Source organism: Mytilus galloprovincialis, chromosome 11 (assembly GCF_965363235.1).
Source record: "Mytilus galloprovincialis chromosome 11, xbMytGall1.hap1.1, whole genome shotgun sequence".
NCBI classification, from domain to species: domain Eukaryota; kingdom Metazoa; phylum Mollusca; class Bivalvia; order Mytilida; family Mytilidae; genus Mytilus; species Mytilus galloprovincialis.
Window position 1 is genome coordinate 39,021,456 of NC_134848.1, and position 125,763 is coordinate 39,147,218.

General features: G+C 33.3%; 2 protein-coding genes and 1 long non-coding RNA gene across 3 annotated transcripts; all 3 read right to left on the reverse strand.

The window, feature by feature from the left end:
• Positions 1-20,221: 20,221 nt before the first annotated feature.
• Positions 20,222-41,221, reverse strand: LOC143050752 (uncharacterized). The gene is made up of 12 exons (XM_076223871.1): positions 41,215-41,221; positions 41,144-41,157; positions 40,950-41,079; positions 39,707-39,829; positions 39,009-39,128; positions 37,599-37,718; positions 37,058-37,177; positions 32,076-32,180; positions 31,762-31,877; positions 26,963-27,059; positions 23,179-23,343; positions 20,222-20,565 (listed from the first exon to the last, which is right to left on the reverse strand). Exons 1-12 carry the CDS (start codon positions 41,219-41,221, stop codon positions 20,318-20,320), a joined length of 1,365 nt encoding a protein of 454 aa, XP_076079986.1. The 3' UTR covers positions 20,222-20,317.
• Positions 41,222-41,262: 41 nt separating this feature from the next.
• Positions 41,263-46,954, reverse strand: LOC143051131 (uncharacterized). Its single transcript, XM_076224143.1, has 7 exons — positions 46,868-46,954; positions 45,550-45,597; positions 45,077-45,159; positions 44,378-44,449; positions 42,359-42,488; positions 41,734-41,816; positions 41,263-41,365 (listed from the first exon to the last, which is right to left on the reverse strand). The coding sequence occupies exons 1-7, from the start codon at positions 46,875-46,877 to the stop codon at positions 41,270-41,272; spliced, it is 522 nt and encodes a 173-aa protein (XP_076080258.1). The 5' UTR covers positions 46,878-46,954; the 3' UTR covers positions 41,263-41,269.
• A 5,875-nt stretch (positions 46,955-52,829) lies between these two features.
• On the reverse strand, positions 52,830-57,030 carry LOC143051132 (uncharacterized). Its single transcript, XR_012970612.1, has 3 exons — positions 56,672-57,030; positions 53,852-54,019; positions 52,830-52,963 (listed from the first exon to the last, which is right to left on the reverse strand). It is a non-coding gene; the product is annotated as an uncharacterized LOC143051132 (long non-coding RNA).
• Between the last annotated feature and the right edge of the window lie 68,733 nt (positions 57,031-125,763).

Sequence of the window (125,763 nt, forward strand, 5' to 3'; positions counted from 1 at the left end):
TGTTGCGAAACACTTATCCTACCTCCATAACAAATATGTTGTTGTCCCCGCAGATATAGCCCCAAAACAACATCGTTTTTGTTTGTAGAACTAATTACATTAACTGCTTGATAAACGAATTAGGTATTGACAAATCTCTTGGAAACTCAACATATACCATCACGACACTTACCAAAGAGGAAATCCTGGATAATCATATTGATTGATTGATTGTCGGTTGCTTGACGTCCAGTGGCAAATATTTCATGCATATTCAGGACGAGAACAAGTTAACAATAAATACAATAGGTAGGTTGATATAATCGAGGCCATCTAGGATGATGGTCGAGGAAATTTGGACTGCCACTAGAAAATGAGGGATTTATTGTATAGGAACAGAAATTTTGCCTTGCAACAGGCCACCTACGAACCCCTCAAAGAGTTGTTGCAAGGGTTCTTAACCTGCAAAGAGCGTGGCACTCTCTTAACACGAGTCATCGGATTTAACGTCCCCCTTCTGACCGGACGTGACTGCGAACTTGATACATCCCGCACACCCAACTTCGGCAAGCGTGTTACTGCCGGTCGGGAAAAGACCAAGTGACCATATTTCTATACCCCAGTCACCCTTGGGGTCTGGATAATCCTAGGTCTGTGCTATGTTCCTTTGTAATTTCAACCAAAGATGAATAACTGGATCTTCCATCACTGTATTGGATACCTAAACTACATAAGTGTCATTACAAACAACGGTATATTGCTGGTTCCTCAAAGTGCTCCACGAAACCTCTTTCTAAATTATTAACATCTATTTTATCAGCAATCAAAGACGGGCTTCAAAGTTACTATTCTAGAGGTGGCGTGAATCAGATGTGGATACTTAAAAGTTCCAAAGATCTTTTAGAATACATACAATTTAACTCTCTTTCATCTTGTAATAGTATTAAATCATTTGACTTTTCTACACTTTTCACAAGTTTTCCCAATTCCAACCTAAAAGACAAATTGAAAGAGTTTGTATTGCTTTGTTTCTTTAAAAAAGAATGGCCAACATAGATGCAAGTATCTTGTCTTAGGTAGGGATAAATCCTACTTTGTAAAGGATCACTCTGATTCAAACAAAAAGTTCTCTGAAACTGACATTGACAACATATTTGTTACGTTCGGAGGACGTGTTCTTCAACAGACTGTCGGCATTCCAATGGGAACAAATTGTGCCCCTCTCCTTGCCGACTTGTTTCTTTATTATCATGAGGCTGACCTCATACAGGAACTTTTTAGGAAGAAAGATGAGAAGTTGGCAATATCCTTTAAATCTACTTTCCGTTATATAAATGATGCTCTTTCACTAAATAATTCAAAATTTTGTGACTATGTTGAACGCATCTATCCAATCGAACTAGAGATACTACAGATACAGTTAAGTCGGCCTTATATCTTGACTGACATTGAGAAATTGGCAATGAAGGTCGGTTGAAAGCAAAAATTTACGACAAAAGAGATGATTTAAGCTTTCCAATTGTGAACTTTCCATTTCTAAATAGCAACATTCCAGCAGCACCTGCATACGGGGTATATATCTCCCGATTGATACGATTCCCCGTACTTGCATTTCCTACCATAATTTTCTTGTTAGAGGGTTGCTGCTCACAAGGAAGCTATTAGACCAATAGTTCCAAATGGTGAAGTTGAAATCATCCCTTCGTAAATTTTACGGACGCCATTACGAGTTGGTCGACCGTTATGGAATAACCGTTTCACAAATGATATCTGATATGTTCTTTACGTCGTCACTACAATCCCCTCCTCTTTCATGAATGTGACCTATCGAATAAGACTATCTACCGGATTTGTTATCACATAAGCAACACGACGGGTGCCACATGTGGAGCAGGATCTGCTTACCTTTCCGGAGCACCTGAAATCACCCTTAGGTTTTGGTGGGGTTCAAATAAGAAGATATTTTCTTTCAAATTCTTCTTAATTGACCTATTGATACTATTTTAAAACTTTTTTAATTTTTAATGTTAACTTATATCTGGTCTATATACCAGCTATGATAAATATGTAATATTGCTATAAATGTTCACTTCTTCGTACTATGAACACCAATACATCACACTTCCGGCACTTGTACATGAAGAACACGAAGTTGTATCGCACACCAATTGATAGATTTATTGTTGATATTTTACCCACATGAACCAAGTCTTTGAATAGTTGGTGACTATGTTGAACTATATTACTTTTTAATCCCAAATTAATTTGTTGGGTTTTGATGCGTTGTTTGTTTTTGTCATCGGATTTTGTCAAATGTCTTAACATTTGCAGTTGTTAATCGTATTTTTTATAACTACTCATCCAGTTTATTTGGTAGATTTAATATTGGATCAACGAAATTTATACTATATATCTGGTTTGCAGTTTGATCATAAGAAACACGGACAAAGCTAGATAGTACAATAATTATCTAATTACTACAACAATTTAATATTAATTAGTATTATGATTTTCACTGTTATTAATATAAGTTGGATAAGTCTCGCATTTCATCCAAATTCTTTCTTAATTTTCGGAACACGTTTTAGAAATTTGAAAAACTAAGTATTATTCTTGATAATAATGATGTTTCTGTCCCAGGCAGATAACCCTGGCCTCACATCTTTTTGGAACTTTGGTCCTCCGCGATCTTCAACTTTGTAGTTGTTATGGCTTTCAAACTTTTTTTTACATCTGAGCATAGTTTTGTGTGGACGTAGAACGTCTGGCGTATAAAACTATTTTTTAAACTGTTACCTTTTGATGGCTATTATTCGTTTGTTTCTCTGTCCTATATTTTCTCCCATTTATCTGTTTATTTATTGTAACCCTGTCAAGTAATGTTGTCATTTTATTTTTATTATGAACACTGCCATTAAAGCGGGAGGTTTGGCATGCCACAAAACAAGGTTCAACCCACCATTTTTTCATAAAATGCCCAGTACAAAGTCAGGAAAATGGCTATTGTTACATTATAGTTCGTTTCTGTATGTTTTACGTTTCGGTGTTGTGTCTCTGTTGTGTCGTAGTTCTCTTATTTATATGTTTCCCTCAGTTTCAGCTTGTAACCCGGATTTGTTTTTTTCTCTATCGATTTATGTATTTGGAACAGCGGTATACTACTGTTGCCTTTATTTATTGATTTACAAGAAAGGAGCAGGTCCGGTAAGGGCCGATTTCGGCTTCAATTTTCAAGTTCATCTAACGAAAGATTTTAGACACTTTCTTAACACTTAAGTGTCTATTTCAATTGATTCAATTAGTTAATGTGGAAGATTTTAACTTAATAAGTCAGTTAAAACCCCCGATTCAAGCTTAAATATGAAAAATCGATCAAATATGCCAAAAATCGTCACTTTTCAGATGGTTTTGTCAAAAATGAAAGTGGCCGCATCCGTGTTCATCCTCAACCTTTATATATATTATGTATTATCATCAAATACAACTTACATTTCAATATTATGAATGAACACGAATGCGGCCACTTTCATTTCAGACGGAAACCGTCTAAAATTTAACTAAAATGCTACAATTGTGAAGATTTCAGTAATTTAGCATGACTTAATGATGCTAGTACCCGATATATGTGCATTATTTTGTCAAAACAGCCCATATTTATGTAGTACAAGCATTCTACTTTGCAATAGATATCTAAACGATTACATTTTCACAATTTTCTAAAACTGCTATATTTTGAGGCCAAAAAGGGGTCTTACGGAACCTACTCCTTTCCTGGTGTTCCAAAACGAAAGTTTAAACAGACAGAAGAAGTATACTAAACAACAAAGTTATTTACATTTACATGTGTATTATTTTGATATTGCAAAGGGCGTAACTTTTTTCAAAGCTGATGTTTTTCTGAAATTGATTAGCATTTCACATCGGTATAATACATTTGCTTTAATTATTCATTCCGTGTTGAAGACCGTACATTGACCTATAATGATTTACCTTTATAAATTGTGATGTGGATAGAGAGTTGTCTCATTGGCACTCATACCACATCTTCTTATATCTATGATAAGTTTGTCAGTGAGAAAATTCTTCACTAGATACCAAACGACATAAAGTCAGTAATTATACGTCACCGTACAGAGATTAGCATTGCACAAAACACTTACCGCAGAGGACGCCGTAGACAGATATAACATGACAGGATGATATACAATTAAAACTAGAAAAGTAACGACCTAATGTACGTTAAAATAACAGATGATAACCATTTACGATAAACAGCAGCATTTAACAACATTTAATACATACATAGTGTGACAGTTTAAACATGTCACCGGGCGCCTGAAACTTCCTTTAACATAGGACAGATGTTCAACAACTAACATACGACAAGAACAAACTATGTACAAAACAATAAACACAACTAGTAATAAACAACTGATCAACTATACAGGCTACTGACTTGTGGTCGGTACAAATAGAAAACATTTCAAGAAAAATTGAAGGAAAGATACAACATGTCAGACGAACAGCATACACTTTACAATACATACACAAATGAGAAGAGTAAATGAATAAAGGCGTTCCAATGATTCTGCTGATGCAGTGGAATGAATGTTTTTACAAATGCATAATAGCATAAAAATGTTTTTATTTGATTTTTCATCGATGAGCTGTCTGCGGGATAACGCAATGCAAAAGTATTCAAGTATTCAAGTTCAATGAAAATAGCGAGGTCAAATGCAACACATAACAAGACTTTTTCTGTCATTTTTTGTTCATAAATTAGGCCGTTAGTTTTCTCGTTTTAAATATTTTACCTTGTCATTTCGGAGCCTTTTATAGCTTACTATGCGTTATGGGCTTTGATCATTATAGAAGTCCGTACGGTGACCTAGTTGTTAATGTCTATGTCCTGTATAGAGGTTGTCTCATTGGTAATCACACCACATCTTCTTTTTCCATATTTAGTGACTGTGTACATTATTTCTAACTGTGTATTTACCGTCATTCTAGTTGTGTGCTGTTGCTGAAATTCAAAATTGTCTTACGTAGTTCGGCAGAGGAGTATATAAGCGGCAAGTGTATAGATTCGACACTTTTATTTCATATGGTCATTCTGACATTCATTGGGTTTTGAATTTTGAAAATCTGCAAAGCTTAAAAGTTAGGCCATAGACTATGGAACGGTAAGCAGATCCTGCTCCACATGTGACTGCCATCGTGTATGTTATTACAAATCCGGGAAATAGTCTAATTCGGTAGGTTACAATCGTGAAAATAGGGTTTTGAAAAGCATTTATTATGTGCACATTTTAGGTGTTAAATTAATCAAGAGTTGAATTATTTCTTGTAAATAGGGATGCCAAAGTGTTGAATCTTTTATATTCAATGATAATACACCTCAATAAAGTTTAAAATTAAGAAATAATTGATGCATGCCATACATTTGTTTTTGCCTGAGCGATAGTGAGGACTAAAATAATATCAAATATGTCAATTTCGAATTGCAACACATTACAGTCAAATAAATGAATGTATGCCAATTTGATAAAATTCATTATTCTGCAGTAGTCAATATACGCATGTGCAAACAAATTTAATTGGATTTAGAACATGGGTTTATTCACAAATCGAATGAAGCACGTCATATTAGAATGAACATTATATTATGGATTCTTTAATTTTGTTACTTTATTAGACACACACATTGGTTGTATAATGGCTGTTACAACTGTGAAATCTGTAAACAAATGCAAATATTTCAATTGTATTTTTCTAGGTCATTCTGATTTGGTGTTATAGGTTAAAATCTAGGTTAATCAGATAATCGAATGGTTTATTCTTGCTCCACTTTCAGTGCTGATATTAATTTCCTTTTAACACGTCTAATTCATGCGTCACCCACCTCATGCGAAGGAACAAATAAAAGTTCACATGAATATGGATTCAATGAGGTCGAATTATTCACTTGTAAGTTAATAATTCATCAGCGATGATTCTAAGCTTCTTTTCACAAAGTTGAAGCAAACTGATTTCTAAGAACTAACTTTTTTTCCAATATACAACTTTTATAAATGATTGAATAAAAAAAATATATTTCAATGTTGGTATATCTCATAGCTAATGCGATTTTCATTTATATTGATGAATAAACGTTGGACATGTAATTATGAAAACTACAATCATTTACTCAATAAGTGTTTCGTCTAAAACGGATTAAAATTCATAACCCAATAAACGTAAGTAATAATCCCTTTCTTTGTTTAAAAATACGACAGTTTCTTTTCCCCTTCAAAGATGATCATTACTAGAACGTGGTAATTTCTCCTCAACATATGCTTAAACCACATATAAAAAAGTATCCCTCTGTTGACTAGTCTTTCATTTAGGAACACAAAGTTGATTGTATCTATTATGTTTTTAAATAACCCGTTGATCCAGTAATCAGACGAATAGCAATCCGTGGTATTTTAATGACGTGTACATGCTTTCAAAAAGGAAAAAAATGTACCTAAATTGATCAGATTACAAAACAAATTAATGCTCTGAACAGATCTGCAAGATTTAAAGTGATGTGTTAGTCGATAACACTGCGAGGGTCTTTGTCTTCTTCGTTATTGTTCTACCCCTCTTCAGGATTAATAGATAACCCTTACTTTAAAACATACATACAACTTACATACGTATCATGTTTTTACTTGAATACACTTATTATGCCTATACAACTATTTATACATTATAAATCTCGCTGTGTAAAGTAGTTCAGTGGAATGTTTTAATAACATTGAAGTCTATGAGGATAATTTGGAAGTCAGAAATAAATAAGAAATTGTAACAATGGCATTTGATAGCACTGTTGCGTTTTTCTTCGTATTCTTTTCTATGATGTCGATAGGTAAGGTTGATTGATTAAAATTATATAGTTGATAACGATAGAAAAAGAAACGAATACGATGTATAAATAAATAATTTAACAAAACCATTATCAAAGGAAAATTATAAGTTATTTTTTATTAGTTGTATTGCTTAATATCTGTGAATTTTATATACATGATTTCTCTTTAAGTTAAAGTTATAGTAAATATAAATATAGGTGTGTCTGATCTTAAAAAAAACTGTCTTCTGTAAAAAATATTTGAACTCGCTCTTGACGCGATATTTCTTCTTTTTTATTGAGCTGATTCGGTGTAAAGAAATCCCAATCGATCAATCATTCAAACAAGGAATAAGGATGACTTTTTAATTACAAAGTTATTTGTATGCGGGGTTCAGTGAGACAAAAAACTCAAACCTTAGAATAAACTAAAGCGAGCTCCTTTTACCGGTTTAAACAGAGATCGTTATCTATAATTTTAGATCGTTTCATTACGCTAACATATTCGAAGAAGTATCAGACTCTAATTGATATATACGCTAATTCACATCCTTGTCGAGATTATACTTTGGAACAACGTAAACAAAATCAATCGAATTTCAGTGGAAAATAACGTCAAATGCTGATTTATTAATTTGCCATAATGGCAGATATTTGTCTGACTCTTTAACATTGAAATCAAATCCCTGTTAGGAGCTAGAGCTGAATATTGTGTATAGACGTGTCGATGGTTGTATATGTCATTGACAGCTGGAATGCTGTTTCGTTGAATGTCACGAACCTGAAAGTACGTTAGTACAAATTTCTTTTATAAACGTTTCGAATAAAGCCAACAATAATGTTCTGGATTTCAAAAGTCATAAATCGCGTGAAAGAAAATAGACCCGGTTAGAAACTAGAACTGAGAGAAACACATCAACTATAACAGAAAAACAAAGTAAAAACAGGAACACTGAAGTGCAACAACAAAAATCGGGAACAACATTATGAACAAACTATATGATAACAAGTGTCATATTGCTTTTTTAATACAGAACATTTTTAGCAAAAATTGTCTGTTGATCTTTGTTCAATGGCTAGTCGAACCTCCAGTTTTATGACAATGTTAAAATATTTGGCTGAAATGACAAAACTAGGTGACAGAAAAATAACACAAACGCACGCTAAAATATTTATAGAGAAACGCACAAACAATTATGTTATAATAGTTGACACAACATGTAAGTGCAGAAAAAACCCCCAAACACATTCAAATAATTTAATGGATTAGAAGTCGTTCATTTAAAATAGCGTCAGATTTGGTATGTATTTTTTTTTAAATCAATCTTCATGTCTTCAAATGAAAATAAACTATTTGTCAATAAAAAAATAATTATTCAAGGCGTAGCTCTAGCTAAAACAATCACTGGTGTTTACAAATGTGACGTCGTGTTGAGGAGAATAACATATTTACATGATTTGGTAATATTTGATGTTTTAACAGAAAACAAAGAATTTAATCCCGATAGAAAACCAACATAACCATAGATTTCAAATACCAAAAATAATTCTCCTCATATGCTCACGGTGTAAACAGATGCAAAATCAGAATAAATCAGGATTAGTTTCATCATCAAATTTGATCTAGAAGGATATATTATTATTTAGTATTTTTTATAATGAGTAAAAGAAACATATTGAAATTGTTAAGTAAGAACACGTGGAAAATACGTTGTTTATCAAAATCTACATATATTAAACTGTTGGAGTTTTTCAAATTATATCACATAATATATATAAAAAATAATAATATATTGTTTAATTCTGCAGGATACAGTCTAAGACGAAGAAACACATATACTGAGAACCCTAACATTACTGATCATGAAACTGATGGTAAAATATAACATAAAGATGTAGATATAATCAGCAACAGTAAATGTTATCCCTTTTTTTTGATTTTCTGATTTTGTCGAACGGTATTATCTTACACTTGCACAATTGACAACTTTGGTTTGATGTAGTGACTTGATTAGTCTGAGAAATGCATGCGCTTCTTTTTAAGCTAGACATGTTGATTACGACAATAGCAAGATACTCAAATTAATGCAACATGAGTACTGGATTCATAAATTTATTACATATGTCGATATGTTTCAAATTACATTAAGTATTAAGTTACTTCTATATTAAACGACTTTTTTTGCCATTACTGGGCTGGTGATACCTTCGGGGACTAACAATACGACAGTTTCCTTTCCCCTTCAAAGATTATCATTACCAGAACGTGGTAAATTCTTCTCAATATATGATTCAACCAGATATATAAAAAAGTAGCCCTCTGTTCACTACTCTTTAATAGAAGGACGCAAAGTTGATTGTATCTATTATGTTTTTAAATAATCCGTTGATCCAGTTATCAGACGAATAACAATCCTTGGTATTTTAATGTCATATACATGATCCCACAGGTAGTAAGTGCACCAAAATTAATCAGATTACAGAACAAATGCATTGAACAGATCTTTACAATTTAAAGCAATGTGATAGTCGATAATACTGTACGAGGGTCTTTGTCTACTTCGTTATTTTTCTACCCCTCTTCAGGATTAACAGATAAACATTCAACTATTTATAGATAGATTATACATCTCGCTTTGGTAAGCAGTTCAGAGGACTGTTTTATTAACATTAAACTCTATAAGGATATTTTGCAAATTAGAAATAAATGAGGTATTGTTACAATGACGTTTGAACGCTCTCTAGGTTTCTTCTTCGTTTTCTGTTCGATGATGTCGATAGGTAAGGTTGATTAATAAAAGTTATATAGCTGATAGCGATAAGATAGGATAGAAAAAGAAACGCAAACGGTGTATAAGTTAACGCGCGTCTGGCGTACTTAATTACAATCCTGGTACCTTTGATAACTATTAACAACTAAGGGACGACATCAAAATATCAATGAAGGATAACAAAATTTAATTCAAATAGTTTGGGGGTGGGGGGTTAAACTTGCTTCAAGTTTTGTTTATCCTACATCGATTTTATATATATCCATATGAGTCAATCAATTTTTCCCAAATTAAGTTATGAGGGGATAGGGGGTCAGTAAAAAAACTATCTGAATTAAGTTTTTTTATCCTACATTGAACTTTTGATGTCGTCCCTTAATAAAACTATTATCAAAAGGAAAAAATAATAAGTAAATATGTTTTTTTATTTGTTTAACTTGATCTTTTCTGTGAATTTTATAGAAATTACATCTCTTTAAGCTAAAGTTTTAGTAAATTAAAATATATTTTTATCTGAACTGAAAAAACTGTCTTTTGTAATAAATATTTGAACTTACTCTTGACAAGATATTCCCTTTTTAATTGAGCTGATTCGGTGTAAAGAAATCACCAATCGATCAATCAATCAAAATAAGAACAAAGCTGACTTTTTAACTACAAAGTTATGTGTATGCTGCCCGAGACAAAAAAAGCAAAACTTAGTTTAAACTAAAGCGAGTTCCTTTTTCAGGTTTAAACATAATTCGTTATCACCAATACTGTTAGATCTGTTCATTAACGCTCACATATGCAAAGAAGTATCATGCGTTAATTCACATTGGCAAATGTACACATCCTTGTCGAGATTATGCTTTAGAACAACGTAAAAAAAATCAATCGAATTTCAGTGGAAAATTACGTGAAATGCTTATTTATTAATTTGCCATAATGGCAGATATTTGTCTGACTCTTTAACATTGAAATCAAATCCCTGTTAGGAGCTAGAGCTGAATATTGTGTATAGACGTGTCGATGGTTGTATATGTCATTGACAGCTGGAATGCTGTTTCGTTGAATGTCACGAACCTGAAAGTACGTTAGTACAAATTTCTTTTATAAACGTTTCGAATAAAGCCAACAATAATGTTCTGGATTTCAAAAGTCATAAATCGCGTGAAAGAAAATAGACCCGGTTAGAAACTAGAACTGAGAGAAACACATCAACTATAACAGAAAAACAAAGAAAAAACATGAATTCTGAAGTGCAACAACAAAAATCGATAACTATCATATGAACAAACTATATGATAACAACTGCCATATTGCTTTCTCGGTACAGGACATTTTAAGCAAAAATTGTCGGTTAAACTTAGTTCAATGGCTAGCCAAACCTCCCGTTTGATGACAATGCTAAAATAGTAGGCCGAAATGACAACACGAGGTGGCAGACATACAGCACAATCACACGCTAGAGCATTCGGCACAGTGAAATGCACAAACAAATGAAATATTAGTCAACAAACCATGCAAACTTCAGAAAAAATCCGATCAAATTCAAATACTTTAAGGCTGAGACGTCGTTCATTTAAAATAACCGCAGATTTGGTAGGTACATTTTTTAAATCAATCGTTATGTCTTTAACAGAATATAAGCTATTTGTCTACAACAAAAAATAATTATTCAAGGCGTAGATCTAGCTAAGACAATCATTGGTGTTTACAAATGTGATGTCATGTAAAAGGGTGCTGAGAAGACTCAATATATACAGGATTTGGTAATCTTTGATGTTTAAAAAGAAAACAAATATAATTGAATGCCGATAAAAAAAAACCTACATAACCAAGGTTTTAAAATACAAAACAAGGTCATCCTAATATGCTCACTGTGTAACTAGATGCATACTTGGAATATATCAGAATTATTTTCATCAGAGAATTCGATCTAGAAAAATATATTATCATATAATAATTTCTTAAAATGAGTTTAAGAAACATATTGAAATTGCCAAGGAAGCACACGTGGATTATTCGTTGTTAATCAATATCTAAATAATATATATATATGTATACAAAAAATAATACATTGTTTTATTTTGCAGGCTACAGTTTAACATGGACAAACAAGTATATCGAGAATCCTACTGCTCGTAAATTTGGTAAAATATAACATAAGGACATAGTTATAATCAACAACAGTAAATTTGATTCCACTTTTTGATTAATATATGATTTTGTCGATAGGTATTATCTTAGACTTACACAATTGACAACTTTGGTTCGATGTAGTGTCTCGATTGGTTTAATAAATGCCATTCTTTGTACTTTTAAAGCTAGATAAGTTGATCACGGCATAACGAGATAATAAAATTAATGCAACATGAGTACTTGATTTATAAATCTATTACGTAGTTCACAGATATTTTTCAAAGTACATTAAGTATTAAGTCACTTCTATATTAAACGTCTTCATTTTGCCATAAAGACTTTCGGAAACTTAAATTTAGAGAGGAGTTAACATTAAGGTGGTACCTAACACTTTTTCTAAAATTAATTTAATTCGTTTAATTTTCATAAAACTTCGACAATTTATTTACCTTGACCCTTTAACAAAAATATAACAATTTCAAAAATTTTGACCCAACCGTTTTGTCAGAAAAATTACACTGGTTATATAGCAGTTTGACAAACACTAATTTTGATCATTGAGAAAGAAGCTGAATATTCCCTTTACAACACAACGTAATTAAAACGTTTAGCTGACTCTACAGAGTTATCTCCCTGTAGTGTTAGGTTCCACCTTAAGGGAATAAGTAAAAACCATCAAATAGCATTTAGGTTTGTGATAACAATCACCATAATATTGGCGAGGCCTATTTTTTTATTGAAATACAAATGCATACTCTATGAAATATCACGAACCTCTGGATTTATTTATAGGAGGTTCTTTGTATTGGAAAACGACACCTTTGGCGGTTAACTGTAAACATCCTTACTTGGTGAATGTTTTGGTTCACAACGATTCGTAACAGTCGGATCAATCGCAACTATCAGTAGTGATGTTCCTATATTAAAATCTGCATTACAGTTAAAATACTTTGCAACCCCCGCTAATGTTTTCAACCCTTTTCAGCTAACCTGGCCCAAAGGGCCAAGTGAGCTTTTCCTATCACTTGGCGTCCGGCGTCCGTCGTCGTTAACTTTTACAAAAATCTTCTCCACTGAAAATACTGGGCCAAATTTAACCAAACGTGGCCACAATCATCATTGGGGTATATACAATGTAGTAAAAAAATGTGTCCGGTGACCCGACCAACCAACCAAGATGGCCGCCATGGCTAAAAATAGAACATTGGGGTAAAATGCAGTTTTTGGCTTATAACTCAAAAACCAAAGCATTTAGAGGAAATCTGACATTGTGAAATTGTTTATCAGGTCAAGATCTATCTGTCCTGGAATTTTCAAATAGCATTTAGGTTTGTGATAACAATCACCATAATATTGGCGAGGCCTATTTTTCATTGAAATACAAATGCATACTCTATGAAATATCACGAACCTCTGGATTTATTTATAGGAGGTTCTTTGTATTGGAAAACGACACCTTTGGCGGTTAACTGTAAACATCCTTACTTGGTGAATGTTTTGGTTCACAACGATTCGTAACAGTCGGATCAATCGCAACTATCAGTAGTGATGTTCCTATATTAAAATCTGCATTACAGTTAAAATACTTTGCAACCCCCGCTAATGTTTTCAACCCTTTTCAGCTAACCTGGCCCAAAGGGCCAAGTGAGCTTTTCCTATCACTTGGCGTCCGGCGTCCGTCGTCGTTAACTTTTACAAAAATCTTCTCCACTGAAAATACTGGGCCAAATTTAACCAAACGTGGCCACAATCATCATTGGGGTATATACAATGTAGTAAAAAAATGTGTCCGGTGACCCGACCAACCAACCAAGATGGCCGCCATGGCTAAAAATAGAACATTGGGGTAAAATGCAGTTTTTGGCTTATAACTCAAAAACCAAAGCATTTAGAGGAAATCTGACATTGTGAAATTGTTTATCAGGTCAAGATCTATCTGTCCTGGAATTTTCGGATGAATTGGATAACTAATTGTTAGGTTGCTGCCCTGAATTGGTAATTTTAAGGAAATTTTGCCGTTTTTTGTTGTTATCTTGAATATTATTATAAATAGAGATAAACTGTAAACAGCAATAATGTACAGCAAAGTAAGACCTAAAAATAAGTAAGCATGACCAAAACGGTCAATCGACCCCCTAAGGAGTTATTGCCCTTTATAGTCAATTCTTAACAATTTTCATAAAATTTGTAAATTTTCACTAACATTTTCCACTGAAACTACTATGCCAAGTTCATTATAGATATAGAAAATTGTAAGCAGGAAGAATTTTCAGTAAAGTAAGATCTACAAACACATCACCATCACCAAAACACAATTTTGTCATGAATCCATCTGTGTCCTTTGTTTAATATTCACATAGACCAAGGTGAGCGACACAGGCTCTTTAGAGCCTCTAGTTTGGGACTGCCACTAAAATTAAGGTATATTGGATAGGGACAGACATTTTGCCTTGTAACAGGCCACCTACGGAACTCTCAAAAGATTGTTTCAAGGTTTTTTTACGTGCAAAGAGCGTGGCACTCTCTTAATTTGAGGCATCGGATTACTCGTCCCCATTCTCACAGAACGTGGCTGCAAACTTGATACATCTCGCACAGCCAAACTGACCCACTTTGGCAAGTGTTTTACTGCCGGTCGGAAGAAGACCAAATGACCGTATTTCTATTCCACAGTCCCTTTAGGGGGAACTTATTGCAGATTGAATGTATGCAATTTCCTAATCAGAGAAAAAGTCCTTTTCTCCTTTGAGATGAACATGTTCTATTGAAAGGTCGCCAATGAAATAATAACTAGGTTAAGTTCTCAATGTAATTTATAGGAAGTCAAAAGGAAAACGCATCACTGTTCTTTTCAAATAAACCCTTATAATAAAGACAATTTCAGATTTACACGAAATCAAGTTAATTATCAATATGATGTTATGAGTATTCAATTTGTATTTTTCTTAATATGAGATTGTCTCATAAACAAAGTATTGACAAAAATCCTCAAAAACACATACACTTTTGCTCAATTACTAATGAGAACTGTATCAAATCGAATTTTGAAGAAAAATCAAATGCATTTTCTTTTCTTTTTTAGGCAACCTGACTTTTTTTACTGAGTGTACTAGTAGTATTATTGAGGAAAAATATTTTCAAGAAACTGCGAAAACCATTATACCTTATTATATGTGTGAATTCTGTCAGAGCCATTGTGTTAACTATACCTATATGCAGTTTCAATATGTTTTAAAGCCGCACATTGAAAAAAAAAACCAAAACACGCTTGTCCCTATTCACATAATATTACAATGCTCAGTCTGGAGGTACATCATCGAAGATACAAAATGGCTTATAAATCTGCCTGAAGACATTCATTCATTATTTTTTGAAAACACAACTATTTTAAGATGCCGTTTTGAAAAACATGTCTTTCAGAAATGTCTTGAAACGATAGCCTTATCTGCATTTAATACGTCCTCCATAACATGTTTAAGTGAGGGTTTCAATGTTCAATCTTATCTCGTTTTCAAGTCTCAATGCACCAAACATTTAAGTTACAATATTGAATATTCTCAGTTTATATATCCATTGATTTCACTCATATTTTTTATTGTGATTATTATTTGTATTTGCAAACGATCAAAAGCATGTCATGAATTTAATAGATTTTTTAATAGAAATAACAATTTTAGTAATGTAAACATATACCATTTCGATGCTTTTATCTCATATAGTCATCACGATGTAGAATGGGTTCTTAAATTTTACAAAAGGTTAGAAGAAATGGAGCTGAAAATATGTTTAGACGCTAAAGATTTTGAACCCGGAGCTTTTATATTTGCAAATATTGAAAATGCCTTCAACGAAAGTCGCAATGCTATTTTCATAATGACAGAAAATTTTCTTGCGAGTGAGTGGGGATCGTATGAACTAAAAACTGCACATACATACATGCAGAAAAAGAAACTACAAGATATTATAATTGTTTTAAATTTAAGGAATGATATAAGATTTTATGAATTACCAAATGTTTTAGAGCAGGTATTGACTTATGCATCATGCATTAAATGGTTGCAATCAGAAGAGAGGTCGAATAATTGTCAAGAGAGCGATTGCTACAAAAAAATATACAAAGTACTTTCTAAAAACAAAATAACTGTAGTTTGATCGCAATAAAAATGAAAAAAAAAACATATTTTTTGTTTCTGAAATGTTATTTACAATGTTGCTATTATACGTGAAAGACTATTCACTGAGTAGCTATGGATTTTAATGACTGTTTAATTTTAAAATATACAAAACATTAAGTTATATGTTTGATACTAAAACATTCCAATGGTATTATCTAACAGGCATCAGACACGAACATAGATTCAATTCTCGAAACTTGATTTTTGCATGATCATTATAAGAATTTTTCAGATGTTGATTGTCAGGGTTACAAAAAACATATACATTGTACATAAATCATTTAGTTATTCACATTAATGTAATAAAGATTTTGATATTAAAAACATCTTTCTTATTTGAAAAAAACAACAACTTTAGTTCAAACAATGTCGTTTAGCCTTTTCAATTAATAGATTGGTGATTCTCAATTTTTTTTTATATTTCAAAAGAAAGAGACTTTTTTTTTTAAATTTGTTTACTATTTAAACATCATTTATATGTTTGAAATCATCTTACCATAATCCATAATATACAATATATATATATTTTAGCATTCATATAATTCATTAACTCATATTTTCACGAAAACACACATGTTATGCTTCAACAGTAATAGGCAATATTGATTTTATATATTTTATGTATCCTTATTTTAAATGTAAATTATAACATTTTTTGAACATGGGGCTTTAAATGGAATTACAAATTTACCATGCTAATGTGATTGATGAATGGTTTCATTGATTTAAAACAGTTGCTTTGTGTTTGCTTCAAGTCCAGTTCTAACATTTGTAGTTAACCTAAAATTGAATATCATAGATGTTCTTAATGTATTTTGTTTCATTTAAAAAATGAATCAGTAGAACAAATAACTAGGAAAATATTTTTTACTGGATTTACTAATTCCATGTACAATAAAACTCTTTAAAATAAAAGAACATTGCTTCGATAAGGACAATGAATGAACTATTATGCTCAAATGCCCACAAGGTACTTTGTCGGATGCAATTGGCTTCAGATTTGACGTAAATAAAAATTTCTCTCTCAAAAATTTGGACGTAGTTTTTAAGCCTTCAAACCAACATTACAATAGTTGCATCGAATAATTCGGAAGTATAAACTACCATGACATAATTTTTCCCTTAGTTTTGGATTTAATTACCTTTTATTTTGATTTTTATTGTCATTGTAATTTAGAAAGCTTCATTTGTATCGTTATCTCTGTGAATCGTATATATTGTTCTTTAAAATCGGTTAAGTGTAGAGTTTGTTATATATTCTATTGTGTGTTTCTTAATTAAAAGGTTTAACACCAGTTTGCAATATGCTATTTATTTTGTACTTTTTGACATATTTGAGCAACAACTTCTTATAGTATAAAATAGTTTAGAATAATATCGTATTGTGGCTGACATTTACGCATCAATATAAAAATAAGGAGATGCGGTATGATTTCCAAAAAGAAAACTATGAACCAAAGTAAAACAAATAGACAACCATAAGGCCTTCAACCGTGAGAAAAATCCATACCGTTTAGCCGGCTATTGAAGACTGATACATGAAAAGTATGAAACAATTAAACTGAGAAAACTAACGGCCTAATTGATCTGAGATCAGCCCCAGTTTTTGGTAGGGTTCGTGTTGCCTAGTCTTAAGTTGTCTATGTTGTGATGTGTTTACTATTATTTGTCTGTTCGTCTTTTTCTTATTTAGCCATGGCGTTGTCAGACTATTTTCAATCTATGAGATTGATTGTCCATCTGGTGTCTTTCACCCCTCCTTTATAACAAAACTATTTACGAAAAACAAACATGAAAAACATGAACATTTCTAACCTTATTTGGGTTTTAAATAGCCAATACTGAATTTTATCACTTTTTGATTGAAACATGAACCGGTTGTTTACTTTACAGTACCGTACACAATTAAGCTGTGTTCTTAAAAGCCTGTCAACAAAACATTCTTGAATGTTGTCAGATAGTATTGCATTGCTTAATATCAAATATACGAATTGAATAATTTGACCAACATGTACAGAGCATGATTCCATGGGGATCATAAAGATATTGTCCAAAATGTAAAAAGAAAAGTGTTTTTTAACCCTCCCTTTCTTTCCTTAAACCACTCCTTCAATTTCTGCACCTCTTCGACAATCCATTATACAAATAGGGATTTTTTTTTAGAATTGATTAAACTGAAAGTATTTTTTTTTCAATTGCAGCAGATATTCTCATATTTTAGTTCCTGTGATTGTGACAACGCCAAATGCGACTAATTGTATAGTTTCTATAACACCTTATTTTCCAGAGTTCTACCACGGTTTCACATTTGGAGAAGTACATTCCGTCTCTGTGTTAATGAAGTATGTGTTTCAAAGTATTACTTTTACTTGATAATGTTTTGTATATGTTTGACAGCATTTAGATGAATAAATACACATCCACGTTTATTTTCTATGTAGTGCTTTTTTATCCATATATTTTATATGAAACATATTTCTTATAAGGTTAATTTACAATTGTTCTACTGCCTTTTGAGACCTTTTTTGACATTGTATAAGTTATGACTTCGTTTACTGTCCATTGTGTTAAAATTTAGATCCATGGGATGTGTTTCAATTAATTAGAATTTCTGAAGAACGATCTTTTTTAAATTTTAATTATTTTGGCTTTTGACTAGTTTGCAGTAATTCCAAGTTCTCTCAAATTGTTCTTCCGTGGCCGTGTTCACATTCACCTAAATGTAACTCACACATAAACTACACATAATTACGTTCCCATTGATAAAACTCAATGTTTACATGTAGTTTAAATCATGTTTTGTCTACATGTAATCGATAGTCGATGTAGGCTCTGTGTACGTTAAGTGTACGCAAAACTAGGCATTCATGATTCAGAACTTTATTTCCCCCCATGTATATTTAATAAAGAAACGACTTCTATATGAAATTGATACTAATAACACTTATCAATAAAGTTCTTCCCAGAGACATTTGTCTAAACCTGATATATTTATTTGTTATAAAAACACTTTACGTAGCTCTATTAACCCCGTATCAACATGATCAAGACTCATCCATCATCATTGCCGAACACATAATTCATATGAAAAAGTCTTTCCGAATCGAATGGACGTACACACTGACGGAAATATTTGCCACTGGTCTTCACTCAAACAACGATTCACTCTTAAATTCTTTACTGAAAAAGGATGCGGTTAATTGTTTGTTTGTGTAGTATCTCAGATCCGTTAAAATACAATTAGAAAAAAAAAAAAAAAAAAAAACATCACCCCTCCCTTTTCCAAATCCTCCTTGGGAAAAAAATACCATTTGAAACAAACAGATAAGATAGAAATGTAGTGATCCTTAACATTGTTATACTTTTTCTTCGTCTTTAAGCACGCTGATGCAGCCTACGTTTTTAATGCGTAATCGATACATCTTTAAACTACTGCAAATCAGCCAAAATAAATTTCTTAAAGGACTTTAGGGGGGGGGGGTTCTGAGTCAGAATTTTTCCTCGCGCGAATGATCACAAAAAATACATAAACATACTGACAATTTCAACTTTGATTTTTTGTTTATTGCGTTTACTCTAATTTGATTGTTTTTTGCGTTTACTCCAATATCGTAGATACTCGATAGGATAGACGTTTATTTAGCGTTTGAAAAATCTTTCAAAAACTAATTTTATATCGACGATATTTGGTTAATGCGGTTTTGGTGGTTGTACGGATTTCTTAATCATCAGTCAATCACACAATGATCAAAAACAATTTATAGTAAATGTTATATGCTTGCATCTAAGAATCTAGCAAAGATATGTGTGAATTATAATTGTAGGATTTTAAAGATTCGGTTGGTTTATTTGTAATATTACAGCAAAAACAACGTTTGTAAATGAACTCATAAACTATGATGGTTTACTTTTACAAATCGTGACTTGGATAGAGAGTTGTGTCATTGGCACTCAAACCACATCTTCTTATATTTAATCAAGAAGGATTATGCATGTAAGTTTTTACAAGCTAATGAGAGAACACTTTCCACACTCAAAGGTATATCTATTTAAGTTTTATCTTTGTGTTTTTCTATAGATCCGTTCTTTAATTTGTATAAAAGATAATGAAAAAGATGTAACGACAGGTAACAAATCCTATGAGCTTCGATTAAGTATAACCGTCAAAAGTGGGTATTACAAAACTAAGTATTTAAGTCCTATCACGATAATTGTGACACAAAATCCTGCATTAATACTATGTTTATCGTTTCTTGCACTTTGACATGCCTAAAACCTTTTGTTATGTCAAAATAACGATGTTATGTAGATTGGGATATATGGTTTAATCTGAATAAGATTTCACATAATAATTATATTCTAAACAGACAATATCTTTCTAAACAGACAACTTTTTTTTAATATTTCGTTAACAACATCATACTTTTCTTGACCCTGTTTCCTAAATTCAATGCCCAGGCCAAAATAGGTTTGGTTGCGTTTAAACTTGCCCTACCATTTAGGTTTGACATGTAGCAATTAACGTACCACCAGCCTCCAAAATATTGTTTAGCACACTCATGTCTATCGTTGTTTCTGTCTTTTGTTGAAAACACTGCACCATTAGCTTGACCATTAGAATTACCAACGTTTTCCATACTGTCGCCTGTTTTGAGGTGAAATACAATAAAAAAAAATTAGTTTATGAGTTTTTGTTGTACTGTGAAAATAAGAAATCAATGTTGAATACGTGGCATATGTTGTTACTTAATGTAAGATTCATGAGGAACATAAACTTAGAGCATATTAATAGTCCAATATGTTCGATAAAAACGCATGTAATGACGATCACAAAGAGAAGACACTTCAACACTAAGAAATAAGTTCGTTGACGGAAAGGAAAAGTAGATTGTTCACAGAGAGTATTTTAACTATGTTTTGAAAAACTTAACATTTGCAAAGTTCTTGAAAAATAATTTTACTGGAATTTAGAATTGTGTCGTCAACAAGTCGTATGTATGTATGGTGCATTTTTTTGTTTCTAATTATTTAAGAGGTTAAGCTTAATAGAATGAGTTGCATGTAGCTTAAAGTTTTATTCATGCAAATAATGTTTACAACTATATTTCTTTATAAAGTTATATTCTTGCAAAGAATGTTTACAAATATATTTCTTTATAAAGTTGTATTCATGCAAATAATGTTTACAAATATATTTCTTTATTTATATTCACATACGCATTGCACTTCCTCCGTTAAGCGAAAACAATATAAAACAGAGAGCAATTGTTAAAAAGTAAGAGAATACAAATTATAGAAACGAGGACATGTTGTCGTTTTGCCGTATATCAATAACTTACTATCGAGCACAAATGAATAAATTTAATATTGATAAAAAAACCTTTTTTTGAATCCACATAAACTTTTTATGAAAACTTTAAAATATTTACTATTAACAAACCTAATCATATAACTTCCAGGAAACAATTGGAAGGTCCAAGTTTGAGCTGATTACTATGTTTCCCTTATACATTTAGGAATAAGTTTTACTTGCATTTGTTGATGTTTCATTGTTTCAATTTTTGTGTCTTCCTTGCTAGCTATTTTGTTAACTTAGTTTTATGTTTTAAATAGTCAAATTATGTTTTTCGGTTATTTTAGATATTGAGATCCGACAAAACTACAAACTTTTGACATTTGACGTTTCGAATTAGATTAGAAATAAACCTGTCAATATAATTCCGAAACATCCCAATTTAATAGACAAAGGCGGAGATTGATTTCTGAAGGTAAATTTGATTATATTTCTATTATTTTTGGTTTGAAATCCAACAACATCAATTACACCTTCATTTGAAAGTTCATCACACAGTTCTTTTACCGTACGGTCACCTAGATATTCACTTTTGTTTGAAAAGATTCCTTTACAACTGTTCAAACTATTGTAGGGAGCGGAACAAACAATAAAGTTGATAATTGTTTTCATTGTCAGCAAATTCATTGATTGGCTTTTGCTGGAACATTCAACAAACAAATTTCCTAATCACACCTTTGAAGTATGTTTGGATCCCTTCAGTCTGGCCTCTACCCTTCGACCTATACAGCAGTGATACACAATCCTCTGAACACGGCAAGGATAGCGATCCACCGAGGGGGACGGGTATCATATGGTGGTTTGAACTTATCAGCAGTAGTATACCGTCTATCCGATCATATGGCGTTTACATAACTTATTTACTACACAACACTAGAGCATGTTGACACTTTAACGACTTCTAATCTGACAGCTTCCTGTCAAATGATCTCAGAAGAGTTATTGTATGTGTTATTTTTCACAATTTTCGACAAAGTAGTAAAAGTATCGTTACTCCTGTAAAAATTATACTATTATGAATATGATAAAGTCGGAATATATGATAAAATACAAATGATGGCAAATAAACATAACATATATGAGAGCTTTATGTTTCACAGACGCAAACAAGTCATTTGTTCCAATACTTTATAAGTCCAATAGCGTCCGCTACAATTTGCATACCTCAGACTGGTCAAGACAACAATATGTCGACAGTTTTGTTTTCAATTCGATCAGGTAGGTCCTATATTATTGATCATCCAGGGTGAAGGTCGGAGAAATTTGGAATACCTAGGTGAAATTAGGGTATATTAGATATGGACAGAAATGTAGCCTTGCAACAGGCCACATCAAACCCCTAAAAGATTTGATGCAAGGATTCTTAACTGGCAATGCATGGAATTTTTTTTACACGAGGCATCATATTTAAGGTAGATGGGATGTCTAAATTATAATCCATAGATAATGTTTACACGCTTTTTAAAAAAATAAGAATAAAAAGAATGGGTGACGTGGCTTATTTTCACGCTACACGGTGTTCACAATTGACAGATTTTGGTTAGATTATGCATGGGAAACCCAATTTTCTGAAAAAAGCTTAAACTACACCATAGAATTTTGAGATAACATACGAGAAGATAGCTTTAATAGTATGCTTTCAGTTAAGTAAAAGAAAAAAAAAGTGATCATATTATAATTTGTCCTTAGTTCACAGTTTTCCTCAGGAAATCAATAAAAAGTGTGATCACAAGAAAATGAATGAAATATTATCATTTGATGCACACACAGAATCAGATAAGTTGTAGCACTACTTATTGAGAGTTCGTTCAGGAAGGACACCAGAAGGTAGAACATTGCAAAATGTGCAATTTGTGTAAAATGTCAAATAATGTTATTTCACCTATATAAAAATGTAATTTTCACCTGCAGTTCCGGAGTATCCTGTCACATGGAGTAAATAGTTACTATGTTCGTCCTCGAGACGAAAGGTTGAATATTCTGCATAATACTTTCCATTAGACTTTTCCTCTAAATTTACACGTAATTTATGTCGACCGTTTGTTGATATTGAGTGGATAACATCGTTACCTGTAAAAGAGAGGCGAAAGATATAAAAGGGTCATTCAACTCACGTCATAAGCCGACCCTCAACGTCAATTTCAAGATGTAATTTATTAATTTGATTTAACTGTTTTCTGGTCTGGTTGTTATCTTTTTTACCAACTCCCCATTCTCGGTTTTAACTGTATCTGTTATTTACTTTATCAGTTGGAACTCAGTTGAAATAGATAAAAGACTTGAAACTCTTTGCTAGAGACGCTAAACAAGGCGAAGTTATTAAATTTGAATTGTTTAATTCTGTTTCTATCAGCTTTAAAATTTAATGGATATGCCCAATTTCAGATTTTTATGCATTTTATGGGTGTGTTTTACTTGAAATATTAAATAAACCATCGAAATATTTGTAAACCCTCAAATTATAATCATGTTAACACAAAACAGGCGATTGTGGTAGGTAAACTTTTTCGCGAATTCTGTTTTTTTACATTTAAAATTGAGAATGGAAATGGGGAATGTGTCAAAGACACAACAACCCGACCAAAGAGCAGACAACAGCCGAAGGCCACAATGGGTATTCAATGCAGCGTGAAACTTCTGCACCCGGTGGCGTGCCCCTAAAACATGTATAATAATTCAGTGATAATGTACGTCATACTAAACTCCGAAATATACACAAAAAACTAAAATTAAAAATCATACTAATAAAGACTAACAAAGGCCAGAGGCTCCTGACTTGGGACAGACGCAAAATTTCATTAATTCAACGAACAGAGAATGTTGAGTACACCTTTTTAGTTTCAGGCGTGTCTAATTTGACTATTCTATCGCTTCTGATTGTAATATTTTTATCTATTCCGGCTGAAGTTTGGTACAAATTATTGAAAATTTACAGTACTAAAAGATGAAATATTTAGGTCAAATGAAATACCTTTCTAATGAGACATATTCAAAGAGTAGGCTTGTTGGAATAACAGTGTTTCACTAAAAAATACTTGACTACAAAACTTTCTGGTGGATGTTAAAAATGCATAGCTGCCAAAAAATCTCATTGTTTGTGCGTGTTATCTAGGATGATTTGAGTTCAACCTCTCAAAATATTTAGTCTTCCCTTTTACGCAACAGAATTAAAAAAAATAGTCTATTACTTTCGAAAATTTCACCTGACAACTGAACAAAAGAGGAGATCCGGTAAGGGCCCATTTTGGCCTCAAATTTCAGATTCATCTGAATAAAAATGTTGTACAGTTTTTGAACACTTGAGTGTCTACTTCAGTCGATTCAATTAGTTTGTGTGAAATATTTGAACTAATTTAGTCATTTCAGACGCTCATATTTCAAAAATGAAAGTGTCCGCATCCGTGTTCACCCTCAACCTTTATATATGTTATGTATTATCATCAAATACAACTTACATTGAAATACTAAAAATGAACACGAATGCGGCCACTTCCATTAAAGACGATTACCGTCTAAAATTTAACTCAAATGCGTATATTGTGAAGATATCAGTAATTAATCATGACTTATTGATGCTAGTACCCGATATATGTGCATTCTATTGTCAAAAACAGCCCATATTTATGTAGCAGAAGTATTCCACTTTCCAATAAATAGCTTAAAGATTACATCATAACAATTTTGTAAAACTGGTATATTTTTGGGCCAAAAAGGGGTCTTTGTGAACCTTCTCCTTTTGTCGATACATTAGTATAAACAGCTGAAAAATTGCTGGATTTTGTTTCAGAATAACCTTAGCTGAATCAAAAGAGGATTTGTTTCAGTCTTAATGTTTTAACGGCGACCAGATATAATTTTTAGTTTTATGAACTTCTCATGGGGCACTTACAAGTCTGAACTGGATGCACACGAAGACACTTATTATGCATTGCAACTAAAATTTCTATATATGTCTTTCTTTTAGAGCCATACACTATGGATCCATAATCTAATTTATACAGAACCAGTTATCTATGTTCATTTCATAAAATGTTGCGATCAATACAATTATCAGCGTAAGCCACAACCTGTGAAAATATCTTTAGCTTTTAGACGTTTTCATTTTGACATTTTAATATGGGGAAAAAATATTAACTTTCTTTCAAAAATAAGACGAAGAAAAGTGTTATCAGCATTTTTATCTGGTTTCCATGAAGCCCAGGATCAAGATGCAATTTCTGTTTTTTTGGAGATATGATTCCCGACAAAGTTTTTGAGATAAAAGTTTAAAACTTTTTTTAGAAGCCAATTTTTCAATTATATCAAGACACAATTGTAATGACCATTTTTATATTACTCATATACATGCGTAAGGACTGAATTACAGCTTTCAAATAATTCACCAAAAAAAAAAGCATGAACCTCGCGGAAACTTTACGAAATGACAAAATGATCAAATCTAGATTAATCGTTGTCAGAAACAGTAATTTAAGAATTTCAGATCTGCATTTAAATCATGAGTTCCATAAGTTAATAATATGTCATCCATGCATAACAGACATATAATATGTTTCATACTCTACAAAAGCTGTTGAAATGACTTTAGTATGTCGAATTTTTCAGTTTTTTGTTGAGACGACCATTCGAGTATAACAAGTAACACCCTTACATACGTTTAAAAAATGCAATTATTTGTACTAGTTAAATATTTATCATAGCCGCAAAATATATACCGGTCTACATTGTTTTATGCAATAAACACACAGAAACAGCATTTATCAATTCAATGTTATTCAACTGTGCATCTTATTTTCAATGCATTATTGAAACCAATTCAACTTTGATATTAGGTAAAAAATCTAAGATAAGGTTGTATGATTCGCAAATCATTGTATAGATAACATTAAACAAGTGTGTAGAGTCCTTAATTTTTGGACAAATATTCTTTAAGATTCAAAGTGGAATAGCCATTAAACAAATGGAAGCATTAAGAAGCCTAAGGACAATACAAGAACGCGGTTAATATAAATGTACAGAACATGTGTACGAATCAAGAAAAGTAATTGCTTAAGTAGTCGTAGACAAATGTACATGTCTCAGGCAATGGATAACCATGAACCATAAATGAAACTTAAAATCATAACAAGCGTTTTCATAGCGCTTTTCCTGTTTTGCATTTGATGCTAAATAAACTCTTCATAAATTTTATATTTGCGTCATAGACGCATTTCGTCTACAAAAGACTCATCAGTGACGCTCGAATAAAAAAATGTTAAAAAGGCAAAATAAAGTACAAAGTTAACGAGCATACAGGACCAAACATTTCAAAAAGTTTTGCCAAATACAGCTATGGTAATCTATTCCTGAGGTGAAAAAGCCTTAATATTTCAAACATTCAAAGTTTTGTAAACAGTTAAAACACACAACAGCACTTCGAGTTGGAAAACCTATACTCTTGCACAATCGATATCAAATTAAAAAAAAACCAAATAAATAAAAACAAGTGAAACTGCAAGATACTGCTCACTGACGATACCCCCGCCCAAATACTTAATAGTAAACAAGAAGTTTTTAAGTGATGAATCTACAGGGGTAAACAGTATACCTCCACTTTTTGTTAAAGCGGGGACATACCAAAACTCATTCTAGAATGTGTAAGAAAGCTGTTTGGAATCTAGAACCGATTTTTATCTTTTTTAATACAGTTTACCTAACCAATATTCGCCAAGTACATTCCCAAAGCCTTCTTTGTATTCTTGCCAGTTACGGTTAAAATCAACTGAACCATTTGTTCGTCTTTGAATGACCTACAAGATATTTTTAGACATTTGTTATTGTAACGACATACTGAAGCAAGAAAAAAGTATAAATTTTGCATTTCTGAACGTTTCGGGTCGTAGGTTGTAAAATATGTATTTTGTATTAAATGTACGGAACACATGATAAATAATTGCAAGTGATACTCGTAGTGAAACTCACAATAATCTTTCATTGGGACAACCTGTAAGCGTCTGAGTAAAGATTTCGGTGCTCAGTGGTATGGTTTACTAGACGACGTTGTCAACACGTAATGACTGGTATGACATTCTTGTATACCTTACTTTATTCCTCACAACATAAAAGTTAAAAGATTATTTTAAATATTCGGTTAATTATTTTCAAATTAGTGGGATCCTTCGAAATGATTTAAACGGCAAAAGTAGAGTGTTAAAATCTTTTTCTTGACCAATCTCTTTTCATTTATTTGGTACACTATTTCCACCCAACAATGGTGAACAAAATTGTGATTTCAGTCTTTGGTTCTGCCTTTGCCTCCGGAAATATTATACTCATTTAGGCTGTCAACATCCATTTTTAATCTGCTCAAACTTGAATGCACGGGTGGTTACGATGTATCATTGCATGCCGTCTATAAGTTCTCTTTCAAGGGGGGGGAATTGTTTTCCCAAAAATTATGGTACCAAGTTGGAAACAGTCCCCCTCTCCTAACACATGACTGTCTTTCAGGCAATTGGTTATTTTGCTGTAGTAGAAATGAAGAGCGTAGCCTTTTTATGATCGGTATATTTGGAACAACTTTTGTAAAAGAGGACCCTCTTATTTTTAACATCAAAGAAGATTGAAATCCAAGAATATGCCAACATTCACGTACAAGCTGCAATAAGTCTAAATGAATTACAACCCACAAAAAGCTAGTCATAATTAAATATATAGTTTCAATGTGTTAGAATTAAAATAAAATCAACGGTACCAATTTTCTTGCACCAGATGCGCATTTCGACAATACATGTCTCTTCAGTGGCCAAAATATTTGAAATCTAAACCTTATATAAAAGATGAAGAGCTATAATCCAAAAGGTCCAAAAAGTATAGCCAAATCCTTGAAAGGAATCAGAGCTTTGCATGAGGGAGATACATTCCTTAATTTTATAATAATTTCTTATATTTTGTAACAGCAAATTTTAATAACACACAAATCCGTATTTTCATGCCAGTACCGAAGTACTGGCTACTGGGCTGGTGATACCCTCGGGGACTAATAGTCCACCAGCAGAGGCATCGACCCAGTGGTAGTAATAAAATCAACGGTACTAATTTTCTTGAGAACTGTTATTATATGAGATAAAATTGTGCAAATATTAAAGTTTTAGAACTAAAAGAGGGACGAAAGATACCAAAGGGACAGTCAAACTCATAAATCTAAAACAAACTGACAACGCCATGGCTAAAAATGAAAAAGACAAATAGAAAAGCAATAGTACACATGACACAACATAGAAAACTAAAGAATAAACAACACGAACCCCACCAAAAACTAGGGGTGATCTCAGGTGCTCCGGAAGGGTAAGCAGATCCTGCTCCACATATGGCACCCGTCGTGTTGCTTATGTGATTACAAATCCGGTAAATAGTCTAATTCGGTAGGTCACATTCATGAAAGGGAAGGGGATTGTAGTTACGACGTAAGGAACATATCCGATATCATTTGTGAAACAGTTATTCCATAACGGTCAACCAACTCGTGATGGCGTCCGTAAAATTTACGAAGGGATGATTTCAACTTCACCATTTGGAACTCTTGGTTTAATAGCTTCCTTGTAAGCAGCAACCCTCTATCAAGAAAATTATGATAGGAAATGTAAGCACGGGAATATCGTATCAATTGGGAGATATATACCCGTATACAGGTGCTGCTGGAATGTTGCTACTTGGAAATGGAAAGTTCACAATTGGAAAGCTGAAATCATCTCTTTTGTCGTAAAGTTTTGTTTTCAACCGACCCTCATTGTCAATTTCTAGATGTAAGTCAAGATATGAAGCCGACTTAACTGTATCTGTAGTATCCTTTATCTCTAGTTCAATGGGATAGATGCGTTCTACATAGTCACCAAATTTTGAATTGTTTAGTGAAAGAACATCATCTATATAGCGGAAAGTAGAGTTAAAGGATATTGCTAACTTCTTATCTTTTCTCCTAAGAAGTTCCTGCATGAAGTCAGCCTCATAATAATAAAGAAATAAGTCGGCAAGTAGAGGTGCACAGTTTGTTCCCATTGGAATGCCGACAGTCTGTTGAAAAACACGTCCTCCGAACATTACAAATATGTTGTCAATCAAGAAATGAAGCATCTTGATGATATCAGTTTCAGAGAATTTTTTGTTTGAATCAGAGTGATTCTTTACAAAGTAGGATTTATCCCTCCCTAGACAAGATACTTGTATCTACGTTGGCCATTCTTTTTTATGAAGCAAAGTAAAACAACTCTTTCAATTTTTCTTTTAGTTTGGAATGTGGTATACTAGTGTAAAGAGTAGAAAAGTCAAATGTTTTAATACTGTTACAAGATGAAAGAGAGTTAGATTGTATGTACTCTAAAAGATCTTTGGAATTTTTAAGTATCCACATCTGATTCACGCCACCTCTAGAATAGGCAGTTTCACAATAACTTTGAAGCCCGTCTTTGATTGCTGATAAAATAGATGTTAATAATGTAGAAAAAGGTTTCGTGGAGCACTTGGAAGACCCAGCAATATACCGTTGTTTGTAAGGACACTTATGTAGTTTAGGTGTATCCAATACAGTGACGGAAGATCCAGTTCTTCATCTTTGGTTGAAATTCCAAAGGAACATAGAACAGACCTATGATTATCCAGGATTTCCTCTTTGGTAAGTGTCGTGAGGGTATATGTTGGTGTTTCCAAGTGAATTGTCAATACCTAATTCGTTTATCAAGCAGTCAATGTAATGACTTTTACACACAAAAACGATGTTATTTGGGGCTTTATCAGCGGGGACAACAACATATTTGTCATGGAGGTCGGATAGGTCTTTTGCAACATTTGAGTCTTTAAAGATTGACGTAGCATGGGCATTGATGGACCCATTCAGTTTCATAATTCTGATTTGTATCAACGACATCACTGCCTTAATCCATTCGGAAAGAGTGTCTACGTCTTCCTTCTCGCGCTTAGCCCATTGCCTGGCATAATCCTCGACTGAATCCATCAAAATTTTAAAGTTGTATTTCCAATTGATGGATTTAGGCTCACGATATTTTGGACCTTTCGATAACACATTTCGTAAAGAAGTGTTATTAACAATGTTAAGGTCACCGGTAATAACGTGGCCAGCAGTATTATATGTGAATTGGGAACTAGCACAAGTGCAATCAGGAGGTTTAGACTTGAAGTCGTCAATATCGAGATCCTGCAAAACACGTTTATAATTGAAAATTTTAGTTGCAAAAGGTTTGGTATAGGTATAAGAAATTATTTGTACAGACTGGTCTTTGAAATAAGGAGGTATTTTCGATTGAACTAATTTATGATGAAGGATATTGCCTAGGTTGACGCCATCGAGACCTTTGTTGGCAAAGGAAAGATTTAGAAAAGATCTTTTCTCTTTCTCATCTTTTCCAATGCGAACTGGCTTGAAAAGTCTGTGACTTGCAATATCCGAAATTATAGCTTGAAGTTTGTATTGGTTTGAATGAGGGTTGGTAACAGTGGATTCCAAACATAAATTGAACAGAGAATGAAGTTTTGAAAGAGGTAACGAATAAAGTTTCGTGCGAATGTGATGAATACCTAACGGCTTTTGTATGAATGGCAGCAAGTCATTAATAGAGACATCATGCAGAGAAGATGATGTATAATGACGATGACAATGACTGCGTCTACGTCGAGGAGTCGAGTTGAAAATATTCATCACATTCACCGAGTTACACGAAGGACTAGATAGAATATCTATACCATCAATTTTGTCATTGCAGCCATAAGGTGTTGCAGTTCCCAATTGTCTAATCCAGTAGTCTTCTTTTTGTCTACGGAGAGTCGTTGAAAGATTAGGATTGTTAGAGCTATGGTATATGTCGACATGCCAAAAACAAAAATCAATAATCTTTTCCGATCACTTATGGTCACTCTTGGTTTTTGATTGAGTTTGCATTGCACAGTATTTATCTTTCTATGTAGGTTTATGTGCGGACTTCGAGTACAAATATAGGTAAAACGTGCACTAAGTTACACCTTTGTTTATAAATATCTGGTATACGTTTGTACGGTACAAAAAATGTATCTTATATGTATATGTACTTTCATTTAATATAGAATATATTTTCTATGATTTTGTACACGATAATGTGCTAGGTCAAAAGGTATCCGTCTGTAAAAAGATATGTCATCGTGTCCGTATCATTATTCTAATTTTGAGCCGAGCTTTTGTTTTTACTCAAAAATGCAGCGTGTTCAACGACGAAACGGCAAATATTAATGTTTATTTCTTTAGTTTTTTTAACCCATGGCCTTCTACACTTAAAGCAAGCACGCACCACGAGGACACTGGAGCGTAAACAACTTATTAAGAAATCTGTTTTTAGAAATATTTGATACCATAGCCTCAATGAAATAGAATTCATAGCATATTTTTGAACAGCTTATCAGACCATCAATATAACGAACTTTCGTTCATGATGATTAGAATGTGATTCTGTTTTCTTAAATACAAACCGTCCATTTGATGCCAGCCTCTATTACACAGTACGCCAACATTGGATGTTGAACAACTTTGGGATGAATATAAAATACATCGTTGTGCACAAATGGTATATCTGCACATTCGTTGGCTGCAAATCGAGAAAGAATCGTATAGCTTAAAAGTTATGTGGTTCTTGAATTTGTTCGGTTGTATGGATCGATTTTTCTTTAAATATTCGCTGTTATTGTAAATTCAAAGATTCGGAAAATTGTATCATTCCTATTTATTATTTTTTTAAAAGCATCATTGTAAGAAGTTTTATTCATGTTTTCGAAATTATACGTACCTGCTGCGCAAACCGTTTTATTAACATCATGAGGATCGGTACTTAAGCAATATAAAAATCTGCTACATTCGTTTGAGGAAGAACATGACTGGCCTTCTGTTTTGCCTGTCAGAAACGAAAAAAAGAACCTTTCTAATAGAAAAAATTTGGAAAATAGAAGAAATATTAAAAAAATCAATAGTTATATATATTTCTACTTTTCTCGTTTTGTACCATTGCAGAGTGGAGTGTTGGAACTCTGCTTTTCTATAGATCTTGTGATCTCAACAGTACTAGTGCTACGATAAACGGTTTAATCTTATTACACCTGTCTGATCTAAAAGAGCGTATGTTGCCCTCTACATGTGTATTTTTTTGTAGTTGATTTTACTGACCGATATAGCATTTACATCTACAATGATAATTTATCCTGTGTTTGAAACAATTGACTTTACACAAAATACCTATTTGTGTTTTATAACTATGTAATTGACATAAAATGGATAAGTCCCAAATATGAATCCGATTATTTCAAATGGTTAAGCATAATGAATCATATTTCAAACAATGACTAGACAAAACAATACATATTTAAAACAAAAATAATTTGTCAGTGTCTTATGTATGACGTTACACGTCGTAGTATTCATCTCCATCATATGAATTAAGGCAATTTAGATTGATTTACAAGACCAACAACACAAATTGGATCGGTCGGCAAAAGAGTCTTGCAACATATATGTTGTTTTATAAAATAAACATATAAGACTAGAATGTTTAACGAACCATGTGCACCAGGCGTCCTAGTCCTATATCTGGTTTGAACCAAAATGATAAAATTTAAGTCATATCTTATTATTTTGAACCTCATGTGTGCAAATGGTAACGTTTAGAACAACAGATATTATTAGTTACATTTAATTTGTGTAATAAGTATTGACTAGTGTTAAATTCAAACACCATGAGGCGCATCTGAAATGTGTATGCATTTTTCAAAACTGGTGTAAATTCCGTTAATCCCTGACTTCACCATATATCAAATATTTTTCATACGATGCGTTCCTTGACGCCGATAATGAAATGAATAGCTAATGGTTATGAGCACCGATGTTGCTGTTCATTATTAAATACTGTGTTTTCATGAAAGTTTTTTGTGCCTTTTTTATATATTGTCGCCAAACAAACAAAAATCGGCAATGTTTTGTATTTTATTGTTTAATTACTTTTTTTTGGCATTTTTTATTTGATGTTCTTGTGCGCTCAATCCTCCACCTAAACTGGGACAGTGAATACGCATTCTCATCTAGAGAATTAGCTAATTTTTGGAGTTCTTTGTTGTGTTTTATATAAAATTTTGATAAATTGTGTGTGTTTTATGCCCCACCTAGGTACATTAAATTTTTCGATCTGTGCGTTCGTTCGTCCGTCTGTCATAGGTTTTTTGTCAAAGTGTTTTTTTGATGAAGTCCAATCAACCTGAAACTTAGTACACATGTTCCGTATGATATAATATTTCTTGTTGAAATGCCAAATTATTTTTTTACACATCATTCACTTTTTAATTTGCCGGGTAAAATTTATTTAATATGCACGTCGGAAATGTTCAAGTTACTAATGTTATTATTTACACATGACGTACGCTCTGTTTGTATGAAATTTAGGGTGGAATATAATTTACAGCTATGAATTTACAATTGCCTCTGAGGGAAATGTCACAAATGTTATTGCCATGTAAGACCCTCATGTAATAGAATTCCCTAATTGGCTTTTTATTTCAGGGATTCAAAGAAGCACGAACAAATGGGTACAGTCTCAACATAGCATGGAAGGCAAATTTGTAAATATAATGGACACGTCTTTACTAGTTCATCTATTTATTGACAATATCAATAATTATTGTGATTGTATCAATTATTTATTCGTTTAGTAGATATTTAAAAGTAACAGTAAACTTTTGATCTTCGTGTTCAGTTTTCATTAAACTATTCTCCATTGCATCGTATACGCAAACGTTTTCTCCCTTATAAAATGTATTCTGACTTTTACTCATTCAACAAATAGGGATACTGTTGTCATCAATGTAAAAGGTTTCGTTAATGTTGCGAAGGCTGGTGTTATATGTTTTTTTATAATTGTATTCCGTATGAAAGGTGAAATCTAGCCATCAAAGAAGATAAGATTGGTTCAATTGTTTTTTAAATCTTCTGAAGAATGAAACAAACTGAAAAAATATATTTCTATAAAATTCAGTGGATGTCGTCGGTTGCTTATATTGCACATATTGTTCTATTAGTTTATAACTTTTATTATTATATTTATGTTATATAAGTCAAGATACAAAACTCTACTAATAAAGTAAGCAACTGTGTCTTTTCAATAGTCACTGTCCAAACAGGAACATGATTCATTTAAGGTAGCACAATACAAAGATTTTTTTACTTCCAATCGTAAACCTGTAAAACGTGATTTCAATTGATTACATAATTGTTGTATAATAATAACATTGTATTCATTTAAAACAGTAATCTGTCGGCTATCCATAAATACCACTTTTATAAAGGAGTAGGTCCGGTAAGGGCCGGTTTTGGCCTCAATTTTCAAGTTCATCTAATGAAATATTTTAGACACTTTTTAAACACTTAAGTGTCTATGTCAATTGATTCAATTAGTTTCTGTGAAAGATTTTAACTGATTAAGTCATTAAAAACTCGCCGATTCAAGCTTAAATATGAAAAATCTATCAAATATGCCAAAAATCGTCACTTTTCAGATGGTTTTTGTCAAAAATGAAAGTGGCCGCATCCGTGTTCATCCTCAACCTTTATATATATTATGTATTATCATCAAATACAACTTACATTTCATTATTATGAATGAACACGAATGCGGCCACTTTCATTTAAGACGGAACCGTCCTACATTTAACTAAAATGCTAAAATTGTGAAGATTTCAGTGATTTGGCATGACTTTATGATGCTAGTACCCGATATATGTGCATTGTATTGTCAAAAACAGCCCATTTCTATGTAGCAGAATCATTCTACTTTCCTATAAATAGCTAAACGATTACATTTTCACAATTTTGTAAAACTGCTATATTTTGGGGCCAAAAAGAGGTCTTACTGAACCTACTCCTTTTCAAGTTTTATAAAAGAAGTTACAGTAAATTCAAACTTTGGAATTGGAGGTCTAAAATCTGTGTAATGTGCTACCTTAAGCAATATGAAACATCCTTTATCATGTTTATACACTCGTCGATTATATTGCAGGTTGAATGGATATTTTTTTCTAGTCAAACTTCCATAAATGGCAAGTTAGCAATTTTATTTTTCGATAAATTACGCTACATTATTTTAATTGCAGGTTTTTTTGTTTTAAAATGAGAACATTTTTCGAATTGTCAAGGAAGTTAGTAACAAGGGGGCGTTTTGGAGACACCATACCTTATAAGTTTGAATGTAACTAAGGATGATCAAAATGAGTACTTGTACAGTAGTAGGACATTTTTTTATGAGAAAACAATTAAATAATTTCAAATTCTAATAATTTTATTTTATCAGTTACCCTAATTATCGTAGAACATCATTAACCTAACTGATGTTATTTATTAATAAAAAAAAAAGAGGCATATTTAAAAATAAGAAATAGCTGTTAAAGGAAAGATAACCATGATAACCAAGTGGGCGGTTCGGAGACACCATAAATTATAAATTTGAATGAAACAAGGGAATAATCAAAATGAGTCCTGTTACAGTGGTATAAAATGTTCATGAGAAAAAAAAATACCGGCTTTGTACTAAAATGAGAAACACGACAAGAGCTACAAGTAGAGCAGCATGATCTGTTTACTCTTCCGTATATTTGGTTGGGTTCGTGTTGCTCTGTCTTGAGCATGTTAAGTTTTCTGTTTTGCTTTGTGTACTATAATTTGTCTATTGGTCCTTTTCTTTTGTAGCCATGACGTTATCAGTTTTTCAGTTCATTTTCGACTAATGAGTTTAAATGTTCTTCTGGTATCTTTCTCGTCTCTTTAATTATACTTCTTTTAAGGTCTCCTCATCAGTAATCATGGTAACTAAGTAGGTGGTTCGGAGACAACATACATAATAGATTGAATGAAAAAAAAGGATAATCAAAATAAGTCCTGGTACAGTATTATGAAATTATCATATGAAAAAATTCAAATAATTTCAAATCCTTATGATTTATGTTATGAATAAATAGCATAATTGTCGTAGAACGGCATTAAACTATCTGCGTATATCTTAAATGGGTTTGCAGCATATATACTATGTCCATGTGTTGTTTACCATCCATACTAAGTTTTTTTTTTATATTTGTTTTGGTAAATTATTAGCCCTTTACTGTTTTTTAATATCGTTTTGACGTGCATACCATTAATGTGTTGTTGTGCTGTGGTCATTGCATGTATTTTTTTTTGCTCTATTTTTTACCAATCAAAATATATGAAAAAGAAGATATGGTATGATTGCCAATGAGACAACTCTTCACAAGAGACTAAATGACACATACATCACAACTATAGGACATCGCACGGCCTTCAACAATGAGCAAAGCCCTTACCGCAAGGTCAGCTATAATAGGCCACGATATGACAAATGTAAGACAATACAAACGAGACAACTAACAGCATAATATATGTACAAACATATGAACGAAAAACAAATATGTAACACATCACCCAATGAAAACCACCGAATGACTTACGACAGGCATATACATACAGAATGAGGTGGGGTTAAACATATTAGCAAGATCCCTTTTCACAACGTTCAAATGTCATTCATCGTATTCATTTTAGTAAATGAATGCATATATAGCTCTTATAGGGACGTGATATACTTAACATTCATGCATGGTCTTTACATCTGGTTCTATTAATTCATAACTATAATGTTCTATTTGCAAAGTATCAATACATTACTCTATTAATTTTCTTAGAAAAAGGATTATGAAATTTGTATCTACACTAGTCACTAACTTGGTAAGCAAACTGTGCCTTTCCAGTAGTCACTGGCCAAACAGGAACATGATCCATTTAAGCAGTACAAAAAATCATTACACTCTTCATTAATTTTGCAGGATGCAGTAATGTTTTTTCCTAGTCAAAAGTCAGTAAATTAAAATTAGAGATTATATTCAAGTATTTTACACATGTTTTTTGTCCAAAGCTGATACGATACTCATATTATCTAACAGACTAAATCACATCCTCATGAAGTTGTTTAATTAAACTTTTTAATAAGGTAAATATCAAACGTAAATTAAATGTAGTTGTTAAACGTCCAGTGATTCGTACGTAATGCATGTCCATGAATTTATCCGCAATATTGCCCGTTGTCATAAATTTTGGCTACTCAGTAAAGAAGAGGCAAATGCTAGTAATAAAGTTCGGTTTGAACCAGTCGGTTGTCAATCTCAGGACAAAGTGTACCGAGTTGAGAAACGGCTTCATTACAAAAAAAATCGGTCTAAAAACAAAGTAAAATTGAATGGAAATAAATTGCATTTTAATAACTCACTTGTGGAACAATTATGACCTGTCCAGTAATCAATCCTGTCACACTTGCATACCCCATGTATACAAAAAAGAGTATCCAAACACTCATCTGATGTTTTACAAATTGAGTTAAGCTGTCTTTCTAAAAAAACCAAAAAACAATTATTTGGTGACATATAGGCATCTTCTGCAAAATATGAAGACACAAGTAAACTGGTTATTGTTTTCAATCAAGTGTACATGGTGTATGCAACATAGAAAATACTACTTAAAGCGCTTATTGCTTTTTGTGTCGATTTACTTAATACCATTACATATTTATTTGTATCTGCATCTTTTTTTAAATTGCCAGTTTGTTTTATAAGAAAATTGAAATTGTTTAATTAAGAAAAAAGAATGCACTTAATGCACTAATATCTCGGACGTTTGTCTAACGTTATACAATCTATCTCCTCATTCTATACTGTGATTCCTCTTTTAATTATTTTTATCACATCGTTTATTAATTTATGCAACGATGGTCATATTTCGTAAATCAATTAGGAAAAGACAATTCAAAGCAAAAACCAACAACTTAGGTTAACGTCTCTTTTTATGCATCTTTTAAACGCAATGCGGTTTCAAATTGTCGCAATCGGTTCAAATACATTTTTTTCGGATAGACGCAAGTGCGCTTACAAACCGACATATCGTTTACGGCCACCAATTTGTAATGGTAACCGCAAATCTTTAGTAGAATCTAATCCAGTCGTTTGTCTTCGTTAATACTTTTGGGATTACTTAGTTCAGTCGTTTGTCTTCGTTAATTTATTTTGGGACAAACTATGTGAGAGGTACACCCATATTAATGAAGTCTATAATCATCTACAGTATAATATATCCGAGCGAAAATATAAAAAAATAGAATCATAATATTTATCCTCAATTCCGGTCTAAAGTTGTCCGGATTGACCCTTCCATCCACTTCAATTGAACTTCTATTGATAGTCTTTGCATTGGCAAGCATACTCCATCTCATTTTTTACATGAATATAATAACTTAATTTAAACTTTGTATTGCATTCTGAATAAGGTATGCACTTTCCCATTAAATGCACAAAATGTTTGCTGACCGACATCATATTAAATTCAGAGAGAACAACTTAAATAACAAAAAAGTTGCAAAAAGTACATGAAGACACTAATGTTTGATATTTAACGTCCATAGCAGGACGAACACAGATTAATGTGATATGAATAAAAATCTGGCTTTCTAATAGACCGACACGCCAGATTTTTATTTACTATGTTATAAAAAAAATGTTGATCGTGGAAACAATATCCAGTTCAGTGTGAATGGCATGTGCATACTTTCGACATGTATGGTAACATTTCAATTATTTGAAAACTCTACGAAAATGTTTTTTTTAACAATTTGTAAAAAAAATATTACTTGGCCTGCAATGCGATCCGTCCCAGTACTCATCTTTTGGGCATTTACATACATTATCCAGACATATTAATGGTTCCCTGCATTCATACGACGACACACACGCGGTGTCTACATTTCTATCTATAGTATAACAAATCTGCTTAAATTTGAAATATAAATAAGATCTTCTTAACAATGTTAGATAGGAAAACCTAGATAAATATAACAAACACTTGATCTTTTTTGGGAATAGATAAAAAAAAAACCCAAGAAACTAGTGTCACTATGTTTTGAAAGAAGCATAAAGAGGTACGCCATATTGTGAAATAAAATTTATAAGTTACTCTCATATTAAATAATGTTTTTCATCATTACTACCCACTTGCACTCTAGACATTATCACTTATAAGGGTTAAATAAGTACCAATTAAAAAACAAACGTGTCATTCATTGTCCTGTTCTATACAATGGTGTAGTTATGATGATGAACGATTACTGTTAGGCACGTTGTAATTAAAATTGCAATTTTTTTGGACATTGTTTTTTTGTGTATATGTTTTATTCATTATTATTTACTTAAACAGTCGCAATAGTCATGATAGTCAGAAGAATTAATGCTAAGTTTAATGTCAATCTTGATGAGTGTTGATGTAGATTCGTGTAGAATAAACGTAGTTAATCAAATCGCTAAAATTTGATTACATGTTACCTAGACTTACATATTTCACATCGATCTGTTGACCAGTAATAATCATCAGTAGGGCATTGGCATTTTCCAGATAAACACAGCAAATTGCTTTGGCAGCCATTTGTTGATGTACAGGACGCATTGACATTTGATTCTACAGAATAAAGGGTTTTACATTTTTGATTTTTGCTATCATTGTCGTCGCCATTGAATATACGAAACTTTTGCCTTACTTTTGCGGTACAACAATTTGTACTTTTGCAATACGCTCAACAAATATATATTTAAAAAACAATCTTTGTATATACATACATTTATCTTATAAAAGTTTTTTTGGCATGCAATTTAAAAAAAATACTATTTTGTTTTATTTAAACGAACTTTATACAAAAAGTCATCATAGATACCAGGATTAAAATTTTATATTTACACCAGACACGCGTTTCGTCTTCAAAAGACTCATCAGTGACGCTCGAATTGAAAACTGTTTAAAAGGCCAAATAAATTACGTTGAAGAGCATTGGAGACCAAAAATTGGAGACATGTTATAGTGAACACATGCACATTGATTCAGTTCTTTTAAGTTGCTTATCATGTAAAGCTGAATTTGTTTTTATCACTAATCTATAGAACACCGCTGTTACACAGCAAAACCAAAACAAGTTGCATTGGTTGCATTGGTTAAACAATCACATTCCACCTGAACGCATATTGGTATTGATCATATCTCGCACTTTATCACTCCACAAGGATCGCTTTGTGTGAGAGAAATGAGAGAGCTTGATATACCTGAATCGTTCTTGGATATCATTCAATTATCAAACCTAAAGAAAATCAATGTGTGAACATATGACGAAATGCTCTAACAAACAAACCGTTTGGGGGATTACAATTTTAATCAACAAGATGTTAAAAGTAGGTGTCGCTAGTTTTTGTCTCTAGGTACGATTACTAACCGGTTAAGTTGTAGAATGACGTTGTTATTTAGATTAATAGAGCGTTGAAGATATTTTGATTTCCAAAAGTAGCATATTTTAGAGGCAATGAAGGAACATATCCAACCTTTCCATCTTTAGGACAGAAACAGAGAAAACAGAAAATATGACCACTACGACATCCAAATGCTTACAGAAATAGTGGTCAACTTAGAATCAACACGATCACTCACTCTACAGTTTGGGAACAGCTTATTAGGGAAAATTCGTTGCAATGTGATGTCGACAGCTTACTTGAATCTAATTTAATTTTTAAAACTTTTAAAATCAAATACATACGATTATGATGGCTGCACACCAAGTCACTATTACAGAAAGCACTTCCGCCACAACAGGATTCACACAACAGGTGTTTTTCATTATTTAATCGGCGCCCGAATGTGTTTGAATAATATCCATTAAGGCATATCTAGTTTACAGAAATGTAGACAGAAGAATTATTGTGTGTAGTTTAAATCAATGATAATACAAACAAAACTTAAAATTTCTGAACATTATTTTTTGTAGTTTTATGTTATTTTGTTATACGATTGAAATAATTTACCGTACATTGATTTCACAAGTCGGTAAGTAGTCACATAGAAAAATTGATTTTTTTTTTAAAGAAAACTGAAAGTACTTGCCGTAGACCGTTTACATCCAAGGTCATATTTTACTTGATTCATCGGTGTCCTATATTTTTGAATAAAGCAGACCTAACAAAAAACATAATGCATAAAAACATAGGAACACATTTGTACAGCAATGTTTACTATTAAACAAATGAAGATCAGTATACTTTTTTTTGATTTACTTAAATCTTACATGATTTCACACTTACAATTTTATTTGCTTAGTTTGGATAACGTTTGAATAAGATTTGATATTTCAAACTTGTTTTAAACACATTAAAATTGGTACTGGTTTAAAAAATGTTGATCATATAAATAAATTTATGATATAAGTCCAAACGTGTGTATATTTGAAAGCTCAACTTATTAGTCTGATTACACGAATATTGCTTTAGAATAACCTAATGTCGGGTAATTGTGCAACCGGAAATATCATTTAAAAATTCTCTTACTTCGTCATTTGTGCAAGTAATGGTGGAGTTACATTTTCCAATCATGTCTATTCCACTACAATACATACAACTTAATGTAGGGGCTGTTGAAAGAGAAGGTTTACATATCATGTTTTGAATCCAATGAGCAGTTGTTTATAATAGTATGCGACATGTGATATTATATATTTTAAACCCGTAACGTCCAATGATAGGCTTAAACCACAATTTTTACAACAATCAGTGTGTTCTGATGATGAATTAATATTTACGGTATTTTTGGAGAAGCGTTCTAAACATAAATTTTGCTCGGCAAACTTAGTGTTCGCCTCTATCTATACTTTTTTTATGTGCATTCAATAGTTCAGTAACTAGAAAACATATAAAGTTAAATATTTCTATTAAAAGATTCTCAATATATAATAAATATATGCAGTTAGACGTTCACAATGCCGTGTTCCTCTTATAATAAAAGTTATACATATAGCAGGTGGTAAGGCATCATACAATAGTAGTTAGTGACTCTTCTCTAACCCTTACTCATTTACAAAGTCGTAAACCATAAATAATATCTTCATACTAATTGATCACACGTGTAAAGTGAAAATTTTATCTTAATATCATTCAAAATACTAGTAATACTTACCCTTGAAATTGTCAGTACACGTGAAAGCAGAGTTACATACATTTTCCGTACAGCAATGATGACATAAAACATGACCGAGTCCAGCTGCTCGTTTTCCAAAGATAGTTCCCATGCTATTTTTGCGACAAAGCTTAAAGTAAAGTGAACTATTAATGATATTCTAATTTGTTAAATAATGTAATGAACTAAATAAAAGTTAAAAAAAAAATGCTGTACAATCGATGTATTTTCCATGATCTACTTAGTGTAACTATAACAATGGTGATCGTTACAATATTTAAATAAAGGTAGATTTGGTTATTCGGAATCCCCTTTCCAGAAGTATTCCCCAAAACATGCAAAATGTGTTTATTCAAGTAAAACTCTTCTCTTCTATGTCATATTAAATCGAAAAACCGTGTCAATATTAGCAAATTATTTGTTGTGGAAAGCAGCATTTGGAATGCTGATAAACTTCAGTCATCTGTAAATAAGATTTCTCAGCAGGAACATACTCTCTGCTCCATCAATTGTGTTTATTACATATCTCAGTTAATCGGTAATTGCCGCTATACGGACTTCATATACAGGAATAATGCGGAGGAAAGATTATTATTTGTAAATTTTATGGACATCATCACGAATAGTTTGATTTATACGATGTGTTCGTTTCTAAACTAACTTACAACGACGTCTTAGATTGTGGTTTACCATCTACGTCGTCACGTCTGCTTCGTACAGAACGTGATCTATTCCCGAATATGACTGTTTTACCAAGTGTTAATTCGCATTGATATAAGACATGTCTCGGTTTTTATGCATCTAACAATCATATATTTGTTATGATGTTTAATAAGTAAGTCTGGTAAGATATTGTGTAATGTATTATCGTTTGTGTTTTAAATTCTATTTTTTGGTTCAATATGTACGTTTGATTTAAAATTGATTTATTAGCTAGTTCATTTATATGATTTTAGTGTAAGGAAACTACATTGCATATGCACAGAAATAATTTGTTTTTACAAGTATTTGGTATAGAATAAAAACCCACATGGTTAGAAAATACAAATAAACACACCATTACCTACATCATTTTATATTAATATTCTCGTAATGGTTAGAAAATAATTAAAATATCCCAATTGTATATTCTATTTTCAGAAGTTTACCTGTGACGTCACTTTTGGTTGCATTGATACATTCGTGTGACGCACATCTCGTAATGTTATTATGGCGTACTGACAAAATGAATGGGAAGTGTCCTTTGTTATTCTGTATTTCTGTCACGTAATGTTTTCATTTTTGTGATATTTTTAACATTACCGTTATCGTACAAAGCGGGAGGTCGGGCTAGCCATAAAACTAGGTTCAACCCACCTTTTTTAAAAGAAAAATCTACAAAATCAGGTATATGACTGTTGTTATTCAATATTTTGTTTCGATGTACGTTGGCGTTTGTATTTTGTGGCAGTTCCCTGTGTCGTTTGTTTCGTTGTTTTTCTCTTATATGTGATGTACTTCCCTCGGTTTTTAGTTTCAGACTCGCAATTAGTGTTGCCTGATCGATTTATGACTTTTGAGCAGGAGTATATTTCTGTTGTCTTTATTATGACGACCAACTATATAAATAAAACCCACGAGCACTCCACAAATCACTCGGAATGAACACTTTTTTATTTGATTATTAGTCCCATGTTTGCGGATATGCGAGTATTTTGCCTTATCCAGTTGTTGTTTGTGCCACAAATAAGATGTTTGTTCAACATAGTTTTCTTTAGTCCTATGTTAATAGTTATCAAAGGTACCAGGATTATAATTTAGTACGCCATACGCGCGTTTCGTCTACATAAGACTCATCAGTGACGCTCAAATCAAAAATATTTATAAACCCAAACAAGTACAAAGTTGAAGAGCATTGAGGTTAAATGTACATACTATGAACACGTCTGAAAACAAAAATTTCTACCGATTTCCCTTCATCTTCTTATTTCAACAATGCGTATAGGCATTAAGAAAAGAATCATTAAATTATATTCATACCTCTGGATATGAACATCCAACATCAAATCTTGTCTTGTTATCCTCAGTTTGGTACTTCTGAGTGAAACAAACCTGAAGAGAACCGTTTTTAATAAACTGTATAATTCAATATAAGTTATAAATCGCATAGCAATAAAAAATGTCCGCCATCATTCGTTAAAAATAGGTAAATTAAGAATTTAAAGCTTAGTTGACTTCAGTTTTTTTTTGTTGGGTGTGTGTATAAAAGATGTTAAACTAACTCAAATATCCCGGATATGTTTTCATTGAAGGTCACATGCTTGTGACCTTTTTTGTCATCACTTACGCATTTTGCTGGTTGTTGTCTTTATTGCATCTAACCGAATGTATATTCCGACTTATCAAGTGAATGTTAATGTAAAATTGAGAATGGAAATGGGGAATGTGTCAAAGAGACAACCACCCGACCGTAGAAAAAACTACAGCAGAAGGTCACCAACAGGTCTTCAATGTAGCGAGAAATTCCCGCACCCGGAGGCGTCCTTCAGCTGGCCCCTAAACAAATATATACTAGTTCAGTGATAATGAACGCCATACTAATTTCCAAATTGTACACAAGAAACTAAAATTAAAATAATACAAGACTAACAAAGGCCAGAGGCTCCTGACTTGTGTCAACATGTAGTACTGTGTTAGTGTTTTTGCATTAATGTATAGTTTAACATGTTGTAATTATACCTCGTCATCTTGACAGGTTGCAACATTGTGACAGCTATCATTTTCAGCCATTCCGGTACAAGAATAGCATACACTACCACAATCTATTAAAAATACGGAATATGTTTTTTTATTGACTTAATTTTGAAATGTTGTTTACTTAAGTTAAACCATCGTTTTTTTCTTATATTAAATTGACCTTTCGGTATTTAAAGTTTGGTTTCTGTTTTATTTGCAATGTTCGGGTCGACCGATGGGCGATGGAAAACCACATGTTGGACAAAAGAGACAATGAACTTTAGTGAGAATGTAAGATTTGTAACCCCATCTATTTCATACCATTAAACATTGAATATACCATTTATTAAGCTTGAATTCGTGTACTAAAGTACACCGATTCTTCACATATTCCCGAAAAAAATATATGTCAGATACAGATATTTTCAGTGACTGACAGTTATTGAAAATGTATTTACTAATATTAATTAACTTACCAATTTGTGACAGTAGATTGGCAAACAGCAACAACACTATGAGTGAATCTACAATATAAAGTGTTAGTGGTACAAATACATACGTGAAATGTTGCTACATGATAGTGTTGTAAGTGTCACTGCTTGTACTTACACACATATCAACTGAGAAGAAATAAACTAATATATTGAAAGAGCAATGAAGTAAATGAACTTTGAGGTTAGTTAAATACCTAAATGTAACAAAGGAAACACAGTTCCATAAAATCATGTGTATTACATTTATTGTTCCGTAATAATAAAGATAAGTATACAACTGCACTTTATTTAAGGGTGATTAAGTGTAAATATTATACATATATTCTAAAGAATTCTATTGGGTGAAACGTTATCACGTGACATGGAATAATTCAGTTATTTTCATTCAATTGCAAGGAAGGACGAATAACCCTTAAAACTTACACCAGCGGTGTATAACCCTATTATTCACCGGTGAATAACCTTTTGAGTTTGTTGATTTGTACTTGCGTTATCTCTCATGAAAATAAAGTCACAGACGTAAATAAACAAAATGTAAGCGTTCACGTTACACTGGAAGCCAATCGAGAGAAAGTAAATCATTTGACATCAATAGAGCTGAGTGTGCGCCCTCAATGAAATAACCTTCTCGTGTTGACAATTTTGGATATTCACCTCGTCAACGGGCCATAACTGTATATTGTTAATGTGACTTGTTGGTTATTTTGCATTCCCGTTTTTTTTTATAACACAGCATTGACTTTACCTCTTGTGTTGTAGCCTTTGGTGGGGTTTGAACTCATTGGGAATCATTCCACTTTGGAATTGGTGTTTTTTGATAGGGAATGTAAATTTGATAAACATTAACGGCTTCATATTAAGCTAAACTCTTAAATTATATCAAAGGAAATGGCTCTGAGTGGATACCTTTGATTAAAAGTATTTATAATTACGTTGAAATTCAAAGTAACTGTACTGAATATTTTACTTTAAATACGTTATGCAAACGTTTTACTGTCGCACATTTGGTTAGCCTTATGAAGCGCAGCAGAGCAAAGTGTAGCGACATTTGTGACAGTTATACCACGGATTACATAACAAGCAGTTAGTTTAACATAGTTAATTGTAACGGAACGATTACATCATTACATCATAATAATTAAAGAAAGGGTTCAAAAATACGAATAACGTAAACATTCAATGTTAATATAAACATTTTTAATAAAATTCTTTTTATAGATTTTTAAAAATAAAATTCAAAACATTCTGATTTGATAAATTTCTTAATTCTTTTGAGCATAGTGTATCATAAATTACTTACTAATTGTCATGTTGTACTCTGAGATTTCAGCATACGAGCTGACCGCTTTGAGATAAGATCATGTGTATGTCTTATCATTTTACCTTATATGTGTGTGATCCGTTAACCTTTTGTCTATATTATCTATTTCATATAGTCAAATAAAGTATTGTTTGCTGTAAATGAAAATTCTAGTTGTATACACATTATTATAAGCATAAATATTGAAAAACAAATAATTATAAATTATTGATCATGTATCCTTACATTTTTAGTTTGAGAGTAAAACTTTTCTCCAACACGGACAATACTCATCTGATGTGAATGTACATTCAAATGTACCAATTGCTGATATTTATTGTTTCTGTTTGATTCGCAATCATATTTTGTCACATACGTGTAGATTTAGAAGTTGACACATACTTAACTCACTAATGCAATGTTCAATAAAACCAGGATCACTGAATCCAACGTTAATCTTCCATAATGAGCTGTCACTTGACGTTTATATTATTGTACCGACATGCAATACTATCAATAGCGCGTTCCCCTGTATCCTCTGTAGTTGTAAATGTCCACATTGTAATTACCCCCAGTATTTCTATCGATTGTTTTATTGTGTTACTTTTATGTCTGTCTGGCAGGGTTCGTCTGACCTTGGCCTAATATTCATGGTTAACTAGTCAATGTTTATTGATTTTATGGTATATTTTTTATACGTGCTTTATATCGAACGCATATTTGATTTTTTGGTTGATTGTAAGGTGTACATTATATTCCAGTTCAAGTTTGTCCGACCTTGTCCGAAGCTTAATGGATTATACTTAAGTTTTTTCTCCAAAATTGACTGGGAAAAGGAGTATGGTAACTTCAGGTCTTGAACGGCAGTAACACTTTTATGAAAGGCCGTGGATGCTGTATCAAATCAGCCACGTCTAGTCAGAATTTATACGTTTAATTCGATGTAGAATGTCTCGCTATTTGAGTGACGAACTCTTGCAAAAACTCTTACTTGATGGTTGTCCAGGTGGCCTCTTTGAATGCTTAATTCATGTCCCTATCCAATTTTGAATGTATTCCATATTTTCTAGACCTGCAACCTAGTTGACCTCTATTACCGGACCTACCTTTTGTATCAACCAATCATGTTAACTCAATGTGATTGTTATAGTAAAGCTTTGTTTCTAGGATTATCATATATTATTTATAGTAGGAATATAAGGCTAGACATGTCAGCGTGTACACTCTTGTTTACATCTTTCCCTAATTACACTATTATTAATTCCTTTGGTGTTGTTGCTTAAATGTAGTTAATTATATTTTAACGTTCTTTGTTTTCTTTTTTAACTATAATTAAAAATGCATCTCACTAGTTTTTATATTTTATATCATAAGTTACGGTAAACTAGATGTGAATTTTACATAGTATAAAGAAAATTGAATATGCATCTTTATACATTATGATGTTGCTCTTTTCGTTCTGTAATCGATAATATTTATTAAAATATACATTTGTATAAAAGAGGGACGGAAGATACCAAAGGGACAGTCAAACTCATAAATCTAAAACAAACTGACAACGCCATGGCTAAAAATGAAAAAGACAAACAGAAAAACAGTAGTACACATGACACAACATAGAAAACTAAAGAATAAACAACACGAACCCCTCCAAAAACTAGGGGTGATCTCAGGTGCTCCGGAAGGGTAAGCAGATCCTGCTCCACATGTGGCACCCGTCGTGTTGCTTATGTGATTACAAATCCGTTAAATAGTCTAATTCGGTAGGTCACATTCATGAAAGGGAAGGGGATTGTAGTTACGACGTAAGGAACATATCCGATATCATTTGTGAAATGGTTATTCCATAACGGTCAACCAACTCGTGACGGCGTCCGTAAAATTTACGAAGGGATGATTTCAACTTCACCATTTGGAACTCTTGGTTTAATAGCTTCCTTGTAAGCAGCAACCCTCTATCAAGAAAATCATGATAGGAAATGCAAGCACGGGAATGTCGTATCAATAGGGAGATATATACCCCGTATGCAGGTGCTGCTGGAATGTTGCTACTTAGAAATGGAAAGTTCACAATTGGAAAGCTGAAATCATCTCTTTTGTCGTAAAGTTTTGTTTTCAACCGACACTCATTGTCAATTTCTAGATGTAAGTCAAGATATGAAGCCGACTTAACTGTATCTGTAGTATCCTTTATCTATAAGATGTGACATGAGTGGCAATATGACAACTCGGCATCGAAGTCACCATTTGTAACAGAAAACCTGTATATGTTAAAGTACCGTCTCTAACTCGGAGCCCCACCATGACTAGTGTAAAACCATTTACAGGAAAACAAACGGTCTTATCTATATAAACAAAGAGAAACACTTATGAACCACACCAACAAACGACATCCACTGAAAACAGTACACCAGGTATCATCAGTTAATTATTGTTTGAATGCGAGAATAATTTACTGCTTTCTTATTGTAGATATAGGAAAATCTGGCATGAGTGCCAATGAGAAAAATCTCTATCCAAGTTGTTATTTGTCAAAGAAAACCATTATAGGTGAAGGTTCACAACGAACAACACCCTAGAACGGAAACCAATAACGACTAGTGTAAAACCATTCACACAGGAAAACAAACCGTCTAATCATTAAAAAAACGACAAGAAATTATGAACCATATGGACAAACACTGTGAACACCAGATTTCTGACTTACGACAGATGTAAACAATTGCAGCTGGTTTAAACGATTTGAAAGGTGCCATTCTTCAACATTTATGTGAATATTGTAACATCATAACATACATAAAGACTGATACACTATAAAATATCAATTGAAATGGCTTAACTCATTCAAAAGACATATAAACAACAAACAAGTGGACATACACTGAAAGAATACAGAGTTCACGATTAAATACTACTGATCATTGCTTCTGCTAATTGTGCCAATATGTTTTTCTGTCCTATATGTTCTCCTATTTATTTGAATTGTAGTCTTGTCATGTAATGTTGTCATTTTAGTGTTATATTTAACATTGCCATAAAAGCGGGAGGTTTAGTATGCCACAAAAACAGGTTTAATCCACAATATTTTTTCTTACAATGTCCTGTACTAAGTCAGGGAAACGGCCATTGTTATGTTATAGTTCGTTTCTGTGTGTGTAACATTTTAATGTTGTTTTTTGTTGTGTCGTTGTTCTCTTATATTTGATGTGTTTCCCTCGGTTTTAGTTTGTTACCCGGATTTTCGCCCTATTGATTTATGAATTTCTAACACCGGTTTACTACTGCTACCTTTTTTTTTTGGCAAATTTTGGTGGTCAAAACCATCGAACCACGGAATATCTGCGAATATGTACATTACATCCATGTTTTTTTCCGTAATCGATCTGATTTGAATAAAACAAAAGTTTGTAAATTAAATATTTATTGTGATATAAACTTTGAACAATAAGTTTGTGACAAATAATAGAAACATATACAAAACGAATTTCACAACATAGCCATATGAAAACATTAGTCATAAAATAAAAATGAAAATGATCTATCTATATAATATATTAATAAATCAAGAGTCCCCTGTCCTCAGTTCTAATTCCTATTTAAAAAAGGACCCCATGTTTTCTACTTCTTTTGAGATTGATGGGCAAAGAAGATATTCAATTTTATCATTTTGTTGCCAGGACATAAAATCTGGCATATGTTTAACTACATCTCCTATAAAGTTATCTCTTAGTTAAGATTTTATTGTACAATATAGAATAAAATGAGCTTCATCCTCCAATATTTTACAGGATTCGCATATTCTTTTTTCTCTGGGTATTTTTAAATGTCTTCCCTTTTCTATAATTAAATTATGGTCGCTAATTCTCATTTTTGTTATGTAAATTCTCTTTTCAAAAGATTTACAGTTTAAGTAATTTTTCATTTCTAAATTTTGCTTTAAACTTTTATATAAATACAATTTAGTTTTATGATCTATTTTTTGTTCAAATATATTTTTGTCGAAGTTTAAGAATTAGTGTTTTAAGTTTTTTTAACAACTTTGAGTAATTTTGTCTTTCGTTTCCCTCAAGAATGGATACATCCATAATTACCTCTTTCAAAATATTTTTAACATTTGTAAACCAGGTATAGCAACCTGAATCATCTAAATTTTTAGAAAGTAAAAATGATTCAAATAGTATTGGATTAATTTTAGAATTTAGTAATCCTGATAAGTAAAGTATACTTTGAGTTTTTATATGCATCTCTAGTGGGTATCTTCCAGCTCTGTTCTTGTAGCTTAGTGTGATGACGATTTTCTTGTTCCGAGGATATACTTACAGAAAGACGAGTGCAATTTTTCTAAACATGATTTATCAATACATTTCCAAGTTGATTTTACAAGAATTCCAAGTAATAAATACTCCGAGACATTTAACAAATTTTCATTTTTATATTTTGTAAAAGATGTTTCCACTTTTTTACTATTTTGCTGCAGAATCATTGTTTTAGTTTTATTAATATGTTAAGTCAATTGCTACCTTTCACAATATTTTTCTAAGTTGTTCAGACTATTTCTCTACTTTCAGATAATATTAAAAGATCATCAGCAAATTGTTAGGATCCTACTTTAGTGTCAATCAGTTCCAATGGACAGCTATTTTCATTTGAAAACTCTGCATCTTAATTATTCATGAATACATTAAATAAATTAGGACTTAATGAATCAATTGTGTGACCTCAAAATATTCTGCACTCATTATGCTTAAAAACAGATTGTGTTTCCTCATACTGTCCTTTAATAATATAAAATATGTTTTCCCTGCTCCTGCATTATAGAGTTTATATTTTAATGATTACATGTGTTTGTTTTCTTTTATTTGAATATGGCATTGTCAGTTTATTTTAGATTTATGAGTTTGACTGTCCCTTTGGTATCGTTCGCCCCTCTTTTATCAGTTAAACACTGAAGTACACAGTAAACACACGGTAATTCATATTCAGTCGTATTCATATGGTAGAGTTAGTGTTTCGTCTTTATTTTTTTCTATTTTCGGTTATTTGAAATTTTTTATTGTTAGCAGCTTAAATTAGTCACGCGAATGTGTCTTCCAATCGATTTTTCCTCCTTCAGTAGTGAAATATATAAAGTATCTGAAGAGAATGGTTCTAGCTTCAAAGCAAGTCGGTCCTTGTTAAAGTTTGTTATACCATCTCGTTACATTTATTTATCTATTTATGAAATGCACATTTATACCCCTACGGGTTTAATGCATATACAAACAATACAATACAAATACATGTATATACACAATGGAAAAATTAAAATATCAAACTTTATATATGAAGTGGTAAAACAGTAATATTTTTGCAGATGTTGTGTCCACTCCGCTCAGTGCAAATGACTTTAATGAACGGAACAGTAAGTTGCATAATATCAAATTAAGATATAATTAATTGTAATCTATCTGCTTCAGACAATTTAAAGTATTCTGGACATATATTATTTATATCTTTTTCAAGCTGATTACATAGACTTATTATTTTTGCAGTTTAAGAAAAAGTGGTTTTCATCTTCCACCTCATTTATATTACAATGTTTACATATTCTATTTTCTCTTTGAATAACAACTCATTGTCTAAGCTCCTCTCAATCTTTTCATTTCATATGAAAATATGACATGGAATCTTATGTTATACGAATAAGCGCATCAAGTATAACTAGATATCTCCTCACAGTTAGAAGAGGGAAACAGGATACTATACAATTGTTTTAAGATTTCAGGTTTAGTAGAAACTAATGTAAAAACATCTAAAACATGCTAAATAAATAACAACACATTGTGATTTAATTTCGTGCTACATTTTTTTAAGCAATTACTTAAGCGAAACTTTAAATAACTTGTATTTCACAAACAAATTTCTTGAATTGAGAACAAGGGTCATTTCGTAACATTTTATGTTCATCAAGGCCTTTGAAACGCAAGCGACCGCATGACGCATCACTAGTGACGTTAACGTCGAGAAGATTATTTGGTATTCCGAGTGCATTCTTGAAAGGTTCGCCAGTCATCCATACTGAGTTGTTCAAGCCAATCCAATGACCACCCGGGAAAGCTGTAATTATTAAATTGGAAATACATCAAACGTATCGATGACAACTGAAATGCGAAAACTATATACGATGGTTCATTTTATAACAGTACCAGGAAAAATATTGAAGTGATGCCTTTTGTGCTTATTATGAGTTCACGGTAGCTTGTTATACATTTTATATGTTTTTATTTAGTGTTTTGGTAATCATTATGCTCTTAAATTGGCATTATCACGGCATTTATATAGTCAACAAGTGTTTCTCGTCTTTTAATAGACAAACAAATGTTATAATATCGCAAGCATTGATTCGAGTTTTAACAAATAATATATGGAAGCTTTAGCGGACATTTTTTATATTCCAAACTAAGTACATATACAGCAAATAGTTTAAGACATTAAACAATTATTGCGTTTATTTAGGAATTTCTTTTGTCGTATGTCGTTGCTTAAAACATATACTGTTTACAGTAATTTTTGCTTTAGATAATATAATATTTAGTTTCACCTTAAAAAGTCTATGTTGCCTTGGTATAATACAATTACGGGAAAGTAAATAATCTCATGATCATTTCGCCGAAGAAAGAAAGAAAAGAAAATCGAAAAGAAATTGACAACGCCATGGCTAAAAATGAAAAAGACAAACAACAGTACCCATGACACAACATAGAAAACAAATGAAATAGCAACACGAACTCTAAAAACTATAGAAACTCCGCATAAATTTAAAAAAGGGGAAGTGACATACACACTTATTGCTTTCAACAAACGGTGATGTTTCTCGCTGCATTGCAGACTTATTAATTGCCTTTGCCTGTTGTGTGCTTTAAGGTCGTGATAGTTTTGTTTTTACACATTCCTCTTTTTTATTCTCAAGTTTATTAAAATCAAAGTATGTGAAACACATAATACCTTCTAAATAGTTGAAAACAAATCGCCATTTCTCTAGAGAAGGAATGGAAATAAGATCACCACCGTCTTGTTTACATCTTGCACGTGCATTCAGCCATGTCGTACTATCCCCGAACTCATTTATACACAATTTGGTGTGTCTATCAAAGTCGTAGCCAGCGATACAATCTAAAACATAACAAAAGACAGGATAAGAAAAAAAAAGACAATCTAAATTTGGTCTTAACAAAAAGTGATGCTTACCCGTACACCTTATCACCGTAACTGTATTTCAAAATGTGTTTCCCGAAGATGTGAACGTAAAATAAGTTTATGACATCACTAACAGAAAATTGACTGATTAGTAGTTGATAGTTCAGTGTCACAAAATGTCATGTTAGTTTGTCAGATTCCAAAATCACCATATCACTGTAAATTTTGAGCTTTGAAAGACAGTGAAACCTGGCTAGACCGAATCCTGCATAAATCGAAAAGCTGTATAAACCAAACATGTTCTTACAGGTTGCATTTCTGTAAATATTGACAATGCAATTTCCCATAGGAACTCCTTTTACGGCTAAAACTGTACCACTTTTACGATGAAGTTTTGAAAATAAATCATATCCTAAAATTGAAAGTTCATATTTACTGGTAACATTCCCAAGTTATGTATCTGTGAGATTGAAGACAGAGAGCATAACTGGGAACCAGTATGTAAACAAAATTAATTTTCTATTAATATTCAAGATCTCCCCAAAGAGGCGTGTTTTGAGAATAAGCTGTATTTACAAAGTGCAACCTACATACAGTCATATCAAATTGTATGCAATGTGAATCTTATAAAACCGAACAAAATTTTAAATCCCGAAGAGGTTCAGTTTAAACAAGTTTCACTGTATTTGGTTGTCAGCTATTCTGATGACGTTCAAACAAGAATATCGCATCGGACGCCTGAACTTTAAGTAATGTTATATTATTTTGTAAAAAAATAACAGTGATGTTAATAGTTTGTTAGATATATCATGGTAAAAATGTAATACGGGTAGCTTTGACTTTATTTAAAATTTATATAATGCGTTTTTATTTAATTTCTAAAAATAACTAACAGGGCAAATGTAATACGGTGATTTTAATTACTTGTTCTTGTGATCATTAGAAGTTTATTGTATCTAAAAGCAGAAAACAAAATTGTGACATATTTCTATAATTGCTGATCAAAGTTTTTCATTTGTAAAAAAGTAGAACACGCCCTTTATCTATTTATGAAATTAAGTTAATAACTTTTCCATCTGCCTTACCGATTGTTGGCAGTCAGATGTGGAAAAGTACAGTATAACATTTTGATCAAATAATGTTGCACTGATAAAATCAGCCAAAACAAGTTCCCGAGTGGTTCATTTGATGAAATCTAACATCGGTATGTAATAAAACAAAATAATATTTGCATGACTCTTTAGAGATTCTTGGATAATAATTCGGTACGTCATACAGTTCAAAAAAGATCATTGAACATCGCAATATCTGTATAGTTTTGCAAAATACTATCAAGTAACCATTTAACTTCAAGGAAAGGATTAATTTCGTCTACGTCTGACTTTATTTAACTTTTCGGCGCTATCAATCAAACTATCTATTATACTAAAATAACGAGGTCCAATTTGTCAGCCGTCATGGGGTAAAAACGACAAATCAAAGAATTCAACTTTATGTATAGCATATATAGGACAATGGTGTTGAAAAAAATTACACCACTCCGGACCATTTTGTTTTCCCCAGAATTAATATTGCCAATAATTAACCAGTTTCGAGTCGAATCCGATACCAATAGTATATTCACATGTTACCTATACCTTATTTGTACGTTCCGCATCTGACAGGAGCACCACCAAACGGTGTATTTAGGATTTGCTATATACACAGGTCATAATCACAGGGATGACTTTACTATATTCTATCATTGTCACATTGTTTCCTATTGTAGTATTTTAATCAGTATGACTTTGACTTTGATGAGATGACAATACAAATACTAAAAATCTAGGCTTAAATAAGGCGTATAGGTAGTTTCCAATTTGTTATCAGGCATGAAGCAAATCAGAAAAACCAAGTATTCAACTTCATTTATAACTAATATTGGACAGTGCTGTTGATAAAAAATTACTCCATTCCAGGTCCTATTGTTATTCAAATAATTCATATTACCAAAAATTTATAAGTTCTAGGTCGACGGTTTCAAACAGAAAGATTTTGAAAGAAGAGAAAACTGTGCCTCCTATAATCAGCATGACTTTATCAGATGACAATATCAATACTAAATATCCAGGCTAAAATAAGGCTTACACGAAGTTATATACTTTAATTCAGTCACGGACCAGCGATTTCACGGGTGTGCTATAGTATTTTCAAAATTTAAAACTATCAAGTATGGAAAAATATTGATTTAGACTAGATCAAAATATATTTTGTCATTTGCTTGAAAACACTACTTATTCATCAACTTTGAGATAGGTACATATTTTTAGAACCTCTTTTTTTAAATTTAAACGTTCGTTCCTTAAACAACGCTAGTTTAATATAAGAGACAACGAATCACTTAACCGATAAAATACATAATGATTTGTAATGGGACGACGTCAAAAGTTCAATGTAGAATAAAAGAACTGAATACATATAGTTTTTTCATTGACCCCCTAAAAAATGATTGCTCAATTAGGATATATATAAAATCGATGTCAATTAAAAATAAATTGCAACAATTTTACCCCACCCCCAAACTATTTTAATTAAGTTTTTCATCCTTCATTGATTTTTTTATGTCGTCCCTAGTGTGTGTGTGCTTACCAACATGTGCTTCAAAAAACATAATTGCTTGTGCTGTATCGATGGTTGTCGTTGGAACATCAGACGAGATATAATCCGACTGTAACATACACCTCTGTGTATCAGACTCGAATACAAATCTGGAGCAGTTATTATACTCATCAAGTAAACATTGCATGGTACAATCAGACAGTGAGGAATGATCTATCACACTATACACGCATTGTTCTAGTAAATAACTTATTGTCCCTGCTATAAATGTAAATTCGCCATTTCCTAATGTACAGCCATACAACATTGCCAATTGCCAGACTTTAAATGTTCTGATAAATACTTTTAATAACATGTTTAAAGCTTTTTCTTTGATTCAAAATTTTCAATTCATGCTGTTATATCTTACACAGTTATTTATTATAGCGTATTGAACTATTTTGTCTGAATGACAGTTGCGCATACATTGACCGTTTCGGAATCTAAAGGAATAATTGGGAATTTCATTGTTCGTACCCAGAATGAACATAACGTCACGCCATTGGTTGAATTTCTTTTGTTTATGACATTTTTAATCAATCACGACGCTCTGGTGTACACTTTTGAAATTATTATGCATTAAATTCTGAAACGGATAATTGTCCAAATGAGTTTTTGCTTTTAGTTATATTTGTTTACATGATACAACTACTCTAAGTGTTTTAACTTTTTCAGAGACAATTTAATACATTTTAAATACTTCTAAACGTCAAATATAATAAGCAAACATGCATTACAGTGTTTTTAAAAACTATTGACCTACAAGTTTCAGTGAAAAGGGTGTAACTGTTACAGCCATACATATAACCGGAAAGTTTTACTATTGACAGACATTAACGTTAAATGAACTTGGGTTAACCAAATATTGTATATGTTTTAAGTCATGTTTAAATAATATATCTACTATTAAACTGCATTAACATTTTTATAAAAGTAATCGTTAACTATTATTTATTCTCCATTTAGTTTGAACTGTTATTGAATTTGTGTTCATTTTTTTCATTTTCAAAGTGTTATACTAATAAAATCTCACCAACAAGATTACATTATAAAACTGTTAAATGACTTTAAAATAACAAAGCAAATTCATATTTTGGAATATATATCAATTGCTTTTAAAAAGATAAAATTAAGTACATAATGATTGTTTTAAAACATATATCGAAGAACTTTTGTTTGAAATATGTTACTAAATAAATAAATATATCAATAAGCCATTAGACTGTTAAATAGAGAACTCTTTATGGGTGTTCTAGAACAGTTATCACGAGATATGCTGACAGGCTTCAATCGTGGATATAACAAATCAAAATGTATCATCTGCAAAAATTAAAAATATTACAAAATGTTTTTTTTTGTATTGCATTTTAATATGTAACTTTATGAACGATGTAAAATAATTGTTATATTATGTATACTCTAAAAAAGAATAAAATCAACAATTTTTTTTGTCTTTTCTTGTTACGTCTACCATAAGGATTTTTTCATTAAGGCCGATTCATTAATGATACTGTTTCTATTCATATTGAATAGTTGTTGAATGTTCTGGGCCTGAAAATGTATAAAACGATGCTTCTGTCAAAAAACGATATTATAAGAAATGGAATAAATTATCTTATTTTCGCCTCAAAGATCAGGTTAATCTGATGAAAGATTTCGGCCAAAATACTAATTTCCGAGTTTGAAATTGGACGAAAAGAGCGTCTGGAATCAATAATTTTGAATGTTACATGTGTTACGGACATCGATATTTCAAGGCCTATATCACGTGTTTCCTCTTTTAATACCAATTTGATAGCTTGTCTGTCTTCATCAGACTTGAGGCGTTGTGTTTCCACCAAAACCGTACCCTTTTAAAAATCCACAGGGCCTGTTTATGAAATTATGTAGTTGAAGTCGAACTTATACTTCAGTGATCATATAACTTAGTCAATTTCTTTCTGATCCAAAATCACTGTTTCGCCTAGCTGCGGAATCGTATCTCTTATGTCTATATGTTATTTTGTTTTACTATTAGCGTACCATAAAGCTACAGATTTGTCCTTCTTCAAAACGTTCCACATTGCGACCCGAGTTCAGGTAGCACTTTCCCCCCAAAAAAAATGTGTGTTGTTCATGCAAAGAACCTTGACATCGGGTTTTTGATTTTGTGATTTTTTATTGTCCATTTGTAAATGAATATTTAACGACAAGACACTTCTTTTTTAAGATTATTAAAACTCGAGCATTTGTATTTGTTATTTAAAAAAATACAGTACTAAAGCTCATATTTACATTTGACTTGACCTTTTTCTTTTGGATTTTTCTAGTATGGAAATGTATCGATTTCCTGCGGTGTCTAGAAGACCAGTGAATCGTCGATCGAGACAGTCTGCAATGAACAAAGCCAATGCCTGTTTAGAAGAAAAATGAGATCTGACGTGAATTTGGATGACTAGGTTATGGATATACGTACTGTAGCACCATTGAGTGGTACCTCAAATAGTACACAGATTAATGCAGATAACCATAGTTCTTTTAAATTTTAGTTTTGTTTATTGAAAAAATGCACATTTACACCCCAATGGGATTGAAGGCATACATAATAAATAATACAACACATCATAAAAAAATTAAAAAAAACCCCACAGTTTAAACGTATGTAAAATATACAAAATATGTCAACAACCATTTTGTTCGGAATTCTGTCTTCAACAACTTTTATGTTCCATAGAGATTATAAGTGAATTTTGAATTTTGAATTTTATTTTAAAGTTTTATCAAAGTAGTGCACCTTATTAAAATGTGTGTGGAAAATAACATCCTTGTTCAAATGTTTATAAATGAAGTTTCTCCCTACATTGAAGACCCATTGGTGGCCTCGGCTGTTGTTTGCTCTATGGTCGAGTTGTTGTCGCTTTGACCCATTCCCCATTTCCTTTCTCAATTTTATTATTCATGTTATTAAATAAATACCAGGGAATAATGTTGTTTGCATTTTAACAGTAACTTCTTGAATATGTTTGCACTTTTGATTACTTTAATCATAAATATTATGTTACACATTTCATTTAATATATATAAATATTATATTTGTATTTTCATATTTCAGCAATGATGACCTGCATCGAGACAGCAGTAGAAAATTACTTATTCATAACTCATCATGACCATTTAATACGGAAAATCTGATTAAAATTTGTTTAGAAATTCACCAAATATGTCAATTAAAAGAAATTGTTTCAAGATCCAATTGAATTGGAGTTAAGTGTTTTAATGCTGTGGGACAGAGGAATATTAAGTGGACAATTTAGCTTCTTTTTCATCATCGTGTATCATTAAAGTTGATGTTTACCATCGGAGAGAGCTTTTACCTCAGTTAAAATGAATTCTAAATACAGGCAGTTTGGAGAGTTGTGAATTTTCTTACAGTTTGAGTTACAAAAAAGGATTACATTTATAAAAATAAATGTGTTTCAAAAGTTTCATGGATTTAATTTGTGGTCTCTTTCGTGAAATATTTGAAAAAATCTGCAATATCTAACCAAGTAGTTTATAAGAGATCTACAGATAAACATATGACATGTATGATATTCAGTTGAATCGGAAAGAAGGAAGTATATTCATTTATAAGACTTTAATATGAGTGTTTTGTTATTTTTGGCAATTACAGGCATGACACAGAGTAATTAAAAGATGATTTGATTTAAACATACATCTTACCTACAGATATATACATGCGATATACATATGCATGTAGGAATAAAATTCACTGATGCACCACTAATTTGAGTTACATGTACATGTACAAGTAGTTATAAAAGTAAGAATATGACGTATGAAAAAACAAATTGATTGCCAATGAAACAACTCTCCATCATTGTCCACCTGCAGAGACATGAGAGAACAAGAAAATCATATTTTATCATAACTTATAATTTTTCAATCTCATTTCATATAAACACTGAATACAGGTGTACAAAAAGTTCAAAAGCATAAAACAGATTTAATCATGCAGTTGTTGTTCATCTAAGTCATATTGATTTTGGGCTTCAATAATGAGCAAAACCTCTGTATAACAGCCACATAATGTTTGAACAAAATAATTATGGGTATTTTCTTTGCCATTTTGTACATTTATGTATATAAGTTGTACATGTAGATGTGTATCTCATGTCATGCATGTACAATATACATGATGTAGTTTGTATATACTTGGAAATCGGAAAATTTTGCAATGTTTTCATTTCTTCATGTTCTTGTCTAAATTAAAATTGGTTATATATATAATCATGATAATTGTAAATGTTTGGCATCAAAAAATATAAATTTGTTAAAAGATGGCAATACAAGGCATTATTTGTATCCATGATTTTCTGTAACTGCAATTATAAATCTCACATTTATCATGCTTATTGTCCTGGCATTGTTTAATAATTATAATTATCTTTGGAATAAATTTACTCACACATTTTGAGTCTATTTGAAGGATATACATTATAATTATATAAACTTGAAAACTTGTGAAGGAATATTCACAGTATTAGTAATTCATGTAATTAGACTTAAGATTCTTATACATGTATATAGTATGTTAAGCATAAGATGTGATGTATGGCAATGAGACAGCATGACCCCAACACAGACAGAAATTGCTTTCTTCTTACTTTGAAATTCCATACATATTTTTGTAATACATCTATAGCTAGAATTAGATTTCAAGATAACAGCATGTGATAAAATTGTCAATGAAGTTTTGATTAACAATTAAGTAATTTTACTTTTTGTCATGTTTGTGATTGGGTCACGTAAAGATTAACCACGGATTGTACCCTTGTCAATATTTGGTACATGTAGGCATGGTAGGTAGTAGTTTTGTAAGCATTCATACATGTATGTCATTTTAATTTACATGCTGACTATTTTGTCCTGTCCCCTATGTCATGATTCATTCACCTGAAACTTTTGTAAGAACTGTGATAATAATTTAGTCATTTCTGTTTATGTGTATATTATATATACATGTACATAAAAAAGAAGATGTGGTATGATTGCCAATGAGACAACTCTCCACAAGAGACCAAAATGACACAGAAATTAATAACTTTAGGTAATCGTATGGCCTTCAACAATGATACATTATATATATATATGTCGTGTACAAGTTGCGATTTTGTACAGGTTATAACATGTACAAAAATATTGTACATGTTATAACTTGTATAATGCAAAAATACAAGTTATAACATGTACAAAAGTACCTCATACATGTTATAACCTGTACAAAATATTGCTTAAAAATGGTTTTAACTTGTACAAAGTTTAAAATAAATCTTCATGAAGTAAAATATACATTTAAATTCACCAATGGATAAAGAACAACAATAAATAGGCCAGAACGTGTCTTTTTCTGTAGAGGACAATGATCACAAAGTTTCAGAAATATATGTTTCATGACTTGTGTTGGCAAAATGTGTTTTCATGTAATTGTATGTTTTATGCAGTCCATCATGGCTTAACTAAGTGTGAAACTATTTACTGAAAGCTTGCATTCCTCAATGACAATTACATTAGATACTAGTAACTAAGTTCTTCCAAAAAATTTAAGAACGATTCCTAATTATTTTTGAAAATACTCCTCCCTCTCGTTTTTATACGACCTCAAAAATTGAAAATTTTTTGGTCGTATATTGGTATCACGTTGGCGTCGTCGTCCGAATACTTTTAGTTTTCGCACTCTAACTTTAGTAAAAGTGAAGAGAAATCTATGAAATTTTAACACAAGGTTTATGACCACAAAAGGAAGGTTGGGATTGATTTTGGAAGTTTTGGTCCCAACATTTTAGGAATAAGGGGCCAAAAAGGGCCCAAATAAGCATTTTCTTGGTTTTCGCACTATAACTTTAGTTCAAGTAAATAGAAATCTATGAAATTTTGACACAAGGTGTATGACCACAAAAGAAAAGTTGGGATTGATTTTATCAGTTTTGGTTTCAACGGTTTAGGAATTAGGGGCCAAAAAAAGACCCAAATAAGCATTATTCTTTGTTTTCGCACAATAATTTTAGTGTTAGTAAATAGAAATCTATGAAATTTCAACACAAGGTTTATGACCACAAAAGGAAGGTTGTGATTGATTTTTGGAGTTGAGGTCCGAACAGTTTAGGGATTAAGGGCCAAAAAGGGGTCCAAATAAGCATTTTTCTTGGTTTTCGCGCCATAACTTTAGTATAAGTAAATAGAAATCTATGAAATTTAAACACTAGGCTTATGACCATAAAAGGAAGGTTGATTGATTCTGGAAGTTTTAGTCCCAACAGTTTAGGAATAAGGGGCCCAAAGGGTCAAAAATTAAACTTTGTTTGATTTCATGAAAAATTGAATAATTGGGGTTCTTTGATATGCCAAATCTAACTGTGTATGTAGATTCTTAATTTTTGGTCCCGTTTTCAAATTGGTCTACATTAAAGTCCAAAGGGTCCAAAATTAAACTAAGTTTGATTTTAACAAAAATTGAATTATTGGGCTTCTTTGATATGCTGAATCTTAACATGTACTTAGATTTTTGATTATGGGCCTAGTTTTCAAGTTGGTCCAAATCAGGATCCAAAATTATTATATTAAGTATTGTGCAATAGCAAGAAATTTTCAATTGCACAGTTTCAGCAAAAGCAAGAAATCTTCAATTGCACAGTATTGTGCAATAGTAAGAAATTTTCAATTGCACAGTATTGCGCAATAGCAAGAAATCTTCAATTGCACAGTATTGTGCAATAGCAAATATTTTCAATTGCACAGTATTGCGCAATAGCAAGAAATATCTAATTGCACCATATTGTGCAATAGCAAGAAATTTTCAATTGATTGGAGTTATCTTTCTTTGTCCAGAATAGTAGTTGAATCAACTTAAATCATTGTTTTATACAATATACAATGTATATTCACTTTTACTACCAATTGATAAATTAAAACAATCTTTACCATTCAGTGATAACAAGCAATTTTTTTACATTTTAATATGTATTTCAATGAGTACTTATTGTTGCTAACTCCATTAGAAATTTGAATTGAGATCAGTTTTGGAATAAGGGAAAGGGGGATGTGAAAGGAAAATTGGGGGGGGGGGGTCAATTTTTTTCATTTCAGATTTCATAAATAAAAAGAAAATTTCTTCAAACATTTTTTTGAGAGGATTAATATTCAACAGCATAGTGAATTGCTCAAAGGCAAAAAAAAAAGTTTTAAGTTCATTAGACCACATCATTCTGTGTCAGAAACATATGCTGTGTCAACTATTTAATCACAATCCGAATTTAGAGCTGACCCCAGCTTGAATGTTGTGTCCATATTTGCCCCAACCGTTCAGGGTTCAACCTCTGCGGTCGTATAAAGCTGCGCCCTGCGGAGCATCTGGTTATAGCATGCAAAGACTAAAACAATGTCTTATATGCCTACTCAGTAAAAGCAAGAGAGAGCTGAAATAGTTTGCATTGGTCCACGCTTCATTATCAATATCTTTGGATCTACTCTTCAACATTTTTGGCCTTCAGCATGACTTATGTAAATTTATAACTCAATTTTTGTTAATAAATTATAAGATCATTGCATGAAGCGAATGTCATTTTGATGTTTTAATATATATCCTCTACTTTGAAAGCATGTATTTGTGGCCTTTGATGTTGTCTGCTCCATGTCTTTTAGACACATACCCCATTTCAATTCCCAATTTTATTTGTAGACACATCTATCCTGGATATCCTCTTATGTCTTTTAGTGTCAACTGGAAAGAAAGTATTTTACTATTGCCTTCAAAGTGGACCCTCACAATTATAATTCATCAAATAAAAATATGTCCATAGATGTCATAAGAGGATCATAAGACATGTCCTAAGATATATCTTATGACAGGTCTTAGGAATGCCATATCGACCCCTGGACATTTACTGTATCAAAAAAGGACAAAACACACTAACATGAAGGAATAATACAAAAGTTATGAAAATGTTATTGAGGTCAATATCATCTGTTGCGATAATAGAAAAATATCCTTATTTTTCGATTTTGTACAAGTTAAAACCATTTTTAAGCAATATTTTGTACAGGTTGTAACATGTATGAGGTACTTTTGTACATGTTATAACTTGTAGTTTTGCATTATACAAGTTATAACATGTACAATATTTTTGTACATGTTATAACCTGTACAAATTCGCATCTTGTACACGACATATATACAATGTACATGATATATTCCTGGAGAGGGAAGAACAATATACATGTACTGGTACATAGAAATGTATTTTATTCTGACAGAAAAGAAGTACCATTCAGTTGCCTCCATAATGGCACTCGATAATGAAAAAAAAATGATTGATTGTGCTGAATGACACGCAAGCACTTTTAATTATTTCTTGGCTGTCCGTTTGTATTGGTTGACACTGGTAGGCAGGAATTTAATATGAAATCAGCCGCAGAAAAAAAATGGGTCACTGTTTCCAACTTCATGATACAAATATATACTACAATGTATGAGGTTGAAAAATTATGGATAATATATACATGTAAATGTATGTGTCACGCGTACGGTTGCTGATTGAATCATAGGTACATATACATGTATCTGAAACTAATCGGATGTGGATTTTATCACAGATGCGATTAAGATTTAGTAATATATGCATACATGTAAACCATGAGAGCACAAGGAACATTTTTTTAAAGTATCAGATACTCAACGCCACAGCTTCTAGTCCTTTCATACCCCAAAAAAGGTAGTTTGTGCAAATATTAAAACTTGCTTATTCGAGGAAAACAGAATTGTTAATTCTTTTGTGTGCTTTTGAATATTCCAAACATAATTAAATTAATAATGGGAGGTCTGTCATTTTTTTACCAAGTAACTGTAAGACTGTTAGAATAAGTAAAATATTGTTTTTAAGATGGAATGAAAAGGAAGGTTCTGTCCAAGAAAAAGGCAGAAATTCACTAGGTACATCATTAAAAAAAAAAGCAAGCCATACAAAATACTGCCTTGGCGACTGGTGAAAATTCATATTCAGTCATGCAAAAAAATCACCCTGTCCCTACAGAATAAATTCAAAAAGACCTCCCTATCGTGTATTACAAATTGATACCAGGCGCACCTGAGTAACAGGAGATATTCAACTAGAAAATCTGAATATTTATATGCAGGTAGGAGTTTATGTTTATAAATTAAAAATCAATGACAAAGAGCAAAAATAAATCATGAATTTTGGTATAAAGTTTGTGAAAAAACATTTTTTCATTAAAATGATAATGGTTCCCAATATACTTGCACTTGCAAAATGAGATCATCACTAGGACCCGAGATGTGGATTCCGGACTTGCGTGGGGGTGCGTGTACCAACAATAATGGAAGTTATGGAGTGCGACATATAAAGAGAACACACATTTGTTCACACACAAGGGGTCAGTGCCCACCTAAATCCGCCTCTGCCATTAGCACAAGTGATGGAATGCAAGAAAATGTAAATATTCTATTTTATGAAAGTCCTGCCTATCACAATTAAAATTCTCTGAAATAGAAATAATTATGAATTGGAAACTTCAATAAATTAAGCAATCAATAACAAAATATGTGTTTATTTGCCCCAACAAGACGTACTTATTATGAAACACTTGACGGCGAGTACTTTAAACCCCATAGCAAATAGATCTTTTAAAATACCATATTTCCATGCAGTATCATAGGCCTTCTTAAGGTCGAAAAAGACCGACACCACATGTTCATGTTTTGCAAAACCATTACGAATCGAACAAGATGATCAAGAGTACTGCGGCCCTGTCGGAATCCACACTGGATATTGGCTAATAGCCCATTTGATTCCAAGAACCAAACAAGGTCGATAATTGACCATCCGTTCGAGTGTTTTACAGACACAACTGGTAAGCGCAATTGGTCGATAATTTACAGGATCCGTGTGATCTTTACTTGGTTTTGGAATAGGCACGACGGTTGCAAGCTTCCAGATTGATGGTAAACCACTAGATTCCCAGATGTTATTCATGAGCTGCAAGAGAGCTTCCAGCGAGGAATTTGGCAAGTGTTTTAAGAGTTGGTAGTGAATATTATCAGGCCCACAAGCTGTATCATGGGTTTTTGACAGAGATGTTCTAAGTTTTTCAAGAGAAAATAGTTTATTATAATTTTCATCATTTTTTTATTTAAAGTTTAATTTAATTTTTTCTTTTTGTTTATTAACTTTTTTAAAATCTTCCCTGTAGTTGTTACAAAAAGGAGATTTCGCAAAAAATTCACCAAGCTTGTTGGCAATATCCTTTTCAGATGTTAATAAATCATTGCCGTCTTTCAAATGTTTTACAGTGGCTTTAGAATTTTTACCTTTTAACTTTTGTGCCATATTCCAAACTTTTGTCATCGTAGTGCGAGATGTTATCCCCGAGACAAATTTTTTTCCATGGTTTGCTGGGATGTTTCGGATTTGCCGAGGTCTTAGTTCTGTCAGCAATTGACGTTAAAACTGTATTAAAAGTTAAAATTGGATCTTGTACAGTCTCAAACATCTTTGACTCAAGTTCCGCTTGACAGAGATTCTCAAACAAAGACCAGTCCGCCTTGTCATGTTTCCAACGTGGTACTCTCTGTTGGGCAGAAGTAAAAAGATGTTCAAGTACTATTGGAAAGTGATCACTTCCACATAGATCATCATGAACACGCCATGAATAATCCAGAAGAAGAGAGGGATCGCAAATAGTGATATCAATAGAAGAATAAGACCCGTTTTCAGGATGAAGATAAGTATTAGATCCCTCATTAAAAATGCATAATCCTTCTTGAGAAACAAAGTCCTCAACGATCTTACCTTTGGCATTATGAGTCTTGCTACCCCATAATGGATTGTGGGCATTGAAGTCGCCCATAAGTGCAAATGGTGAGGGTAGTTGATCAGTGAGGTTTTTGAGTTTTGCTTTATCTATAATTCAATTGGGGGGAATATATACCGAACATAACGTAATTGTTTTGTCTAATGATAAACGAATTGCAACTGCCTGCAGATCCGTGGTGAGTTTAACTGTGCTATGAATGACGTTGTCCATCACAAAAATGGATGATCCGCCTGCAGCACGTTCATTTACCTTAGAAAATGTGCTATACATGTTGTATCCTTTTAAAGATACATTGTTAGTTTCTTTAAGAAGAGTTTCTTGAAGACAAAATGCAATACTAGTAGGTAAAAATGACTGAACTAGAAGTGTTAACTCAAGAAGATTTATTTTAAGACCTCGGCAATTCCATTGGATGATATTAGTCATTATTTGATAATAGAAGGGCAAATGCTGTCGAGTTTGCCAGCATTCTTATTTCGCTTACCCTGAGATTGTGATCTTTCAGGTGGCGGAACACTTTCGATTGCCATTTCAGTTTCGTCGGTAAGTGTTGAAAATCTGTTGTGTGAGGAGAGTCGTCGATCTCCAGGACCACACGCAGCTGGTTTTACTCCGCCTCGACCCCTACCCCGTGACCTCGAATCAGAAGACCTCTGAGAGGATGTATTTAGTGGCTTCTTTTATACATCCCACTTTTCTGGAGAACGAAGAGGAGATGGGGCTCAAGTAGACTTTGTACTGGATGAAGGAGATAACTTCTTAGAATGAAATTCAAAACAGTGTAGCTGTGGCCATTGATTGACACATTAAAATCATCCATTGACTGAGACAATTTACGTGAACGTTTGTCTGTAACGACCACTGTTCACGACGTACCTACGATAGACATTTAAACTGTGGGTTCACCAAAGGTTTCTTAACGCCTTTAATTATAAAATAATTCGAAAAATTAATCAGGAATAACCTTTGTGTTTTGATTTATATAATTGATATAAATCAAATATCGTATTATTTCTGATTAATTTTTCGAATTACTTTATTGAGGTGTTGAGAACCTTTGTTGACCCCATAGTTTAAGTGTCTTTAAAAAGTACATAGTGAGCATTGGTCGTTACATACAAACGTTCACCTAAATTGTTCCAGTCAATGGATGATTTTAATGTGTCAATCAATGGCCACAGCTACACTGTTTTGAATTTCATTCTAGATGCAGATGAAGGAAGACTATTTGAGGTGGAAGAATCATCTATTTCACTGGGAAAATCCCAGATAGATTCTCCGCCCCAATTAATATTTTATCGTTAGGAACTCGTGCAATATAGGAATATTTTTATCTTGCTTTTTATTGGGAAACGATATTGCTATACAATAAATATATAGTGTTACCACTTTGCTTGCATACATGTTCGAAATACGACTGCAATATGATTGCATTTTAATTGTTTATCGGTTTTGGTACTTCTAGATTATCATCCCCTCGGTGGATCGCTAACCTTGCCGTGGTCGGGGTCTCGCGTGTCTCAGTGACCCCAAGAGCTATGCCAGCTGGAGCTTCGTCTCAACTGTAACAACTTTCAAAAGGTTGCAACAGTCGTATTATAACTGTGACAACATTTTCGGCGTTCAAACAGTTTATTTATGTTTGTAACAACGTTTTTCGAGTTGGGACAGTTGTAAACCGACAGCTACAACCTGGAATTAGTTGTATCAGTCCTTTAATGTATTTGGCAGCTATTTCTAGCGTTGTTGCAGTCGGTTTATGTTGGAGACACACTTTAAAAGTTGGAACAAGTCACAAAATAACTGAAACAGTGATATTTTACAACTGTTACAACTTTAACAAACATTAAGTCTTAGAACGATTGTTACTGGTATGGACAGTTGTTATTTCGTTCAGTAGTGATGCATGTGATGCTATATAATGTTAATTTTGTGTGGTGTTGACGTAACCTGGATTTTCACATTATAAAAAGGAAGACTTCATTGTGACCAAATGTTTTGATTTTTGTGATATTTATTGTATTATTACAGAGAATGAAATAGATGGACTTGCCTTTAAAGAAACCGACATTCAAAAACTTTTGGATGGGAAAATAGGTCCAGTTAAAACATTAACCCTATTAATTGACACTCTAAAGGTAAGACAAATTGCTGCCAGTTTCACTGAAGAAGTTCATGCAGTACAGGTTGTGCCTTTACCAGCTACACATATAGATATACAGGCAATAGAGACTTCTGAAGATGTCATACAACCACTTGGACAATCAGTAGATGGTGGGAGTTTAGCATCTTCACTATTGGTATGTACAGTACATATAAATATGTTTAAATTAAAAACTTCTAATACATGTACTTGTATTCAGCTGTCTGAATATATAACGATTTTAAAAAGAAATGTCCTGACCAGATTATGAATTACATGTACTGTCATGATGAGCTACATGCATATGGTTATCGCTGATTCATTTGTTTAAATTTAATAGAAAATTATAATCCTTCATTTTTTAAAATTACAATAATTTACTGAATGTTTAGTTTTCTACAATAGGGCATCTGGGAAGATCCTTTATTTGTAACTAACTGTGTTTATCCTCTTTAAATAAATTTATTATTATTATTATGAGACTCAAGTTTTTGACTGTATTTTTTTAATTGTATGCCATTAAGATTGATTTGCCAATTTAATGAAGAATAAACACACCCAAATACTATATACTGATTGAATACTTATAAATATCTATTGATTTAAAATGTTCAGTATTTCTATATTTTGAAAGAAAAAATAAATAAATATAAGAACACCACTGTAAATGACTAATTGGTCATGTAAGCATGTTCAGGTGATAATATTTATATATATTTGTATGAGCTAAATATCCAAAGTTCTGGAAAAGAATCACCTACATGTACAATAGATAGTCAAATGCCATGATGACTTTTCAATAAAACACCTTGTAAAAAGGATTAAATACTATTTACACGAAAAATGATAACATTTTATATGCACTGTTTGCGTAGGTGGATAGAATCTGAGAATTCAAAACCGGATGAAATTGACCAGAATTCCTCTTCGCGTTTTTGGTAAAGAGTTTTGATGAAGTTAACAAAAGCCTTTCGTATAAAAGAGAGACAAACGAAACTAGAGGAACAGTAAAACTCATACATCGAAAATCAACTGACAACGCCATTGCTAAAAATGAAAAAGACAAACAATAGTACACACGACACGATATAGTAAAACTAATAAATAAGCAACACGAACCCCACCAAAAACTAGGGGTGATCTCATGTGCTCCGGAAGGTTAAGCAGATCCTTCTGCACTTGTGGCACCCGTCGTGTTGCTCGTGTTACAACAAATCCAGTAAATTGTCTTATTCAGTAGGTCACATTCATGGAAGGGAAGGGGATTGTAGCTATGACGTAAGTATTCTTGGAAAATGAGAGAGGATGTCATCTTGTCAATGCATGGATTGAATAAAATGGAATTTGCCGTTCAAACACTTTATGACATTGTTCCGCCAATTTCCGAATTCTGGGAATTTGTCACAGGGACAACTCATACGTATGTCTTAATGTTAAGTTTACCCATAGGATACCGCAGAAGATTCATCTGGCTTTACAGATACCATTTCAGATGTGCACATCTCCAGTATTGAATGTGAAGAGTTTAACACAGAGAATCTACCAATGGTATGAACATGTTAGAATGGATATTTTATGGAAAAGTAACAATGATGATTACGATTTGCTTAAGGAAGTCACAGAACGGACTGACCATTTAATTCATCTATAATTTGGCCGTTGGACAGTTGGCCAAGATTTATAGTAATTAAAGGAACGTATGTCTATTTATGAATAAAGTTATCTTTATTTATTCATTCTTTTATCTGTATTTAATACTAATGCGAATGTTTTGATATTATCTCATATTTTAGGTCAAGTAGACCTTTTAGTCTTCATTTAGCACTATTACACACATCAATGTAATTGAAAGCCCCACAGCACAGGATGCAGCTGTCATATCCCATTATGCTGTAAAGACGAGATGTGAAACATCCGTTTCTTCTCTGATAATGCTTGATGCTTTAAAAGCTCACACACACTCATGACACAGCAACAAGAACTTTCAAGCAGCATTGTTTCTTACAATTTTAGTGAGGCACGAAAAGAAAAAGGTATGTTTGAAGTCATCAACTGAACTTCAAAATAAATAAGTAAATTTTGTTAAATTATGTCAGTCACCGAAGTACTGACCACTGAGCTGATCTGATAGTCCACCAGCAGACTCGGTGATGAAAAAAATTGAATACAACACGTTTAATAATTTCTTGTGTCCGAAGACTTTTCAAGACTTGCCTTCATGTAACACATGGTAAGATATGTTTGTAGTATGACATTATCATAATTGCATATATGCATCTTCGAATATACAAACAAAAAACAAAAAACAACGCAATAGTTTCATGCGTCCGAGGCGCTTTTCTAGATTTACCTTCACCGGGAACGCTCAAAGCGTACAAAATTCCCATTGTTTGCAGTGTATTTTTGGCTGTTATAATACGCTTACAGGTAATGTTCAAAATCTTAAAAGTTTTATTAATATATACCCAATCATTCTAATCATACATTAGTTCAAAATAATAAACGTAATTTGTTTTATTCTTTTGCTTCAACCATTAATTTTATTTTTACATCAATTTTCATAAATATTCAATAAATGTCTTTTTAGTCAGATTAACGATAAAAATATGTGTAAATATTTAATGTTAAGGTATCTCATTAGACCAAAGATATACATGCAAGTATGACTGTTCTTACACACCAGTGACTGGTTGATGTGTCAATATCATTTACTGTGCATGTACCAGTTACTGCGTCAATTCCAGTTATATCGGTACACCATCATTCATTGCCACTGCAAAACGCACGTGTTACCGGCGATCCGCAATCCCATGATGCACCAAACACAAATAATAATAATAAAAACACGTCCAGAAATGACAATCTTGTTCTTGGAATTGTGTCAAAATTAGCATCGACCGTAAAATCCCTTCAACAGAATGTTTCAGGCTTAACAGGAAAGGTGAATTTATTTCTTAAAGCCAGATCAAATTATAATACCAGTAGAATCGCGGAAACACCGAATGTTAATGTCTCCACCGGTTGAAAGTGTTTCCAATCTCATTAATCATAATTCTACAAGTTCAAGTCAATCTTTGTCAAATTTTAATATAGTCAGCATACAATGCAGTGCAAAACACACGAACTGCACCGTCGGCAGCCGGAGGAATAGCTTTTAAACATTAGAAACTCAGGGAAAAGTAAAATAAAAAAATACTGAACCCAGGGATAAATCAAATCGGAAAGTCCCTCATCACATGTCAAAATCAAATGACAAAAACGAATGGACAACAACATGGTGAGAACAGCGCAAGGCTATTCTGCAGAATCTCTACCAATTTCAAAGATTTGTTCAACGTTTTCCTTAAAAACATTTTTAAATAGGTCACTGAATTATTAAAATGGAACCCCCAAGGGTGACTGGGGAATAGAAATATGGTAACTTGGTCTTCTCCCGACCGGCAGTAAAACGCTTGCCGAAGCGGGGCGTCCGTTTTTGCTGTGCGGGATGTATCAAGTTCGCAGTCACGTCCGGTCAGAATGGGGACGTTAAATCCGATGCCTCGTGTAAAAAGAGTGCCACGCTCTTTGCACGTTTAGAACCCTTGCAACAACTCTTTGAGGCGTTCGTAGGTGGCCTGTTGCAAGGCAAAATTTCTGTCCCTATCCAATATATTCTCATTTCCAGTGGCAGATCAAATTTCCCCAACCATCATCCCAGTTGGCCTCTATTGTGACAAGACCTACCTATTGTATTTATTGTGAACTTGTTCTCGTCCTGAATATGCATGAGATGTTTGCCACTGGACGTTAAGCAACCAACAATAAATCAATCAATATTAAAATGGACCAGAAACTGTCATATGATATTTGTAAAAATTCAGCAATTGTTCATATGTGTAATAGGCATAACTCTAGAACGGTGAAATTAATGAGATCAAAATTTAAACTTGATATGGGTTATGTGGTAATAAGGTCTGATAACATTTAGTTAAGGCAAACTTAAGTTAAACAACGGATACAATTGGAAGGACGTACGGACGTATTTAGTAATTAATGCCTCCTCCGCAACGAAGTGACTGATTGTAAGTGTGACTGTTTGTCCTATTAAATTTGTGACTTTCTGTCCGTTTACTATCTTTGTATGATGACCTATCTTGATCTCAATGCTATCATTTTCCGACGAATATCTAGTACATAAATTCTTCTTCTTGATCCCCATTCGAATTTTATTGACTTTCAAAAGTTATCGCAAAGTTGAATCAGTGTCAAGCAAGAAAACCCACCCTAACATTTTCGACTTCATTTGTGTTGATTGAGTCTAATCGACAATGTGAACGTTACTTTGTTAACTCGATACTTAAACGATTAACTTCACTTTTCTAACTCGATGTTGTACTTCTTTATTATCGATAAGGACTCGATGATTGGCTTTCTTGGATATGCACAGTTTCGATCAAATTCTGTCTATCTTCATGCTGTCATTATCCACTTCAATCAAATCACAGACAATATTAATGAGGGATTTCAATTTGATGTTCAGAATAACAAATTAACCTATGTCTATTTGTATTTTCCAAAAAACCTGCAAGATAAATATGTATTAAAGATAAATTATAATAAAGGAAATGTGTCTTATACCATCTCTCTGAAAGCCAAAGTTATGACAATGTCGCCAACCAAACAATACAAGAAGGGAAATATAAATCCTGGACTATCATGGGGCTTGCTTGCCTTTAATCAGCAGTCAAGGCTATTGTTTTTGATGAAAAAGCTCAACTTAATAGAGACAGGAAATTCTGTCACGTTACGGAATTATATATACAGGGGTAACACTATAATAATCACAAGTGCAACACAAATGTCACCGACAAAAAGCATTGGTGAAATACCACACCATATCAAGGAAGATGCAATGAATGTAATACCAGGAGAGGTCACAGCACCGGGCAAACCATTAGCTGGGACCAAGCTTCTCCCAGTGGCTTTATTTGTGTCAATTAAAGAAAAATAACAAAGGTAATATTTAGCACAACGAGAGACCAAATTAGTGACATATCACGCAGTTAAATAGCTACCAGACAAACTGATTGATTGATTGATTGTTAGTTGCTTAACGTCCAGTGACAAATATTTCATGCATTATTGAGGACGAGAATATGTTAACAATAAATACAATGAGTAGGTCTTATCATAACAGAGGCTATTCGGGATGATGGTCGCAGAAATTTGGACTGACATCGAAACAACTAAATTTTTTTCATTATATTTTAACCTGTACACTATTGATTCATTTTCTTAATTTAGATTTTTTTACACGTACGAAATAAGCATGTTTTTTCTCAATATATATAGTCTTTGGAGATAATTGCTAGTGTAGAAGTGTAACCAAATTAAATGCCCTAATTCTCCCCCACTGTCCTAATTACAAATAATATGGGCAGTGCAACGTGCAAGTCCTTTAGTTCCAAAATTATACGAACAGTGCAACTATTGACATATGGTTTAAATCTGCTTCGTGAAAAGGTAACGAAATAATAGTATATAATTAGGAAACTGGTTAAATTCAGCAGTTTATTATAAGTTCAGTTTAGTATGAGTTTGTGAAATATTTCAGAATGCATATTTAAAGAAAGAAATTATTGTAGTTTATATTTACAATATTGTTTTGTATTTCTTATATGCTGATTAAATTTCGAACTTATAAAAATAACCAGATGCTCCGCAGGGCGCAGCTTTATACGAGCGCAGAGTTCGAACCCTGAACATTGGGGCAAGTATGGACACAACATTTAAGCTTGATACACCTCTGAATTTGGATTATGATTAAATAGTTGACACAACATAGGTTTCTGACACATAATGAATGTGGTCTAAGAACTTAAACTGAAAAACTTTAAATTTTAAATTAGACATTACCTATTATGGTCCAATATCCAAAATCTAAATGCATGGTTAGATTCAGCATATTAAAGAACCCCAAGAATTCAATTTTTGATGAAATCAAATAAAGTTCAATTTTGGACCCTTCAGACTTCAATGTGGACCAATTTGATTACCAGGCCTAAACATAAAAAATCTAAATACATGGTTAGATTTAGCATTTATCAAAGAACCCCATATATACAATTTTTGTTGAAATAGATTTTTGATAATAGGCCCAGTTTTTAAGTTGGTCCTAATTGGGGGACAGATTTTTGATAACCAATTAGGACCAACTTGAAAACTAGGCCTATTATCAAAAATCTAAATACATGTTTTGATTCAGCATATCAAAGAACCCCAAGGATTTAACTTTTGTTGATATTAAACAAAGTTTAATTTTGGACCAACTTGAAAACTGGGCCTATTATCAAAAATATATGTACATGTTTAGATTCAGCATATCAAACCCCAAGGATTCAACTTTTGTTGATATTTAACAAAGTTTAATTTTGGACCACGTTTTGGACCAACTTGAAAACTGGGCCCATAATAAACAAGAAGCTGTCACAACGACAGCATACCGGATTTATTAACATTTATTTGTGTCCTGGCAATATCACAAGAACCATTACTGATGAATGGTGAAAGTGAAAATCGTCAATATCAAATTTGACCTCCATTTTGTCATCAGTATCAACATATTTAAATTTGAAAAGCTTAGATTGAATGGTTCATGAGTAAATACAACAACTTAAATGGAAACGCCATTTTACTATCTTTCAAGAACCATAACTCCTGAACGGTAAAAGTCAAAATCGTCATTATTGAACTTGACCTCTATTTTGTCATCAGTAACAACATATTAAAATTGCAAAAGCTTTGGTTGAATGGTTCATGAGAAAATGCACGGACACGACTGGAAACACCATTTTTCAATCTTTCAAGAACCATAACTCCTGAACGGTAAGAGTCTAATTCATTATTGAACTTGACCTACATTTTGTCATCAGTAACAACTTATTAATATTTGGGAAGCTTTTGTAGAACAGTTCATGAGTAAATGCACGGACACGACTGGAAACTCCATTTTTCAATCTTTCAAGAACCATAACTCCTGAACGGTAAAAGTCAAAATCGTCATTATCGAACTTGACCTCCATTTTGTCATCAGTAACAACATATTAAAATTTGGGAAGCTTTGGTAGAACAGTTCATGCGTAAATGCACGGACATGACTGGAAACACCATTTTTCAATCTTTCAAGAACCATAACTCCTGAACGGTAAAATCTAATTCGTCATTATTGAACTTGACCTCCATTTTGTCATCAGTAACAACTTATTATTATTTGGGAAGCTTTGGTAGAACAGTTCATGTGTAAATGCACGGACACGACTGGAAACTCCATTTTTCAATCTTTCAAGAACCATAACTCCTGAACGGTAAAAGTCAAAATCGTCATTATTGAACTTGACCTCTATTTTGTCAACAGTAACAACATATTAAAATTGCAAAAGCTTTGGTTGAATGGTTCATGAGAAAATGCACGGACACGACTGGAAACACCATTTTTCAATCTTTCAAGAACCATAACTCCTGAACGGTAAAAGTCTAATTCATTATTGAACTTGACCTACATTTTGTCATCAGTAACAACTTATTAATATTTGGGAAGCTTTGGTAGAACAGTTCATGAGTAAATGCACGGACACGACTGGAAACTCCATTTTTCAATCTTTCAAGAACCATAACTCCTGAACGGTAAAAGTCAAAATCGTCATTATCGAACTTGACCTCCATTTTGTCATCAGTAACAACATATTAAAATTTGGGAAGCTTTGGTAGAACAGTTCATGCGTAAATGCACGGACATGACTGGAAACACCATTTTTCAATCTTTCAAGAACCATAACTCCTGAACGGTAAAAATCTAATTCGTCATTATTGAACTTGACCTCCATTTTGTCATCAGTAACAACTTATTATTTGGGAAGCTTTGGTAGAACAGTTCATGTGTAAATGCACGGACACGACTGGAAACTCCATTTTTCAATCTTTCAAGAACCATAACTCCTGAACGGTAAAAGTCAAAATCGTCATAATTGAACTTGACCTCCATTTTGTCATCAGTAACAACTTATTAATATTTGGGAAGCTTTTGTAGAACAGTTCATGAGTAAATGCACGGACACGACTGGAAACTCCATTTTTCAATCTTTCAAGAACCATAACTCCTGAACGGTAAAAGTCAAAATCGTCATTATTGAACTTGACCTCTATTTTGTCATCAGTAACAACATATTAAAATTGCAAAAGCTTTGGTTGAATGGTTCATGAGAAAATGCACGGACACGACTGGAAACACCATTTTTCAATCTTTCAAGAACCATAACTCCTGAACGGTAAAAGTCTAATTCATTATTGAACTTGACCTACATTTTGTCATCAGTAACAACTTATTAATATTTGGGAAGCTTTTGTAGAACAGTTCATGAGTAAATGCACGGACACGACTGGAAACTCCATTTTTCAATCTTTCAAGAACCATAACTCCTGAACGGTAAAAGTCAAAATCGTCATTATCGAACTTGACCTCCATTTTGTCATCAGTAACAACATATTAAAATTTGGGAAGCTTTGGTAGAACAGTTCATGCGTAAATGCACGGACATGACTGGAAACACCATTTTTCAATCTTTCAAGAACCATAACTCCTGAACGGTAAAAATCTAATTCGTCATTATTGAACTTGACCTCCATTTTGTCATCAGTAACAACTTATTATTTGGGAAGCTTTGGTAGAACAGTTCATGTGTAAATGCACGGACACGACTGGAAACTCCATTTTTCAATCTTTCAAGAACCATAACTCCTGAACGGTAAAAGTCAAAATCGTCATAATTGAACTTGACCTCCATTTTGTCATCAGTAACAACATATTAAAATTTGGGAAGCTTTGGTAAAACAGTCCATGCGTAAATGCACGGACTAAACTGGAAACTCCATTTTTCAATCTTTCAAGAACCATAACTCCTGAACGGTAAAAGTCAAAATCGCCATTATTGAACTTGACCTTCATTGAGTTGTCAGTAACAACATATTAAAATTGCAAAAGCTTTGGTTGAACGGTTCATGAGTTAATGCACGGACAACAATTGATTGCCGCCCGCCCGCCCGACGTACATCCCCAAATCAATAACCGACATTTTTGTCACAAAAATCCGGTTAAAAATCTAAGTAAATGTTCAGATTCAGCATATCAAAGAACCTCAATTATTCAATTTTTGATGAAATCAAACAAAGTTTAATTTTGGACCCTTTGGGCCCCTTCTTCCTAAACTGTTGGGACCAAATTTCCCAAAATCAATCCCAACCTTCCTTTTATGGTCATAAACCTTGTGTTTAAATTTCATAGATTTCTATTTACCTAAACTGAAGTTGTGTGGCGAAAACCAAGAACAATGCTTAGTTGGGAGCCACTTATTCCTAAACTGTTTGGACCAAAATATATCCTAACTTTCCTTTTGGGTTCATAAACCTTGTGTTTAAATTTCATTGATTTGTATTTCACCGTGTATCATCAGTACACCGGATATAGGTACTAACCAAGCGGGCATGATCGATGTTGACCTTACAAGGTAACGAAGATCTTTGTTTTGCTTTATCAATATTCAATGTACATTTCTCAACATTTGAAATTCCTGCTCCCAAATAATTTTTGCATCGATTTCTTCCTATTCATAAAACAACTTTGATATTCCAATAAGAACAATTAACTTGTTCATGCGCAAATAGTTGTGAAAGTCAACACCCACTTTCAATTTCGATACAGTCGTTGAGACATTTCATGTTATCTGAAAGAAACCTAATACAGAAATAGTTACCAATCATAAACCTACCTTTGATTACTCATTCCTTTAAACTGTTTGGGTAATAAACGAGTATATAAATAGTTTTTGTGTAGGTGTACAACAACTTAACTATGCACCGTACATACGAATTAATGTGGTCAGCTAAACACCGTACACAACGCTTCTTTAGGGATAAAATATCGAATAATAACATATGTATGAAAGATTTCAATGCCAATTATTGAAACAGCTATACTTATTACACACACACACATTGACCACCTATCAGAAAAAGAGTTACAATGAATATAAGAATATATCGGATTAGACGAGGGCCAACTTCTTTTACAAGTATTTGCACATGCTTTTAGTAATCCCTCTTGTTTTGGGAAAATAATGAGACATCTCTAATCATCAACCTACGATCAAATCATTTCTTAAAACAGAAATTATGTTAAGATTGAAGTACACATTGATATTATGTGAACAAAACAAAGATTTTTCGTTACCGTGTAAGATAAAAATCGCTCACGTCCGCTTGGTTAGTACCTATATCTGCTGTACGATGATACACGGTGTATTTACTTATACTAAAGTTATTGAGCGAAAACCAGGAAAATGGTTATTTGGGCCCTTTTTGACCCCTAATTCCTAAACTGTTGGGATCAAAAACTCCCAAATTCAATCCCAACCTTCCTTTTGTGGTCATAAACCTTGTGTCAAACTTTCATAGATTTCTATTTACTTAAACTATAGTTATAGTGTGAAAACCAAGAAAATGCTTGTGTGGGCCCTTTTAGGCCCCTAATTCCTAAACTGTTGAGACCAAAAACACACAAAATCATTCCTTTTATAGTCATAAACCTTGTGTTTAAATTTCATAGATTTCTATATACTTATCCTTAAGTTATAGTGCGAAAACCAAATGTCTTCAGGCGACGACAACGTAAACGTGATACCAATATACGACCAAAAAATTTTCAATGTTTCCGGTCGTATAAACAGTACTACTTTAATAAAAAAAAAAAAAAAGAAACTTCGTTTTCAAAGCCTATACAAGCATCTGAGAGATACGTACAAGTATGGGTACTCCACTCGTGTACACGGTCAATGAATAGTTCGAACTGAACATCCTTTAGCTGGGATCTGCTCCTGTTACAAATACTTGCAACGACATATTTTTTTTATTATATATACCTGTGAGCCGTATCCGTTGTTACAAGAATTAAACTGGTTGAGAAGATGTACTGTTTATTAACTATAGTATTACGTCAAATCTGAAGTACCCGCTATTTGTATATTTTACATGATAAGAACAATATTTAGTATCAGTAGTTATCAAAGGATTATCATTTAGTACGCCAAACGCGCGTTTCGTTTACATAAAACTGATCAGTGATTACATACTGTTAACGTCAATATTTTTATTAACCTGTAAATGGTACATGACGAAAAAACTTGCATGTTCACGGTTCAAGTTAAACCATGTTTCTTCTTTTGTGTGACTTCGTGGTTTAATGGTTAAGACCGATGACTACAGTGCTGAAGGTCCCGAGTTCGATTCTCACTCGGGGTGCTAAAAATATCAGTACATCAGAAGGGTAATTTTCACCCTCTCACACACATCTCTGGTACCCAAACCGGAGTTTAAACTAGAATGGGTACTTTGGGGGCCTCGGTTGGTCAAAGTTGTCCCCTACTTTGACCTGGAGATCAATCTTCTGATATCTCTCTGGTTTGTCTGTTTCCACCGAGTGGCCCGGTGGTTCTCTCCGAGTACTTCGGCTTCCTCCACCATAATAACAGACTTCCCGGTGTCCTACACGCTCCCTTGGGCGGTGTTGGGTGGGGATTGTTCTGGTGGTGGGATAATATTGTAAAGGACACATCTCCATTAATCCTTAGGGAGTGTACATGGATCCGCTGTACCCTTGCAGTCAATCAAGGGGTGCGTCTTAATTGGTGGAATCTCAGTACATACATACATACATGGCTTGGTCACAAGTTGGTGTGGTGATAATATAATTACTGTTACAACATTCAGACAAGAACACTTTCAAGATACATTATATTGTAGTTAAAGTACTGAGCCAATATAGGTGACAGTACAACCTTCAACACAGGTAGATGACCAGCTTAAAACTAATAATAAACTGGAATACTAAATGAAAGATACACACTATAAAACATATGTTTAAACAAAAACTTGACTCATCAATTTGATATGATGTTAACAAATATAATTAAAATCAGTAAAAAGTAACATGTACATTTTTGATTCATTGACAAGATATAAGTGCATTAGCTAAATGAATTTGGAAGAAAAGTTGAAACTTTTTACACATTCTTTCAAAAAAAGAAAGAGGATCATATGTAGCCTGATTAGGAACAGCAATTCCTTTCTGCGTGATTACAACCAAGTCTAGATTCTATATAAAACCCACGTGTCCTTGAATTTGACGGTAATATTCACATTTGTCTGTAACTTTGAAGCTCACCACTAGAGTCTAGTACGCATCCCTTCTTAACGGCAACTTCCATAGGATTCAAATTTTTGCCAGCAAACGGAAATTTAACCTCCACTATATTCTCTCCATGCCAGTTACATATGAACAGGCCGTCCACAGAACATCCAACGTAAGGCAATCTTGTGTACATACAAAGTCCCCTTTACTTTAAAGTACAGCCTTTTTGTTTATGGCTGTTAACGCGTATGTAAAGGTCCAATGCAGCTGTCTCTTTCCCCATTCATCAATTTCAAATTTATTAAGAAACTAAGGTCTCAACTCCCTCAGGCAAAGTTGGCTTTAGATGAATTTGGCTATATATTCTTGGTACTTTTCACACAAAGCTCTTCAACGGTTTCGGTACTTATACATCTTCTGATTTCAAATGCTTGACTTTGAGCGTTCCTGATGAAGGTAAATCCAGAAAAGCGGTTCAGACGCAAGAAATAAGTTAACGTGTTGTTTCAAATTTTAAATGTCTCAAGACCGACAACAATTGTTCATCACACTTAAATATAATACGATCCTCTATTCATAAAAATGACAATGTCGCCACAAGGCAGACGTACAATGAATAAAAGTATATAAAAAAGGACCAAACTATTGTTCCATTTGAGACCTACTCTCTTGTAGGCACATACTGTGCTATTCCCTGGAGAGAAAAAAAAAACAGCTGACAATTCTATCAAATTCACATTTGAAAATTAAAATAAAAAAATTCCCTTTATAACAAACCTCTGATTAATTGATCTAGTTCATCCTGGCAGTAAATAGTCTGGCTTTCAATTTAAGCAGCTTGAAGGAGTCTATATGAAGACACTTGGATTATAAAATCAGCGTCAGTTGATTCATCTGAAAAACTGCAATATAATTAATTTGATAAATATTGCCCCCCACCTTTTTGTGAAAAGGTGCCTCGTCTATAAAGCGTGCAATTTGCTAAAACAGTTGGTGATGTTTAGGGTATGATGAATCAAAAGTGTAGTAAATCATAACTAATATTTCAAAAGCCATCTTTAGGTCTTTTCCTAGCTCGATGTCAATACGATCTCCTGACGTAGACTGTCGATGGCCTTGTTTTCATTTCGTAATATTATCATGCAGGGTGTGTTGTTCGACTTTCTGCTGCATCCATTATCTGCTTCTTCCAAATGCATGACATAACTGGAAAATAGCAACCCCTATTATTTTTTTCAAATGTCTGGCTGTTTATGATTAATTCTGTATAATATGTGCCAGCATCTGATAAATCAGGTTGAACTTAAAGTGTAATAGCTAGAGTACAGGTGTTCACAAATGTGGATTTTCCAAATTCATTGCAATATGTTTGTGACAACCTACTTCTGGTATTACAATTGATCCACTTAGTCACATTAATACATCTTTGGTATCAACCTTTATGCCAGTTAAAACTATCTGTTTTTCGAAATAAATAAAATGAGTGTTTATACTAAGGCTAGTCTAGGTTGATTAGTTCTCCAGTGCATTCTTTTTATGAATTCACAAATGTCTTAATAGACACCAACCATATGTTGTATTCTCTCATTCTTTTGCACTTTAATTGACGGAATTTCTTGAAAATTAACCTGTTGTCGGGTGTGTAATATCAGCTGTCCCTTTTTTGTGAAATTTATCGGACATCTTAAGCAGTAATCTAAAACATATAATCATTTTTGGGATACGATTGCTTTCAAGCAATCTGTAGAATTATACCGGTGGCTCAGAGCAATTTCCCTCCCGTCAATCGTTTTATTCTAAACATTAAGGAACATCTCAGATTCTTATGATTGTCTTGCTTTAAAAGTTAAAAACAAACAAAGGGATTGAACTTATTCAACTTTCCTATAATGTTCTTTTCATAATCTTCATGTTTGATAATTCCCTTGACTTCGATGCGTGTTTTTAACAACACGGAAAATCAGAATTAAGCAGTATTTATATTTAGTGTAGTTATAGATTTAGAAACACGTCAGAGGGAATTCCCAGTTTTGATAAAATACGAGAGTGCTCTGAATACCGATAAATCTATTTCTGTCGTATAAGAACTGAAGTGGAGTTTTTCTTATATGTTACCGTTATGAAACTGATATTTGAGATTGTACTTCCATAAAGAAATTGAGAACCATCTAGGTCGTTTAATTAACATTTAATATACATTTTACGTTCTTTCCAAATCACAAGTCAAGGGTTTGTTTAGGTAATCATGCGCATGCGTATAGTTTTCTTGACTTCAAGGGGTTTTAGATTGAATGGTTGCTCTGGATTCCCTACTCATTTAATTAATATATAACTCATGGGATCTTTTCTATGTATGTCTGCTATTGAGGGTTATTGTTGTTGCATAATTTTAAATCATATGCATCCTTTAGATTAAAATAAATATATTCCACATCCTAGAACACCCCTTCAGGCGAAATTGAGTCTTCCATATTATCGTTTCAAGTTGTCTCCCTTCCGGCAGTAACTTCCGTGAATTGTGAATATAAAATTTACCAAATTTAAAGCACAGAGAAGAAAATACATCGAGGAAAACGCACCAGAGAGGAAAACCTTACATTGGGACAATTCGTGCCAACGGGCATTAAGATTGAGGATATAAACAAGACGAGTATTAGCTCGTTCTGTCAAACGTCGTATTATATTAAAAACGAATGCAATTTAAACCGATAAATGTGTACGGAAAGGAGCCATGGTGACTGACCCAAAGGAAATTAAATATTTAAAGAGTTAGGAATGGGGTTCCTCCTAGAATTAACGTAGGAAAAAAGATGATAAGATACGAATTGAAATCTACATCTACATCTACATCATACGACGACCCATCAGCACATTGATGACTATACGTCGGCGCATCGCTAACAGACACTCAATAAAATATAATAACCAATGAGTGAAATAAAATACCTTCTCTGACATCTCTCACTCTGAGTCAGTCATAGCTGCGAAAACGTAGCTCTTAAGGTCCTTTTGATGATTTTTGATATTAGCGGACTCTATGGCAAAAAAAAAAAGGACAATAGAGCTACGTTTTCGTAGCTAAGTCAGTCAGTGACTGCTGTGAAAAGTAAACTTGGTATTGATAGTACAAAAATAAAACACAATAGACCTAATTACATTGTTCATACACTTTTATCCGGGTTAGTCTATTTTGTAACTATTTTACATGTCTGTTTGTCATTTGAATTAGTTTTGAAAATAATATTATCCAGCTACATGCATACACGTTTCAATGAAACAATGGCAATCATATCCCTCAGAGCAAGCTGCTCTTTGATTTGTTGCAAGCGCCTACATATTTTTATGATATCTCAATACATTATTATTCTTTACATAATTTTATTACAATCGAAGTCTGGTTTTCAATTTTATTAATTAGTATAGATAACTACTGGTGTCTTCAATATTTGGATGTAGTTATAAGATGATGTATCTGGTATTATATTATTTGTATTTTGGTGTTAAATATGAATATAGATAAATTCAATTACAAAGATCACTGACTAAAGGACATCAAACCATTAACACACAGCTGGGTCTAAATCATTAATTTCTGTTAACAAGTAGATAAATGTCTCACTTACTCAGATCACAATCATCAAAAAGTATTAGCAATTCTGACAAAATTTCAGGCATTTTACTTTTCCTAATCTGTGTGACTGTAATTTCCCCAAAAATACATGAGCATTGGAATAAACTGTTAAACATTCGTTGAAATACCAAAGGTTCAGCATAATAGTTATGTAATCAGCTGTTTGTACAACTGAAATTCGTTTTAGAAAATATTTGTTTAAATTTCAATTTAAGTTTTTGGAATTAATACAAAATTATATTTTAAAAAAAATATAAGTATATATTTTTAAACAGTTCTCATTTACCTTGCTGAAAATTAAATTGGAGCAAGTATAGTAAATTGCAATCAAAACACTTTATGTCGGCTATCTTCTCCTCACACTGGTCAAATCTGGAATATGTTAAGTAAAATTGAATTATAGTTGTGTTTTTGATACTAAAAATAATAGCCCTAAGCCTTTTTTTATTTAAAAATTTGATTATTTTTTTGTTTGTAAACAAAAGAAATTAAAATTTTGCATGCACTTACTATATTTTTATAGCCAACACAGTTATGATCGAAAATCAATACTGACCGGAAAGTCGGAAACCTTATTCTTTATATATTTGTTCTCACAAAAGAAAATAAAGATAAATACTAGTACTTAACATAATTTTTTAGATAAAAGATGACATGAAATAATATACACACACGTTAATATCCACCTTCTCATATATCAACAGCCCTTTGTTGCGATAAAGTGAACATATCTGCAATCCTAAGCTCATCTTTTCATACAAATCCTAAAGTGTGAGTGTACAACGGCTGAGTTATTTATTTTCAGCTTTTTGCCAGGAATTCAGGACAAGTTAATTTTTTTTTTCACAATCTGTCCCCTAATTTATTATTAGAAAATAAATGAAAAACAAGTTTAAGATAGAACAATACTATTGATTTATATTATTTTCTGCTTATTGAAAAACAAACAGCACACTTGTGCCAACTCTACATAAAGTTTCCCAGCTTAATTGAACAGCTTCACACATCGGTGCCGACATTCCACGTAGTGCTTTACTATTGGAGGTTGTCGGGTGTCTAACAAAGTCACACCTTACCTTTGGTCTCCATCCAAGTACATACTGATATCTGTGAGCAGGGCATACTGAAATCCCGTGGTCAGTTTCAGGTCTCCATTTCCATATCCCGGAACAAAGCAACTCCCCCTCTGATTTTACCGACTTTTCGCCCATGTTACACGCTCTCAAATGTCTGCAATCTTAAGCTCATCTTTTCATACAAATCCTAAAGTGTGAGTGTACAACGGCTGAGTTATTTATTTTCAGCTTTTTGCCAGGAATTCAGGACCAGTTAATTTTTTTTTCACAATCTGTCCCCTAATTTATTATTAGAAAATAAATGAAAAACAAGTTTAAGATAGAACAATACTATTGATTTATATTATTTTCTGCTTATTGAAAAATAAACAGCACACTTGTGCCAACTCTACATAAAGTTTCCCAGCTTAATTGAACAGCTTCACACATCGATGCCGACATTCCATGTAGTGCTTTACTATTGGAGGTTGTCGGGTGTCTAACAAAGCCACACCTTACCTTTGGTCTCCATCCAATTACATACTGATATCTGTGAGCAGGGCATACTGAAATCCCGTGGTCAGTTTCAGGTCTCCATTTCCATATCCCAGAACAAAGCAACTCCCCCTCTGATTTTACCGACTTTTCGACCATGTTACACGCTCTCAAATGTCTGCAATCCTAAGCTCATTTTTTCATACAAATCCTAAAGTGTGAGTGTACAACGGCTGAGTTATTTATTTTCAGCTTTTTGCCAGGAATTCAGGACAAGTTAATTTTTTTTTCACAATCTGTCCCCTAATTTATTATTAGAAAATAAATGAAAAACAAGTTTAAGATAGAACAATACTATTGATTTATATTATTTTCTGCTTATTGAAAAATAAACAGCACACTTGTGCCAACTCTACATAAAGTTTCCCAGCTTAATTGAACAGCTTCACACATCGGTGCCGATATTCCACGTAGTGCTTTACTATTGCAGGTTGTCGGGTGTCCAACAAAGCCACACCTTACCTTTGGTCTCCATCCAATTACATTCTGATATCTGTGAGCAGGGCATACTGAAATCCCGTGGTCAGTTTCAGGTCTCCATTTCCATATCCCAGAACAAAGCAACTCCCCCTCTGATTTTACCGACTTTTCGACCATGTTACACGCTCTCAAATGTCTGCAATCCTAAGCTCATCTTTTCATACAAATCCTAAAGTGTGGGTGTACAACGGCTGAGTTATTTATTTTCAGCTTTTTTTCACAGTCCCCTCAAACTATCTGCAGGGAACACTTCCCCAAGTCTTCCATGGGGACAGCCATCTTGTTTACATAAAAGTTATCAAAGGTACCAGGATTATAATTTAGTACACCAGACGCGCATAAAAATGACCACATGATTGATATTCAGGTCAACACCGAAGTGCTGACTACTGGGCTGGTGATACCCTCGATGACGAAACGTCCACCAGCAGAGACATCGACCCAGTGGTGTAAATAGTTAACATTCACACGCGATCAGGTTATAGGCGCTTTTTGATTGGATGCAGCGAGTTTTGACTGCTACCAATGAAAATCATAACCTTGTGTCTTCGAAATGCTATCTCAATCTGCCAAGAGTGGAAAGGAATGAAGTGGATCGTAACCCTTGGCTAGCGAAGATGAGGCTTATTAACAGTATAACACAAGTAATGCATAACTGTTCCACTGCTAACATGGGCAACCGTATTCGCGGCCAATAACTCTCGAGAAGTCAAACTACGTGATTCTGACGTTAAACGTAGAACATTTTCAATTAGTTGCACACCTTTAATGTTTGCCTTAGTTACCACCTCGGACGTTGGCGGAACAATTATATCTGACCTGGCAATTAATACACGTCGAGGGATGAAAAGACATTAACCTCTGATCTTTCATCACCTACTGTCAAATCATACAATTTCTTCATGTTCATCATTTGCAGTAATTAATATTTTCTTATCAGATGGCTGGACAACAACATTAACACCCATAGAGTCGAGTTTAGATAAAATTGACGGATTAGGAGTCCGCACCTGTGTCAATCATTGCATGCATTGATAAACTACCTATATTTACATTAAAAAAATGTTCAATAAAGAAGACTGACACATTGATACATAATTATTGTCAAAAGTTCCATGCTTGTCACTTACATCATGGCGATTATAATCCAAGGTCGTTTCGTGGATAACAAATTGCCCGTCTTTGCTAGGCGGTTTTAGTTTTCCATGCACTAATGCTCAAAGCGTCCTGGTTTATAACCCCACCATTCCTTTGCGTTATACAGTTGGCATGTTTTTGCCTCATGTCCAAATCGGTCACTCATTTGGCATTTAATGTTTAGAGTTTCTTCCATCAACGGAATTCATACGCGCACCATTATCTGCAGTCTTCATTTCTAGTATTGACGTTGTAAGAAGCTGAATTGCTTTCTGTTGTTTTTTAAGTAACTGCTGAATAATGTTATTTGACCCAGTATCAAACGAGGTCAAAGTTGCCAGTCTCGCAGACTGAATTGCTTGTTTAAAATCCTTTGGGTTCTTTTGTATCACAAATAAACGAACAAAGGCCAGGAGACCATGAATAAATGCTGAAAAATTGATGCTAAAAAAGAACCAAATAATTAAGATCAAAATAGTCGGTAACAAGTCTAGACAGGCTGATTAAAAAGAACCAATACTATTTCTTGAACTTGATTTAAAATCATTTATACTTCTGTAATTGATGCATGAAATCTACATAATAAAAGACACGAAGCCATCAATGGAATCCAATCCCCAAGGGTGACTGGGGTATAGAAAAATGGTCACTTGGTCTTCTTCCGACCGGCAGTAAAACGCTTGCCGAAGTGGGGCGTCCGTTTGGCTGTGCGGGATGTATCAAGTTCGCAGTCACGTCCGGTTAGAAGGGGGACGTTAAATACGATGCCTCGTGTAAAGAGAGTGCCACGCTCTTTGCACGTTAAGAACCCTTGCAACAACTTTTTGAGGGGTCCGTAGGTGGCCTGTTGCAAGGCAAAATTTCTGTCTCTGTCCAATATGCCCTCATTTTCCAGTGGCAGTCCAAATTTCCCCAACCATAATCCTAGATGGACTCTATTGTGACAAGACCTACCTATTGTATTTATTGTGAACTTGTTCTCGTCCTGAATATGCATGAAATATTCGCCACTGGACGTTAAGCAACCAACAATCAATCAGTCAATGGAATCCTGCTGGTGATCCGATGGATAAAACTGTTGTAGAGTTGTCACTGGCTCAGACGTTCTTATATATATCAACACCATCACAAGTAAATAAATTGGGGTCCTCCGTCAAAAGGTCATAAGGGACACTGGAACATTTACTGTACATGAATGTTGTATATATAATATATATATATATATGTGTGAATTATAGGTATATTGTTAACTTACTTTTTATGTCACAAACTTAATTTTTAAAGTTTATATTAGACCGTTGGTTTTCCCGTTTGAATGCTTTTACACTAGTTAGTTTGGGGCCCTTTATAGCTTGTTGTTCGGTGTGAGCCTAGGCTCCGTGTAGAAGGCAGTACATTGACCTATAATGGTTTACTTTACATCATCCCAGATGGCCTCTATTGTATCAACCTACCTATTGTATTTATTGTTAACTTGTTCTCGTTCTGAATATGCATGAAATATTTGCCACTGGACGTTAAGCAACCAACAATCAATCAATCAACATTTAACTGTTAATTTGACAACTTTTTTGATAATTTTAGAAATCGATCATCTTTTATAGATATTGATACAGAATGTACACCAAATCTGCCATAAGTGTATTGATTATTTTTCACATTTAATTCAAATTTTGAAAATCTGTTTGAAAATTGTTTTTGATATTACCTTAAATCGGTGATTTGATCAAGATATTTTTTTATACGTACTTGCATAACGTACACCCAACCGGCCATTAGTGTATTGATATTTTTTCACATTTTACTGTAAATTTGATTATTTTTTGGATAATTGTGTTTTATGTTACCTGATATCGGTCATTTGATCAAGATAATTTTCTGACAGTTGTATCAGATATAAACATGAACCAGCCACAGCTTTGTTGAAAATTAACATTTTTAGTTAATTTAACCATTTTTAGGTTAATTATATTAGATGTTACCTGAAATCGTTCTTATTCTTAAGATAATTTTATTGACAGTAAAAACAGACCTGCCATTGGTTCAATAATATTTTATTCTTCATTTGACTGTAAATTTGACATCTTTTTGGATAATTTTAGAAATCGGTCTACTGTTATAAATTGTTATTTAGATGGACAGTTGTCTCATTGGCAATCATACCACATCTTTCTATATCTATCTATTGTATTTGTAATTTTGAATCTGTTTTTTTTTTATTTTCATCTTTAACAATAAACAGAGAAAGCAAGGACACAGTTACGGGACACCAAACAAAAGAAAGCATTTTTGCGCACTCAAGCAGTACCCACATTTAATCATCTGCATCAAACACTGTCGAGTAGTCCGCACTTCGGTGTTGACTTGAATATCAATTATATGGTAATTTTTATAAATTTCCTGTTAGGCCAACTTAATTTAATTAGTAGATTTTCATCCAGATTTTTGAAAAAAACTGGGGCGGGTGTGAGGATTTTATTTTTATAATTTTATTTCATACGAAACCCTCTTGTGACGAGTTCTTCATACCGCGGAGCGTATATTAAAGCAAGCCTGTAAATAAGCTTATATCATGTTCATAATTTTCAAAACTCTTGAATAAATATCTCTGATTAGCAACCACTGTTTTCATGTAATTTGGTCCGAGATTACTCTGACGTCCGACGGCTGTTTTGCCAGACAAGCTAGGGCCGTGGGACGTCAGAGCTCGTCCCATATCGGCCCCAGCTTGACTGGCAAACCAGCCGTCGGACGTCAGAGTAATTTCGGACTAATGTAATTATACCCCCGCTTTAAAAAAGGGGGGGTATACTGTTTTACCTCTGTCTGTCCGTCCATCAGTCCGTCAGTCCGTCAGTCCGTCCGTCAGTCAGTCCGTCCCATGAAACTTTCGTCACATTTTTCTCAGGAACTACACATCCACCCTTTCTGTAATTTGGTATCAACATTTATATATGTCAGCCATACCGTGTGATGCGTTTTCAGATTCATCACTTGACAACTTCCTGTTTACCGAACACTTGTCTGATTTTACACATGATAGCCAAGTTGAAAATTTTCGTCACATTTTTCTCAGGAACTACAATACAAGGATTTCTGAAATTTGGTTTCAGGATTTATATAAGTCAGCTATACCGTGTGATGCGTTTTCAGATTCATCACTCGACAACTTCCTGTTTACCGAACACTTGTATGATTTTACACATGATAGCCAAGTTGAAAATTTTCGTCACATTTTTCTCAGGAACTACATTACAAGGATTTCTGAAATTTGGTTTCAGGATTTATATAAGTCAGCTATACCGTGTGATGCGTTTTCAGATTCATCACTCGACAACTTCCTGTTTACCGAACACTTGTATGATTTTACACATGATAACCAAGTTAAAAATTTTCGTCACATTTTTCTCAGGAACTACAATACAAGGATTTCTGAAATTTGGTTTCAGGATTTATATAAGTCAGCTATACCGTGTGATGCGTTTTCAGATTCATCACTCGACAACTTCCTGTTTACCGAACACTTGCATATTTTTACACTATTAATATTATCCACTTGCGGCGGGGGTATCATCAGTGAGCAGTAGCTCGCAGTTTCACTTGTTGTAACTTTAGAAACTGGCCTTTGTATAGTAAACATCAAACACGTAGAGAAATGCTCTTTTCAGTTGGACTATACCTACACCAAATTCATTTTGCTTTCTAAGCGATAGTGTGTAGTCCCCATAAAATAACCAAATGTATGCAACGCATGTATTATGAGTACAGAATCAAATGAAAACTCAAACAGTGTTGAAAGTAACAGGTTTGGTGCTAAGGAAGATGATGTAAAACATGATTTTAACCAAAAAGAAAATGTTGTTCAATGAATATATTGAGGGTATTAGGACAGATGGTGTTTGCTGTTTGTCAACAAAAAACGACAGCTATCTAAGGTAAATGTAAGGGCTTGCTATAATAACATACGTATGTTTGTAGACTTTCTTTTTAACTCAATATACGGTCATAAATTTCGTGCTTATGTCATTTTCTTTAATCCAGTCATGTTTTTGTACCAATGTGTTCCACGACTCTTGCGCTTTGTATATCATTCACAGTCCAATTTCCTGACACAAAGTAATTGTATAAATAAAAATAAAACGGTTTTCTAATCATTTGTGACATACCGCGATTTGCGTTCTTGGACACAGCGTTTTACTCGTAACCTGAATATTTCATGCCCTTCTCGTAATCAATCTTTCTTCTCGGTAGATGATATCATCATAGAGCAGTAGAATATATGCCGACTTAATCATTTTCGTTAGATAATTCGAAAAAATACTAAACCGAAATTTGAAACAGGAAGTTTGAATGAAACGAAATTATAAATGGTTATCGGTAACGGACATGGATAAAATCCTGAAATCGTATTTTTTTTAGAATGAGAAAAGTCGGGGCGGGACGATTTCAGAGGGCGGGCGGGGATGAAAATCTATCAATTAATTTTAATTGGCATTACAGAACTTTGAATTTTTCAGAAAAACTAAGGACTTTTTTTGTATCCCAGGCATAGCTTACTTAGCCGTATTTGGCACACCTTTTTGGAATTTTGGATCCTCAATGGCCTTCAACTTTGTACTTGTTTGGCTTTATAAATATTTTGATATGAGCGTCATTAATGAGTCTTGTGTAGACGAAACGCGTGTCTGGCGTACTAGATTATAATCCTGTGTTATCTTTTTACACCACTGGGTCGTTGCCACTGCTGGTGGACGTTGTCCCGAAGGTATTACCAGCTCAGTAGTCAACACCGAACATGAATATCAATAATGTGGTCATTTTTATAATTTTCCTGTATAGATTACCTTAACCGTATTTGGCACACCTTTTTGGAATTTTGGATCCTCAATGGCCTTCAACTTTGTACTTGTTTGGCTTTATAAATATTTTGATATGAGCGTCATTGATGATTCTATGCTCTTCGTCATTTGGGGCATCTGTATCCTCAAGACACATTTTTCTTTCGTTTTTATTTAACATAATTTCATTCTGTCTTGTGGTGATGGAATATCAGTCATGGAAACATATTGGTTTGAGAAATGAAATATTCATTCCTTTTTTTTTTTTAATACTGACTGAATCATATAGACAGCTTTTGTTAACTCTGTTAGGTCTTTTTGTTTAATTCTCCTGGACAGCCTTTTGGTAAAATTAGGTTAATAAGAGTGTTAGTATCATTGCTGTATAATGCACCCAATTTAATGGTTTTAAGTGAAGCATCGTGAATATGTGTCCATGAATTATTTTGAAGGGATCGCAATCCTCCAAAAAATCAGACGAAAATATGAAAGTAAACAATGTTGTAGAGTTTTACAAATTCACCATCTCGACCAGTCAGAAATAGACAGCTTATCGCAATCACTTCAACAAAGGGATTTGGACCTTGTAATTGCTAACTGTTTTGGTCTCAAAACTACTGGTAATAGGAATTGTCTATACAATTCTTTTTCTTAACTTTTCACAGGAAACGAAGATCTTGCTGATAGAATACGTCTTCTATCAGCATTAGAGTTATATTAGAATAGGAAACTATATGCCAACTTTACACATCTTGAAGAAGTTGCAAGGCATCCAGGCAAAGGAACTCTTGAATATCTGTTTACTTCAACATGTTCATGATCCATCATCTATGACGTGGCTAAAAACAGGGAATCTATACTATTAAACGAGAAAACCTCATTTTGGGTGTCGCTTCTCTTCTTTCCACAATAAAGTAATCATCATGCCTCTGTGTCCTTTAGGTACAGTGCATAGTAGTATTTGTCATCCATTTTTATGATTATTCAGATTGAGTTATTTTGGGAGAAAAACAAGAAAAAACGCATCCGGATATTGAGTCCGTCATTGGACGAAATTTTAAGTTATATTAGACTTCCGGTTTGCGTTTTTCTGTATTCTTTGAACATGCATATACTACTAAAGTGTATTTTCTATCTGCTATCTTTTTCAAGTTTACTATCCACGGCGGTCACAGAGTAAACTTAAAAGAGAGAGAGTCTGTATAGTATAGAAATGACCGCCGTAGATCGATTAGTAACCTGTGAATTGAAAGTAAAAAGCAAATACACTTTATTTATAGTAATGAATGTTCATTATATACAGTTAAGCGCTAAAAGTATGCATGTGTTGTTAATGTTAATACAAATAACAAAAATGGGAACTTTTCAAAAATAAAGGAGGAGTAGGGCTAGGAAAACAATTGTCCTGTCCCAAAGCACCTGACTTTTGATACCTTTTATGAAATTCTCCATCAATTAAATCTTTTACAAAAATTCATTATAACAAAAAAAAAAGGGTGTGGTATGATTGCCAATGAGACAACTCTCCACAAGAGACCAAAATGACAAAGAAATTAACAACTATAGGTCACCGTACGGCTTTCAACAATCAGCAAAGCCCATACCACTATAAAAGGCCCCGAAATGCAATGTAAAACAATTCAAACGAGAAAACTAACGGCCTTATTTATGTACAAAAAAATGAACGAAATAAAAATATGTAAGGCTTAGACATAAACAAACGACAACCACTGAATCACAGGCTCCTGACTTGAATGTTCTTAATATACTAAATGTATGTTCATATTGAAATTAATAGAAAACAAAAAAAAAATGGGAATTTGGCAAATAAAGGAGGGATAAAAAAAACACACATTTTCCTGTCCCCATGTACCTATGCCTTTTGATACTTTGCCTGAAATTCTCCAGTTATTACATCTTTTGCAAAATTCTTCCTACAACACTTTATATACTTTCAACCATGCTCTGATTGCCCGCGATCTCGCGGGTGTGTACAGTGCATAGTCGCATTTGTCATCCATTCTTATGATTATTCAGATTGAGTTATTTTGGGAGAGAAACGACAAAAAAGGAGTCCGGATATGATTCCGTCATCAGACTGACTTTCAGCAAAAATGGAAGTAAAGTAGAGATTAGAGGGAGGCAGGACCTTTTTCGGGGCGTCGGGATCGGGTGTTTTAAAGCTCGGCTTTTGGGGATTGATCCTTACGGGATCCGGGGATATATTTTTCGATTTCGGGAAATCGTAATATGAATTTCTTTAAATTATGCATCTCGGGATATCGGGATCATGACCCCTCTGACCACCCCTCAATTAGCCTTAGTCGGTCTTAGTCATTTATACAAGATTCATATCCTACCATTGGCATGTTAGTAAGGCTCTCAAAAGAAAAAGCACTGATGGATTGTCCTTGAAGCATATTTTATTAGACTTTTAATGGTCTATATATAAGCAGTTACATTTATTTGATGTTTGAAACGGTGCAATTTTTTTATTTGATTTGACTTTTACCAAAAGAAGCATTTTAGCAAAAGAGAAGAATAATTGTGCTCTGAGGGCAGAAACACGAAAATAATTGAATTTAACAGAAAGGAAACAAATATAGGACTTTGGAAAAAGGGAGAGGGCTTTTGATACCTTTTATGAAATTCTCCATACATAATATCTTTTACAAAAAATCATCCTACAACAGTTCACAAGCTGTGTGCCCGCGATTTCGCGGGTGTGTTCTAGTATGCTATAAAATATGAGGCACTACGAACATGCTATACTGGTAATTGGATAGGAATGTTCAATATAATGGCCATTTAAGTTTAACCAGTCCGCCTTGACAAGTTTACAACGTGGTACTCACTGTTGGGCAGAAGTAAAAAGATGTTCAAGTACTATTGGAAAGTGATCACTAAAGATGTTCAAGTACTATTGGAAAGTGATCACTTCCACATAGATCATCATGAACACGCCATGAATAATCCAGAAGAAGAAAGGGATCGCAAATAGTGATATCAATAGAAGGATAAGACCCGTTTCCAGGATGAAGATAAATATTAGATCCGTCATTAAAAATGAATAATTCTTTTTGAGAGACAAAAGTCCTCAATGATCTTACCTTTGACATTATGAGACTTGCTATCCCACATCGGATAGTTGGCATTGAAGCCATAAGTATAAATGGTGAGGGTAATTGATTAGTGAGGTTTTTGAGTTTTGCTTTATCTATAATTGAATTTGGTGGAACATATATCGAACATAAATAATGTAATAGTTTACATAGATATGCAACTTTCGTGGTTTTATTCTTGTTTGACATGAAAATTATAGAGTCCCATATACATATTGTTCGAAGACTAGCTATACATCTTTAGCATGTGTTCTATTGGTCAAAATAGGTGGTTATTTAAGGACAATGCAAAGTGTCAAATTGTGATGGTAAGTATATGTTCAGCTGTTGTTTATTCGCGTTGTAAGTGATTAAATTAGATAATTTTACATGGTTGTTTTGGTCAGTAATTAGCAGGTTTGATGCAATGGAATAGGGTGCAAAATTAAAAAAAATGACCTGATTGTGTCCGCTAACTGGAAAGAGTATATATTGCGGGATAAAGAAACCAGATAAAAAAACATTGACCAGAAGTACTTCACTATATATTTTAATCAATTCCCAACATAAAAAATTATCAAGGCATGTTTAAGTCTTTCAGATTTTTTTTAACTTTGGTCTACACTTTAACGTGAATTAGTGAGAAAAAAAACTGGTTTCTGTCACCATTATCATAGATAATGAAATTGAAATAAGAGGCACAACAATAATTTCACCCTCAATCGAATCCAAAAACAATCAGAAAATTCAGTTTTAGGAATGAACATGTGTGTTTGAAATATAAGGAAGAGAACTATTCTATTCAGATACTGATTTTTTAGTTTTAGACAGAAGTTGAAAGAGTGTTTGCTGCAAAAATGTTACTTCTAGTTGGACTTTTTAGTAAGCCTAGGCTATTCAAAAACAGTTGTATGGTAAACATTATTTATCCTGAATCACTTTTTTAAACTATATTTTCTGTGGAAAACAGAAATTTTTGGGTGTATTCATAGTGTAAACAAGTAAAATGTACATGAAGGCAACTATTTACCTACCCGAGTATCTAGTTAGATAGCTGCTGTATTGAATGACGAGGCCAGATGTAAGTAAGTTTGGCCCTCAAAATGTTGTATTTTTTTGTATTTTCAGGGAAGACAGATGTCCAGTGACGACGGGAGTACTGGAGGCAGCCCGAAGAGGAAAGCCCCAGGGGACGACACCAAGATAGGGTCCCCTCAGTTGAAGGGGTTGTCCCAAGCCAGGGAGGTACAAAGGGCCAGGTGAGGAAGCTGGGGTCCCAGGAAAAGCCATCTCTGCGGACCATGGGGACTTCTCCCTAAAGGCTGGGGATACGAGTTTAAAGTGGGATTCTTGGGAAGTTAGGAACACCAGGGATGGGAGCCGTGATTCCAGGTCTCTGTCAGGTAGTAGGGAGGGAACAGTTGGGGACCCCGGTGGAGGAAGGAGCCTCTGTTCCGTTTCAAGGAGCACTCCAGGGGCCGCTGTCCCGATGGCTAGGTCCACCCCTTTGGACATTCCAGTCGACCGGGATGCTCACAGCGCGGCTCCACTGGGTAGGGGTTTTCAAGGTAGGAAGGAGACGAGGCAGGAAAGAAAGAGGAGAAAAAATAGACAGAAAGAACGCAAAGCTGAAGAAACAGCCAGGCTTCAGAGGGCACTTAGAGATGCCTAACAGAGGCGGACACCCCAGTCCGGAGCAAATGTATGCATTAGTAGTTCGTTACGGTTTATTTTATTTACTCTCAATATATTGTGATTTATATATTATAAATATATATTATGATTTTTTTATGTGTATTCTTAATCTAGTTGTTTTTTCACATCGAAGATGACACACATATGGCCTAAGGTGTCAATGCAAATGCAATACCTTCCGTTTTTGATATAAGATTATCAAAACGGCAATAAACCTTTTGACAATTTACGTTTGTACATTGTAACAAGGTGCAAACAATAATACGGAAGTGTCAATTCAACATTTAAGTTATTCCCATGACAATTGTTTGTGTAAAAATTAACGTATTAAAAAAACTTATACCATCGCCAGTTAAGAAAAATGTCTTCAAGACTTCAGACTCGAGAAGCAAGTTATTTCCTGGTCGAGTTTGATGATGAAAATGCTAATTTGAGATAGTATGCATGTCCGAGATTCAAAATTCTCATAGATCACTGGTGGTAAGCGGATGGTCGTAACTAAAAGTAAAGTTACGACCATCTGAATATGGGAGACAACTCTAGGGATAAGTTTTTCTTTTCCGATTTTCGTGCAGTAAAAGGTTCATTAACACATATCTTGAGTGTGTTGTTATTGTTATTTGACACATGAAATCATTCCAATTTTCGTAAAATAGTCATTGAAAAATTCGAGCATGATGGTCGTAACTTTAACTTGTGATGGTCGTAATGTCAACTATAGTATTTTGGATGATGGTCGAAACTTTGAAAGATGACCATAACTCAAGTATTTAGACGAACTTTTGTCAAGCTATTTTAAAAGTACTGTGCACATGCATAACCATGTTAATAAACTCAGTTGTTATATAAAGTTTACTACAAAAAATATTATTTCATTTGTTACTCTGATAATGGTATGCAGAAATTAAGTTAAAGAATTATCAATCATACATTTTTGATATGTTCCAAACGACCATCATTTAGGAGAAACAGGGAAAACTAATCAACTCGCATTAAGCCAAATAGTATGTTAGGGTTGAGTATTAATATATTTTTACTGTACGTCAAGGCATAAAATTGTTGAATATTAGCATTCAGATTTTTTTTTATTTACGACTTTTTATTTCCTGCAATCATGTCGGCAGATGAAATTATTGAACGTACAATTTTGAACAATCTTCTTTAATTTTTAATCAGCTATTGCAGTTTTTATAAACCATTGGCTTTCAAATATTCGGCTTTTGGTGAATCATGATTAATGAAAATCCACAAATGCCTGGTGTTTTTATCGTGTTGTCTTTATTTTTTATCGATTGCATGACGATCTTGCGGTATATCATTGATAATTGTTCTAAGTATTGGTTCATAATAAAAAACTTCATCCATGGTGTCGCAATGATTATTGTGTTAACCTAGAAAGTATGAATAAGGTTGAGATATTTAACAATGCTACACGCGTTGAATTTAAGAGTAAGATAAATACCAGTAGTTTGTAGACAGGCTTGTAGCCAGGATAATATTACAAGGTAGAACTAAATGTACTGCGGCAAATATTACATACATATATGCAGGTATATATTTTACAATAATACGCGCTTTGAATTTAAGAGTAAGATCAAATATTAGTAGTTTATAGCCAACCTTATAGCTAAGATAATATTACAAGGTAGAACAAATTTCAGGTGGATGGGTACTGGTTTATGTCCCCATTCCGTGGTATATGGATCTAAATGTCTTCTGCGTGGCGAGAGTCCAAGAGATTTTGTAGATCTTCTGCGATCATTTAAACACTAGCCGAATGTGGTAGTTGTCGATGAGGCAATCAAAGTAGCTTCATGTGGCAACCGTTTGCGACCAGGAATGTTCCATTTACACGAAGGAAGAGTTGCAGAAGAAAACGTATGTAGAGTAGAGCTGAAAAGGGTTACCATTTAGTCTTCTGTTCTTGCAGGAAACACAAGACGAAGTCAACGAATCGTGCAACCTAACGACTGGTTTTTATGACCATTACTGTCTGTTTCATTGGTTCCATGAAGGAAATTGCAAGGAGCAGAAAGAAAATCTCCGCAAAATTTCCCTTGTCGAAGGATTGACTTGTACTATTAATACTCAAGCTGCTGAACAATTTTTCAACTCTTTAAAACGTGACCTATATTTTATAAATCACATGTCACCGTTAGTTCACTTATTCATTTGCTGCTTATTGTTCCATCTTCATAATGAAACTGCCACCCGAAAGATCACGATCTCAGGGTGAGCGAAATAAGAATGCTGGCAAACTCGACAGCATTCGCCCTTCTTTTAATAAATAATGACAAATATAATCCAATGGAATTGCCGAGGTCTTAAAATAAATCTTCTCGAGTTAACACTTCTAGTTCAGTCTTTTTTACCTATTGCATTTTGTCTTCAAGAAACACATCTAAAAGAAAGTGACAACGTATCTTTAAAAGGATACAACATGTATAGCACATTTTCTAAGGTAGATGAACGTGCTGCAGGCGGATCATCCATTTTTGTGAAGGACAACGTCATTCATAGCACAGTCCAACTCACAACGGATCTGCAAGCAGTTGCAATTCGTTTATCATTAGACAAAACAATTACATTATGTTCGATATATATTCCACCTAATTCAATTATCGATAAAGCAAAACTCAAAAACCTCACTGATCAATTACCCTCACCATTTATACTTATGGGCGACTTCAATGCCCACAATCCATTATGGGGTAGCAAGACTCATAATGCCAAAGGTAAGATCATTGAGGACTTTGTCTCTCAAGAAGGATTATGCATTTTTAATGATGGATCTAATACGTATCTTCATCCTGGAAACGGGTCTTATTCTTCTATTGATATCACTATATGCGATCCCTCTCTGCTTCTGGATTATTCATGGCGTGTTCATGATGATCTATGCGGAAGTGATCATTTTCCAATAGTACTTGAACATCTTTTTAATTCTGTCCAACAGAGAGTACCACGTTGGAAACTTGACAAGGCGGACTGGTCCCTGTTTGAGAATCTCTGTCGAGCGGAACTTCAGTCAAAGATGTTTGAGACTGTGCAAGATCCAATTTTAACTTTTAATACAGTTCTAACGTCAATTGCTAATACGAACTTAAAACATCTCTGTCAAAAGCCCATGATACAGCTTGTGGGCCTGATAATATTCACTACCAACTCTTAAAACACTTGCCAGATTCCTCGCTAGAAGCTCTCTTGCAGCTCATGAATAACATCTGGGAATCTGGTGATTTACCATCAATCTGGAAGCTTGCAACCGTCGTGCCTATTCCAAAACCAAGTAAAGATCATACGGATCCTATTAATTATCGACCAATTGCTCTTACCAGTTGTGTCTGTAAAACACTCGAACGGATGGTCAATGATCGCCTTGTTTGGTTCCTGGAATCCAATGGGCTATTAGCCAATATCCAGGGTGGATTCCGACAGGGTCGCAGTACTCTTGATCATCTTGTTCGATTCGAATCATTTGTCCGTAATGGCTTTGCGAAAAATGAGCATGTGGTGTCGGTCTTTTTCGACCTTGAGAAGGCCTATGATACTGCATGGAAATATGGTATTTTAAAAGATCTATTTGATATGGGGTTGAAAGGCAATATGCCTAATTTTATTTCTAATTTTCTCTCTAACAGACAATTTAATGTTAGAGTTAATTCGACCATGTCTGATCTTTATGATCAAGAGATGGGTGTCCCTCAGGGCAGTATTTTGTCTGTAACATTATTTAGTCTTAAAATCAACAGCCTTGTTGAAATTTTAAAAAGTAATATTGAAGGTTCATTGTACGTTGATGATTTTTTATTATGTTACAGAGGCAAAAATATGAATAACATTGAAAGACAAGTACAATTATGTCTTGGAAGAATTGAAAAATGGGCCTCGGAAAATGGTTTTAAATTTTCCACTTCAAAAACGGTCGGGATGCATTTTTGTAACAAAAGAAAATTGCATCTTGATCCAGAACTAACTTTGTACGGCAACCCAATTAAAATGGTTGATGAAACCAAATTTCTTGGTTTACTTTTCGATAAAAAGTTAACCTTTCTACCCCATATCAAAATGTTAAAAGCGAGATGTTTAAAAGCTTTAGATATTTTAAAAGTTGTCGGCAGCACTGACTGGGGTGCTGATCGCAACATTTTACTCAATTTATATATTAGATCTCTTGTTAGATCTAAACTAGATTATGGCTCTATAGTGTATGGCTCTGCAAGGAAGTCCTACATACAGATTCTCAATGCTGTGCATCACCAAGGTTTGCGTCTCTGTCTTGGCGCATTTAAAACCTCACCAGTTGAGAGTCTGTATGTAGAGGCTGATGAGCACTCACTCACTGACAGACGTTTGAAGCTTGGACTTCAATATGCTGTCAAACTAAAAGCGCATTCAGATAATCCTGCCTACAGCTGTGTTTTTAATCCGATTTATGAAGATATTTTTGCAAAACATGAAAATAAAATTCCTCCGTTAGGTTTACGTTTAAAACCACATTTAGCTTCTTTTGATTTAAAATCTGTTGCTCAAGTTCAAACTTGCAAATGTCCTCCATGGGAACTTCCCAAACCAAAAATGATATTTGATCTCCGTGAACACAATAAAAATAAAACAAATCCTCTTTTAATTTAGCAACACTATGCTGAAATTAAAGCCGATTATCTCGATTTTTCAACTGTCTATACTGATGGATCAAAAGATGGTGATAGAGTTGCATCTGCTGCTGTCTTCAGGGACAGAGCTGCAACCCTCCGTTTGCCATCTGATGCATCCATCTTTACTGCTGAAGCAGAAGCAATAATTTTGGCTTTGAAATTTATTGCTTCTTCAGATAAATCCAAATTTATTATATGTTCGGATTCACTTTCATGCTTACAAGCTATACGAAATACTAAAATTAAAAACCCAACAATCCTGAAAATTTTATATGTAATGAGGAATTTAAAAATTCTTCTGAAAGAAATAATATTTCTATGGGTTCCGAGTCATGTTGGAATCCTTGGAAACACAGCTGTAGACCTTGAGGCAAAGAATGCCCTTGGTGACCCTCTATCTAACTGTGATATACCATATACTGATTTTAAATCTAATATTAGAGAATATGTTTTTAATATATTGAAAAATAAATGGAGTAAAAAAGACGATAATAAATTGCATGAAATTAAACCTAATTTAGGCAAACCTTTTGATAATATTATGTGCAGAAAAGATCAGTGTGTTATTACTAGATGTCGTATTGGTCATACTAGAATAACACACGAGTATCTTTTGAAAAATGAAGATGAACCACAATGTGTTCCTTGCAACTGCAAGTATACTATTAAACATGTTTTAATTAATTGTATTGACTTTGCTGATATTCGTAAGAAGCATTTCAATGTCAATAATATGTATGATTTATTTAATAATGTTCCATTTACAAATATTGTTGCTTTTTTAAAAGAAATTGGAATTTATTATAAAATATAAAAATGTTATTATATTTAAATCGATTTTAATTTTTATCACGTTATTTTACTGTTGATTTTTATTTGTATATAATCAATTTGCTTTAGTCAAGAATTTTAGTGTATTGAAGGACCTTTTGTCTTATTTTAAAAATATGCTTTAAATTGTAAAAATATTCGAATTAGCTCTCGCCGCGATATAGCCTTTTTGTGCTAATGCGGCGTAAAGCAACCAACAATCAATCAATCAATCATAATGAAACTGTTAACGGTCACTTATGGTCACAGCAACAAAAAATGACACCAGACACACTAAGTGTGAATGAATATGGTCAGGTTCAACATACAAAAAATGTAGAAGAAGTGCGAATACCATAGAAAAAGATGCAACAGACAATGTTCGTACCAACATCGACCAGGAACATGAAGTAATATATACAATAGAACCTGTGTCTTTACAATACAAACGCAAGATGAAGCAATGAATTGCCAACAGATAACTTCTTGTTAGAATTATTCAACAGAAAAATAAGAGATTATTAAGAGGCGTCTGAAGAATTAAGTGTAAATGAACAAGAAGCACTCAATCAGAACATGAAACATGCAAATGAAACCATAGGGACATCTACATCAGTTGATTAATTGATTGTTGGTTGCTTAACGTCCAGTGGCAAATATTTCATGCATATTTAGGACGAGAACAAGTTAACAATATATACAATAGGTAGGTTGTTATAATAGAGGATGCTGGTCGGGGAAATTTGGACTGCCACTGGAAAATTAGGGTATATTGGATAGAGACAGAAATTTTGCCTTGCAACAGGCCACCTGCGGACCCTACATCAATTGAAAGACGACAACAGATATCAGCACATTGTTTATGACATTTTTAGGCAGTGCCAGGGTTCATCCAACTACTGTGGTCTTTGTGTCGTCAATAATATATACGGACCAGACAAAATTTTTCCTGTTACAATAGAACAGATGGACAAACTTGAAGACAATATGTGGTTGAATATAGCAAACGACCCATTTTCAACCCCATCAATCATACTGCTAGTTCTCCGTGACAGGGAAGGATTTTACACAACCGAAGTTCTCCTGGCTGCATTGGAACACAATGATCTAACGACTGTTAGGCTTAATCCATCAATCGTTAACCTCTCAATAGAGGACATTTGGAACAGCCTTAAACTGTACGATAAAGAAGCAATAAGTCTACTTATAAGAGACAAGACAACCGCTCACTACGATGCTATAACTTGAAGAGGAAACTGTTTTCGCCTTATAGATTCCAGGGTACCTTCAGCTCGTTTGATTAGTCCAACGCAGATGAGTTGTTTAATTAAATTACACTGCAACCATCCAGGTTAAATCTATCTATCTATTGTCATATGGTGAAACTTTGCATATTAATTTCTTATTTAAGATCCGTATTTAATTGCCCACATTAATTTACTATGGTCAATCGTGTTAAGTATTTTTTAGATTTATTGTTTTTATGAGCTTTAGCAGACTGTCTGATTGACCGTTACATTTAATGTATGATGCAGCTGTATTTTAACTAATTATTTTTAATTAAAAGCCATATAGTTTGTTTCTTTTTGTTTATATTCTGTCCCTATAGTTGTTTGGTCTGGGGATGAGTGACGATGTTATGTGTGAGAAAGCTATGAAACTAGTGAAGGCCTTCACGATAATAAAAGTTGGTAAATGTTGAGAAGCGAGAAGAGTGGAGTAGTTAATGAGATTGAATGGATGTGTCTATATATCAAACAATGTAAAATTAATTGAAGTGTATATTTTCAAATATGTATATCTGAACATGAGTCTTGAAAGCCAGTGCCTTATAACAGCTCCGTGACATTATGTTGGCCAGCGACGGGATTTGTTTTGGATTTTAATTTAACATTTTGGACTTATACTGTTAACTCTTCAAAATGCTACCAAAAGGAGGAAGAAATATATCGGAAGAGAGGAAACAACAATGATCTAAAAAATGAAAATGTTGTTTGGAAATCGTGAGAATAGATTTCAGCAATCGAGAAGACAAAGAAGAGGACGTGAATATGAAAGTAAAAGAAATCTACGCGAATCAGTCAGTAGTCCGACTTGCAATTACTATATCAAAGTTGGACACTTGGAGAGAAATTTGACCAACAAATAAGTCAACATGACCAAATTAGTCAATTAATCCCTTAAGGAGTTATTGCCCTTTATAATCAATTTTTAAACAATTTTCATAATTTGTGCATTCTTTTATAAAACAATTTCCGCTGAAACTACTGGGCCAAGTTAATTATTGATAATTTTACTGATATACTTCATTATTACAGAAGAGTGTATATCTTCTTTATTAAAGACACATAGCATGGCATGCTCAAGCCCCTCTATGGATACAGATTGTAAAAGAGCAGTTGCTGGCCTTTAGTTTGTTTTTTTTACGTTTTTTGTCCAGATGATGTCTCTGACGAAAAGCCATATTTCCATTCTTTATTTTCGTATTCGTTTTTAACCGGATTTTCGAAGAAAATATCGGTTATTGATTTGGGCATACATTTTAGTATCGAGCCAGTGTGATTTTCCGTCAAACGTTCAATACTAACAACGACAAAACTTTTTCCAATCTACCTGTGTCACGTGGACTATAATTATAAGTATATCCAGGTATATCTGGTTACAGAAAGCGCACGTGGTAACTGGAATTTCATTTGAAACAGAATTAAAGGAGTGGAACTTTTATTTAAATGTGATATTTTTCTCTTAAAGATATAATTTAGAGTGGTGCTTTATGTTTGCACTTTTTAGCTCGACTGGCCTAAAAGGCCGTCGTCGTTAACTTTTACAAAAATCTTCTCCTGTGAAACTACTGGGCCAAATTTAATCAACCTTTAGCCACAATCATCCTTGGGGTATCTAGTTTAAAAAAATGTGTGGCGTGACCCGGCCAACCAACCAAGATGGCCGCCATGGCTAAAAATAGAACAGGGCTAAAATGTAGATTTTGGCTTTTAACTCTGAATCCGAAGCATTTAGAGCAAATCTGACATGAGGTTAATTTGTTTATCAAGTCAAGATCTAGCTGCCCTGAAATTTTCAGACAAATTGGACAATCGGTTGTTGGGTTGCTGTCCCTGAATTGGCAATTTTAAGGAAATTTTGCAGTTTTTGGTTTATATCTTGAATATTATTATAGATAGAGATAAACTGTAAACAGAAATAAAGATCGGCAAAGTAAGATCTACAAATAAGTCAACATGACTCAAATGGTCAGTTGACCTCTTAAGGAGTTATTGCCCTTTATAGTCATTTTTTACCAATTTTTCGTAAATTTTTGTAATCTTTTACAAAAATCTTCTCCTCTGATACTACTGGCCCAAATTTAACCATACTGGGCCACAATCATCATTGGGGTATCTAGTTTTAAAAATGTGTGGTGTGACCCGGCCAACCAACCAAGGTGGCCAAGTCATGCGAGTTTGTGTATTCTCGTGACTGAATTAGCGGACAACTTTGCTGGCGTACGATGGTCTGTTTGAAACCAGGAGATCATTCGAAACAGAAGCTATCTGTTTAGCTTCTGGGTAACTGATGTTTCTTTCTGTTTGAATTTTAATAATATTTTTTTCTTTAAGGTAAAAAGGGCAGTCCCTGGATGATGAAAAGTGGGATTTACCACAGTTTACGCATTTAGAAGATTCAGAGTTAATGTTTGTTCCCTCGTGTCCTTCGTCAGAACACTTGAAGCATATCTGCGTACCACGACATTGTTTGCTTCCATGGCCAAACTTTTGACAAGTAAAGCATCGAATTGGGTTAGGGCTCCGATTCCGAAGCAACCTAAAGTAATAGATATGTATTTAATTTGATTATATTTCCATTCTTTTTTATTGGCTCACCTGACCTCAAAGGTCAAGTGAGCTTTTCTCATCACTTGGCGTCCGTCGTCCGTAAACTTTTACAAATATCGTCTCCTCTGAAACTACTGGGCCAAATTCATCCAAACTTGGCCACAATCATCCTTGGGATATCTAGTTTAAACTATAGGTTTCTCAAGAGCCTGTGTCGCTCACCTTGGTCTATAAATAAAGGCAACAGTAGTATACCGCTGTTCAAAACTCATAAATCCATGGAAAAAAAACAAAATCGGAGTAACAAACTAAAACCGAGGGAAACGCATTAAATATAAGAGAACAACGACATAACACTAAAATGTAACACACATAGACAAAATCCCACGAGAATAACATATATAACATCAAAACCAAATACATGAATTTGGGATAGACAAGTACCGTGACACGTCTTATCGCAATGTGAATTAACACTAAAAAGTAAGAGAAAACAAACGACACATATATGCGTATTAAACAATGGACACAGATAAATTCATGACAAAATTGTGTTTTGGTGATCATGATGTGTTTGTAAATCTTACTTTACTGGACATTCTTCTTGCTACAGTTATCTCTATCTATAATGAACTTGGCCCAGTAATTACAGTTGAAAATAAATTCTACAAATTTACCAAAATTTATGAAAATTGTTAAAAATGACTATAAAGGGCAATAACTCCTCAAGGGGTAACTTGACAATTTTGGTCATGTTGACTTATTTGTAGATCTTACTTTGCTGAACATTATTGCTGATTACAGTTTATCTCTATCTATTATAATATTCAAGAAAACGAAAAACTGCAAAATTTTCTTAAAATTACTAATTCTGGGGCAGCAACCCAACAACAGGGTGTCTCTTATGTCTGAAAATTTCAGGGCAGATATATCTTGACCTGATAAACAATTTATCCCTTGTCATATTTGCTCTAAATACTTTGGTTTCAGAGATATAAGCCAAAATCTACAATTTACCCCTATGTTCTATTTTTAGCCATGGCGGCCATTTTGGTTGGTTGGCAGGGTCACGTCACACATTTTGTAAACTAGATACCCCAAATGATGATTTTGGCCAAGTTTGGATTAATTTGGCCCCAGTAGTTTCAGAGAAGAAGATTTTTGTAAAAGATAACTAAGATTTACGAAATAATATAAATAATAACTAATAAAAAAGAATGGACCATTTCGGTCATGTTGACCTTTTTGTAAATCTTACTTTGCTGAACATTATTGCTGTTTATAGTTTATCTCTATCTATTATAATATTGAAGATAACGAAAAACTGCAAAATTTCCTTAAAATTACTAATTCTGGTGCAGCAACCCAACAACAGGGTGTCTCTTTTGTCTGAAAATTTCAGGGCAGATATATCTTGACCTGATAAACAATTTACCCCATGTCAGATTTGCTCTAAATGCTTTGGTTTTTGAGTTATAAGCCAAAAACTGCATTTTACCCCTATGTTCTATTTTTAGCCATGGCAGCCATCTTGGTTGGTTGGCCGGGTCACCGAACACATTTTTTAAACTAGATACCCCAATGATGATTGTGGACAAGTTTGGTTTGATTTGGCCCAGCACTTTTGACTGTAACTTTGTGATTTTTTTTGATAATTGTATTTAATATTACCTTAAATCGTATTTTTGATCAAGATAGTTTTCTAATATGTATTAACAATAGTATAAGATTGATTGATGGTTGCTTAAAATATCTCATGCATATTCAGGACGAGAACAAGTTCACAATAAATACAATAGGTAGGTTGATACAATAGAGGCCATCTGGGATGATGGTCGGGAAAATATCGACTGCCACTGGAAAATGAGGGTATATTGGATAGGAACAGAAATTTTGCCTTGCAACAGGCCACCTACGGACCCCTCAAAGAGTTGTTGCAAGGGTTCTTAACGTGCAAAGAGCGTGGCACTCCCTTTACATGAGGCATCGGATTTAACGTCCCCTTCTGACAGGACGTGACCGCGAACTTATACATCCCGCACAGCCAAACGGACGCCCCTCTTCGGCAAGCGTTTTACTGCCGGTCGGAAGAAGACCAAGTGACCATATTTCTATACCCCAGTCCCCGTTGGGGTGCAATAGTATAAGAAGTAAATTTAAACAAACCATAGCTTTATTGAAAAAAATGCAAATTTTTCACAGTAAAATTTTCTACTTTTTGGATATTTATCCAGATGTTACCTTTATTGATATTTTTTGCACATTTTACTGTAAATTTGTCAATTTTTTAATAATTGTATATGATGTTACATTAAATTGATCAAGATAATTTGCTAATATGTAACAATTGTGTTAGTAGTGACATTGAACCAACTACAGCTTTATTAATTTTTTTCTATGTATATTTTTCAGTTTATTTAGCCACTTTTAGGATTACTGTATTAGATGACACCTTAAATTAAAAGGCATAACCTAGATAGATATAGGAAGATGTGGTGTGAGTGCCAATTAGACAACTCTCCATCCATATAACAATTTAAAAAAAGCAAACCATTATAGGTCAATGTACGGCATTCAACACGGAGCCTTGGCTCGCACCGAACAACAAGCTATAAAGGGCCCCAAAATTACTAGTGTAAAACCATTCAAACGGGAAAACCAACGGTCTAATCTATATAAAATTAAAAAAAAAACCACGAGAAACCTGCATTCATGTTGTGGTGGTTTTTGGGGAAATTGAGCATGCAGTTAGAAACAATTTGACATGTGTAGCATGTACGTATGAAAATACTAAATGGAATCGTGTGGAAACAAAAATGTGGAACCGAGGCCCCTGTTAAACATTATGTTAAAGATATAATTGACATTGAAAAAAATTACAACATACCGAGTAATCAGGATACATCCATGTATACAATGGATAGAGAGTTTAAGAAAGCAGTAAACAATTCAAATTCACTTCCTTTATACAGCAACAAAGAAACAACGGCAAACAAAACTTTTACCTGCAAACCATTCAGAAAGTATATCATACATAGGGATCATACAGCCTTAGACTCGTGCTGAAAATGTTTCAACTTCTTAAATAAGGACATTTCTCTGACGCCTGCAACGTTCAAGAATTCCATATGAATACAAAAGGACAGAGTGGCAGTGTGTTGTGGTAGGGTTGCATAAAGTTAAAATTTCCCTTAGTAACGTACAGATTGTTTTTTTTTTAAACTTCCTTCCGACTTATTTTCTGAACAGTTATATTTAAAATAAAATTTAATTTGCTATTTTTACCTCATTGGAACCTGACTTTTCATAGCAGTTGTCCGTAAACCAACTAATTAAGATAATGGGCCTAAACGATCAATGTTTTTACAGTAAAATAAAGCATAATGAAATATGTGTTTACGGTGTAGTGGCTTTGATGCCGTCAACATTAATATACGTAGCTAATTAAATTATATATTTCAATCAAATTGCTTTATAAAATTATTTTTTATTTTGTAGATGTAATGAACGAAAGAAAACATTTTCATTTTTGTATCGTTTAGAGCTGGCATTTTTCTCATTGTCAGTTGCAGTATCGCTTGCTTTTGTGCACATAAAAAATGTAGAAGAGCAAACATAAACCGAAATGCCGACAAGTTGACCGTGGTGCAAAAATTAGCCTAGATGTATCCATAAATAGGGGAAGTGATGAACAAAATGCGGAAGTCGAGTAGCAAGAAATGGCAGGTTTCTTGATATCGGCAATGAAATCTGATTGCTGTTGATAATTCAAGTGATGCGGTGCAAGATATGATTCCGAAGAATCAATAAAGCAAGGACAATATTTATCAATTCCTGCAAATAAATCACGAATCAAGAATCCATTCAAGTGTAATAAGTGTACATATTGAATAAAATAGTGGATGAACCAATCTGAAAGTAAAACATTTCTCTAACAAAAGTTCAGAAGAAACGGTATTATTTGAGCACCAGTGTTAAGTTGTTGAAATGCATATACCATACCGTTCCTTAAATTCTCTTCAGATAGAATTTTTTAAAAACTTGGAGTTCATATTTTCAAAAAAATAAATGAAATTGTCCAGAACCTTTTTTTTTATCGTGATTTGCTAACAAATCACAACATAAATTTCTCCTTTTTAATGTAACACAATATTTTAACATGTTTACCTATTTTTTGTGATTTGTTCAAACAGTGTTGTCAATAAAGTGAGTGGCATTTGAAACGTGTGGCATTTTAAACGTCTGTCATAGAGTGAGAGGTTTAATTGGCTAAATTAATTTAATCATGTAAACGATTGATTGATTGTTGGTTGCTTAACGACCAGTGGCAAATATTTCATGCATATGCAGGACGAGAACAAGTTAACAATAAACACAATAGGTAGGTTGTTAAAATAGAGGATGATGGTCGGGGAAATTTGGACTGCCACATCATGTAAACGAAAAATAATTTTAAAGTTAGTGGTGCTGAATGTTAAGCCTTGAATGACTAAAGATTCATACGGTCAGATTAAAAGTTGGAAGGCTAACACAAAACCTTGTTTGAAGAGCATTATGACCCGACTTTCAAATACCTGCCTCCCCCAAGGGTGACTGGGGAATAGAAATATAGTCACTTGGTCTTCTCCCGACCGGCAGTAAAACGCTTGCCGAAGTGGGGCGTCCGTTTGGCTGTGCGGGATGTATTAAGTTCGCAGTCACGTCCGGTGAGAATGGGGACGTTTAATCTCGTGTAAAGAGAATGCCACGCTCTTTGCACGTTAAGAACCCTTACAACAACTCTTTGAGGGCCCGTAGGTGGCCTGTTGTAAGGTAAAAGTTCTGTCCCTATCCAATATACCCTCATTTTCCAATGGCAGTCGAAATTTCCCCGACCATCATCCCTTACATTTTCATTTTTGTATCGTTTAGAGCTGGCATTTTACTCACTGTCAGTTGCAGTATCGCTTGCTTTTGTGCACATAAAAAATGTAGAAGAGCAAACATAAACCGAAATGCCGACAAGTTGACCGTGGTGCAAAAATTAACCTAGATGTGTCCATAAATAGGGGAAATAATGAACAAAATGCGGAAGTCGAGGACCTAGAAATGGCAGGTTTCTTGATATCGGCAATGAAATCTGATTGCTGTTGATAATTCAAGTGAAGCGGTGCAAGATATGATTCCGGGTAATCAATAAAGCAAGGACAATACACAATATTTATCAATTCCTGCAAATAAATCACGAATCAAGACTTCATTCAAGTGTAACAAGTGTACATATTGAATAAAATAGTGGATGAACCAATCTGAAATTAAAACATTTCTCTAACAAAAGTAAAAAAGAAACGGTATTATTTGAGCATCAGTGTTAAGTTGTTGAAATGCATATACCATACCGTTCCTTAAGTTCTCTTCAGATAGAATTATTTAAAAACTTGAGTTCATATTTTCAATCAAAGAGCAGATTGCTCTGAGGGAGACGATTGCCATTGTTTTCATTGACACATGTATACATGTAGCTAGATAATATTATTTTCAAAACTAATTCAACTGCACATGTGAAATGTAATTTACATAATCTGAATAGTAACAAAATAGCCAATCCCGGTTAAAAGTGTATGAACACTGTACTTAGGCCTATTGTGTTTTATTTTTATCGAGAGAACGAGTTAATTTTTCTCAACTTAATGTTTTGGTTGAAAATTCACGGAAGTGACTACCGGAAGGGAGACAACTCGAAACGATAATATGGAAGACTCCATTTCGCCTAAAGGGGTGTTGAAAATAAATCTTAAAGATGTGAACTAACTTATTTTTAATTTAAATGATGCATATGATTTAAAATTATGCAACAACAATAACCCTCAATAGCAGACATACATAGAAAGGATGCTATGAGTTATAAATTAATCAATCGAGTGGGGAATCCAGAGCAACCATTTAACCTAGTACCCCTTGAAGTCAGGAAAACTATACGCATGCGCATAATTACCTAAACAAACCCTGTAGTAAGAACTATATTAAACCTAAATGGTTCTCTATTTTTTTTTCATGGAAGTACAATATCAAATATCAGTTTAAGTCGTGTGTACTATTGTTTTTCTGTTTGTCTTTTTTATTTTTAGCCATGGCGTTGTCAGTTTGTTTTAGATTTATGAGTTTGACTGTCCCTTTGGTATCTTTCGTCCCTCTTTTAATAACGATGACATATAAGTAAAACTCCACTTCAGTTCTTATATGACAGAAATAGATTTATCGGAATTCAGAGAACTCTTGCATTTTCCTCTGACGTGTTTCTAAATTTATAAAAAACACTAAATATAAATACTGCTTGATTCTGATTTTCCGTGTTGTTAAAAACATGCATATAGTCGAGGGAAATATCAAACATGAAGATTATGAAAAGAACATTATAGGAAAGTTGTTAAAGTTCAATCCCTTTGTTTGTGTTTACCTTTTAAACCAAGACAATCATAGGAATCTGAGACGGTCCTTAATGTTTAGAATAAAACGGTTGACGTGAGGGCCACTGGTATAAGTCCACAGATAGATTGAAAGCAATCGTATCCCAAAAAAAAATAAATGAAATTGTCCAGAACTTTTTTTTTATCGTGATATGCAAACAAATCACAACATAAATTTCTCCTTTTTAATGTAACACAATGTTTTAACATGTTTACCTATTTTTTTTGTAATTTGTTCAAATAGTGTTGTCAATAAAGGGAGTGGCATTTTTAACGTCTGTCATAGAGTGAGAGGTTTAATTGGCTAAATTAATTTAATTATATACACGAAAAATAATTTTAACGCTAGTGGTGCGGAATGTTAAGCCTTGAATGACTAAAGCAACTTGAGCAAAATTATTAATCAAAGACCAAAATAAATGAAAAGGTAGATTTAGTAAATAGTATTTAATTGATTCAAACACTGGACAGTTTCGAGGTAAATAAAAAAAAAAACACATTTTTTAGTTGATTAACTCAAAATTCTCACTTTAGCTTTTCAGCTATTTAACGTATCGATATAGTCTTGTCGTAACATAAATTATCGTCAAGTTTGGTCATCCAATTGCAACGTATCGACATGACAGTATGTTCTTACTAGAACTAGGATGACAGATTTTGTGAATACGACGGAAAGCATATCAGCTCTGAGCCATAGTGACATCCTTTCTCTTTAATAAAATTAAACAATGTCTTATCTTAAACCGTCAAGTGAGTGTAATTAAATTTACTGTAATATTCCAAGCTTAATCAATTATAAGAATATAACAGATATTACTTTTAACATTAATTAACCAAATAAACTATCAAAATCGAATGTCTATTTCCTGAATTCTCAAACTACAGTACATTCAAGTCATAACAAAATCTTTGTATTTTGCTGGTCTATATTTCGGCGTATCATTTGTCCATTTTCTTTTCTAAAGTCTAAATGCAACCAAACTTGACCACTATCATCAATAGGGTATTTAGTTTAAGAATGTGTCTGATGACCCTGACTATCAACACACATGGCCGACATGTTTAAAATTTAAAAATATGGGGTAAAATGCAGTCAACAAAACATATGGTGCCTCTTGTTTTACAACATAGGAAGAAGGTTGCTTTTGCCACCACGCAATGCAAAGCAATTGTTTCGTGAATATTTATAAACATTTTGGGTACTAGTAGTTTTGATTCAGCGTGATTTTTAATAGTTCATATTGATATTGAATAATGATTCGAAATATAGTTTCGCTTAAAGTGGCCACTCTAATACCCACCAAACAAATTATGTAGATTCTGACAATGAAAGTGATTAAAGATGATATATAATCAATAAAGAATCTAGGGCAGCACTAGGTCAAATAACATATTAATTCAAATTGCAAAAAAGAGCTATTACACACAAAATGCCGAATAAAACTTGTTTATTTCATCGTCTCTAGGGTTTAAGTGGAAGTAAAGATATATCTCAAGTAGTAAGACAATTGGACCTTTAAATCAACGGGGAATGGTATTGGTACAGCCATTGAGACGTGTGATGAATATTCGCAAGAAAACAAAAGCAAAAGAATGTCTGGGCAGTACTTAGAATCAGAAGTCCAGATCCATGTATAAATGTGTCTGAGGATTATTATGATCCAACAAAAACTCAGAACATGCCTCTATCAGAGAAGATTTTAGAAATCAGTTAGGTTTTTTTTCCCTCCAAAATACTAGTAAATTTGATTTAAAATTTGTACCAATAAATCCCCCTTGACCCGATTGCTAAATATTCACGCTCACCCCACTTTATTTGTGTTCACTCCACCATTCCCTTTAGAAGTGAATTATTTTAGTCTCTGCACAAGAATTCTTTAGAAATTATATGTTTGATGAACAGTAGACGTCAAAAATTAATGTAGAACAATATATCTCTCTACCTACAATTTGTCAGCATAGTAAATGTTGTCTCCTATTTATCATGATCTTTAACATGTATACTATGACTGAAGACTTGTATTGGGTTTCCACCTTGATAGAAATTGTATCATGAAGAATATGCATATACTTGGTGTAGTATAGGTAGGAATTTTGTCCTCTAAAAGGTCCCGACTTCGAGCGTGTAAGGACGCCACGCATCAATGTGTAAGGTTCTACACTGTTACCTCTACCTTTGGGTGTTATTAAATGTTTATAATATTTTGGCCCTCAGGAAGTTAATTTTTAATTTTGTCGTTGCTAGTACTCAAGCAGATTAATTTTACAAGTAAACAGTTTTTTGTTGCTGATAGACTGCAATAAATGTGTGGGTATACTGATATAAGACATGCAGCACTCTCGTGCTCATGCTAAGAAATGGCTTTAAACGTGCACCTGCAAGCAGGTAAAATATCCGTCGGTTTTCGATTTAATTTTAGCGTACTACCAATGACAAAATTACCTTATTGTTATCTGATTGACCTGGACACCGACACATCCTGCGCTCTCTGGATAAGCGCAACCCAACCTAAATCTTTGCAATTTAAACATCTACTAAACTCCGACTTCATAAGGCTGGATCCAATATTCTTCTTGGAAAGTGTCGGATACAATGAAAGTGTCAAAATCACGCAGGTAAATATTAAATAATTGTGTCGTTGGTAGTACGCAAATGTTTATTGGTAAACGACTAAAAATAATCAGTTTTCATAGGTAACAGGCTTTTAATCTGTGACGCTCGCCGCGTGTTTTGTCTACTCGACGCGTGTTTTGTCTACTTTAAATTGATTGATTGATTGATTGTTGGTGGTTGCTTAACGTCCAGTGGCAAATATTTCATGCAAATTCAGGACGAGAACATGTTAATAAATACAATAGATAGGTCTTGTCTAAATAGAGGCCATTTGGGACAAGGCTTTAAATAAAATATTGTTTGTTTCCCCATCGCTATCCATAATCGCACATTTTTTTTACTGTAATGTTAAACGCTAAGTCGATAGTTGCTTTAATCTTTATTGACGCAAAACACAACTCGGAGAGAAGAGGTAAAACATGAAATAAACAAAAATGACATTGTTACTACAAGAACAAGAAAATTGCTACTTAACAATCAAAATAATGCTGTTAATAACACAATGTAAGAATAGTACAATAAACAGTTCATAGCTTTGTATGTTCGTAAAATGGTTAAATCTAAAGCTTAAGAAGGTGCAAATTGCGTTCCATAAAAAATTGAACGTAGCTATGAGCTATTTTTACTGTCAAATAAAATAACACGCCATAATCTTTATAAGGGGACGACCATTTGATATTCTGTGGGGGGTTGCAGGAGGATTTGTTTTTGATCGGTAATTTATTTTTGTAAACTGAGAGGACAGATTATTCATTTTCTGCACTATTGAAGCAATATTTTTTCATTTTCATTAAAGCAAGGGACTGATTATTCATTTTCAAACTATATTTATGATATTCGAAAACAATTTTTTTTAAATGATTTGTTTATTATTAATAATACATGTATAGTCAAGTCATTGTGTACCATTTAATCAGAATTAATCATCATCCTCTGCAGAAATTAATCTTTTATATTCCGAACTGCATGTACATGTATTGCATACCTAATTTGTATTAAAACTTGGTTGGAACTAGCTTCTTTAAAAGTAATGGCAAACATTTTTCGCCAATCGATGAGAGGCAAACATTTCTTGAAGGGTTTTGGAGCCCCTGAAGGCACAAGAAGCTATAGAACAAATGATGCAAATAATGCTCTTTTAATAGGTGTTTCCCAGACCCTTTCTTAATCTAAAAATGCAAGTTTTGTTTTAATAATTTTAACTTAAGTTTCTAGGGACAACATCAAAAGACCAATGTGCATGATAGAGCAAAAATGGATTTCACATAGTTAAGTCTATGGCTGCTGTCTTTTTTTAACTCGTGATCAAGTTCGTAACAAAATTACTAGATTACAAAAGGAATGCGGAATGCATAACAGAATAAAGAAGGGCAATCAATAAACAGAAGACAAATAATGAAAAAAACATTGATCCCGAAAAATCAGGCCTACGTTTTAGGGAAAACAGAACTTGCTTCTTGCAAGGCACTCGCCTTGAACACAATTTGAAAAAGAGACAAGCGTTTGGTCTTTTTCTACATGAGGCATTTGCCTCAATGTAGTTACGGCCCTGTTAAAATTAAAAGTGAGGTAAGGTGTCCCGAGACAATATACCTCGAGTTAAATGCAACCAATTTTCAGACATTTCAAGTATATTTAAATAATATCTATACTTTATTATTAAAAAAATTGAGAAGTGTTTTCCGATTTTTTTTAGGGAAAAAGATGTATTTATAAAAAATCTGGTGCCATCTCATACTTTCGATTAAACCTACTGAGTTATTTATTTTCAATTCATTGCAAGTCAGGTAATTGATTTTCAAACTACCACAGAACAAACCATTTATTTTGTGATTATCAAGGCTGAGTTATTTATTTTCAAAATCCTCCTCCACACCCCCCGCCCCCACCCCACAGAATATCAAATGATCGTCCCCTTACCAATGGTCATCTGACGAGGAATGGTCCAATGAAATTACAGGTATGTTAGATATAACAAATGTACAACATACAACGTAGATATCTACAACTAATCAACAGCAGGAAACACAGAAATCAGAGTCAAAATAGACAGTGATAACTACAGAACAGCAAGAAAACACGGTAGTCAGAGATGAAATAGAAACAGGGACAACTACAACTGTCGTCGCGATATACGTGTTGGACGCTAAAGCAAATACCAATCAATCAATCAAGTACTGAAGTTTTTCGATAAACAACAGGGAAGTTCATGAAGCTTGACCTTCACCGTATGGAGAGGGACTGTTTACATTATTGACGACCAACTCCAACTCCAGTACCTTTTCGCGTGTCGAGTAAAACTATATTAAATTCAAACGGTTGACTGGGTTGTTCACTCTGTTGCTATTTCTTGTCAGGGTCATCCTCGTCTTCATACTGGCCAACTCGGAATTGTTCATTTCTGATATTTCACCGAAACCAGAAATGTGGAATATGGAACATTTTCTTACAGCAGCGCAGTATAATAAACTCATCGATTCCAGGACTAAATTTTATATATACGCCAGACGCGCGTTCCGTCTACAAAAGACTTATCAGTGACACTCGAATCCAAAAAAGTTGAAAAAGCCAAATAAAGTACGAAGTTGAAGAGCATTGAGATCCAAACTTCCTAAAAGTGTTGCCAAATACAGCCTGCGGTAGAAAAGCCTTAGTATTTCTAAAAAATCAATATTTTGTAAACAGTTAATTTATAAATATAACAATATCAATGATAATTTATGTCAGCACAAAAAGTAGTGCTGACTACTGGGCTTGTGATACCCTCGGGGAAATAAATCTCCACCAGCAGTGGCATCGCCCAAGTGAACTATAGATACATTCTTGTTTATATCGAAATTGTAAATCTTTCTTTACTTAGTACCAGTTTAAATTTGTGTTTCATTATTTTAATGATACAAATTCAAGATTTCCAATGTGTCTTCCATAGAACCCATAAATTCCAGTTTATATAGGGGTTACAGTTGATTGATGATGATTGCTTAACGTCCAGTGGCAAATATTTCATGCATATTCAGGACGAGAATCAGTTCACAATAAATGCAATAGGTAGGTCTTGTCACAATAGAGGCCATCTGGGATGATGGTTGGGGAAATTTGGACTGCCACTGAAAAATGAGGGTATATTGGATAGAGACAGAAATTTTGCCTTGCAACAGGCCACTTACGGACCCCTCAAAGAGGTGTTGCAAGGGTTCTTAACGTGCAAAGAGCGTGACACTCTTTACACGAGGCATCGGATTTAACGTCCCCAATCTGACCGGACGTGACTGTGAACTGGATACATCCCGCACAGCCAAACGGACGCCCCACTTCGGCAAGCGTTTTCCTGCCAATAGTATCATTAACCGGGATGCGGTGTTACCCCCCCCCCCCCCCTTTTCAAGACACAGATAAACATACACACACCCTTCCCAATTCTCTAGGTTGTTGGCACAGTAGTTTCAAAGGGGGAGGGGGGTATTTAAAACTGATTACAACAACGTAGGGGGAAGAATTGTTAACTCAATTTGTCACTCACAATGGTTGACTGCCATAGCAAAACTCAAGATTGACAATCTGAAGGCGTTCTAAACAAGTCTGTATCATCACTATACTACAAAGTGTTCATTGCTGAAGAACAGATAAGGTTAAAATTATAGAACATGGCCTTGCCATAAAGATTAATTTTAGTTATTATGAATATTTTAATCGAACTCATATTGCAAATTTAAAATACATGTGGAAAAAATATTGTCAATATAATTAGACGCATGCTTTATGATTTCAGGGGTACCAAGGGCAGAACGAATTGACTGTAGCAACGGAAATGCGAGGCACAAATCCAAACTGGCTTTAGCTTGGTCTTCAGGAGAGTTGAAAAATTTCATCATAAGTCAATTTCCTGCACAAAGAGGACATGCATATGAAATGATTTACTCTGTGTCTGGCGGTGTTATGAAAAAATTTCCAGAGGAAATCAATACCCCAGATCTTAACCAATATTAAAAAACCAGGAACCCTTTTCATCGACCAATATAATTCTTGGTATTGGCAGGGCCTGTGCATGCGTGTACTGCTCAAGTATTTAGATGTCAAGACACATAAGTACACGATGTGATTGTCACCCTTATGTGTGATGTTTGACGCTAAATAGCATTTTCTGAACAACTTTTAAGTGCAATGGTGTAACATGTTTAAATGCAATGGTGTAAACACAACGTCCGATAGCCTTAAGGTCAATCATAGGTATATATTTCCTACAATAGAATTTTTTCATACTTTGCCAAAATAAAGATTTGTCTATGCTTTTTCAAAAAAATAATAAAATGTATGAATAATTACAGGCATAGAAAGACATCATTGAGAGAGAATTTTGAAATAAAATATAGATGATGGGTTTCATAATATGCTTTCAAGGGGCACCAGCTGTCAAAATCATGTTCACCGTTTCTAATCAAATTTTCTTATTTGATTTATAGTAATGTAAAACATTTATCCAAACTATTAAAAGTCTAAATAAAACAATAAACAAGGCACAGGCATGCAAATACATAGCTTCGTTCTGTTTGCATTTGAGTCTAGACGCCATCTAAGTATTTATCGAGTTGACCTCTATAGTCATCCCATGACCATTTAAGAGATGTAAACATAAATATAGATATAAATAGATTAAGCAAACTCGGTCTATTTAATTTCATATTACAGATAAAAAAAGCTCTTGTTTAGGTGCCTATGGTATGACCTATTTGACAACAAAATAAAAATCAGATATCTATATTTATTACATTTTATTCCAGAAAAGCTCAACAAGAGGTGCTAGTAAAGATGGGCGTGAAAAAATGTATTCAAACCATAAAAATAATTTTACCAATGATATTACAATATATACATCTTAATTAATAGCGATACGTTACTTTACCACCAAATTCTAATAACACCAAGGATGTTTCAATAAAGAGATCGTCTAACATCATTGTACTACTTACTACATCTCAAAAGACGATTATACAAAACATCATGTATATCATCTTAATTCATAGAACACCTTATTACACCATTATACTCCAAATGTTTCTAAAGATGACAAAGGAAAACCTTTTCTTGGATATGGTAATTGAACAATATAACCATAAATTGCCAAAGATCAGTGCTTATATGACGAAAAATAAATGGTGTCCTTGTCGGGTCGTTTTTCGTAGTACCGGTATATGCCAGTGTTAGAATATGGCGTCTTTTCTTTAGTATGTTGTTTATTGCTAACAATGTATGTCCCGACTGTTGGTGTATTTTACATTGTAGATGTCGAGGGGTAACTTGGTTATCATGGTTGTAGGTATCTAACAGTGCGATTCTGATAAAGACTATCTCTCTTTGTAGGTTTTTCTAATGTAAAGTTATTTTGATACATGTTTTTCAATCGTTTTGCTACTAATTATACTTCTTTGTCTGTTAAGGGGTTTTCACATAAACTAATGTTGCCGTCGTATTCGGTCGTTATCACCGTAATATTGTAAAGATGGTTTTTTTTCTCGATTAATGGCTTAAATAAACTCATCATAGATACCTGGACTAAATTTTGTATATACGCCAGACGCGCGTTTCGTCTTCAAAAGACTCATCAGTGACGCTCGAATCCAAAAAAGTTAAAAAGGCCAAATAAAGTACGAAGTTGAAGAGCATTGAGGACCAAAATTCCTAAAAGTTTTGCCAAATTCAGCTAAGGTAATCTATGCCCGAGGTAGAAAAGCCTTAGTATTTCAAAAATTCTAAATTTTGTAAACAGTTAATTTATAAATATAACCATATCAATGTTAATTCATGTCAGCACAAAAGTGCTGACTACTGGGCTGTCGATACCCTAGTGATGAGTGAAACTTCCCAAGCTCAAAGTAATTTTATGTAAAGGCCCTTTCTTGCTTTTCCACAAGGCTTATATATTTACCAGTTAGCTTCTAAATGACCTCATCATACGTTGTATTAAGTTAAACATATATCATTTGGCTTCCACAATCAGTTAATTTGAGTTTTATTGAATTGGCTTTCACTTGTTTATATGCGTTTGATGCAAAGGAGCAAGATATATATTCTAAACCTTTTTCTGTCGCAAGGTTCGGTACAGCCCATGAAGCTCACCTGAATCTACTATGGTTGGAATTATGCATCTCAAGCCAACCCTACATTCTGAAGCAATGATGGCCAACGTTTAAACATTTAAATAACAAATTCTACACTAGATACCATAGGGATCATTCAGCCGAAGATTGGTTTAGAAAGACCTTTGGAATGCTTTACACCAAACGGAAGAACGGACGACGATTTTTTGTTTGGCTTCATGGACCCTTAATGAAAAGAGAACTTTAAACTGTACAGTTATCTTGCTTTCAAATCATTATTGTCACTCATAATACATCAAATTGAGTGAACTTAAAACAAAAGAGAACTGGATATGCAACTCATTTTAGTCCTCATTTACCAGAGATACAAAACAATAAATTAACAGAAATACTTACTAGTTTCTTATTATAACGTTGATAGGGCTCTCAATTTACAAATCATTTTACACATCGGAACAGAGAACAAAATCCGCCGACATATTATGATACCTTTGAATTTTAATTATACTTAGAAGTGAACAGATGTTGTGAAAAAAACGCAAAACTAATCTAATTGGTATATTTCATTTTTTTCCAGATTTAGATATATAAACATTTAATTGATATATAGTTGCGAAACATACCTTACGTATAGAATAAAAACTAATGCATCTATAAAATAAAACACTTCCCATGCAACATTAAAACCCTTTAATTGCACTTATTCTAAAACTTAAATTCATAATACAAAAATTCACACAATAGTGTGAAAGAGAATACATTTCTATTTCACTAACACTAATCAAATGATAATAATTCAAAAGCGAAATAAATAACACGAATTAAGACTATTTACCGAATTTGTAATATCATTAATTACAAGACGGGTGTTACAGATGGAGCAGGATCTGGTGTTTTGTTTTGTATGTTGTGTTTTGTGTACCATTATTTGTCTGTTTGTCTTTATTTTTTGCCATGGCGATGTCAGATATTTTTTAATCTATGAGATCGACTGTCCCTCTAGTATCTTTCGCACCTCTATAACGATAATTTGGCCACACTAGACACAAGCAAGATTTTTCTATACGAGTATTGTATATGTTCCCTCAGTTTTAGTTTGACAAAAGGAGTTTCTTAACTTGAGCTTTGTATCAGGTTATTTCTCGGCAACATTTAACTGTTGAGTGTAAGCCTTGGTAATTGGGCTCTTAATCCTAAACCAGGTACCAGGCATACAGAATACATTCTGGTATTTGCACATGATGAAATATGACACATTTGACAATCTCGGAAACTTCGGCGTCATAAATTCTGCTAATGACTTCACTTCATTGGTAATTTTATGGCCGTTTTTTTCTTTTCTTCTGAAAACATTGCATATGTTTTTACAAGATTCTTAGCTTTTTAAGTTAAATCAAGACCTTTAATTAGGTATTCGTTATCAACAAACACATTTCCACCACGATACGCGTTTTTATTTCTATGTGGTCAGTTGCATTGCGAAAGCAGGCAACACTAGCAGACCTAGGGAGGCAATTTCCATCTCCAATAACACACACTGGTAACATTGAGCTAAATAACGCAAGTCCGTCTCTAGGCATACAATCTATTGCTTGTCTGTCTGCAGTAAGGTTATGAGTCACCATATCTATGTCTTTATCGACTGTAAATGGGCAACTGTGGAACATTGGACTTTCATTAATCTCAATACATGTTGCATGAAGGTCATCGAATGATTCTGAGGACTGTAAATAAAGTAAAACCATCCGGAAATATGCACTACGCGTTCTTTCGGCAACTCATTATCAAAACGATCAGTAATAGCCTCAGCATTGATCCTTTTAAACTCTAGTAATATATTTTAAAAATTTAGCAAAACGTAGATATACATAACAATAATCATTCAACATATTTTTTTTAAGAAATGAAGATCCTCTATTCTTATGTCAAATTTTCATATATAAAAAAGATGTGGTATGATTGCCAATGGGACAACTATCCACAAAAGACCAAAATGACACAGACATTAACAACTATAGGTCACCGTACGGCTTTCAACAATGAGCAAAGCCCATACCGGATAGTCAGCTTTAAAAGGCCCCGATAAGACAATGTAAAACAATTCAAACTAGAAAACTAACGGCCTTATTTATGTAAAAAAATGAACGAAAAACAAATATGCAACACATAAACAAACGACAACCACTGAATATACAGGCTCCTGACTTGGGACAGGCACGCACATACTTAAATAATGTGGCGGGGTTAAACATGTTAGCAGGATCCCAACCCTCCCCCTAACCTGGGACAGTGGTATAACAGTACAACATAAGAACGAACTATAAAAATCAGTTGAAAAAGGCTTAACTCATCAGATGGACAAAAATATAAGTGGACGTGGCCGGGTACTTATACATCCCGACACAAAAAGACACAATGAACAGATCTGAGAGTACTCGCAGTTATCTGACGGCTAGTTCAAAGCCACTAACAACTAATAAAAAATCATGCATCTAAGTTCATATGCCTAGTGAGATTAGCTTAATACATGAATACATCATGTGCACCAATTGCTTCTTTGTTTGTCTTTTTGAGGTTAACAAGTGGTACATTATAGTCACTGTATTCATCAGAATTGTTACTATTTTCATCATCATCGTTTGTTATGTCGTATTTATCCCAAGAACTCTCTATATGTTTGTCTATCACTGCTGTTTCCATTTATCTCTTCAATAATTTTTTAAAGCTTATTTCTAGCTTTATACCATTCTAGAAAGAAAAAGTTACCATTATATAAGTAATTTATTATTATAAAATCAATTGCACAAGTATGCATTTTTTGCATAAAATATAATAATATAAAAAAAATAGTGATTACCCCCCTTGATGATAAAAATAAATACCCATTGTATCATATTTGATAC

What these genes read in the sequence shown, in the direction of transcription:
- LOC143050752 (XM_076223871.1), bottom strand. An exon ending in CGGATCGCATTGCAGGCCAA is followed by an intron (nt 37,719 to 39,008) that starts GTAATATTTTTT and finishes TGGTTTTTTTAG; the next exon opens with AAAGACAGCTTAACTCAATT. An exon ending in AGGATACTCCGGAACTGCAG is followed by an intron (nt 20,566 to 23,178) that starts GTGAAAATTACA and finishes ACCTCAAAACAG; the next exon opens with GCGACAGTATGGAAAACGTT.
- LOC143051131 (XM_076224143.1), bottom strand. An exon ending in CAACCTGTCAAGATGACGAG is followed by an intron (nt 44,450 to 45,076) that starts GTATAATTACAA and finishes GGTTCTCTTCAG; the next exon opens with GTTTGTTTCACTCAGAAGTA. An exon ending in TTACTTGCACAAATGACGAA is followed by an intron (nt 41,366 to 41,733) that starts GTAAGAGAATTT and finishes GTTTTTTGTTAG; the next exon opens with GTCTGCTTTATTCAAAAATA.